The 144,179-nt window shown below is 44.4% G+C and overlaps 2 protein-coding genes across 3 annotated transcripts; one reads left to right on the top strand and one right to left on the bottom strand.

Annotated features, from left to right (window-relative positions):
* Positions 1–29,082: 29,082 nt before the first annotated feature.
* SNRPC (small nuclear ribonucleoprotein polypeptide C) lies at positions 29,083–50,736 on the bottom strand. Its single transcript, XM_082245342.1, has 6 exons — positions 50,628–50,736; positions 50,448–50,490; positions 46,527–46,635; positions 32,514–32,603; positions 32,307–32,411; positions 29,083–29,355 (listed from the first exon to the last, which is right to left on the bottom strand). Exons 1-6 carry the CDS (start codon positions 50,633–50,635, stop codon positions 29,231–29,233), a joined length of 480 nt encoding a protein of 159 aa, XP_082101468.1. The 5' UTR covers positions 50,636–50,736; the 3' UTR covers positions 29,083–29,230.
* A 198-nt stretch (positions 50,737–50,934) lies between these two features.
* ILRUN (inflammation and lipid regulator with UBA-like and NBR1-like domains) lies at positions 50,935–126,679 on the top strand. Of its 2 annotated transcripts, none has more exons than XM_082245340.1 (5): positions 50,935–51,496; positions 81,451–81,605; positions 91,477–91,674; positions 92,235–92,596; positions 125,931–126,679. In XM_082245340.1, exons 1-5 carry the CDS (start codon positions 51,339–51,341, stop codon positions 125,964–125,966), a joined length of 909 nt encoding a protein of 302 aa, XP_082101466.1. In that variant the 5' UTR covers positions 50,935–51,338; the 3' UTR covers positions 125,967–126,679. The 2 variants fall into 2 exon arrangements, with proteins under 2 accessions (XP_082101466.1, XP_082101467.1); XM_082245341.1 differs by having other exon boundaries at positions 50,939–51,496; positions 92,235–92,521; positions 125,931–126,678.
* The last annotated feature ends 17,500 nt before the right edge of the window (positions 126,680–144,179 follow it).

Below are 144,179 nucleotides of genomic sequence, written 5' to 3'. Positions count from 1 at the left end.
GACCTCCTGATCTTGATCCGGCTTGTTGTCTCTAACCTGTGCTTGTCTACTTCCTACCCTGACCCTGGCTTGTCTTCTGGATTTCGCTCCTGCCTGTTGATCCTGCATTGCTGCTCTCCTGGTACCGACCCGGCTTGTGACCCGATTACTCTGCTGCCTATCGTCTATGTCCTTGCTCATCCGGCCTGCTACAACTCCAGCCCAGCAAGCTCGCTCCCAGCAGTCTCATACCAGCCCGCTCACTGCGGCCACGCTACTACTGGACTGATTACAGGCAATCCTACGTCACTGTGCTCCTGTGGCCGCTGTCTCACTATCAGAGGCCCACGAGCCGGAGTTGTATGAGAGGCCCTCCTCTACACGTCAGGCTCTCCTACCAGGTACGTGACAGTACCAAACAGCCATGACTGAGCCTGCAAGAGGACCCTCTCCAATGGATGAAATCTGTCAGCACCTCGCTGCGCTTTCTCAAGCAGTTAAGACGCTACAGGAAGGATATGTTCATCTGGAGGAACGTGTTCTGTCTTGGACTACACCAACAACTATCCCTGCCTCAGTTCCCACCTCTGCCGCATCTGCTATTCAAGCTGGGACTGTAACCAATCCTATGGTAATGATGTTATCCCCTGAACCTCAAGTACCAACCCCTGAGAGGTTCTCCGGTGACCGGAGTAAGCTTAGAGCGTTCCGAAACGCATGTCAACTTTACTTTGCTCTGCATCCACTGACTTTTTTCTGGAATCCATTAAGGTAGGATTCATCATCTCTCTGCTTCAAGATGAACCACAGTCCTGGGCCCACCAGTTGTTAGAAGAGAATAACGCACAACTCAATACCATGCAATTATTCTTTGATGCCATGTCACGGCTATATGACTACCCACAGCGGACCGCCACCGCTGAGGCAGCTCTACATGCTCTCCAGCAAGGCAGCAGAGCAGTTGAAGACTACGTCACTGACTTTCGACGCTGGAGCGCAGATACCGCTTGGAACGATGCAGCCCTGCGTCACCAGTTTCGTGTGGGTCTCTCAGAAAGTCTTAAGGATGAGCTTGCCCGGGTTGGAGTGCCAAGTTCCCTGGAAGGGTTACTCACTCTTTCAATTCAGATTGATCGCCGCTTACGTGAACGCAGATCTGAAAGATCCACACAACAGTTCCGCCCGGAATAGATGTTTTCAGCAAACGGGGAGCAGATGCTCTTCCTCCACACAGACCCTATGATTGCCCCATCGAGCTGCTTCCTGGAGCCAAAATCCCTTTTGGACGCATCTTCCCCTTGTCCGAACGGGAACTAGGGGCCTTGAAGGACTACATCGATGAAGACTTGCAGAAGGGGTTTATCCGGCCTTCTACCTCACCGGCCGGTGCAGGTATATTCTTTGTAGAGAAAAAAGATCATTCCTTGAGACCATGTATAGATTACCGTGACTTAAACACGATTACAGTGAAAAATTGCTATCCTCTTCCCTTGTTTCCTGAACTGTTTCAAAGGCTAAAATCTGCCATGGTCTTTACAAAATTGGACTTGAGAGGGGCCTACAACTTGGTCGGTATCCGGAAAGGGGATGAATGGAAGACTGCATTCCGAACTCGATTCGGGCACTTTGAATACTTTAGTTATGCCCATCGGTTTATGCAACGCACCAGCTACTTTCCAGCACTTCATCAATGACATTTTTAGGAACTTCCTTGATATCTTTGTCGTTGTCTACCTGGATGACATCCTGATATTTTCTGTTTCCCTAGAGGTGCACTGTAGACATGTTCAAGATGTGCTATGTCGGCTGCGCCAGCATGGACTCTATGCCAAAGCCGAAAAATGCGACTTTGAGCAACGAAACATCCAGTTATTGGGCTTAATTCTTTCCACTAATGGAATCAAGATGGACCCACAGAAAGTTTCAGCGATCCTTGACTGGCCAGCTCCTGCGGACAAGAAAGGGATCCAACGATTTGTAGGATTTGCCAATTTCTACCGCAAATTCATCAGGAACTTTTCAGCCATCATCTCTCCTATCACATGTCTCACCAAGCAGGGTATTGGTTTTTGCTTGACTACTGAGGCACAGGCCGCCTTTGAGACATTAAAGAAACGTTTCACCACTGCTCCTGTCCTAAGTCATCCAGATTCATCCTTACCCTTTACCCATTATCGTGGAGGTGGATGCATCGGAAAGCGCAGTGGGAGCAGTTCTATCACAGCGTCAAGGCCTCAAGGATGTGGTCCATCCGGTTGCATTCTTTTCAAGGAAACTCACCCCAGCAGAAAGAAATTATGATGTGGGAGATCGAGAGCTCCTTGCGTTTTAAAGTCGCTTTGGAGGAATGGAGGTATTTGCTGGAAGGAGCCACCCACCCGATACTGATCTACACAGACCATAAGAACTTAAAGTATCTGCGATCAGCAAAACGCCTCAAGCCACGCCAAGCCCACTGGGCACTTTTTTTTTTCAAGATTTATATTCCACATCACTTACAGACCAGGGTCAAAGAACACCAAGCCCGACGCCATGTCCCGCATGTTTGAGGACCCTAGAGACTTATCAGTTCCAGACACTATTTTACCAGCCGGGAACTTTCTTTTGTTGCAATCTGACCTTTTGTCACAACTACAGTAGGCTTCTGCAGGAACACGTAGCTCTCCAGGGGTCATGTTACAGGCAAGGAATGGACTGTTATGGAAAGAGGAACAGATTTTTGTACCAGAAAGAATTTTGGTAGTTGTCCTAGGAATTTGTCATGATCATCCTTTGGCAGGCCATTTCGGGATTCACAAGACTTCTGAGTTGGTGCAACGCACATTCTGGTGGCCGGGATTAGAGCAAGATTGCAAGGCCTATGTAAATGCATGTACAACTTGGAGTAAGAGTACTCGTAATAAGACCTGGGGGTTACTCAGACCCTTGCCCGTACCTGACAGACCCTGGAAGATTTCCATGGATTTTATAGTCGAACTTCCACCGTCTGAAGGCTGTACCGCTATCTTTGTGGTAGTGGATCGCCTATCAAAGATGGCTCATTTCTTACCCCTGAAGAGTACTCCATCTGCTGCTGAGACTGCTCGGGTTTTTGTCAAAGAAATTGTCAGGCTCCATGCAGTCCCTGCAAACATTGTATCAGACCGGGGTGTCCAGTTTACATCCAGATTCTGGAAAGCTTTGTGCGGAACTTTAAATATTGAACTTTCCTTATCTTCAGCCTATCACCCACAGAGCAATGGACAAACAGCGGACTAACCAAACTCTGGAGCAGTACATCAGATGCTTTACCTCCTTTGTCCAAGACGTCTGGGTATCGCTGTTGCTGCTAGCAGAGTTTGCCTATAACAATGCCAGTCATTCCGCAACCAAGCAGTTCCCATTTTTCGCTAATTTTGGATTTCACCCTACCTTCTTATCTGATCTTGTTCCAGAATCCTCTGTTCCAGCCGTCCAGAGTACGCTGGATTTTTTCTCCCTTAATAACTTGTTACAGGAAACCATTGCAAAAGCACAAGAGGACAGCAAGAGGGTGTTTGATAAGAAAAGAAGGGGAGAGCTACTCCTACGGCCAGGAGACCAAGTATGGCTCGCTACAAAAAACCTGAAGTTGGCATGTCCCTCGAAGAAGCTGGCACCGAGGTTCATAGGACCATTTCCGGTAAGGAGAAAAATGAATGATGTTTTCTATGAGCTAACCTTACCAGAGTCCTTTAGAATACACCCAGTGTTCCATGTATCGTTGTTAAAACCTGCAGTGCCAGATCCTTTTCCTGATCGCAGATCAGGACCCCCTGCACCTGTAATTGTTAACGGGGATGAGGAATTTGAGATCGAGGCTATCCTAGACTGTAGCAAGAGAAGGGGTCAGACACAGTATCTGATCAAATGGAAGAGGTATGGTCCAGAGAAAAATTCCTGGGAACCCCCACATAATGTGCACGCCACAGACTTGATTCGTGCCTTCTTTCGCAGCCATCCCCAGAAGAAAAGCCAGTTGGGCACCCGGAGGTTGCCCATTGGGAGGGGGCAATGTCAGAGAAGTCTGGTCCATAAGGTAGTTAGAACTTCCAGCCATTAGATGGCACCAAGCTGGCTATTTAAACTGACTCTGCATGGATTAATTGCTGTTTGGTCTGCAGCTTCCTGTGTACTGTTCCTGACTCCGTGTGACCTCTGATCTTGATCCGGCTTGTTGTCTCTAACCTGTGCTTGACTACTTCCTACCCTGACCCTGGCTTGTCTTCTGGATTTCGCTCCTGCCTGTTGATCCTGCATTGCTGCTCTCCTGGTACCGACCCGGCTTGTGACCCGATTACTCTGCTGCCTATCGTATATGTCCTTCCTGCACCCTGCTCATCCGGCCTGCTACAACTCCAGCCCAGCAAGCTCGCTCCCAGCAGTCTTATACCAGCCTGCTCACTGCGGCCACGCTACTACTGGACTGATTACAGGCACTCCTACGTCACTGTGCTCCTGTGGCCGCTGTCTTACTATCAGAGGCCCACGAGCCAGAGTTGTACGAGAGGACCTCCTCTACACGTCAGGCTCACCTACCAGGTACATGACAGGAACTATTTCTTCCACTGACACCTATGATGGGGAACTATTTTTTCCACTAACTCCAATTATGGGGAACTATTCCTTCCATTGATGCCAATGATGGGGAACTATTCCTCCCTCTATAGCAAATGGTGAGGAACTATTCCGTCCACTGACGCCAATAATGAGGAACTATTCCTCCCACTGACACCAATGATGGTGAACTATTCCTCCCACTGACACCAATGATGGTGAACTATTCCTCCCACTGACACCAATGATGGTGAACTATTCCTCCCACTGACGCCAATGCTGGGTAACTATTCCTCTCACTGACGCCAATGCTGGGAAACTATTCCTCTCACTGACGCCAATGCTGGGAAACTATTCCTCTCACCGACGCCAATGATGGGGAACTATTCCTCTCACCGACGCCAATGATGGGGAACTATTCCTCCCACTGACGCCAATGATGGGGAACTATTCCTCCCACTGACGCCAATGATGGGGAACTATTCCTCCCACTGACGCCAATGCTGGGTAACTATTCCTCTCACTGACGCCAATGCTGGGAAACTATTCCTCTCACTGATGCCAATGCTTGGAAACTATTCCTCTCACCGACGCCAATGATGGGGAACTATTCCTCTCACCGACGCCAATGATGGGGAACTATTCCTCTCACTGACGCCAATGAGGGGGAACTATTCCTTTCACTGACGCCAATGATGGGACCATATTCTTCCCACTGACTCCAATAACTGGGAACTATTCCTCCCTATGATGCCAATGATGGGGAACTATTCTTTCCACTGACGCCAAGGGTGGGACACTATTCCTCCCACTAATGCTAATTATGGGGAAATATCCATTGATGCCAATGATGGGGGAACTATTCCTTCCACTGACGCCAATGATGAGGAACTATTCCTTCCACTGACGCCAATGATGAGGAACTAATCCTTCCACTGAAACCAGTGATAGGAAACTATTCCTTCCACTGACGCCATTGATGGGACACTATTTTTCCCACTGACTCCAATGATATGATACTAGATAGAAGGTGTGGGGTAGTGCTGCGCTACCTCTTGTGTAAAAGATGGTGTGGCAAATCAGAACGAACCACAAAACATATACCTATATAGGTCAGATATGCGAATTGTAGAAAAATCAAATGTAAACCATTTCATACAAGATATACAAAGTATATGGATATGTTAATTGATAAAAAACAAAATACATAAGCCAGTGCTATAGTAAAGTGCTTATAGCACTGGCTTATGTATTTTGTTTATCAATTAACATATCCATATACTTTGTATATCTTATATGAAATGGTTTACATTTGATTTGTCTACAATTCGCATATCTGACCTATATAGGTATATGTTTTGTGGTTCTTTCTAATTTGCCACACCATCTTTTACACAAGAGGTAGCGCAGCATTACCCCACACCTTCTATCTTCTTGTAGTTTAAGGATAAAACTATCGGTGCTAGCTGCAACCTCCCTCCTTTTATTTCTCCATCCTTAACAACCCTTCCCATATTAGCGCAAGAGTCCTCCTTATTTACAATGATGGGATACTATTCTTCCCACTGACTCCAATGATGGGGAACTATTCCTCCCTCTGATGCCAATGATGGGAAACTATCCATTCCACTGATGCCAAGGATGGGACTCTATTCCTCCCACTGACACCAATCATGAGACACTGTTCCTCCCATCAATGCCAATGACGAGGAACTATTCCTCCCACTGATGCCAATGATGGGGCACTATTCCTTCCACTGACCCCAGTGATGTATAACTATTCTTTCCACTGATGCCATTGATGGGACACTATTCCTCCCACTGACTATTCTTTCTACTGATGCCAATGGTGGGGAACTATTCTTTCCAATAATGCCAATGATGGGACACTATTCCTTCCACTGACACCGATGATAGGGAACTACTCTTTCCACTGACGCCATTGATGGGACACTATTCTTCCCACTAAATCCAATGATAGTATACTGTACTATTCTTCCCACTGACTCCAATGATGGGACACTATTCTTCCCACTGACTCCAATGATGGGGAACTATTCCTCTCTCTGTTGCCAATGATGGGAAACTATTCTTTCCACTGATGCCAAGGATCGGACTCTATTCTTTACACTGACACCAATAATGGGGAACTATTCCTTCCACTGACGCCAATGATGGGGAACTATTTTTTCCACTGACACCAATGATAGGGAACTATTCCTCCCACTGATGCCAATGATGGGAAACTATTCCTCCCACTGACGCCAATGATGGGCTGTTGTTACAGGTGCCAGGACATTTTCTACTCCCACGGGTCACTGTCTGGCCCCTCTAAAGTCTGAAGGATAGGTAACTGGCTCTTTGTTTATAAAGTTTGGAGACCCCTGTCCTAGAAAATCAATATAGCATGTATGAAGGCAGAGAGCAATGTAAAAGGGTAAGTAATGAAGTGATAAGGCTATATACACTGCTCAAAAAAAATTAAAGGAACACTTTTTAATCATAGCTTTAAGTCCATTAAACTCCTGGGCTATTGATCTGGTCCGTTAAGTAGCGGAGGGGGTTGTTAATCAGTTTCAGCTGCTTTGGTGTTAATAAAATTAACAGATGCACTAAATGGGCAATGAGAACCCCCAAAACAGGAATGGTTTTTACACTGAAATGTTTTTTCCCTACTCATTTATTCTGACATTTTTTCACTAATTTTGCATTTGGCTAGAATCCGTGTCACTACTGATAGCATGAGACAATACCTGGACCTTAAAGAGGTTGCACAGGCAGTCCAACTCCTCAATAGGTGCCATTGCCAGAAGGTTTGCTGTGTCTCCCAGCACAGTCTCAAGTGCATGGAGGAGATTCTAGGACTCTAGTTACTCTAGGAGAGCTGGACAGGGCCATGGAAGGTCCTTAACCCATCAGCTGGACTGGTATCTGTTCCTTTGTGCATGGAGGAACAGGATGAGCACACCAGCAGGCCACTGGTGTGAATGTCTCTGACCAAACAATCAGAAACAGACTTCATGAGGGTGGCCTGAGGGCCCAACGTTTTCTAGTGGGTCCTGTGCTCACAGCCTTGCACCATGGAGCTCGATTGGCTTTTGCCATTGAACACCAGAATTGGCAGGTCCGCCACTGGCGCCCTGTGCTTTTCACAGATGAGAGCAGGTTCACCCTGAGCACATGTGGCAGACGTGAAAGGAGAAGCCGTGCTGCAGGGCTAGACCCCACTCGCCGGGACTCATATCTCTCTTATATGCCTCTATTGTTTCTTGCAATACCCCCCCGTTCACTGCCTATCATTCCCACTGGGAACTGGAATTGGGGGGTGGGCTGGATAAGGAAGACTGGCAACACATGACAGCTGCTCTCTCAAAATGTTCTCGTCTTAATTCTGGAAAATGCATATAATGTGTTTTATAGATGGTATTATACCCCGGCTAGACTGGCCAAATTTATACCTGCATATTCTCCCCTGTGTTTTCGGGGTTGCACTCAGGAGGGGACTATGGCGCATATTTGGTGGACGTGCCCTAAGGCCCTGGTCCTCAACCCTGGTCCTCAGGGCCCACTAACAGGCCAGGTTTGCAAGATAACTGAAATGCATCCCAGGTGATATAATTTGCTGCTCAGTGATTGCAGTACTCTAGTCTGCATCTCCCCAAGGTAATACCTAAAATCTGGCCTGTTAGTGGGCCCTGAGGACCGGAGTTGAGGACCACTGCCCTAAGGTGTGCAGACTATGGATCAGGATCTACGCTTTGCTCTGTCACATTGAAAAGGGACCCGTATGAGGCACTTCTATGCAAACCTATACCCGACCTACCCGTAGGCAGCGCCAGTTGGCACAGCATTTGTTCACAGCTACGAAATTGACAATAGCTTGGTCCTGGAAGACCCCGTTGCTTAGCTTTGATGCAGTCAAAAATCGTATAAAAATGATATCCTGATCAATGAAAAACTGACAGCAATAGCCTCTGATTCTCATGACAAATTTTTAAGGTGTGGGATCCTTGGATTTCAAATGTTGCCCCTTCTAGATTTCAGGCCACTCTCCTCTCCATTTGAATGCCCCCCGAGTCCTCCCCCCGCAGGACCTTCCCTTCCTTCCCCACTCTCCTCTCTGCCTCCTTCTATCATCTTCTCCCTCTTTGTTTGTCTTCTTTTTTCTTTCTTTTCTCCTTTCTTTTCTCTTTGTCTACTCTGTATTGATCCTTCTTTTTGCTTGGTACTATATGACCATGCCTATTTCTGATTGATGGAACACTCTTGGAATGCTGCACCAGTTGTAGTCTGTACTATGTGTCACTGGGGGCCTTTTGGTCCCCGCTTTATTAATTTTTGCTTATGAATTCCATCTAGTTTACAGCATCCAATGTTGGCTCACACCCTATGTTTGTATTTTCTTTTTGACGCTACCTGTTTTATATGTTCCATTTTTTGCATTGTACTTACATGCCTCTGATGTATGTTTATGCCTTTCCTTTAATAAAAACTTTTGTATAAGAAAGGAGAAGCCATGGAGAACCTTATGCTGCAGGACCAGGTGGGTGGTGGGTCAGTGATGGTCTGGGGAGGCATATCCATGGAGGGATGCACAGACCTCTACAGGCTAGACAAAGGCACCCTAACTGCCATTAGGAATCAGGATGAAATCCTTGGACCCATTGTCAAACCCTACACTGGTGCAGTGGGTCCTGGGTTCCTCCTGGTGCACGACAATGTCCAGCCTTATGTGGCGAGAGTATCCAGCCAGTTCCTGGAGAACGAAGGCATTGATACCATTGAATGTCCCCCACGCTTGCCTGAGTAAATCCAATAGAACACCTCTGGGACATTATGTTTTCATCCATCTGACGCCGTCAGGTAGCACCTCAGTCTGTTTAGGAGTTCAGTGATGCCCTGGTCCAGATCTGGGAGGACATACCCCAGGACACCATCTGTCGTCTCATTAGGAGCAAGTCCCGACGTTGTCAAGCATGCATACAAGCACGTGGGGGCCATACAAACTACTGACTACATTTTGAGTTGCTGCAATGAAATTTCAGGAAAATGAACTAGCCTGCTGCATCATTTTTTTACTCTGATTTTTGGGGTGTCTGAGTTCAGCCCTCTGTAGGTTGATAATTTAATTTCCATCGAACAATGTGATATCCTTTCCTTCCTATCACATTACCAGTCCATAGTAATATAGATATGCAGCATGATATTTTTCTCCATTGAGATCTGATGTGTTTTCAAAGTGTTACTTTAATTTTTCTGAGCAGTGTATTTAAAGGTGATCTTTTACGTACAGTAAGCATGGCCTAGATAGAAGATTACCATGAACCCTATAGCATAGCCATAGGTAATGCTCAAGGTTTTAGTGACCAAGGGACATCAATATGTTGTCAGACACAGATCTGCTGAATCCTTCCCTCCAAATGCATTACGTGTAACACTGCCCACGTCTGCAGCAGACAAAACATTTTTATTGGCAGAGATACATACAAATATACTGAATAAAGATAAACTGAGGTTTTGCTGTCCGTAATTTATAGTGCTGGCACGTGCCCCAATACCACCAGTACCTGCAGGGATAAAGCACCTAAGCATACAGTGTTGCCCTCCATCCAATCATAGAAGCTACTAACAGCCCCAAATAACAGTGGATGCAGAACACAATGCAGCTATTATACTCAAATTCGGATCCAGCTTTCAGATTGCACCTTACGCCATGTATTTACAGTATTAAAGAAAACCTGTCATAAAAATATGGATGCTGCCATTGCTAGCCTAATTCAAGAAATGCTAGTTTCCTGGGTGTCAGGGAGAGCCTTAGGCTTTACTGCACCGTAGAGTGCATGCTTTCGATACAGGAGTTTAGCTACTCACTCCTTATGGTAGGTAAACTTTACAGATTTCATCTAGTTTGCATCACAACAGAGCCTTCTACTTGCAAAATATTGTACAGCACAGTCCCTTACATTGTGTTTTTCTGAGAAATTAATAGACTGATTAGTTCAATATTTGCATTAAAGTAGACTTTTCTTTCACTTAGTTTTGATTGAAAAGAGACAAGAAACAGGAATGGTACATTGAAAATATAACATGCCACACAATAACAAAATTAGCAATACATCCATTCCAAAAAATAATAAGGAAGGGTAAGTACTGAGGCATCTTGAAACTCTCTGGTCAATGTGCTATACTAAGTTCTTATTAGACAGACAACCCTAAGATAGTAATGACAAGACCTTAAAATACAACTTGCCACTATCTGTAGCGAAACAGTAAAATAAACATTTGAGGTGTATTACAAGCAGAGGTGGGGGACTTGAGTCACATGACTAGACTTAAGTCACCAGTTTTAGGACTTGAGACTTGCTTGAATAAAATTAATAAAAGACTAGACTTGATATTCACTTGGTATTCATGACTTGAGACATATGCCTCGAAATGACTTAATTTTTTTAAGTTATTAAATATTTGCATTTTCTCAAGATGTGCTGAAGCAAAATGAATGTGCCTGTTATGTTTCTGACACCACAGTCACTTTAAACACCTCAGTGTGTTCTGATTTTTAGGACATGTTTTTAGTGACTGTGGTGTTGAAACATGACCGGATGAAGGATTTTGAGCTGTTTGGGCAATCAAAGTGTTTCTTTAATATGCCAAGAAAAAAGCACTAAGCAGTTTTGTGAATGTTGAAAATAAAACAAAACCTTTCCTGACCACTGACTTTTAACTGATTTAAAGGTGAAAATTGGGGTAGATCAGTATTTTGACTTGATTTGCGACTTGACCAAAATAAATGACTTGACTTGCTTGACTTCTAGCAGGGACTCGACTTGACTTGCTTGCTCTTCGCCACAGTAACTTAGGACTTGCTTGAGACTTGAAGGTTAAGACTTGAGACTTGCTTGTGACTTGCACATGTGTGACTTACTCCCATGTCTGATTACAAGAAGCTCCTTCTGAAGACATTCACATGCAGACTTGATGGGTCAATTTTAGTTCCTGTTGCCTTGAGTGAGTTACTCCAGTGGGTGACCGCCCTGAGGAAGGTAATATCTTAGTTCTGTAGACCTTTCATGAGTGAGATACAGGGAATCATACTTGATCTTCTCTGAAAATTGGCGAAAGCAGTTCTTTTGGCTTACTCACATTGACCCAAAAACACCTATTCTGATAAGAAATTTCAGAACTCTGCATACACACGTTCTTGTATAATTATTCAAAGTACTTAGACATGAGGGTCAGCATATGTTTACTCCTCCTCACTGCCCCAAAGTGTGCCTTTCCCATCTCCCATCCAGCACCAGTACTGTCCCTTGTCATTTCACAGATCCTCAGCTCACTCTACTCTATCATCACTACGCAATGTGATTCTACAGACTCTCCCCTTTACCAACTTCCAACTGCTGTTCTTCTGCTCTTAATCTACTGCAAATTGGTCATGTACTGTCTATCACAAAGAGTTAATCTGTGTTGTGCTCTTGCATAAGCCTGTATTTCTGGTTTTGACTTTAGTTACAGCATTTTTGTTAAAAAGAGGTAACCACTTTTTCAAAATGAGTCTAATTCTGTCTAGCAAAAATTTTTCTGACAAACTTTTTTTTTTTTTTTTTAAAGTTGCTATATTGTCTTTTACCAGCTGTTATCTATACTATCTTGTTTACTGGTACTTTTTTCTTTCTCATTGTGCAAAATATATTACTCCAGCTGTTGATATGACTTTCCTTTGATAACTACACATCTAGGCTCCACTGCAAACTTAAATGGAAACGCTACACTCCAAAAATACTCTATAGTCATACTCCCCCCATGCTCATTTGGTGCAATGAGAGCTATCTCTATTTAAACCTAATCTGAGCTGATACAGACAAGCATGGGATAGGTAATGTCAAAAACACTGTAGTAGGTTACGCTAAGGCAGGGGTAGGGAACCTATGGGTCGCGAGCCAGACATGGCTGCATCTGGCTCGCAGACCAATCCTTAATAAAGGAGGGCATGTCCGGACGTGAGCCGCGCTGGATGTGTAGTCCCAGAGCTCCGCCGCGTCTACCACTCAATCCTGTGCCATCCGCGTAGCTGTGCCCGGTGCCAAAAAGATTTCTGCACCCATCGACGGTACACTTTGTGGGCTACCCACCACTACCCATTTCGTCTCTGGGTGATCGGATTGCCGCGCTACGGACCCCGCGGCCTACTCGCGGTAACGTCGCCGGCTTGTGTGCTGTGCATCTGAGGGCATTGGCAATCACCGCCCGGTAAAGAGACCTGCCATCCGCTCCCTGTGCCCCGACAGACACAATCTCCTTCACCTCTGACACCTGGGGACCCGCGAGAGCTGCCTCTCACATCCACTTCTGAGGCCTTCAGCGGCTGACCGCCATTTTCTCAGGGCCTATACTCTCCTCCATCACTCGCTGGCCTGCAGGCGCTTCACCACTCCGGCCTCATTGCATACCTGTAACAGACAAAAGTATAACTGCGCTCAAGTGAAAATTTAAAATAAATAGCTGCAGCTTCCAGTGTGACAGCACCAAAACATATAAACAAAAAACAAGCTGCGCTTAAGTGAAATAATCAAATATCAATTAATCATAAAGTGAATCAATATCAATTGAATGAGTGGAAAATCACCTGAAGCTCTATTGGCTATCATTCCCTGCTTATTTGTGATCAAGAAGATTCTTTGGCTGTCTCCCTGGTAGTCACCCTGGTTTCCATACTACAGGCTTGATTTACCATACTTCAGATTTTTCCACTCATTCAATTGATGTTGATTCACTTTATGATTAATTGATATTTGATTATTTCACTTAAGCGAAGCTTGTTTTTTGTTCATTGCATACCTGTCTGCTCTACTCTTTTCCCGACCGGACTCCAGGCACTTTCACATGCCTCCATCTACTCACTGTATAGCTGCGGCCCATGAATATGAATATTAAACAAAGGTTCCCGACCCCTGAAATATAGCGTATGGCTCTCACGGAATTACATTTAAAAATATGTGGTGTTCATGGCTCTCTCAACCAAAAAGGTTCCCGTGTCAGAACACAAAAAAAGAGCAGGGGAGATCCCTTTACTAATATCAGATTGTTAGTACAGTGGGTTCGACCTGAGCAGTCAGTTTTATTTCGTTCAGCCTGCTGGATAAATGAGAAAAAACTAGCAGTATGTACTAGGCTTTAGATTAGATTCACATCTGAGAGGGTGCCGGAAGGCATTTATTTACATGCTTTTCCACACATAAAACACGCTGCTTTTTAGCAGATATGTGGGGGTGAGATTAATCCTAATGGCACCCCCACGCACTGAAAACCGCAGCATCGTTTCCTATACTGGGAACCGCAAACACAACTATGCAATTTCCCCACGGTTGGGTTGTGGAAAAGGTGTAAAGGGCTCCCGTGTTCGCCCAAATGCATCCACCAGGAAACAGGCATTGTGTGATCCTAGAAAGGCTGAAAGGAGGGATGGCGCATAGCAGTGTGCTATGCGCTATCCCTCCTTTCAGCCTTTCTATGTTACACAAATCATCCTGTGTTAGGGATTTGGCAGCACTGTGTGTGACATTCACACAATTTCTCCCATCATCATACTGTTGTGGATATTGACTCCCAGAATCCTATAGGATGTTGTCCGGAGGACCAGCGCCAGGATTCTCTTTGGTTGTTCTCAATCGTGTGATCCTAGGCTTAGTTCAAACCTGAGCATTTTGAAGCACTTCAACAATCAACGTGACAATTGCAATTGTTACACCAAGCATGACACTAAGCATGAAAAATATTGTATTTTTGACTTACCGTAAAATCCATTTCTTAGATGCTCATTGGCGGACACAGCTCCTGATCTTCATAACTATTGGTTATACTGCCCCTACAGGAGTAGGACACTAGGAAGAGAAAATAATCTGACTACGCCTATGGACAGGCCTAGGGGGTATACTCCCTCTCTCTGCTATAGGTGCTCAGTTTAGTTTAGCAGTGTCAGAAGAATTAGCACCCACCCCTCTGTGGAGTTGTGTGTCCGTCAATAAACACCAGAGAAATGGATTTTAAGTAAAAAATCCCATTTTCTTTTTCGTTCATTGACGGATACCGCTCCTGATCTTCATAACCATTGGGACATCCCAAAGCAGTGTTAAACATGAGTGGTGGGAACAGCAAAAAAATTCCCAAGGCTAAACCGTAGCCAACCAGGCAACAGGAGCTCAACCAAAACAACTGGAGCCCACCTGAAAAAAACAAGACACCCTCAAAGAGGATCAGGTCCTCTAAACAGCAGCCTGCAAAACCTTGCGGCCAAAAGAAGCATCCGCAAATACCAACACATCCACTTTATAAAACTTTGTGAAAATGTGCACCGACAACCAGGTGGTCGCCTTGCAAACTTGCGTCACTGACGCCTGATGACGGAAGGCCCAGGAGGCACTAAGGGCCCCAGTAGATTGCGCCTTAACAGGGAAAGGAGGAACCTGACCCCTGATGGAATAAGCCTGAATAACCGTCTGTCTGATCCATCTGGAAACGGTCGCAGAGGAAGAGGACAACTCTTTCTGAGGCCCATCCGTGAGCACAAATAATGAGTCTGACATCCTAAAAGACTCTCTAGCTGCCAGGTACACCCTAATTTTCCAGACCACATCCAAGGCATGCAAGGCAATTTCCTTTGGATGTTTAGGCCTGGGACACAGGGAAGGCAACACAATGTCTTCATTCAAATGAAAATCAGAGACAACCTTTGGGAAGAATGACTGACAGGGGCGCAGAACCACCTTATCTCTGTGAATCACCAGGTAAGGTGAACGACAGGATAATGCCGCCAGTTCTGACGCCCTGCATGCAGAGGTAATAGCCACCAAGAAAGCCACCTTCTGAGACAGTGTAAGCAAGGGAATCTTCCGAAGATTCTCAAAGGGAGGCTTCTGGAGGACTGAAAGCACCAAATTGAGGTCCCAAGGTGGCAACGAAGACTGCACTGCAGGAACCAAATGCCGGACACTGATGAAAGGTATGCACCAGGGAGTGTGTGGCCAAGGGTCATTGGAATAAGACCGCCAAAGCCGACACCTGGCCCTTGATGGTACTGTTCAACCCCCCCTGGTGAAGGAAGGTCAAGATTGGAGCCACCTTCCTAGAAGTAGATTTCCTAGCTTTTAACAGCGTAGGATGCACCTGACATTCAACAGCCAAGCCTATAAAGCCAGTGACTGTAAAGCAGGATGGAGGATTGGTCCTTGGGACAGCAGATCCTCCCTGAGGCAAAGCTTCCAAGGATTGTTGGCGACCAGCCGCACCAGATCGGCGTACCAAGCCCGGCGAGGCTAGTTCTGAGCCACTAAGATGAACGGAATTCCTTCTGCCGCGATCCTGCATAGAAGTCTTGGCAGAAGCTTGAGAGGAGGGAAGGCGTACGTCAGACGATAATGACCCCATGGGGCCACCAGCGTGTCTGCCAGAGGATCCCATGACCGAGCCACAGACCTCTGCACATTTCTGTTGAGCCGAGACGCCAACAGATCCACCTGGGGGATGCCCCACCGGACACACAACTGATGAAACCGATGAAAGGAACACTCCCCTTGGTCCAACGCCTGCCGACTGAGGTAATCCACATGCCAATTTTCCACCCCGGGAATGTGTGCGGTGGAGAGGGCTGGAACGAACCGTTCTGCCCACCTTAGAATGCCGGCTACCTCCAGTTCCTGGGAACTGTAAACAGGTTTGGGTAAAAACCCTGAAAACGTTCCAAGTCGGAACCGGTACAATCACCCCTTGATGCAACAGGTCTTGTACTGCTCCAAAGAGACCCTGTAAACAGTCCTGGGAGAGGCACAAGTTGGAAGGAAAGAACCTTGCCAGGGGACAAGTGCGAAACTCAACCTTGTAGCCGGACCGAATGACTTTGTGGACCCACTTATCTTGTACCAGGGTCTAGAAACCAACGAAGACGTCCCCCACCCCCAATACGGGGGAGGGCGAGCCTTCATGCTAAAGGAGCCTTGTCCGCTGGTCTGGAGAAGCCCTCTCTTGGCTTGCCAAACCGGGTTAATTTGGATTCTTCAGAGAAGGTCCTGAAAGGCTTTGAGCCCTTGTCAGTCGACCCTAAGGGACGAAAAAACTTCTTATGAGCCGAGAAGGAGGGCCCACATCTACAACGAGGTTCCTGCGGAAGAAAAGTACTCTTTCCCCCGTGAGACCTTTAATGATGTCATCCAGGGTAGCCCCAAGCAGGGGATCTCCTTGAAAGGGAAGATCAGTCAAGGCCTTTTTAGAAGTCTGGTCCGCAGACCAGCATTTGTGCCAAAAGACACACAGAAGAACCACTGCCGAAATGGAGAGACGAGCCACTAGGGGAGCCGCATCCAAAGATGCATCACAGATAAACTGCAGCCCCTGGACCAGCTGGTCCGCAAGCTCAGCAAAGGCAGGGGGGAGCTTTTCTCCCTCCAGGTCATGGCGTAAAAGCTTAGCCCACTTGGTCAGAGTTTGCAACACCAGGGAAATGGTGAATACGGGCCTCAGTTCCGAACCAGCCAGAGTGTACATATTGAAGTCCACAGCCTCTGCCTTCTTGTCAGCCAGAGGCTGGGGACTCTTCAACCGGAATCATGGTTGCTTTGTTCAACCTGGAAACCGGAGGGTCCACCACCAGTGGAACAGTCCACTTCTTAATAAGGGGATCCCCTTAGGGGTAACGCCTTGAAAATTGCTTAGGGACCTCAAGGGGATGCTTTGGTCGCTCCACTCTTTAGCGACAATTCTGTCAAAATAGGCCTGGAAAGGAAACACCTTTGCCACTCTGGATGGGGTGTGAATGCCAAAGGGAACCTGCGCCTCCGTTGCAGCGGCAGCTGCGTCCTCCATCTTTAAGGTCTCATGCACAGATACAATCAGTGCTTCCACCAGCGCCTTTTCGTGTGCGGTTGCAGATGTAGAGGAATCATCCTTACTATCAGAGGATTCCGGGCGCATGGTTGTAGACCCAGCAAGGTGACCCACGTCTGCGGAGGCTGAATCAGATTCAGGATCTGATGAGACAGATGAGGCAGGGGAAGGTGGGGGTGCTTTTTGCTAGCCCATCGCCCGAAAGCCACCTCCCTCGGGACACAAAGGACTCCAAGAATGGCGTCAGTGCATCAATGAATGGTTGGGACCCAGAAGGCCCCACAGCCTCAGAGAGGTGATCAAGTGGGGAGATGTGCTCCAAAGACTACATGAGTCACCAGGGGGACTCTACAAAAAGTGTAAAACACTGCAAAGGGACAACCCCTACTGTGCTGGCAGCACCACCTGGCCGCCAGGCACAAAGCACCAGCGATCCTCAGCAGAGAGAACCCCACCAGGATAATCTGCACTCCACGTGCGGCGATCAGGAAGTGAAAAGATCCAGGAGTCAGCACCAGGGGATGAGGAGAAGCTCCCACTGGCAAAATCGCCACCCACAGGGCTCCACTGTCATGGCCGCCACTATTTTCAATGGCAAACCACTGCAAAATGGCCGCCAGACTACACAAAGAAGGCCACCGTGCATAAACACACAGGCTACAGCAAAATAGCTGCACCACAAGGCTTCAAGGGACCCAGGAGGGAACCCTACGCCTCATGGACAGGCCCAGGCAGGACAAGGTGGGGGGCCCTGGCAGGAGCCCCCATCAGGTACAATACAGCCGATCGTACGGGAGCTGTGTCCATCATTGAACGAAAGAGAAATTTGTTTTTTTACAGCAGCAGTCCCCAACATTTTTGGCACCAGGGACTGGCTTCATGGGAGCCAATTTTCCTAGGGACCAGAGGGGGGGGGGGTGTTTTTTTTTTGGTGGACGGGTTATGAGATGGGATATTCACGGAGTCTGTTTGCAGCCCCCCTTTACTGCACAGTCCCCCTTTAAATCAGTGTCTACTGCTCCCCCTTTAAAGCAGCCCCCCTTTACATCACAGTGCTCCTGTACATTAATGTACTGGGGCTGTGATGTGAAGGCGAATTGAGGACACCATGAGACTGTTGTATAGGGGGTTGCACTGTAAAGGGGGCTGTTAGGAAAAGCAACTGGTGTTCGCCCATGTGCGAACCGTTCCGTGGCTAATGGATGAATTGTCAATGCGCACGCGCGATGTGCGTGACCCCGCACACGTTTTGCGTGCGCTCATGCGCACGCACACGTTGACCTGCACGTTTTTGGCGCCAAGAAAGGCCTATTTAAAGGCGGCTGGTGCACTTGGACTTTGCTGTCTTGTCTACAGCTGCTCTGTGTTCCTGAACCTGCGACCTGTTGATTCCTGCTTGTCTCCTGGTGACCCCTGGCTTGTCCTCCACTTCGCTTGTTTGCTGCCCGTCCTGACCCCGGCGAAAACCGGTGAATACTTAGACTCCGCACCTCAGGATAGCCTGTGTCATTTACTTTGGGGATTCCCGTCCAAGCTGCGCACTCAGGTGGCGGCAGGCCTTCCTCTACACGTCAGGCTACCACCAGCTTCATAACAGTACAAGACAGCCATGTCGGAGCCTGCAAGAGGAGCCTCACCATTGGATGAGATCTGCCAGCACCTCGCAGCGCTGTCTCAAGCTTTAAAGATGCTCCAGGACGGTTATACACAGTTAGAGGAAAGGTTGCTTTCCGCGACTCTTGCAGGGAACCCTCCTGTGTCACCTGCTCCCTCATCTGCCACAGTGCCCGCAGGACCTACCTCTGGCCCCACAGTAGTAATGCTGCCACCGGAAACCTCGGGTCCCTACCCCTGAAAAATACTCTGAGGATTGGGGTAAATTCCGAGCGTTCCGCAACGCCTGTCAGTTGTATTTTTCTTTGCAATCCCGGACTTTTTCTCTAGAAGCCACCAAGGTGGGGTTCGTTATTTCTTTGCTCCTGGGTGAACCTTAGTCCTGGGCTCATCGGCTTCTCGAAGACGGCAGCCCCCATTTGGACTCTTTATCAGCATTTTTTGAGGCCATGGGCCAGCTCTATGATGACCCACAGCGGTCTTCCACCGCAGAAGCTGCTCTCCATGTTCTCTAGCAGGGTCGTAGGCCCGTAGAAGACTATGTCACAGACTTCCGTCGCTTGAGTTCTGACACTTCCTAGGATGAAGCAGCACTTCGGTATCAGTTCCGTCTTGGCCTGTCTGAGGGGCTGAAAGACGAACTGGCTCGAGTTGGTGTTCCTGAAGCTCTGGAGGATCTGATTACCCAGGCCATTCAGATTGACCGCCGACTCCGAGAACGCTGGGCAGAATGATCTCCGCAGCAGTTCCGGCCGGCCTGGAAGCTGCGACGGGTAGCACCTCCGGCACACTTTTCTTCCACTCAGTCAGTCCCTTCCAGTCCAGCGTCTGCCGGGGCCACCCCAGATGTGCCAGAACCTATGTAACTTGGGGTCATGCGGCCTGCCCTGTCTCCAGAAGAGAGGCATTGCCGGCAGCTGGGTAATCTGTGCTGGTACTGCGGTGAAGCCGGCCATTGCGTACGCTCCTGTCCTGCAAAGTTCAGTAAGTTCCTTCCTGTCTCCCCATCCAGTTGTGTGGCATCTGTTACCTCCCACTTAGCTTTCCCTGTGTCGTTACAGCTTCCGGAAGGTCCCGTCCCGGTTACAGCGATCGTTGACTCAGGAGCCTGCAGCTGTTTTATTGATTGCTCATTTGCAATTCAACAAAAATCCTAAATGGGATGCTTGTTGCTTACATCTGGTCCCATGATAGCCATACACTTATTTTCCCACAAGAGATATAGTAGTTTGCATTATTTGAAATAATCTGATTGTTTAGATGTTGAAAGTACTGTATCAAAGTAAAAGATTGGCATTTTAAGTTTGAGTGAAGCATTTATGCCTCAACTAGTGTGCCTCAACTAGTGTGAAATACCAGTACCAGGGACTTTTTCAAGGAGTCACTGTCTTGTCATCGGAAACTGTGGGGATTCCCATTAAAGGTTTCGAGCACTTTAAGCAAATTCCTATTTCTACGGTTTCTGCACAAATGTCAGTTGCAAAGGATACTTGTTTTTTCAATAATCAGGTGTTTCAGAAGTGTGTTTACATTCTATAAAGCGGATCTCCAGGTAATCGCTTTATTGCAGGGTTGAAGGAGAAAAATACAAACTCAAATATGTACATGTCCATGTGATCTCATTTTGTGTACTGAATTCCTTGTATTTGTTTCTAAAGAATACAAGGTATTCTTTGATTGGACAAGGTTGAGGAGTCAGGTGGTGATGTCACAATCCCCACTTTGTCCAATCTGTGAAAGGCAGCATTGCCGAGCAAGCAACCCCCTGTGGTCACAATGCAGAAGTAAAAGCCAAGCTGGATCCCTCGATGTTTTACAGCAAGTCAAAACAGAGGATGGTACTAATACTATGAAAATCCTCAAATGACAAAGGCTTTTTTTTTTTACTTGTTCATTGTTTCTAATCAAGCGCAGTCTTTCGTATCAGATTTTTCCATACGTAATAAAGGAAAATCTTTGTTTTGTTCACGTGCAAGTAAAATTGTGGAATTTGTCCCTTCTGATATTTTTGATTGGAAAGTCTGTTGTCGAAAATGGTGTACACAGAACTTGCAAAAAAAAAAAAAAAACCTAGGCTTCCGCTTTAAAGCACAACTCCACTTTTGTTGAGAAAAAAAAAAAATTCCCCTCTGGGTAATCTCTGTACATTGCAAGGATTATAACAAACTTTATTGTAGATTCCTACTTTGCAGGGGATACCTGAAATCTGACCTGTATTTTAGGCAGACTTCTGGGAAAATTGGTGAGTCAATTCACACAAGCAGAGATTTATGTTTCTGGGGGGTGGGGGTGTCCTGTACATATTCTGTGTACAGAACACCTCTTTTGCATTGCATTTTCAGAAAATTACAGCGGCAGCAGATGGAAAAGGAAAGGTAATTTTTAATTCAATCACAATATGAATTGTGTTGCAGTTGTATACGCTATATTATTTTTTCCCCAGGAAAGTGGAGTTACCCCTTAAAGCAGAATTTAACTCAGAGGTAGATAGATCAGACTTACTTGTAAAACTAAGTCCTCCAGCTGGTCCTTGGCACTACCATCTTCTCAAAGTCTTCCTTCCGGGTTCACTCTGTTCAGCTGCTTGAATAGCTGGGCTGAAATGTCACAGTACAGTGCTGTACATGTAACTCTGAGATGCATATATGGCTCAGTATTCATTACTCCGGACAGGCAAGGGGAAGCATATATGACAGAAGACAAGAGCCAACTAAGTAGCATTATATACATTTATTGGAGATAAAAGATAATCACTCACAAGGGAGGAGGAAATATAGGCATATAATGCTGTATAAGGAGTCCTAAGCAGCTCAGACCCCAGTTGATAGCAGCAAGGAAAATTAAGCTGGATGTCCTGGCTATCAGGGATGTCTGCACTTACGGATGAATCCATCACTAATGCCCCGTACACACGTGCAGATTATCTGAAGACTTTTGTCTGCAGACTTACCAAAACCATATAATGTGAGGTCAAACCTAAACACTTTCAATTTGTATGCAATCCGGCAGGCCCTTGCACTACATAGAAAAGTTAAATCTGAAGACAAAAGTCTTCAGATAATCTGCACGTGTGTACGGGGCATAAGGCTCTCCTGGTGGCTTCAAAACGCCTTTGCCAAAGGGAAACCTTTTGGATCTATACCTTGCTTTGAACTTTAATCACATTTACATACTTTGCCCCCACAGATTTTTTTTTTTTAATCTTGGAATCTTATTTTGTATTTTTTATTATGTCCATTTGATATGGATTTGTAACCATAATCAGTTACATGTTGTAATTACTGCTTTCATGTAGCTTCTAGTGAAGATAGGGACATACAGTATCTCACAAAAGTGAATACACCTCTCACATTTTTGTAAATATTTTATTATACCTTTTCATGTGACAACACTGAAGAAATGACATTTTGCTACAATGTAAAGTAGTGAGTGTACAGTTTGTATAACAGTGTAAATTTTCTGTCCCCTCAAAATAACTCAACACACAGCCAATAATGTCTAAACCGCTGGCAACAAAAATGAGTACACCCCTAAGTGCAAAAGTCCAAATTGGCCCAGTGTCAAAATTTTGTATGGTCACCATTATTTTCAAGCACTGCCTTAACCCTCTTGGGCATGGAGTTCACCAGAACTTCACAGGTTGCCACTGGAGTCCTCTTCCACTCCTTTATGATGACATCATGGAGCTGGTGGATGTTACAGACCTTGTGCTCCTCCACCTTCCATTTGAGGATACCCACAGATGCTCAATAGGGTTTAGGTCTAGAGGCATGCTTGGCCAGTCCATCACTTTTATCAGCTTCTTTAGCAAGGCAGTGGTCATCTTGGATGTGTGTTTTGGGGTCGTTAACATGTTGGAATTTTGCCCTGTGGCCCAGTCTCCGAAGGGAGGGGATCATGCTCTGCTTCAGTGTGTCACAGTGCATGTTGGCATTCATGGTTCCCTCAATGAACTGTAGATCCCCAGTGCTGGCAGCACTCATGCAGCCTCAGACCATGACACTCCCACCACAATGCTTGACTGTAGACAAGACACACTCGTCTTTGTACTCCTCACCTGGTTGCCCCCACACACGCTTGACACCATCTGAACCAAATACGTTTATCTTGGTCTCATTAGACCACAGGACATGGTTCCAGTAATCCATGTCCTTGGTCTGCTTGTCTTCAGCAAAATGTTTGTGGGTTTTGTGCATCATCTTTAAAAGAAGCTTCCTTCTGGGATGACAGCCATGCAGAGCAATTTGATGCAGTGTGTGGCTTATGGTCTGAACACTGACAGGCTGACCCCCTCCCCCTTCAACCTCTGCAGCAATGCTGGCAGCACTTATACGTTTTTCCCCAAAACAATCTCTCGATATGACGGGTGCACTCAACTTCTTTGGTCGACCATAGCAAGGCCTGTTGTGAGTGGAACCTGTCCTGTTAAACAGCTGTATGGTCTTGGCCACCAGGCTGCAGCTCAGTTTCAGGGTCTTAGCAATCCTCTTATAGCCTAGGTCATCTTTATGTAGGACAATCATTATTTTTTTCAGATCCTCAGAGAGTTCTTTGCCATGAGGTGCCATGTTAAAATTCCAGTGAGCAGTATGAGAGAGTGAGATCGATTACACCAAATTTAACACACCTGCTCCCCGTTCACACCCGAGACCTTGTAACACTAACGAGTCACATGACACCAGGGAGGGAAAAATCGCTAATTGGGCCCAATTTGGATATTTTCACTTTTGTTGCCAGCGGTTTAAACATTAATGGCTGTGTAGAGTTATTTTTAGGGGACAGCAAATTTACACTGTTATACAAGCTGTACACTCACTACTTTACATTATAGCAAAGTGTCATTTCTTCAGTGTTGTCACATGAAAAGATAAAATATTTAAAAATACGTGAGGGTTGTACTCACTTTTGTGAGATACTATACATAGTGATTTGTACCCATCCCATCCATATACGACTTTTTGTTTTCGTATAGCTATTTGGATCATAGTGAGCAATCATGCATGCGCGCGTGTGTGTGTGTATCAATCTTATTGCTGCTGTCTACTTTTCCACATGCAGACACAATTTTTGAATTTTTGTTATTTTAATAGATGTATGTAATAGTATGTTTGTTTTTAAGTTTGTTTTGGGCTGCTGGGTCCTGTAGTCCACTTCAGGCTTTGCCACCCGTACAAGCCCACTTCCAATATGGCAGCTGTATTGCCTGTATTCGCCACCTCCTACTCCTGATCAGGATCGGATGTCACATCTGCTGGGCTCTGTGTTCCGACCCAGGCCGACATCCACCTGCATCCCTGTTAGCCAGGACATCCAGAGGCAGCTGAAGAAAACAGTCGGATTCGCGGCTGGATCACCCTTACGGTGCGGCAGAAGAGGTACCCTGCCACTTCCCAGCTTACAGGACCCGCTGGTAGCGGGGGAAAACAATCTGGTCCTGGATCCTCAGAGACAGGAAGGCGAGTGAGGGCAAGATGACCCTCACTCGACTCTATGGTCTTGGAGGACCGGAGCGAAGTCAAACGTCATCGCCTAGCAAAGGGTTAAAAGGGCCAATTTTTTTTTTCTCTTTTTTAGTGTAGTTGTGAGGTCTGAGGCCTTTTTGATCCCTGATCTCACAATAAAGAGGTCTTGTCATGCCTATTTCTATTACGAGGGATGCTTACATTCTTTGTAATTAAAATAAAAAGATCAAATTTTTTTTTATTTTTATACTGTGTAAAATTAAAATAAGAAAAAAAATGAAAGCGCCCTGTCCCCGTTAGCTCACACGCCGAAGCGACCGCATACGCAAGTCCCGCCCACATATGTAAACGGTGTTCAAACCACACGTGAGGCATTGCCGTGATCGTTGGAGGGAGGGTAATAATTTGAGCCCTAGACCTTCCTCTGTAAGGCCCCTTTCACACATACGGTCCGTTTTTCATCCATCCGTTGACGGATGAAAAACAAACATCAATGCATCTCTATGTAATAACGGATGACAATAGATGATCATCTGTTTTCATCTGCTTCCATCAATGTCCGTTTTCTGGAACGAATGAATGCCCTATTTTTCATCCGTCAAAAAAAAAAAAAAAAAAACTGATTTGACAAAAGACGGATGTAAACGGACAAACATTCCGTTTTTTTCATTGGTAGTGGATGTAAAGACTAACATCAAGGTGGGAACATAGGGCTGGCACCTGAATCTGCAAAGTGTTATGGGAAATGCCCTTTCTGCTCCTTCCTGTAGAAAATTTAAGATTGCCGGAATAGTAGCGCATATGGATATGGCCCTACCCCTTTGACTTGCTGTCTTAATATTTTAAGGCTTCTGCCATTAGCTTTGAGAAGATCCTGGGTGCTGACAAGAAGCCAACCTGCAGAGCTGTGTATAGAAAACGTGGAGTGGTAGCCAGGCCCTGCACTGCAAATCTTAAGCATTTTTGATAGTTTTTTTTCTATCGGTAGATGTGTATCCTGCCGATCCACTGTGGCTGTAAAGACTCCCAGGTACTGGGGTTGGGGGCTAAAAGGAAAACACTATCAAGTAGCCTATTGCTGCCGTACCAAGAAAAAAAAAAAAAAGTTTTACATGATTTTCTTGCACTGGTGAGCGAAAACCACCCATCTGCCCAGGGACCGTCGTTCTTTGGAAAGGAAGGCCCTTGCCTTTTCTTGTTTTGTCCAGCGCTTTTTTGGTCCAGACTTATCAAAACTCCTGGAATGACGAAAGGGCGTTTTCCCCTAGCTCTTTTTGGTTTGCGAAAACCCCTTGTTTTTTGGCTGCAGTTCTGTCCAATACTGTTTCCCAGTCAGGTCCGAACAGTAAATCGCCTGTAAAGGGGATGCCCTATAATCTATTTTTAGATGTGATGTCCCCTCCCCATGACTTGAGCCACAGACCTCTCCTAGCTGAATTAGGCCAGTGGTCCTGGCCAATATCCTTACGGATCCTGCTGCTGCTATAGTTAGGAGTGGGTATGGTTTTTACAAGTTCTTCCTTTGTGGTATCGCCTTCTAGCAGCTCTTGCAACTGCATCAGCCAGACTAATAAGGTCCTGGCTGTGCAGGTGGAAGCTATGGCTGGATTTAGATTCACAGCTGTAGCTTCCCAAGCTCTTCTCAGAAGTGCTTCTATCTTTTATCCATGGGATCACAGAGTTCTGGAGTCGTCCAAAGCTAAATCAGCCTTGTTTGCGAATCTGACGAGGGAAGCATCTACCTTAGCGCATTTAGCCCAGGGTTGAGTATCCTCCTCTGTGAGCAGATATTTGCATTTAATCGCAGCTGGGGTAAAGAGCTTATTTTCCGGTTCTTCCCATTTTTTTTTTTTTAACCAAGTTTTTCCAGAGACTCAAGTACCGGAAATGTCCTAGGTTTTTTTGGTTATAAACCCTTATACATTTTATTGTGTAGTGAAAGCTCTGCGATACCCAGTGTATCGGTTATTAGCGCTCAGTAAATTATCCGTGTTATCCGAGGGGGGAAAGGGTGTACCCTCTGATGCTGGATCATCATCTGAGTCTGAATCCGAAGGTGGCTTATGTTCAGTCTTCTGCATCAAACCCCTGCTTCGCTTAGTGCATCTCATCCCCGCTGCATGAGGGAATGGGTGTCTTGCTGGTAGATGGAGTGCTGGCCTGGCTGGAGCTTTGTTTTCCTATAGCTGTATGAAGGGGACCAATCATGCTTTTCATTTCCTTTTTAAAAGAACAAAGCATATCCTTAAGGAACCCCTTTGACTCCTTGACCACCATTTTATTGATGCATTTCTGGCATTGGGGTGTTTTCCCCCCATTCAGGAGGAAACCTGTAACCGCAAGAGGAGCATGCCTTTGCTACTGGTCTTTGCCTTTTTCTCTTCTGGGGTCTTTGTCTGTAAATAAGCACAAAGGACCCAGTGAGGCAGGCAGTTGCCATACACAAGGAAAATAGTTTGTTGGTGAGGTAAAAGACAGAGGGAACTCCAGAGTGCTCTGGCTTACTTTGGAGCTGTCCTGACCAGCAGGATCTGCAGGGCAGGGAGGCATTAAACAAGGTCAGTCTCCAAAAAGGAACTGCAGCATAGGGACCTTTAACTGCTTTCTGCCCAGCTCCAGCCCCACCCCCAGCTGCCCCTATGCAGGTTGGTGGACATACCTGCATTGCAATCTCCTGATATCCTAGGGTCTGCTTCCTTGTAGAAATGAGGCATTTGTCTTCAGCTTGATTGTAGTTTAATGTGTTTTCTTTCAAAACTCACGCAGCCGCAAGTGACCTCAGCGGGTGTCCCCCACTCAGACTTCCGCCTTCCCCAAGATGGCTGTGGACCAGAAGCGTGTCACCGGAAGTAAAACAGCGTTCCGGGTCCTGGTGCCAACTTGCTCGCAGTTGGCCCAGACAGCCAAAGTGCAAGAGGACCAGGGGGTGCCGCAACGCAGAAAGCGCCATCCCCCAAACAGGCCTCGGCTAGAAGGGTAGTGGTAGCTAGCAGACTAGCCTAGAAAATCTGCTGACTTCAGGTACGGTCTGGGAGATTATACAATCGGCATCCTGACAGCTGGGGAGATGGTTGCAGCTTGCCCCAATGTGCCGGCCCTGGCCTGCACTGCCCAAGGCTCATAGAGCTGGATGGGAGGCTGGTCAGGGAGCCTCCTGCAGTTAGGACAGAGACTGAAAAAAATAACAGAGATGCAGCTCCTGTGGGTCTGAATGAAACAGAAAAAAAACTGAAGCAGAACGTATGACTGGCATTTTTATAATGGTGGACTAACGGGTTTTCTGTTTCAGGTGGGAGGAGCCTCTCTCTCAGATGCTGCCCTGGAAGATGATTAGAGAAAAATGGACTCCTTTATCCCCATAGTGTCTGTTAATACCCCTTAGGTCCCATTAGTGGTGGCTGAGGAAAGCTGCAGCAGAGTAACGTAAACACGGCTTGATGTGTCTGAAGCTCTGCGACAGTAGCCCTTGCTACTTGTAATGCACTTTACCTAGAAAATCACGTGCATTTATTTTTTTTCATAAGGAACTTATGCTTTAGGCTAGGCATGCACTGCTGTGATACGATTTAGACTAGGCTTTTAGTGCAATTATGTAGCGCTACTCGCATGCAACTTTGATAAGGTTTGTGTATTCTATGGAGCCAAAAGCACACTGGAATCACACCAAAGTACTACAGGAACCCTTTTCCAAAATCATTCTGTGCTGAGTCGCATCAATGTGAACAGATACCATTAAAAGGAATGTGATTTTCCTTGTCATGCAATTCTGTGCAACTCAAGTCACATCTTGAAATTGCACTAGTGTGAACCAGGCCTTAAACCTAATAAAGGACTACATTTTGGCAATATACTATGTTTAACCTATTTAGCATTTATTTTTCCAGTTTATCAATATAGACAATTTGAACAAGTAAAAAGATAATGCAACAGGTCGAACACAATCTTTTAATTTAAAAAAAGCAGTTCTTACGAAACAGTTGCTTTCTAGGAAAGAATACAAAAACGTACATAAAACAAGAGTTTGTTTAAACACAAAGTCCAACTGTCTTGTGTGGAAAGCTCAGCAACTTCCATCCAGATTTATTTTGGAAAAGAACTTCATACTACTGGGATTCATCGAAATAGGGAAATAAGTCAAATGCCTTAAATAAGGAAATAAAACCTGTAAAACTATAGAATATAAAAAAAAAGTCAACATTTGCAGCCAACATGCATGCTGGCAGTGCTGTTCTGTAAAGGGTCAGTCCACCAACGAAAAATTACATTTCTAGTAGATTCTGGAAAGAGGATGGTAAAATCTCAGCAAAGGAGTTCCTGGAGCTACATGTCTGCCATGAAAGCAGCAGGTCCCAATCTTGAATTTTTAATTTGAAACTAAACAAAAACAGGAGAAAAAAGGGAACACCCCCCCCTGCTACAGGAGAAGGAATGGGACTCCAAGGTAAAAATGAACAGAATCAAACCATGGAAGGGGAATTCTGGTTTCGTAGTTCCCTAAGGGATACTTACCAAATTTCACTAATCCCTAAAATATCACTTTTGGATGGTGTGACCCTTAACAGTCCAGTTTCAGAAAAACGTTCCACAATATTCTTTACTATGTTTTAAAATTTTGAGGACAGTTACAAAGTAAAAATAGCATCTGGTAAGTATTTTGGCCAATAGGCTCAGTGACCCCATTTTAACATTCGCCATTTGAATAGCATTTACAGGAATGTAAAGATCTATCGGTCAGGGCGTGCCATGCCTGGACGAGCTTGAAGCATCATGGGACGGGATGGTGGGCGCATCATTGGTGGACCTGGCATCATTGGCATGTGAGCTCCCATTGGTGGTCTCATACCAGGACCTAAATGAGACAAAGAATGACCTAAATGAGACAAAGAATGAGTCACGCATAAGGAAAGAATGAGTCACGCATAAGGATTTAAATACTTCATCATCACACATCATCCCATTTATAAATAAACTGCTAGCATGTATTGTTTTTGAGAAATTAACCATTTGGCAGTATCACACAGGTTTCAGCTGGAAATAAGCAATGAACATTTAGCGGTAAAGCATATTCCCTGGAATTCATAGAGTGTGCTGTCTAAACTCTTTATAAGTCGGTCATGCAGAAGTGTGACAAATGGTCACACTTAAAAGTTTTATACTTTTTTTTTTAACATGTATTTGAATCAGCTGCAACTCTAACAGAACTGTCCAAAGCATTTCTCCTGTGATGTGGCAAAATGGAAATGTATCAAATAGTTCCACAGGAACCTAGACAAATGACTCGATTACTTGAAGTCGCATGTCAGTGCGACTTGAAGACATCTGCACGACTTCATGCACATATGTCTATGCAAGTCGCACCTGAACTTGCAAAAAGTAGTGCAGGAATTTTAAAAAATCAGTCCGATTCTGATGGAGTCGGACCGATCTGACCGCTTCTGTTGCAGACAATATCGTGCTACTTGTCATGCGATTCAAACTAACAAATTGCATGGACAAGTCACACCAGTGTGACCAGGGACTAAGTGTCCTAAATAAGAACTACTTTTCAGTTTTCGTACCGATGTGTGCCAAAAATTAAACATCTGACGTTTTATAATTTTCAGAAAGGCTTCCAAGTACTTTTTACACTGCCAAAAACATGTAGCAATCACCCCATTGTGTTTAAAGGTCTGAAAAGGATTTATGTGTCCCCTTATAGCCATTGGTTACATAGTAGTTGAGGCTGAATAAAGACAATAGCCTATCCAGTTCAACTTGTGTAGGTGTGAATCATTTCTCATACCCCTGAAAGTTTTGATTCTTGAGATGCACGTCCAAGAGTCTTTTAAACGTAGCCATAACCCCCACAGTTACCACCATTTGTGGCAAAGAATTCCACAGTCTTGTAGCCCTTACTGTAAAGAACACTCTGTAGCCTGAGGTTAAATCGCTTCTCCTCTAAACGCATTGTATGGCCTTGTGTCCTCATGCATTCCTTGCGACTGAATAGTTTTTTTTCTATGCTCAAATCACCGTTGAGGTATTTGTAAATTGCCATCATGTCCTCTCAGATGTTTCCTCTCCAGGGAGAATAAATCAAGCACATCTTAAACGCTCTTCGTAATTAAGGTCCTCTAATCCCCTAATAAGTTTAGTTGCCCTTCTCTGTACTCTCTCCAGCTCCAACACATCCCTTCTGAGGACTGGCGACCAGAACTGGACAGAATACTCCAGATGTGTCCAGACCAGTGTTTTATAAAGTGGCAGGATTATAGTTTTATCTCTGGAATGCCTTATGAATGCTAATCTGCCTGCTTTGGCAGCTGCAGCTTGAGATTCCATGCTATTGCCAAGTCTATCTTCTAAGACTCCCAGATCTTTCTCCATTTTTGATACCCCCAGAGGTTCCCCCCCCAGCGTGTATTTTGCTTTTATGTTATTAGTCCCAAGTGCAATACCTTACACTTCCCCCACATTAAACCTCATTTGCCATGTAGTTACCCACTCTTATTTTGTTCAGGTCCTTCTGTAAGATTTCTGCCTCACGATGTGGTGAAGTTATTGCCCTGCTCAATTTTGTGTCATCTGCAAAAACCGAGAGCGAGCCAACGACTCCATCCTCAATGCTATTTATGACTAAATTGAACAAAATTGGTCCCAGAACTGAGCCTTGGGGAACCCCACTTACCATCCCAGACCAGTCTGAGTATGCATTTATTACCACCCTTTGGACACGCCACTTTTGATCATTAGTAATTTTCTGCAGAGCAAACCACACCAAAATTCTTGAATTTCAGATAGTAGTCATTGCGTAAAAAAGGGGAGGCTGGTACACCCCTTTAAACTTAAGAATGTTTGCTTTAGGCCCCTTTCACACTTGTGCGACTTGTCATTGCAAAAATCGAATGACAAGTCGTTCATTATTTCCAATAAGCCCCATTCATATCTGTGCGACTTGAAGTCACACCGACTTCAAAGTAGTCCCTGCACTACTTTTGGCATGATTTTGATGCTTTGAGGAAAAGACATAAGCCCAGTCAAACTCGCATCAAAATCGCAGCAACAAAGTCACGTCAAAATCGCGCGATAAGAATGCATGTGTGGTATTTCCCAGGGTTGATTAGATATATTCTATATAAAACACACTGCAGCAATACCTGCATTACATACATCTCACGCTGTAGGACACTTGTTATGGCACTATGGGAGCTAGTGGTCCGAAGTAGATACCTGTCAGTACAGAGAGACCCCCCCCCATGTTTAGTTGAAAGACCATTTTCGTTATCTACTGCAAAAGTGCTGGCTTAATTTTTCATAGGGACAGGCTTCCTTACACCTCACCAGCTTTGCTCCAGTGTACATCGATATAAAAACTTACAGGGGTAGAGCCACCAAAACCGGCTACCATGCAGAGCTGCGCCAGATTTTGCACTCTCCAATCAGCTTCTAACCTCCGCTTGTTCAATTATGCTTTGACAAAAAACCTGGAAGCCGATTGGTTTCTATGCACAGCTGCACCAGTACTGAGCCGAGTTGTGTGTGTCTGTGTCTATGGACACACACAACTTGACTTGAGAGAAAACTTGCATGTCTGCTCCCATAGCAAGCAGCTTGCTATGGGGCAGACACAAGACACACGTACAGTGCCAGCAAGAGACCCCAGAAGAGGTTCAGGGCTGTACTGTGCAAAACCATTGCACAGAGCGGTATGTATACCATGTTTATTATTTTAATTAAAAAAAAAAACACTTTTACAACTGCTTTAAAAGCCAATAATCCTATTTTCAAGTACTGAGGATAATTAAAACAAGAGTAGCTTACCATGGCCTACTGGCATCATCCCCGGTGGAGGAGGTCCCATCATTGGCATCATTGGAGGCCCAGCCATTGGTGGTGCAGGCATCATACCAGGGCGTGGGGGTCCACCTAATAAGGATGAAACAGGGGTATAGACAATATTAAATGGGGAAGGTAGAATAGGAAAATTAAAAAGTGTTTAAAAGCCAAATTTAATAAAAACACACTTACCTAGACTAGGTGGAGGTGGAATCATGGCACTTCCAGCTGGTGGTGCAGCAAAAGGTGTGGGTGGTATCTTTCCTTGCTGAAATGCAGCAGCTAAAAGAAAGAAGAAGAAAAGTTTGACAAATTACATAGGTGTTTAAAAGAAAACTGGAACATACTGTGCGATAAGAGGCACCATAGGGAGCTAGCCAAGTATGACACTGCAATGTACCATTATATCCTAAGATCACATGATAGAATGCGTGCTTGTTTTTGTAAACGAGGATAGACAGACAAGATAGATAAGATAGATTAGATAGAAAAACACAAATTTCTCTAGATGACCTTAAACAAATGCATAGAAAGACACTGCATGAACAACTTCCACAATTTAAAAATTGCTGTGTACCCATTGAAAAGAATACAAGACGTTTTCTAAATAGGATGCCGAGTGAGCGACTCCCTATCATCACTGTAAGATGCAGACGTCGCAGCAACAGCACCACCCAGAAGGTTCAAAGTTTACACTGTATCTGGCAAGAAATGCAAGTTTTAGCATATTCAGCTTGAGAACATTTTTTTTGAATATAGGAGCCAGCTAAATAAAGTTAGGTGCAAGTTTTTTTTTTTTTAAACACTTGCCTACCAGGCACTTTAACCCTCTTCCTGCCTGGGCCAATTTTCAGCGCCGTCACACTTTGAATGACATTTGCAGGTTTTTTTTTTTTGTTTTTTTTTAAACAAATAGAGCCTTCTTTTGGTGGTATTTGCCACTGGGTTTTTTATTTTTGTTAAACAAAAAAAGTCAAAGGGAAAAAAAAAAAAACCCACCACCCACACTTTTCTTCATTTTGGTTATAAAATTTAGCAAATAAGTCATTTTTCTTCACTGATGTGCATGCGGTGAAGAGGCGGCACCGATATTCTTCACTTATGAGGCTGGATGACCGCACTGTAGCAGTCTTTCAGCTACAGCAGAGGTAGCAAGTGGGAGGCGGATGCGGCCAGCTGACAAAAGCCCAGGCACCAGGATGCAATTTATAGTCGCCATGGCGACCTAGGATTGTCAAGTTCTGCCCATCCTTGTAACCAAGCTGGTCAAGTCCTCTTCAGCGGTTGATGGTACTGATGTTATCCAAGTACAATGCAGTACCAATAGCCCTGCATTGTACAAGATGACAAGAGCACCCACAGACAAGAATGTAAGATTTGAGTACCACCTCGAGAGTAAAAATGCATTTCCCTGCTTCCCTGGACATAAAGCATTTAGCCCGTGAAGTACTGGGTTTGCTCCACTGCACGTGGAGAATTGGTTTTCCCCAGAGACAGGCTTTAAGAATTAACACGTCAAGGGAGGACAAAGGAAAGTAAAATTTTACCAGATAAAAGTTCAGCTTCAATGAGCCACTGATTTGAAACAAATACTGTATATGCATATAAAAACTGTCTTAAAGTGGATGTAAACCCTCACATATACCTAGTGCATTGAACAGCCTCAGAGGATACACGGATAAAACCAATCTCCCTACATAAGGTTTTTATGTATTTATCTGCTGTCTTCGGCTTTCTACACTGATCACGTTAGAATTGTCTTTCTGTTCCAGCACTGGGTGTGGAGTCTAGGCATACGCTGTGACAGCTGACTGGAGGAAAGGCACACACCCCCCCTCCACATAGGCAGAGGAAGGAAGAAACATGCAGAGATGTGCTATGAACAGACCCAGCTCTCTGCTAATCTATCTCTATGCACCCACCTTGACACAAATGTCCAGCTGCTTTTATCTCCTGCTTCAAAAAGCCTGTCAGAAGTTATCACGCTGATAACAGAAATGGAGCAGCAGAAAGACATGGGATTTAAGACTTTGGGGAGAGAAGTAAACACCTCTCTAAAGGAAAATTACTTTGTCCTGCACCAGCAGCATGCCCAGATTCAACACTGAGCTGTAAATGTGCAGCAAGGGGAAAAAACAACCCTATACGATAGCCATTTTTCTACAAAAGCCTTTAGTTCCCTTTTAAGGACCATATTCTGTCATCTGCTGTCGTCCTGATTGAGATTGACATGCTTTTTCCGCAGAGGTTTACTTTCTGAAGAGTTGCATAGTTGCTTCCTGCATCACCAAAATTACAGGCAACCCTCAGACAGGTTTGAAATTTTGTGGCGGAAGGAAACCTGCAGCATCACCAGAAAATGCATTCCAGGATCAACAAATTAAAGTTTAAAAGGAATGGGGTACCCAGCCAGGTAAAGAACAGTAGCAGACAAAAAAAAAAAAAAAAACTTTTCAGATAGACTATGCTCTTGCTATGCATCACAGGGGGTTTCATTTTAATATTTTGACTGCAATGTCTAGATAAAGGGCATACAAGGACATAAGACTGTATACGACCCGCTTTCACTGCAAGAAAAAGATAATCAAATGGGCTACCTGCTCAAATGTAACAATTTAAACAAATACTCTGCAATACCATTGCTTATTGTGGTAGAGTTTCATTCAGCAGTACAGATGAACAAGGCATATTTTTAGATGAAATGTGATAGCAGGGAAACTGGTCTATTTTTAGGTGGACACAGTATAGGTTAGTGCTTTTGGAACTGGATGCCTCCTCTTACTTTAGATCAGGGATCAAACTACGGCCCTCCAGCTGTTGCGGAACTACACATCCCATGAGGCATTGTAAAACTCTTGACATTCACAGATATGACTAGGCATGATGGGAATTGTAGTTCCTGAACAACTGGAGGGCCATAGTTTGAAGACCCCTGCTTTAGATGGTCAGAAGGCCAAGTGCATTTTCTAGATAACAAGCATTTAGACATAACCCTTCAGATATTTAGTTAGGAAAGTTGGAAAATGTGTGAGGTCTAAATGTTTACTAGATTTTGGATGTCATTTTTATGGTGCCAGCGCTGATTTGATAGGCTATTCAGAACATGACATGGGCATTGCATATAACAACCAGATGCTTTAGGATATGATTACACTATTGCATTTCAGTAACCAGTATGGTACCACAAAGCATGATACCACACTAAGCCCGTGTTAGTGCTATTCATTTTTTTGGTTATTTTAACGGGCTCCTTTTGATCAGTCTTCCTTAATACAATGAACTTTAACACGCATTAAGACTTTGGCAAAGGTGTGAACCAGACCTTAATATGGAACTCCAAGGCAGATCATGGACGGTGCAAATTTCTCTCCAGCAACCACAGGCTGCAGGAAAGAAATTTGCATATTTCCCCATCAACAGTGTTGACAAGGTAATCCCTCCAGCCTAGACATCGTAAGGGGAAGGGGGTGGTAGACAAGTATTTCTAGCAGCTACTAGCCATTATTGCAAGAAAAATACAGCAGGCTGGTTGTACTAACGTTGATCAATCGCTCAACTTGGTACATTCAGACTGCCCATGCACAGTTTGAATTTCGACTGGTTCCTGTTGAACTGGCCAAGATTCAAAACAGTCTATGGCTAGCCTAAGTTATGCCCAAAAAAGCAGGCAGAGTTCAAAGTTACAATTGCCTGAGGTCTCCATGCAGATATCAATGCCATATGTTAACTGTCCCTTTTACTACACCATTTCTCAGGGTGGAGGTGGCCACCGTGAGGCAGCAAAACCCTGCCTCTACCATGTCAGTCTCCAGCAAGGAGCACAGTAGTGACATCAATTCTCATTCCGTTAGCGGCAGCACTGCCATAGATTTTACTCATACAGCTTTGAGGCTGTAGGCACAGGAATACTTGAGACACTCGCATATCAGGAAAAAAAAAAAAAAAAAAAAAAAAAAAAAAAAAAAAAAAAAAATCACTGCAATTTTAAAAAGGTGGAACTCGGGATATAAATATTTTCCGCATACTGCTTAGGCAAAGCATTTCTTAAATCAGTTCTCTGGCCCCTTTTTTTAAAATGAAATAAGGTAGCAGCTACAAACACTGTAGCTGCTGACTTTTTTAATGAGACACTTAGCTGTCCAGGGATCCAGCGCTGTCCTCACCTAGGCCGGTTCTACACTGGTCTTTGGGTCCCTGGTGCCAGCTTACGCGAGTCATGCTGCACTGTCTGAATGATCCCAAACATGTCCCAGAAGGTTGCGGCAGGAAGAGAGGGGGTGAACTGACAAAAATTGACCAACTGTCAAAACTTAGTAGCTGCACCTCCCACATGTATTTCCAACTGTACACAGTGGCAGTGGCGGCCGGCCGATAGGGGGCGCGCCCCTTCTCAAAAAAAAAAAAAAAAAAAAAGTCAATTTTTGCACACTAGGGGCGCCGGACCTAGTGCTGGGTATGGGGGGGGGGGGGGGGGGGTTTTGACCCCACCTTTGGCTGGCAGAGGCGCCGATTGGCGCTCTTCTGGGGGTCATCAGGGCGCAGAGCAATGCGCCCCGACACTCCCCACTTTACTGATGTCCGGTCTGTGATTGGTCCAGACTCCAGCCTGGACCAATCACAGGAGGACATGGACCTGCTGACGTGACGCGTGGGGGCAGTGCACCGCCCCCATCACCTTCCGTTCCCGCCCGGCACAGAAAGGGGACACAGGACAGGAGAGCCGCCGCGTGACACTTGAGTCGGATGGATCGGAACTTGCTGACCTACCCAATGCTATTGGCTGGGGGGGGGCGGGCGGCCTCACGTTGTGAATGATTGGTTGGCTTGATCGGATCGTGCAGAGATAATCTGCGATCAGACTCAGATCTGAGGCCACCCGCCCGCTGCAGCTGCTGGCACAGAATAACTGGAAGTCTGCGCTCTGCAGGAGGATCACATCCTGTCACTACTTCACCTCCAGTGATCGGCAAAAGAGGAGCTTCCCACAGTGCCCGGAGAAGTCGGGGTGTCCAGTGTCAGCGTGTCGCCCCCTCATGGCCTGAACCTGCAGGGGGAACACCATGTGGGGGAGCCTTCACTCCGGACCCAGGAGCGACGTGTCTCCCGTCTTCAGCAGCCCACAGCACAGCAGTCGGTCCGGTCGAGTGAGCCAGCCCAAGAGCAGGTAAGTGACATGACCTGTGACATGACCTGTACCGTGCCTGTACCATCTGTGTCATGCCTGTACCATGACCTCAAAGCCACGCAATTTTTTACCGCAAAGCAATACCCATTACATTTTTCTTTTTGCGCCCCCCCCCCCCCCCCAAAAAAAAATTTTGAGCACCAGCCGCCACTGCACAGCGGTGTGCCTGGAGTTTTAGGTTCAATAAAACCAATGAGAAAATGCATTTAAGCTATCCACATGGTAAAAGCTCATTGTACAATCTACTTTAAAAATTTGTAGTGGAGCGGTCTAAATAACTAGATATACAGTGCTTTGCAAAAGTATTCGGCCCTCTTGAACTTTGCGACCTTTTGCCACATTTCAGGCTTCAAAACAAAGCTATAAAACTAATTTTTTGTGAAGAATCAACAAGTGGTACACAATCATGAAGTGGAACGAAATTGATTGGATATTTTACTTTAACAAATAAAAAATTGAAAAATTGGGCGTGCAAAATTATTCAGTCCCCCATAAGTTAATACTTTGTAGCGCCACCTTTTGCTGCGATTACAGCTGTAAGTCGCTTGGGGTATGTCTATCAGTTTTGCACATCGAGAGACAAATTTTTGCCCATTCCTCCTTGCAAAACAGCTCGAGCTCAGTGAGGTTGGATGGAGAGCGTTTGTGAACAGCAGTTTTCAGTTCTTTCCACAGATTCGATTCAGGTCTGGACTTTGACTTGGCCATTCTAACACCTGGATATGTTTATTTGTGAACCATTCCATTGTAGATTTTGCTTCATGTTTTGGATCATTGTCTTGTTGGAAGACAAATCTCAGTCTCAGCTCTTTTGCAGACTCCCACCAGGTTTTCTTCCAGATAGGGATGCACCGAAATGAAATTCTTGGCCGAAGCCGAATAATAATAAAATGTTTGGCCGAAGGCCGAATACCAAACGCGGTGTTTCACATTTTTTCCATTTATTTTGCCAATTTTTTGTCCTCTCATGTCTCTCTCTCTCCCTAAATGTTACTGTAGGGAATGGGATTCAGTGCACACTGCAGCCTTGTACCATAGGGTTAATGTTAGTGACACTGTAGGGATTGGGAAGGATGCTGGGAATGGAAATCAGGAAGCATGCAGGCAGCCTTGTAAATTTTAATTGCAGATACAGGGCACTGGGCAGGTCAGGGTTAATGTGGTAACATCAATTACTCAGTGACAGTCAGTCAGTGTGGACTCGATCAGATTATACAGTCTCTCATAGTGGTGGTAGTAGGAGGCTGGAGGTGGACTAGTAGTAGCCTGGAAAGGAGCACAGCCGCATACATACATTACTCACTCGTGCACTGCAGCCCGCCCCACACATTCAGTGAGTCTTACTCTCCTCCCTAGTTTTTTCAATGGCACATTCAGGAAGCCAATCACGCCGTGAGTAGCGGCACAGCGGAACCAATCAGGTGTGCAGGCACGCGTGATTGGTTCGCTGTGCAGCTAATCACGGCGTGATTGGCTTCCTGAATGTGCCATTGAAAAAACTAGGGAGGAGAGTAAGACTCACTGAATGTGTGGGGCGGGCTGCAGTGCACGAGTGAGTAATGTAATGTATGCTCACCGCTGAAGTGTCCCGGCTTCACGGAAGTCTGCGAGTCCTCCTGTCCTCCTCAGAGTCCCTTCCCCCTGTAAATATCGTGACCTCGGCGATATGAATATCGCCTACGGCCACAGAACGATAGTCGATATCATATCGACTATCGTTCAGCCCTATTATTCGGCACAAAATTATTCGGCCTTTTGACTTATTTGGCCGAACACCGAAAGTGCTATTTTTTCTATTTTCGGCCGAATAATGTTCGGCTGCCGAACATTCGGTGCATCCCTACTTCCAGAATGGTCCCTGTATTTTGCTCCATCCATCTTCCCATCAATTTTAACCATCTTCCCTGTCCCTGCTGAAGAAAAGCAGGCCCAAACCATGATGCTGCCACCACCATGTTTGACAGTGGGCATGGTGTGTTAAGGGTGAGGAGCTGTGTTGCTTTTACACCAAACATAACGTTTTGCATTGTTGCCAAAAAGTTCGATTTTGGTTTCATCTGACCAGAGCACCTTCTTCCACGTGTCTCCCAGGTGGCTTGTGGCAAACTTTAAACTACACTTTTTATGGATATCTTTAAGAAATGGCTTTCTTCTTGCCACTCTTCCATTAAGGCCAGATTTGTGCAGTATACGACTGATTGTCCTATGGACAGAGTCTCCCACCTCAGCTGTAGATCTCTGCAGTTCATCCAGAGTGATCATGGGCCTCTTGGCTGCATCTCTGATCAGTCTTCTCCTTGTACGAGCTGAAAGTTTAGAGGGACGGCCAGGTCTTCGTAGATTTGCAGTGGTCCGATACTCCTTCCATTTCAATATTATCGCTTGCACAGTGCTCCTTGGGATGTTTAAAGCTTGGGAAATCTTTTTGTATCCAAATCCGGCTTTAAACTTCTCCACAACAGTATCTCGGACCTGCCTGGTGTGTTCCTTGTTCTTAATGATGCTCTCTGCGCTTTAAATGGACCTCAGACTATTACAGTGCAGGTGCATTTATACGGAGACTTGATTACACACAAGTGGATTCTATTTATCACCATTAGTCATTTAGGTCAACATTGGATCATTCAGAGATCCCCACTGAACTTCTATAGAGAGAGTTTGCTGCACTGAAAGTAAAGGGGCTGAATAATTTTGCACGCCCAATTTTTCAGTCTTTGTTAAAGTTTGAAATATCCAATAAATTTCGTTCCACTTCATGATTGTGTCCCACTTGTTGATTCTTCACAAAAAATTACAGGTTTTATATCTTTAGGTTTGAAGCCTGAAATGTGGCAAAAGGTCGCAAAGTTCAAGGGGGCCGAATACTTCCCAAAGCACTGTATCTGCAAGTGTAAAAGGGAATCAACATTGCTGTGTTAAGGCATCTCTATTAAATGTTGTCCCTAGCTCCAAACTGAGTTTCCCAACTAAAAGGAACAAAGCATTGCACATTAAATTATCGCATAGGGCTATGTTTACATGATTTACGCCTCCTGTTACGTTGTTTCCTTGATGTTCGGCTGTATTTCAATTCACTGCCTTTGTCGATTTGTATGCCTTTCTCTCCTCAATAAACATTGAGATATATATATATATATATATATATATATATATATATATATATATATATATATATATATATATATAAAAAACACCCCACACAACAGGGGTTGTAATACTTCCCCACACTATCCTAGCTTGAAGGGTTACTGAACCAACAATAAAATCAGTCTGTAAATGCAGTAAAGCATGCTTGTTATACTCACTGTGGAATCTAAGGGGTTAATCCTCTGCATTGTGTAAAAAGGCTGTTTGATCCTCCCCTTCTTCCCTTGGGGGGGCAAGCTGCACATGCTCAGTTTGGTGTTTATTGCTAGAGTTTTTTTTTTTTTTTTTTAAGAGTGCATGTGATCAGCACAGGGCCAATCAACACTGTCCAGACAGAGGGTCAGGGGTCCTGCAGCCTCATAAGACAATCAGGGGAGAATGAAAACTCCTCCTACAAGCTTTAATCAGACACTTACAGACGTTAAAAAAAAAAAAAAACAGTTCTAACTGCCGATGAGAAAAGGTATTTTAAGTTAATATTTAATAAAATTGCATTTCGTGTGTACTGTGGGAGACCAGATATAGGGAATGCAAGGTCCTAGGTTGACAATTTTTCACTGGCCCCATGAACGACAGGACAATGTCACCAGTGCCGACACCCTGCGTGCAAAGTGACAGCAACAAAGAAGGCCACCTTCTGTAATAAAGGTAGGCAGAGGATACCCTCGATACTTGCAAAAGGAGGGTCTGGAAGAACCGACTGCACCAAACTAAGGTCCCTAGTTGGCGACGGAGGAGGCACCAGAAGAACCAAGTGTCGCACCCCCTGGAAGAAGTTACGCACCAGGGAACGAGTGGCCAGCGGCCTGTGGAAGAAAAAATTACCAAAGCCAAAACCTGACCCTTCACAGTACTCAAGGCCATCTTTTGATCAACTCCCCCATTGAAGGAAGCCAAGATCCGGCCACTAAGAGCGAGGGGGAGCCCAAGAAAACTCACGACGCAATACGTGACTTTCTCATATGATGTAAAAAAAAAAAAAAAAAAAAAAATCCTCCTAGAAGACGCTTCCCACGCTTTACGCAGGGTGGGAATCAATGAAGCAGACAATCCTCCGTCCCTCGATACCTTGCTTACAGTCAAGCCGGCAAGTCAGCAACCGTAAAGCCAGATGGGAGACCGGCCCCAGAGATAAGAAACCCTCCAAGGAGTGTCAGCGGCAAGCCTGACCAGGTCAGCATACCAAGCTCGGCGAGGCCAGTCCGGAGCAACGAGAATGACCGAAATCCCTTCCACCTTGATCCTGCGAAGGATCCTTGGCAGCAACTGGAGAGGAGGAAAGGCAGACAGAAGCCGATACTGACCTTAGCCCATCGGTGAGCACTCTTGCACAACCATTCCGGCGCCAGCCTTGCGCAGGCGACCATGCCAAACTTCTCAGCATCGTTCATGTTGAACCTACCGAATGTTCTTGCCTATGACAGAACCCATGGTGCCAGCATTGCACCCGCCAGAGGGTCCTGGGAGCGAGTCACGATCTCTGCACTATCCTGTAGATGTGATGCCAACAGGACCATGTCCGGAGTGCCTCCAAACGAAGGCACAACTGCTGGAACGACTCTGGATGAAGGGACCATTGCCCTGCATCTAGGGCCTGTCGACTGAGGCAATCCGCCAGCTAATTTTTTTTTTCCCCCCGGAAAGGAAACCGCAGATAGAGCTGGAACAAGGCGCTCTGCCCAAAAAAGAATCACCACTTCCAAGGCCGCAAGGACACCCTTGGTGCCTCCTTGGTGAATGACAAGCCGGATCGCTCTCAGCTCCAGGACAATAAGCTAGGTAACCTGGATCCTCCAGGGACCATACTCCCGAAGCAGAGAACCTGCCGAGGACTCCTCCCCACCTGAACAGGCTCATAACCGCAGTGACAATCGTCCAGTAGAAGGGGAGGAAGGATTCCAGAGCAAGACTCCCTGGGCACCCGGCTCAGCAAGTCCAGAGAGTTTAGATTCCAGTCACCTTCAAGAAGGATTGCCTCCTGGGGGATCCCCAAGAGGGATTGAGCGAAAGGGACCGTCTTGAAAAACAACACCATCAGTCCCAGAACTCGCATGCAGGTCCGAAGGGAAGACCATGTGCGGGACAGCAACAGTCAACCGCAGTCTAAAGTCCCAAGAGTTTTTACCCCGGAGGGAGAAACACCCTGAGGAAGAGTCCAAAGTCAGGCTCAGAAAGTTTAGTTTCATGAAAGCGACCAGGGATGATTTCTGAAGGTTCAGAACCCACCTGAACTCCTCCAGAGTTCTCACGGTGACAGCATAGTTCGTTGTCAGCACCGTAGGGGACTCCAAACGGAGAAGCAGAGCGGCCAGGAAACCAGGTCCCATACGCCCAGCTGCCACAACAGTGCCAGGAGCTGAGCCAACACCTTTGTGAAGACCCTGGCAGCATAAGAGAGACCAAAGGGTAACGCCACAAACCGAGAGAGATCCTTGCCCACAGCAAAAAAAAATGGAAAACATGTAGGTGTCCCGAACATAACGGGATGTGAAGGTAGGCAGCTTGATGTCTATGGAGGCCAGGAATCCCCCCTGATGTAGAGAAGCCACCACCGTGTGCACCGATAGCAGCTTGAATTTTTGATCTGCACGGAACCATCAAAGGATAAGTAGGTCCAGCTTGATGAATCTGAGCCTGAACTGCCCCAGAGCACCTGTAAACGATCCAGGGACAGCCGTTAATTGGAAGGGAAAAAAACCTTACCGGAAATAAACGGATTGAAACTCGATTTTGCAACTGGACCGCATGACCTCCTGAACCCAGTCAGCTGGTAACCGGGCCAGCCGCAAGTCCTCGACTGGTCAGGACCTCCCCCACCCCCTAGATGGGCAAGGAAGCACCTTCAGGCTGAGTATGCCTTGTCCGCATGTCTGGAAAAAAAAAAATCTCATGTTTTCCAGACCAGGGTCATTTGGAAACACGCGGAAGTCTGGAAGGACTTCGCCACATCGACTGTCCGAGGGACGAAGAAACTGTTTGTGAGCCAAAAGGTAGGAACCCCGACTGTGACAAAGGCCCTTACCCTTGTTAGCCTGTGGAAGAAAACTCTTCCCTCTGTGAGACCCTTATATAATGTCATCCAGGGCAGCAACAATCAGGAGATCCCCCTGAAAAGGGAGATCCATTGAGACCTTCTTTGAAGTTTGATCCCCAGATCAACACTCCGGTCAAGTAGACGCCGGACAACCACCGCCGAAAAAGACAAGGTGACGTATACAACAAGGGAGCCTCGACCTGCACGGCATCGCAAACAAAATGCAGCGCCTGCGCCAGCTGGTCTAACAGCTCCTCCAGGGCAAGAGGGACATGCCCCACACCAAGTCACCGCGGTGGAACTCCGACCATCAGGGCAAAAACTCTTCCCAGTGCAGACTAATCCAGGGAGTACAGTTCGCATCGCAGGCCACGGTCCGCGCCATCCTATTACCCAAGTCCTTAAAGAACGGGGATTCCTTCATCGGAACAAACGGTAGTCCCATTCAGCTAGAGACTGTACGTCCACGAAATGCGGAACAGTCCTCTGTACCAGAGACTCCCCAAAAGGGCAACGTTTAACAGCCGTATAGACACCCCAGGGGGAACATCTCAGTCCCCTCCAAAATGAGCAGCCAGCAAAATGAGCCGCTCCGGGTGGCATGTGCGTGCCAGATGCCATCTGTGCCCTAGGCACAGCCACCTCTGTGAGCCCCAAATTGTAGGGTGTCACGCACCGTAAACAGCCAGTGCATCCACAGCGCCTGTTGCGGCAGGGGAAGTAGAAATGTCATCATCCGAGGAGACATGGCGTGAGGTAACAGACCCGGCAGGGATGCCCACGTCTGCGGCAGCTGAGCCAGACTCGACTCGAGACATCAGATGAGGCAGGGGTAGGTGTAGAAACGTTTTAAAGCGCACCTACCACCTCCACCTGGGCCCAAATGCTTCTCGAACTGCATAAAAGGCAGCAGCGGACAGTGGAGATTCGGAAGGCCCTGCGGCCTCCGTGAGGGGGGTCAGGTGGGAACAAATGGCCTGCAAGATCCATACTGAACCTGAGGAACCCGCCAGTAAAATTTTAAAAAAGCAGCCCCACAGCACCCCCCTGGAGGTCAGGCACACGCTAATGGACCCCCACATAGAGGGGGAGAGAGCACCCTCATGACTCACTGTCCTCCAGGCACTCCCACCAGCCTTCACAGCAAAAAATTTACCGCAGAATGGCCGAAAACTGGTGTACCAAGATGGCCGCCGTCATAGAAGCAAACAGAGGCTACAACAAGATGGCGGCCCCGGACGTGAATCAGGACCCACAGGGGGACCCCCCAAACGACCATCCACACCAGAAAATCCCCCAAAAAGGCACCCCCCATGCACGATCAGTAGAGCGCTGCGGTCGGCGCACTCCCCCGGTCCCCCGTGCGGCCTGCACACTATGCCCCAGCCTCAGGTAGGCCCAAACAGTCCCCGATGTGGGAGGGAGGTGGGGAGGTAGGGTCACAACAGGACAGAGGGAAACCCAGGAGTGTGAGGGTCCGACCAACCCAGGGAGAGGGCCCTCGTCCACCCCAAAATCCGACAGGGAAGAGGGTTGGAAACGTTTACTCACCATACCGGGAACACAGGTGGGCGCCATCTCTTGACAGGACCCCACGCCACTGAAGTGGGGGGCTGTCGGCCAAATAGGAACGCTCCGACATAAGCCTAGACCCTGTCGTGTGCGTCCTGGCGAGACGTTTAACTCGCGGGGCCAGTGCCTGTCCAGTGGGTCTATGTCGCCGCCAACGCAGCTAAAGTCTGCACGTGCTTGCTGGCCAGACTGGGGTGACTACTGGATATAGGGATCCAGCCCAGCATAATTGCTTGAAGATCTCACAGGGAAAAAGGTTCCGGAAAAAAAAAAAAAAAAAAAATCTACATAAAATACTTTATATGCTAGGACCAAAGATCCCAGCAAGAAACTAAGTCCTTACTCCTGACTAGGCAGATTAAAAAACGGACCCTCCGGGACTGCCCATAGGTGTAGCCAGAACTTTTTTCTGCCTAGTGTCCTCCTCCTGTAGGGGGCAGTATTACCCTACTGATATGAATCAGAACTGCGTCCCCTTCAATGAACAAAAGAAAAAAAATGTTTCACCACTTGTCATGTCTATGGACACACAACCTGCCATGTGAGCATACATAGAAAAGGAGGAGCGGAGAGCGGCAGCAGGGGATTCCAGAAGAGTTGGTTAGGGACCAATATTTATTATTTTAAATAATAAATGTATTAACCGCTTCAAAAAAGGTGAAAAAAAAAAGTCTGAACTTATGTGTTTTTGCCTGGACATTGTACAAACATACAAAAGAGGGCACAAACGCCTATAGCATTACCACCAAAACCATTAAAAACACACAACAGTGTTATACTCACAAAATTGGAATAAAACTTAGTTTACTTCTCAAGTAAACGACCGCAGGTGAGACGGGTAGCTCATCTGATGCCATACGGTGGAAAAAGCTTACGCGTTTCAGTGGACAGACCCTCTTCCTCAGAGCTCTGAGATACCAGTCTCAACTGCTGGAGCTGTTAACTTAATAAGCTTGATTTTTTTCCAATTTGAGTATAAACAGTTGTGTGTGTTTAATAAATGGTTTTAGTGGCAATGCAATAGGTGTTTGTGCCCTCTTGTGTATGTTTTTACAGTATTTGGAAGACTGCCCAGTCTGAGAGGGGCTGCATCGTTGAAACCACTGCCCACTACAGTCTGAAAATTCCACTGGATTAAGAGCAGGATGGTTTTCTATTTGAATTCCTGAACGTGCCTACATGGATACTTCTCTATGCAGATAATTCACACCAAGTTCCTAGGTCAGTACAAAAGTTAAAGAACCCCCCCCCCCCCCCCCCAACTTACTGGTTTTATCAATAAGACTCTGCGCCTGCTCCTCCATCCATTTCTGATAGTAATCCTTTACATTTTCCTTGTGTTTTCTTCCACTGCAATGTGTCTTCCGAACTGAAGGCTAGAAAATAAAACACAAATTAACCTGTTGACCAGCAGCACCACTGCTGTGTCTGGATTCTAGAGATAGAAATGTTTAGGAAATAATGGTGTAGCAAAGACTGGCAGGAGAGGACTTAACATCTGAATAGCCAAGCTCTACCCTCCATTCAAATATATGAATGGTTCTTAGACACTCTACTAAGCATATTCAACACCCAAGGAGTCACAAGAGTCTTGTGCAAATTGCAATACAAATACTACAAAACGAGTGCCTTTCCTGGTATGGAACATTGCTGAAATTATACCTTTGCCAGCAAATATATAAACACGCGTTACAATTTGACCCAAGAATTACCCTTCGCTCTATGAAAATTACGTAAAACACCAACCCCCCTAAACTATCCAATCAATTTGTATCCAATCAGGCAGGGCTTTTGCACAAATTGTTGGTAGATCCAAGGCCCCCTTCACACTTATGAGACCTAAAAGTTGCGCAATTTTACTGCCATTTTGACTGGACTTGAAGCAATCCCTATAGACCTCAAAACGCATTAAAAATCTGCCCAAAGTAGTGCATGGACTACTTTGAAGTCATTGCGACTTGAATTCGTACAGATATGAATGGTACTCATTGGCAATAACGGAGTACAACTTGTCATGCGACTTTGCAGTCCCAAATCGCAGGACAAGCCACACAAGTGTGAAAGGGGCCTTAGGCCTCCTTCACATGGGGTGTATGAATCTGTACTCCAAGTGAGGATCATGTTTACATGCACAGGTGTTACTTATATCCCCATGCAGACAAATCCCAGGGTGCGTTTTGCACCTGCATGGATGTCTTATTGGGAGCAGTGGCTGTAACATCTATGCATCCCTTTGGGGGTAAACATGGCCCTTACATGGGGTATGGGATTTATACGCCCCATGTGAACAATTCATCCTAAGCCTAGGTTTAAACACTATTTCAGTTATCGCACCTGCTCTCGCATCCACAACCAAAACACGCTGCTCTTTAAAGAGGCGCAGGGCTGCAGTTCTTAATGGCACCCCCATGCATCTAAAAATACAGCACGTATAAGGGTGCAAGAAATTCTGGGAAATCACAAAGTCCAAAAGCTCCATGAGATTTCCTTGTTGCTGCATTTTAAAAAAATGGTGCAGGAACCTTTTTCCTGTATGAAATGCAGGTGCAGCAGCCTTTTCAAATGAATGGGCTGCCATGTCCACACAAACGTGGCTCAAAGAGCTGAAATAGTGTGAACCAGGCCTAAAAGGAAATTGAATGATCAGATTGTAAATGTTTTTTGTGAGCCCAAAGCAGAACTTAACCCATTATAACTTACGTTCCTCCAATCTCTGCCCCCCCCCCTTACAAAGTTGAGAAAAAGTCATCTTTTTGTGCATGGTAAAATTACCCTTTTTTGTGCTACAAGACAGCATTACCTTCTTTCCAGGCTAGACCAAAACTACGTAGGCCCCTCAATGTCATGTCACACCTCCCAGGACATGTGCGCAGACAAAACACAGGTTTAAACTGTCTTTCCCCTAATGACGTCATTTGTGACTAAACATGTAGGAAGGAGCCGAAACATTCGCCCATCATGCATGCCTGGCTTGCTGCAACCAGCTTGGATTCTAGTACCCAGTTTCTGGATTTATATAGAAACGCTGGATTGTCAATTACAAATTCAAGTGTATATATTGAACACTTATTTTCCAACTGAACTTCTGTATGAATTGTTCTTTTTCCCCAAGCGGTTGATACACTGGGTATTGCCTACTTCTGTGAGTGGCGTTTACTGCAGGAGTGATGACCTCATGAAACAATATTGTGGATACCTGCATACCGGGTTACTGCTGTGGTTTTTTGACAGACCTATGTACATTACATCAAACGCTTTTTAACCACTCTTTATTGGGGGTCATTGTATTCTGATAAGCCCCCTCCTGCTGAACGCTGGTGGGGTGATATGCTGACTTGCTGGGACTGGAGGGCTTTCTGGGATCCACGTCTGCTGCTGCCATCTGTTTTTACCATTTTCTTTTTCTGGTCCTCCATCATCGGTCTTTAGATCACCATTTATGTGACTTTTCACTTTTTCTTCATTCATCAATCTTACTGCACATATTTTGTGGAGTTATGTATATGATTCTTAATGTGACACTAAATATAGTGATCACTGTTTGAACTTCTAAAATTGTGCATGGATTCATTTTAGGTTTTTACTTTTATGCCCAATTTTCATGGTTAATGCATAATAGTAAGAGTTTTTAACTCTGTTGTACTCTGTATCTGGGTATAGCGTCAGCTGCTTTAAGTTGTTTTGCAATCAGACCAAATTTCTTTTTGTGTCCGATTCTAAAACATGGGTGAAGTCTGCGCATGGATGCCTAGGATCTCTAAAATGCCCGTCCTCACAAAATGACCAAATCCTCAGACAGGCTTCTGCCAGGTCCCAGGTATCAGGTTTACAGCTGATAGGGCAGGGCAGGAGAGATATAAAGGGGAGCGGAGTGATGCCATGGTGGTGTGGGAGGGAAGTCAGGATTAGCCATCCTAAAGCTAACCGTACACTTCACCCAGCCTTTTTCAACCAGGGTGGATGCCTTGGCAAAATGCCTAAAAAATTGCCCAAAATGTGTATACAAGCCAGCATGTGGATGAAGGCTGCCTTTAATTACACAAAGGCCACAGGTTTTCATTGTGCACCATTACAGCCTTCTAGCATCCTAATGACCAATGGCATCATCAGTTGATAAGTCACCTGCATGGCATCCTATGTTTTACCCTCCCCTGCCCCTCTCCATCAGCATTGGGGTCATATTAGCTGAGTGACGGAGAAAAACTGAGGGTGAAGAGAAACATTGGAAAACTAGTCAGAATAATTGTCTTTGCTTTGGAAGAATAAATCACCTATAACATTCGGTGTCCTAATTGGGGCATGTGGACTGGATGCTGCTGCATTATGTAAAACTATTAGAATAGCAAGCCTCAAGATTGTCCATATTTTAAAAGGGTGCCTTTGTGGCAGTGTTTCTCAAACTTTTTTTTCAATCTGACTATAAACACTGCTTTAGATCAGCTTTGTGTGACGGTTCACATTTGTGCGATCATAGATAGCATGTAATTCGGAGCACACTCCTCCTAAAATTACATGCGATCTCTGTGCAGTGCAAATTCCACCATACAGTTTGTATGGCTGAATTCGCACCGCAATCGCACCTAACTCGCACAGGACCCTTTTTTGGTCCACAGCAGAATTGGATTGCATTGTGGTTCACACTAGTCCGATCCAATTCCATACGAACTTTCAGATCGCACTGCGATATACGATCTGATGGTGTCATTAACTTTTAATTGACACCCGCAGCGTATCGCATATGGTAGTGTGAACTGCCAGGTGTGCAGATGAGATGCAGGAACACGCTGTATATTCGCAGCATTCCTGCATCGCACAAATGTGAACCGGCACTGTAGCAGAAGAGCATTGCTTGATAAAAAAAAAAAAAAAAATGCACTGTTTAGGTTAGTCCTTTTACACCATTTTGGAAAATTCAAAAGAGAATTGTACCATCGGATAGCATAGTGTATGACCAGCTAATCATCAGTGTTCAGTAAGTGGACTCCTCCAAACACATGCACATCGGTTTCCAGATTTACCACCTAGATAGGGGTAAACAGGTTGGGCTACTTATACAAGTTCCCATACATTTCAGCAGCTATGATCAGCACTCATTTAGAAAATACACACTAAAAGCAATGTGCAAGAGACTAACTATTTAAGTAAATGAATGGAGAAAGTCTACTATAGTCAAGTACAATCAACTTACCGAGTCATGGGTGAGGTAGGTATCACAGTAGTCGCAATAAAACCTGCAAATAAAGCATTGTAAGCGTTAACCTTGTCACGTGGAAACTCTACAGCATCTATATAGCATACACAAAGCCCATTCGGCCGAATATGTACAACAAGCCGTCTACAATCACAGATTCCCGGCTAATTCACTTACTTAGGCATGGTTCCGACCACCAACTCGCCACCTTTGTCTCCACCGGAAGCAATGCGCCAAACAGCCCGCCGGTGTTAAAGTTGACAGGAAATTACGTAGGGCGGCGCACTTTAACTGCGACGCCATCCTGCCTAAGGGCAAATTAGTGCCATTGCTACCAGACCACAAATAAAGTCACGCAGCCCTAAATAAATGTTTATACCACAACTGTGACTTTCACAACCCTTTCTGTTCATTTTTGATAAAGCTACGCCGCTCTTTTAGGTGTTTAATCTGACAGGGGCGGCGTCAGCCGAAATGCGTCTGAACCGTCTCTGCCGTGACGTCATGACGTGTCTAGCGCTCAGGAAGCGGGGAGGCCCCGAGTGGCCTGCTGCGGAACCGGAGACCGGGGCCCTTGAGTAAAGGTCCCGGGTACGGTGACGGTGGCACGTGCGGAGCGTGCAGTCCGAGTCCGTCGGCCTCGGGTCAAAGGTCACCGGCTCGGAGGTCAAAGGTCACCGCCGGTGTTACCGAAGGAACCTCAGCCTCCCGGGGGTCAGCTGAGGCAGCCCGGGAGAGGTCTGAGAGGAGCAGAGAGGGAGCGGCGGAGTCCGCCTTGGCGGCGGTGGTGGATGTCAGTGGTACCTGAGGGCCAGAACGTGGGCTGGATACAGGACACCTAGACGTGTTTAGGCGCTGTGAGGAGACTCCCTGCTCCGGCCTGGTGTCATGGAGGGCATGGACGTGGACCTAGATCAGGAACTCATGCAGAAGTTCAGCTGTCTGGGAACCACCGATAAAGATGTGCTCATCTCTGAATTCCAGAGGCTACTGGGCTTTCAGCTAAATCCTGCGGGCTGTGCGTTCTTCCTGGACATGACCAACTGGTAAGTCGGGGGGCTAGACTTCTACATGTGTCCAGGATTGTTTATTATTGCTTTCCACTTCTCTGATGCCTCTTACAGTGGAATTCTAGGCTACTACTAACTAATCCTAACCCCTATTTTCACTACCCTGTAGGAGGAAGATGCTTATATTTATTCTCATGACACTCCAGTCTGGTCATGTAATCCCCCCCCCCCCCCCCCCAGCAATGGCTGCAGGTGAGAGAAGAGGGCACTGCCAACGGCTGGAGTGGCTCGGCAGTGATTTCCCCCATAAGCCTACTGTCCCTTCTCTCACCTGACGCCACTGTTGGGAGCCAATCATGTAAACAAAGCAGCGTGCTCTCAGAATAGGTAAGTATATGCCAGATCCATACTATCCGCTTTTTTTTTTTTCAACTCCTGCGGGTTGGATAAAAAACAAACTCTGCATCCGTTTGGAGCTTCTGTACTAACCATGTGAGGTTAGTTCAGCAAACTCCCCCCCTGCTTAGCTGTTGTATTCTGACGGTGGGCGGCTTCCCGCTAGAACACTCTGATCAGCGCTCTCTGCCACTGGCTGAGAGCTGATCGGGAGTTGGTCGGATGCTGATTTTCCAGCATGCACGTTCGACAGAAGCTGGCCGAATGGCTGGCTTCTGTCTGACAGACTGACATACACAGAGGCTGAATAGTCAATAATTTTTTGCGCTCACCGTTTTCTCTCCCCACATTCGACCTGTGTGTACCCGGCTTAAAGCGGTTATAAACCCAAAGTTCAAAAAAAAAAAACCTGCAAGACAAAGGCATAATGAGCTAGTATGCATCGCATACTAGCTCATTATGTATTACTTACCTTAGAACGAAGCCCCGACACGGTCCCCCGGACATCGCTGCGGGCGCTGCCATGATCCCTCGCCGTCTCTTCCGGGTTCGGCGGCTCTGGCGCGGTGATTGGCTGGAAGAGACGGCTCCAGCGCGATGATTGGCCGGAGCCGCGATGACGTCACTCCCGCGCATGCGCGCGGGAGTGATTTTCCGGCAAGCTCCCGGCAAATAGATTGAAGGTCCCTCCGGACCTTCAGAGCGCATGCGCCGCTCGCGCTTCAAATATCTCCTAAACCATGCCGGTTTAGGAGATATTATTTGTACCTACAGGTAAGCCTTATTATAGGCTTACCTGTAGGTAAAAGAGTAAAAAAGCGGGATACTACCGCTTTAAAGCAGAGTTCTGTCTCCCCCTCTAAAAATTAAGTCAGCTGCTACACATACTGTAGCTGCTGACTCTTAATATTAGTACACTTTACCTGTCCTAGAGTCCAGCAATGTCGGCACCGCAGCCAATGTTTTCATCAGCTGTTGGGTGCTGCCGCTGCCATTGCTGGTCAAGGAACCCGGCAGTGAACCGGCGGGTCCCTACTGCGCATGCGCGAAGTGCGCTGCGCATTCCTATTGGCTCGGAGGAGGAAGGAGGGGGCCGAACATCCGAGGGATGGCGCCCCGCTGCACCGTATCCCGGAAGTGGGGAAGGGTACCTGTCAAAAACAGGTACCCGTCCCCCCCTCCCCCTCTGAAAGGTCCCAAATGTGGCACTGGAGCCGGGGAGGAAACAAAAGAGCGGAAGTTCCACTTTTGGGTGAAACTCCGCTTTAAGTATCTTCCTTCTACAGGGTAGTTACAATATTTTTAGTATAGGGGATTTATATAGCACAGCGGGCTACAACGTGGGGGCACAGACGGTACCTTTACAATGCAATTCAATACAGGAGAAATCAGAGGGCCCTGTTCCATAGAGCTTACAATCTAGGAAAGGAGCCAGAAGCTTGGTGCAAGCAGTTTTAGGCTCCTTTCACACAGGGCGGACTCTGTTTTGATCAGCAGGGAATTTGTTCACTGATTGGAACTGGCGGATAACAGGTTTGTGTCCTCTCTGCAGCTCAGTTTACATGCCAGGGAACGCTGATAGCAGGCAGGTAGGTGCATCTTATTGCAGAAAAGATATTGTGCGTCTCTTCTATTAAAAAAAAAAAAAAACAAAAAAAAAAGCCTGCCTGCTCACAGTGAATAACAACAAAAGTTTTAGTTCCACTTCCAAGTATTTACTTTTTCGGGGAAAAAAAGGTGAAGTAACCCTGTATACTCCCAATCCCCATCTCTGCTGTCTTAAGCCCCGTACACACGTACCGATGGTCGGCTTACAAATGTTCCTCTTTTCTCCCCGGGATGTCGGTGTCTGCTGAAAAGTGCAAAGACAGCACAAGGACAGCACAAGAATTTTGTCCGCTGACTGCAGAAGTGATGTCATGTAATGGTTAACTTTCCCTGTGTTTTCTATTTTCTGAGCATGCCCAGTCTTGCAAATCTGCGGTCTGTCGGCCGAATTGTGTACTGACAGGCGAACAATCGTCCGTTCTGGTGTCGGCATACAAATATTTTCATGTTTGCACGAAAGACTTTTGTCCGCGGATTGTGCGCAGACATCTGTCGGAGGCACCATACTAACACGCGTACAATCGGCAGATCCTTCGTCCACCGACGTTTGTATGCCGACGATCGGTACGTGTGTACGGGCCTTTACCTCTAAGGTTGTGGAGCTGTCAGTGACCACGCTTCCAGTCCAGCAGTCTGGGGATTCAAAATCCCCGCTCTTCTCTCTGCAGGGCTTCTGGGGTGGAGCAGAGTGATTCACTGTGCAGGCGTTGACCAATTGTAATAGCTTTGGTCTGTCTCAGAAGTACTGCACAGAGAAGAGGGAGCAAGGATTTTAAATCCCTGGCCCGCTAGGCACTGACAACTCCGCATCCCTGGAGGTAAGTACAGCCGGGACTGGGGAGGATGTATGGTGTTTACCTTTTCGTTTTTTCAAACGAATGCGTTAGTGTTTTACTAAACTCTGCATTCACTATATCTGGTCTCCCACAGTACACAGAACATGGAAATGCAATAATTTTAGTAAATAATAAATTGCTAAATAACTTTCCCCCTTCATCTTCCAGGACAGCTACTTGAGAGATGATTGGCTCCGCCCTCTACAGGACACATAAATCAGACATAATTTAAAAGGCCCTCCCCTTTCCTCTGACCCTCAGTTTGTTTTGTGTTTCCCGACCCTCCAGGAGTACACACCATAATGTTTTTTTTTCTTTTGGTCTGGTAACTGTGGTTGGCAGACCCCCCTTTTTTGACATATAGTCAGACTAAGCTGTGGCTAGCTCTGCTATAAACTTTTTTTTTTTTTTTTTTTTTGTGCCTGCAAAGGGTTCCCCCCTTTCTTTTTTCCTTTTGTGGGTTACTTACCTTACCTGTTGTAAGGTAACTTCCAATCCCAGCGTCCCTGGTCCGGAGTGTGTCTGTCCAGATAGGCCTGGTGGTGAGCTGAGGCAGGAGAACTTTAATGGGTGTCCTCTCCACTTCAGGTGTACTAAGATGGTGTCGGATCACGCACTTCCGGTGGCGCTATAAGATGGAACCGGAAGTAACAGGACGCACTCTGGATGCCGTTTTTGGCTGGGACTGAGAGGCTGCTGCTTAATTTTGGGCTGGAGAAGACGGGTTTCGGGGAGAAGCAATCTGCCTGAAGACGGGGAGAATTATTCTCTTGGCCTAACCAGTGATGTTGGTTCTTATTGAGAGTTCCTCACCACTCTATTGGGAGTCTGCCCAGATGAACGCTGAGGACATCCCCATTGATGGAGCACCCGTTCAGATTGCTCCAGCGGCTGCTTCCAGTTGTAATGCTGCCCTCAAGGCTGATAAACCTCTTAAGAAAAAATGTGGGAACTGTAGGTCTAGGTTGTCAGATAGCTGTAAGAAGTTATGTGAGAATTGTATCTCCTCAGTGGCAGGTTCTGAATCTGCAGCCTCTTTGAAGGAATTGATGGCATCTATGAAGGAGATGGTTTCCTCCTTTCAGTCCTTTAGGGGCAAATTTGCAGGTCTAGGGCCTTCCACTTCATAGTTGCATAGTAGTTGAGGTTGAATAAAGACAACAGTCCATCCAGTTCAACCTGTGTAGGTGTGTGTGGACGTATTCACTTCCCATACCCCTGAATGTTTTGATCTTGGAGATGTATGTCCAAGAGTCTTTTAAACGTAGCCATACTCCCCACAGCTACCACAGTTTGTGGAAGAGAGTTCCACAATCATATTGACCTTGCTGTAAAAAAAACCCTTGCGTAGCCTGAGGTTAAATCGCTTCTCCTCTAGATGCATTGTATGGCCTTGTGTCCTCTTACATTCCTTATGACTGAATAGTTTTTTTTTTTTTTTTTCTATGCTGAGATCACCATTGAGGTATTTGTAAATTGCTGTTATGTCCCCTCTCAGGCGTCTCTTCTCTAGGGAGAATAAATCAAGTGCTTGTAAACGCTCCTCATAATTTAGGTCCTCCAATCCCCTAACTAGCTTAGTTGCCCATCTTTGGACTCTTTCCAGTTCCAGCACATCCTTTCTGAGGATCAGTGACCAGAACTGGACAGAGTACTCCAGATGTGGCCGGACCAGAGGTTTATAAAGTGGTAGGATTATAGTTTTATCTCTGGGATATATCCCCTTCCTTATGCATGCTAATATTCTGCCAGCTTTGGCAGCTGCAGTTTGACATTGAATGCTATTGTTTAGTCTATCTTCTACGAAGATCTTTCTCCATTCTTGATTCCCCCAGAGGTTCCCCCCAACGTGTATTTTGCGTTTGTTTTTAGTCTCCAAGTGCAATACCTTACACTTCTCCACATTAAACCTCATTTGCCACGTAGTTGCCTACTCTGTTATTTTGTTCAGGTCATTCTGTATTTTCTTTTTGCTATTGATATATTTAAAGAATTTTCTTAGGGTTCCTTTTACTTTCCTCTGCTATAGGTCTCTCGAAGTCAATTTTAGCCTTGATTTCGTATTTACATTTCTTATTCGATTCCTTGTATTGGTGGAAAGCTGATAAAGTCCCCTCCGATTTATATCTTTTAAAGGCCTTTTTTCCTAATACGTTTTTTTTACATTACGGTTTAGCCACCCTGGTTTGGCCTTGGCTCTTCTAAATTTTTTTTCCCATAGGAATGCACTGTGAGATGCTTTTGTCTAATATGTTCCTAAAACATTCCCATTTTTCCTCGTGGTCAGTGTTCCTATGGTTTGGTCCCAGTTTTTCCTCTTATTGAGCACAGTTTAGGGTTCTTATGTTTCCCTCTTGTCTTGCTATTTTGTTATTTACGATAAATGTGATCATCCTGTGATCCCAGCTTTGCCACGTTACCCAACAGTGATAAATTTCCAGCTCTGCCTCCTCCCTTTGGTTGGGTGGCCTATAACACACCCCCACTATTACTTTCCCCTTCTCTATGGAGTTCTACCCACACGGATTCTACCTCCGTACTCATCCCTTCCATAATGTAACTCCTCTCTACCACCTTTACATTATTTTTGACATCGACACATCAAAATCTGTCACTGTGATTCAGGAGCCTTCAGTCCCTGCTAGGTCTCTTCTTCCATTAGAACTAGAGACCATTAGTTCACGGGCTGTTTCTGATCTGGAGGAAGGGGAGAAATCAGTTCTACATCTGACAGGGATTCTGCTTCAGAGGTTGAGGAAACTGTTAGCTCTACAAGATATCTTTTTCCAGTTGAAGAAATTGATGAACTATTGAAAGTAGTCTATACCTCTGAACAGATTGAGGTTCCACAGCAGACTCAATCTGTTCAGGATAGGATGTACAGAGAACTACAGGAACGTAAGCCTAGGACCTTTCCTGTCCACCATTCTCCTAAAGACATGATCCTTTCCGAGTGGAAAGAGCCTGAAAAAAGGTTTTCTGTCCAGCGGACACCAGAGGCGGTTCCTTTTTTCAAATGTCCTAGATTAGATGCCCCTATGTCTCAGGTATCTAAAAGATCTGATCTATCATTTGAGGATTCTGGTGTACTGAAAGATCAAAAGGATAGGAGGGCCGATGCTCTGCTTTGTAAGGCCTGGGGTGCCTCTACCTTTTCTCTGGGTTCAGCCCTGGCTTCTGCGCGTGTCGCTAGGAATCTGGATGTTTGGGTCCAGAGACTAGATGGTTTAATTTCCTCTGATACTCCTGTGAAGGAGATCAGGGAATCTCTCCCCCTGGTCACCAAGTCTGTAGCATTTTTAGCCGATGGTGCAGCAGAGACAGTTAAGTCTGTGGCCAGAACATCAGCTCTTATCAATTGCTCTAGACAAGCAATCTGGTTAAAATCTTCGGAGGGACCTTATCTCAAAGAATAGATTATGTGGTATTCCCTTTGAGGGCTATCCAACAGACCAAGAAGAAATGGTCTTTCAATAAAGATAAAGCAAAGTGGGGGGGCACTCTTTGCTCCTTCAGTGACACCAAATTGGGGGTGGGAGGAAGGTTGACCCAGTTTGCCAAACAGTGGGCAGAGGTCACTGAGAATTCTTTTGCCCTAAGAATTATAAGAGAGGGTTACAGGTTAGAATTCAGACTGCCCCCCTGCCCAGGGATCTGGAAAGAAAACAGGCCATGTTAGATCTGATCTCCCTCTGGGAGTTGGAGCAAATGTTCTGTTCCAGAGAATCAAAAATTTCAGGGATTCTACTCCCACATTTTTCTTGCAAGGAAGCCATCTGGGAAATTTTGGATGATCATAAACTTAAGTGTCCTAAACAAGTTTTTTTTGGTTTACAGACTATTCCGGATGGAAAACATTTATTCAGTCAGGAATCTGTTGCTTCCAGAGGTTTTTATGGTGACTCTGGATCTTCATGTGCCAATTTGCCAGGATCATCAAAAATTCATGAGATTTGCAGTCCTCACGAAAAACGGTCTACGCCATTTGGCAGTTCAGAGCTCTTCCTTTTTAGCCTCTCGGCTGCCCCGAGAGTTTTCTCAAAAATAATGGCCGAGGTCATGGCCAATTCTCGAATGCAAAAGATCTCAATCTTCCCCTATCTGGATGATTTCTTGATCTTTGCTCAGCAGAAGGAGGACCTCCTTAAAACTCTAGAGTTGGTTTTGCAGACCTTGCAAACATTGGGCTTGAAGGTAAATCAAGAAAAATCTTGTCTGGTTCCTTTCCAGTCTCTTCCTTTTTTAGGTTACCTGATAGATACAGTAGACCAAAAGATCTTTCTTCCAGTAGAGAAGGTCTCAAAGCTTATTCTCTCTGTGCAGAATTTCAGGTTGCTCCCATATGCCTCCCTCTGCCAAATAATGCAGTTTTTAGGCTTAATTACTGCAGCAATGCTGGGAGTGCCATGGGCCCAGTTACATTCCAGAGCCCTTCAGTTTTTTTCTTCTCTCTTATTGGGATCGCATTGAGTTCTTTAGATCAACTCGTTCTTCTTCCAGGTGGAGATTCTCTCGGTCTATCATGGTGGGAGCAGCGTTTACATCTGCACAGAGTGAAGCCGTGGGCACAGAATTTCCCAGTAAAGGTAACCACCGACAGCAGCAGGTGGGGTTGGGGTGCTTACTCAGAGAGCTGGCAGGCTCAGGCTTGGCTTCTGGAAGAGGCAGCCCAGTCTTCCAATTTTAGGGAGCTTCTTGCGGTAGGAAGAGCCTTAGTTGCACTGGACTCAAGGATCCAGGCAAGGGAGCTGTTGGTCATTTCTGACAATGCCATGGCCGTGGCTTACCTCAACAAGCAGGGAGGTACCCGCTCGCACAGTTTTCTATCCCTAAGTCAGCCGATTCTGAGCTGGGCAGAGAACCATCCTTCAGGGCAGTTCACATCCGTGGCACAGCAAATACTCTAGCGGACTATTTAAGCTGAGTATCACTGCGGCAACTGGGAGCTGAACTAAGAGATCTTTCAAGAAATGGGGTCTTCCTGCAGTGGATCTTTTTGTAGCCAGTCTGAACAGGCAGCTTCTGACCCTCTCACTGGAGAGGGAGACGGAAGCGCTAGGGACGGATGCTCTGACTTGCCCGTGGAGGGTTCAGTCTAGGTTATGCCTTCCCTCCTTTCCCTCTGTTACCTCTGGTAGTCTGGAAGATTGTCCAGGATCCAGCGGAGGTAATCCTAATTGCTCCTTGGCGGCCCAAGAGAAGTTGGTTTTCCGCTCTCTTGAGACTTTCAACAGCTCCCCCCGGCCCCTGCCGGATTGAAAGGACCTTCTCCAGCAGGGGCTAGTATATCATCCAAACCCTCGGATTCACCATTTGACGGCCTGGAGGCTGAGCGGTGCCTTTTACAGATAAAGGGGTGTTCAGAAATTGTCTTTGGTTTTGACTGCTCTTACTAGAGCTCCCTTTGAACCTTTGGATGAGGCTTCCTTAAGTTTGGTTCCCTTTTTAGCCATCACTTCAGGGAGAAGAATTTCGGATTTGGAATCCTTCTCTTGTAAAGACCCCTTCTTAAGAGTTTTAGAAGATAGGGTAGTGATTGAACTCTAGAGGCTCAATTTCCAAATGGATCAGGGAAGCTATTTTCGCAGCTTACAAGTTGTCAGGTCAGGCCCCCCCCCCCCCCCCCCTACTAGGGTTTGGGCTTATTCTACAAGATCTTTGGCCACATCATGGGCAGAAAAAGGCTGCTGTCTGGTCCTCTTCTCTCTCGTGCATTTATGAAGCATTACTGAGTCCAGATGCTCTCCAGCCGGGACCTCTCTTTTGGAAGGAAGGTTTCAGGCTGTCGTCCCTCCCTAAGGTATAGAATCTTGCTTATCCTCTCAAGTAGCTGTCTTGGAAGATGAAGGGGGAAAACACCTGTTAGACTTACCGGTAATGGAATTTCCATGAATCTTCCAGGACAGCGTCTAGATTCCCACCCTATTCCTTTTTTACACTGGTCTCCTTATTTACCTTGGTTGTGGTGATTTGAGAGTGGTTCTATTATTCCTCTGCCTGGTACACATTGGTGGAGGTTTTCTTGATCTTTAGAACAACTGTCGGTCAGAGGAAAGGGGAGGGCCTTTTAAATTATGTCTGATTTATGTTTCCCGGAGAAGGCAGAGCCAATCATCTCTCAAGTAGCTGTCCTGCAAGATTCATGGAAATACCGTTACTGGTAAGTCTAATGGGGGGATTTCTCCTCAGCAGTATATAGCAGTCTTGTGGCTTCTATCAGTTCCTGGTAAAGCTTGTAGGAGGAGTTTTCATACTGCATGGGCTGTCCTTTCAGGCTGCAGGACCCCTGACCCTCTGTCTGGAGAGAGCTGATTGGCCCTGTGGAGGATACACAAGCACCGTATTAAGTGCAGCATATGTAGGGTTTTATTTGAATCACAAGAATGTTCATCATGTTCAAACATCAGAAGCCTGTAGTAAGCACTGCAATTCATCCCTGTCAGTGGATTGATAGGTCAGGATGGCCTGTTATGGCTGTGACTTGGGGGGGGGGGGGGGGGGATACTGCCGGTGGATGCCAGCACTTCCTGGAGCAGTGGAACGCACGGTCAGCTTGTCCTGACATCCCTTCCCGGATGTGATGAAATGTCTGGGCACACCAGTACTGCCAGCCTTGTGCCAATATCCATGTTTATTACTGATTGGCCCTGTGCTGATCACATGCACTTTCCCAAGATGTTTACATAATGCAGGGGATTAACCCCTTAGGTTCCACAGTGAGTATAACCAGCATGTTTTACTGCATATACAGACTGATTTTACTGTTGTGGGTTTAGTAACACTTTAACCACTTGCCGACCGCCGCACGACTATCTACGTCGGCGGTCAGCCCCTCACAGGCAAACTAACGTAGGGCTACGTTGCTTGCTTGTGAGTGTCTAGGGAGCGAGCGCGCGCCCCCGGAGGCGCGCTCCCGCGTGGTCACGGACCCCCCCCGCGCGTGTGACCAGCGGACCCGATGTCCGCCGGCCACTCTGCGATCGGCGGGGGAGAGGGAGAAAGTCAGGCGGCTTGTGTAAACAAGCTGCCTGTCATTCTCCTCGCTGCAAAGACACTGATCACATGGATCTACTATGTAGATCCGTTGATCAGTGTCCTTACAGCTGAAGCCACAGCCAATCACAGTAGAAAGCACGCCCCTAGGGACACACACAGCCCCTCCCTCCCAAATAAAGTTAACCCCTTCACTACCAGTGTATTTTTACAGTAACAGTGCATATATATAGCACTGATTACTGTAGAAATGTCACTGGTAACCCCAAAAGTGTCAAAAATGTCAGTCAAGGGTCCGATCTGTCCGCCGCAATGTCGCAGTACCGCAAAAAAAATCGCAGATCGCCGCCATTACGCGTTAAAAAAAAAACAACAAAAATGACAAAAATCTTTCCCTTTGTTGGTAAACGCGATAACTTTTGCGCAAACCAATCAAAATACGCTTTTTGCGATTTTTTTTTTTTTTTTTTTTTTTTTTTTTTTTTTTTTTTTTTTTTTTTTTTTTACCAAACATAGGTAGCATAAAACAAATTGGCCGAAAATGTTAAAAAATTTTGATTTTTACATTTTTTTTGGGGGAATTTCATATAAAAAAATGTGAAAAATATTGTTATTTTTGCAAAATTGACGCTCTTTTTTTGTTTATAGCGCGTGATCAAAAAATCGCACAGGTGATCAAATACCACCAAAAGAAAGCTCTGTTTGTGGGAAAAAAAGGACGCCAAATTCGTTTAGGTACAGCGTCGCACGACTGCGCAATTGTCCGTTAAAGTCACGCAGTGCCGAATCGCAAAATACCCCCTGGTCGGAATGGGGGTAAAATCTTCCGGGGCTTAAGTGGTTAAGCACTGTTCATTGCTATTGGACTGAAACATCGGGCAGATTTAAAATCTCAAATTGCGGCAAGAACACACTACATGCTTTTCTGCAGCTTGTCAATTAAAGTCTATTGAACAAAAAAGCAGCATTTTGCATTTAAAAAAAGTCCTTGACCATTTCCAAAAATGCAGAGGCACAAAACTGCATCGATGTGAACATGTTCCATAGGAACCCATGTTAAAATAAATAAATATGGCCTGTGTTTCTACAAAAAGCATGACAAAAACACATTGGCGTGAATGGAGCCTAAACGCTTGCCTGCAGCACAGGTATACCCAAATCAGCCTATTAAAATGTTAGACTATAAAACTGAGACTGCTCTGTTTTTAGTATAGAAATTCCTTAAAAATGTTTTTTTTTATTTACCCTGAAGTCTCTGAAAGTGTTTTGTTTATTGATGACTAATTTTGAAGGAAGAAAATTGGAAAACCTATTAGAGCCCATTCAGACTAGCGCGACACGACTTGTGACATGTGAAGTCGCGTGCACCGTGACTTCGGCGCGACTTGCAGAGACTTCACATAGTGGAAGTCTATGCAAGTCGCTCCAAGGTCGCCCCCAAAGTAGTACAGGACCCCTTTTCTAAAAGTCGGAGCAACTTGTGTCGCTCCTATTAGAACGGGTCCTGTGCTAATCAATGGACCGCGACTTGTCAGGCTGACAAGTCGCGCTAATGTGAATGGACTCTTACTTTCAAGAGGTTTAGGGCTTTTTCACACCACAAACCACACCATGTTGTGTTCACATTAGAGCTGCACGATTCTGGCCAAAATGAGAATCGCGATTTTTTTGCTTGGAATAAAGATCACGATTCTCTCACCATTCTCTGTGTAACATCTTTTACATAATAAAAAAAATTGGGATTACTTTAGGTTTTGTTTTATTTTTATTTTTTTATTCATTAAAGTGTATTAATTTCGTTTAAAAGACTGCTGCGCTAATACAGTGTGACATAAAAATTTACAACAATCACCATTTTATTCTGCAGGGTCTCTGCTAAAAAAAATATATATATATATAAATGTTTGGGGGTTCTAACTACTTTTCTAGGAAAAATAAACTGGTTTAACTTGCAAGCAGCAAGTGTAGGAAAAAGGTTTAGTCTTTAAGAAGTTAAACTTCCTTCCTCCGGCAAAGGGAAAGAAAAGATACAATGTAATAATTTTGTGTTTACAGTTCAGTGGGAGACTAATGCTGATAGGCTTTTGCGGGAGGCTTTTTTTTTTTTTTTGACAGCTGCTCCCTCACAGCTATGTAAAGAATCGAGCAAGTGTCATGTTAAGATCGTCAGGGGGGTGAATCGCGATCTCAATTCTGTTACGATTAATCGTGCAGCTCTAGTTCACATGAATGCGTGCTGTGACCACATAGTGCCCTGTGCTTTTTTTTTTTTTTTAACTTTGAATAATTCAGTACAATTTTAACACATGGCACTAAAGTGCGAAAATGCAACGTCCTTTTTTGCAGCCATGGTATGAATTGAAGCTATGGGTTATAAAGCAAATTGCATTGGGACTGCGTAGGGCATGCAGCCAAATGTTGATAGTGTGAACAAGCCTTTAACCACTTAAGCCCCGGAAGATTTTACCCCCATTCCGACCAGGGGGTATTTTGCGATTCGGCACTGCGTGACTTTAACGGACAATTATGCGGTCGTGCGACGCTGTACCTAAACAAATTTGGCGTCCTTTTCTTCCCACAAACAGAGCTTTCTTTTGGTGGTATTTGATCACCTGTGCGATTTTTTTTTTTTTTTTTTTTTTTTTTTTTTTTTTTTTTTTTTTTTGATCACGCGCTATAAACAAAAGAAGAGCGTCAATTTTGCAAAAATAGCAATATTTTTCACATTTTTTTTTATATTAAATTCCCCCCCCAAAAAAATGTAAAAATCAAAATTTTTTTAACATTTTCGGCCAATTTGTTTTATGATACCTATGTTTGGTAAAAAAAATCGCAAAAAGCGTATTTTGATTGGTTTGCGCAAAAGTTATCGCGTTTACTAACAAAGGGAAAGATTTTTGTCATTTTTGTTGTTTTTTTTAACGCGTAATGGCGGCGATCTACGATTTTTTTTTTTTTTTTTTTTTTTTTTTTTTTGCGGTACTGCGACATTGCGGCAGACAGATCGGACCCTTGACTGACATTTTTGACACTTTTGGGGTTACCAGTGACATTTCTACAGTAATCAGTGCTATACATATGCACTGTTACTGTAAAAATACACTGGTAGTGAAGGGGTTAACTTTATTTGGGAGGGAGGGGCTGTGTGTGTCCCTAAGGGCGTGCTTTCTACTGTGATTGGCTTTGGCTTGAGCTGTAAGGCCACTGATCAACGGTCCTACATAGTAGATCCGTGTGATCAGTGTTTTTACACCGAGGAGAATGACAGGTGGCTTGTTTACACACAAAACCGTGACCACGCGGGAACGCACCTCCGGGGGTGCACGCTCGCTCCCTAGACCCTCACAAGCTAGTGACTTAGCCCTACGTCACTTTGCCTGTGAGGGGCTGTCTGCCGACGTAGATCGGTGTTAGGCAGTCGGCAAGTGGTTAATGTCGTTTAGAAGGACACAGTGAATGCCCCGATTTAATGTTATTGCAGGAAACCACAAAACTTGTATCCTTTCACTTTTAAACGCATTCATTATGATAGGAATATGTGGGCTGCCATTGCTAAGTTACGAGCATTGTATTATGTTTTCTTGTTGAATTTTTTAGAATACTATTACACAAAATTTGATAGATGCATATACTTCTACCAATAATAATATTTTCCTCCAAATTTACATGAAGTAATGCTTATAACGGTGATCTTTTAGGCTCTGTTCACACCTGCGTGTTTAGTTGCAGTGAGTTAAAAAGAAATCCTGCTTATGACATTTTTTTTATGCGCTCTTGTGAAAACGCATGTTATTTAGGTTTCAATAGTATCACAACTAAAAATGTATCACTTAGATGTGAACCTGCCCTTATTTACACAGTTTAAAAAAAAAACACTTTTATAAAGGTAGAGTGCTATGCTTTACAAATGTGCATTGTGTGCCGCTGGCTTCAGATGAGATTTTAGGGGCCCCAAAGGGAGTCTTCCTGCCAATGTACAGGGTTAACAAGGCTGCAACTTAAACTTCTGCTCAGGACAAGATCCAGTCTATCTTTTTTTGCAGTAAGTCTTCTGGTTCCTTCCTGATGAAATGCGCCATTGCTGTGGTGTTGCTTTACTGAATCCGAATCAGATGACCTGAAGGAGCCTGCACCGATTTGTTCTCTCAACAGACAGTCATTCAAGGATCCCACAATGGGTATGCCATGAAAAAGCAGCAGGACTAGTACCTAAGATGCAGGTGGTGGGCTGAATGGCAGGAGTACAAACTGGTAGTGCAGGGATTCTATTTGGAAAAGATGGGTGCATGTAACTAAATGTCTTTGTCCATAGATGCCCTAAAGTCCTCTTGGTGAAGGTTTGGGTAGGTTCCATGTGGAATTTATGGACTCCAAATTGGAGCTTTGAAATCCAGAATGGGGCTAATGTCCTCTTTGGGCTTAAACTGTGAAGAGGTTGGAATAAAGTGCCTGGAACCAGTCTGCCACAGGAACACTGGGGCAATGATACCTTGATCTCAAAGAATAGGGAGGGCTTGATTGAGATCTGCTAAACTGTCCAATGACGCAGGAAGCTTTAAAGCATATTATTAAAAAAAATTATAAATTTACATATTTTTGCAGGTAAAAAAAATGTGCAGATTTTGGATGCAATCTCAGGCTCCTGCATACTGTCAGTGTAGTTGTCTGCTCGTACAGGCAGGAAGTTACTGATCGTCAAGAAGGGTCAATTAACTATGTAGAGCAGTGGTCCTCAACCCTGGTCTACAGGGCCCACTAACAGGCCAGGTTTGCAAGATAACTGAAATACATCCCAGGTGATATCATTTGCTGCTCAGTGATTGCAGTACTCTGGTCTTCATCTCCCCAAGGTAATACTTAAAATCTGGCCTGTTAGTGGGCCCTGAAGACCGGAGGTGAGGACCACTGCTCTAGAGGACTCCTTAGCGCCTCGGTAGTTCATTTAGAACTACAAGCCGTCAGCCTCAATGGCTGGCAGTAGTTGTTGTCCTCCCATTCACTGAACTCTGGGAATGAATTAAGTGGCCGGTTGGGCGTAGCAGATCCCTGGCCCGCGGCCACAACTTAGGAAATGGAGGTTGCAGGGGCTGCTCAGTAACATTTTATACCCTAAATATGAGTGTAACATGTTACTAAAGGTGAACTTCTACTTTAAGATGCGAAAACGAGGAGGGGCAGGGATTAAAACCCCAGTTGTAGGGGGGATACCGTCTCCTGCATTTAAAGTGGTTCTAAAGACAGAAGGTTTTTTTCATCTTCATGCATTCTATGCATTAGGATAAAAAAAAACCTGTGTGCAGCAGCCCCCCTTAATACTTACCTGAGCCCCATCTCAAACCAGCAATGTTGCACGAGAGACTCAGGTCTCTGGGACTCCCTCTCCTGATTGGGTGAAACAACAGGCGCTATTGGCTCCCGCAGCTTTCAATCAAAGCCAGTGAGCCACTGAGGAGAGAAAGGGGGCGAGGCCAAAGCGCAGCTCTGTGTCTGAATGGACACACACAGCAGCGGCTCGGCTCAGGTGCTCCCATAGCAAGCTGCTTGCTGTTGGGGGCAACTCAGCAGGAGGGAGGGACCAGAAGCACTGGTGAGGGACCCGATTTAAGAGAAGGATCTGGCTTGCTGTGTGCAAAACTGCACAGAGAAGGTAAGTAAAACATGTTTGTTATTTTTAACCACTTGCCTACCCGCTGCCACACATATACTGTGGCAGGCGGACTCTCTTGCATAAAATGGCGTACCTATACGTCATCCAATGCAATAGCAAGTGAGGGGCGTGTGCACTGATTGGCCAGAGAGGAAGCCAATCAGCGGGTCTGGGTGGTGTGATGTCCGCCGACCACCTGTGATCGCTCCCCACAGAGACAGAACGGCGGTCTGCCTAGGTAAACAAGGCAGACCGCTGTTCTGTCACAGATGAACACAGGGATCCTGTATTCCTGCTATTCAGGAACACAGATTTTTTTTTTTTTTGTTCATCTAGAGTCCATCCCTAACACAGTTAGAAAGCACCCCCTAGGGGCACACTTAACCCTTTAATCGCCCCTGGTGTTAACCCCTTCCCTGCCAGTGTCATTATTACAGTAACAGTGCATATTTTTAGCACTGATGACTGTAGTAATGTTACTGGTCCCCTTAAAAGTGTCAGGTGTCCGATCTGTCTGCCGCAATGTTGCAGTCCTGCTAAATCCTAGTCATTACAATTAAAAATAAATAAAAAAACATAAATCTTTCCCCAAGTTTGTAGATGCGATAACTTGCGCAAACCAATCAATATACAGTTATTGGGATTTTTTTTTACCTAATATATGGAAATACATATTGCCCTAAAATGACGAACAAAATTTTTATTGGCTGTTTTATAGCAGAAAGTAAAAATGTATTTTTTTTTTATTTTTTTCAGAATGTTCGCTTTTTTTTTTTTGTTTATAGCGCAAAAAAATAAAAACGGCAGAGGTGATCAAATACCACCAAAAGAAAGTTCTATTATTTGTAGGAAAAAAAGGACATCAATTTTATTTGGTGTTTGTTAGTTAAAAAAACGCAGTGCTGTATTGCAAAAAATGGCCTGGTCATTAAAGCAGCCAAAAGTGGAACTTCCGCTTTAATTGCTCGTGACCCCCTGACATGCCACATTTGGCATGTCATTTTTTTTGGGGGGGGGGGGGGAGCAGGTACCTAGATTGGACAGGTTCCCACTCCCACTCTCGCTCGGGCCACCTAGGCTGCTCAAGCGGACATTCTCCTCTCCCCCTCCCTCCTACAATCTTCTGGGACACGTCACATGTCCCCGAATATTGCCCGTCCACTCAGGACTTGCAGCGCGACTCGCGCATGAGCAGTGCGCACCCAGCTGTTAAGTTGTAAGCTGTCACAGCCGGGTGCCCACACTAGAGATGCCGGCACCAAGGGAAGGAGGAGAGAGCCAAGGCTCTTGCTGGCTGGGCAGGTCAGTGTGTTTATTAAGTCAGCAGCTACACTTTTTGTAGCTGCTGAATTTTAATAAACACCAAAATGGGTGGAACTCTGCTTTAGGGGGGTAAAACTTTCCAGTCCAGAAGTGGTTAAAAGAAAGGAAAAAAAGACTTTTCACTATCTCACTTTAGGCATCTGAGATGCACACTGTACAAATGTCCATGTAGGTTAAACATCCACCCACTAGGAAGTGGGGTTACACCTTCATGTAGAGGAAGACTTTTTTTTGAGGATTTGGCAGACTTTAATTGCCAGACCATATTATTGGACCAGGAGCCAAGCTATGGACACAAACAGCCTGGCTCTAGAACGGGCCCGCATGTCTGCCCCCATAGCAAAGGGCTTGCTATGAGGGCAGACACTGAACAGGAGAAGCAAAAGTGGCCCAGAAGAGGAGGGTTGGAGCCGCTCTGTGCAATACCAGTGCATAGAGCAGGTAAGTATACATTTTTTTATTTTAGGTTAAAAAAAGGAGGCTTTAGAAACACTTTAACCGTCTAAGTTGCATCAGGCTACTTTTGCGTCCCACATCAATTTGTATGGAGAGAAAAGCACTGAAGCAATAAAAGCCTGTGTGCACAGTCCTTTGTTTTATGTGCTAGCTCATCCTAAAGCTTTCCTAACGGTGGCATTCTTCCTTCATTTACTGATTGCGTTGATGATTAGCTAAATAATATTTGCATGGCTGGCCTGTTTTTCTAGTCTGTTACCTTGACCCTGTGAATCATTGCACTTTGAATCAAACATATTGGTGTACATGCCAAGTTAGTTTTTCAGTTTCGTTTAATACGCCAGTAAGAGTTTTAGGGCTCAGTTCACTATACTGCATGATTTTTTGACATTAAAATCATTAATACTGTATTTATATGAAAAGTAGTCCATTCACTAAAAAGCAGTCATTTAACAAATGCATGAAATATGTATTTCTTGAATCGTTTTTCACATTTCACAGGCTAAAGGTCACTGCTGTGCTGCAGTGAAAGAAAGTGTAACTGCAGTTTTTGTGTAGATTACCTGCTCTTTCCCACAGACTGTTATTTGTTTGGGCGTTTTTAGTGCGTTTTCTGAAAGCGTACCAAAGATGCAGCATATAGGACTTGGTGTGCTTTCAGAAAATGCACCAAAAAACGTCTGATGTAATAGAATTTTATAGGAAAGTGCATGTAACCTGAACAAAAACCGCATAGACACTGGGCTGCACCCATGCACATTGTGAAAGCACCTTAACACTGTTCTAGAGTATAGTTATGTAAATTATTGCTCACGGCAGTATTGTTTAGCTATGAAAACATTATAGTGTGCCTTAGACCCCGTTCAGACAGGGGCGACACGACTTGATGGGGCGACCTGTGAAGTGCACCGCGACCTCGGCGCGACATGCACGGCCTTCATATAATTGAAGTCAATGCAAGTCGCCTCCAGGTCGTCCCAAAGTAGTTCAGGACCCTTTTTCTAAGTCGGAGCGACTTGTGTCGCTCCTATTAGAACGGGTCCTGTGCTAATCAATGGCGAGCGACCCACCGCGACTTGTCAGGCGTTTCTATTCGTTTTTTCTTGTTTTAATTGGTTTTATTTATATTTGGACCCTGTAATGGCTTATCTGGATATTGTGCAATAAACATATTTGTTGAAAAACGGTACTGCACTATCTGGACCTTCCCTTTCTTTCATACATCCCTGACTGGAGGTTGATGATAGGAGGAGCGTTGCTGTAGGAGAAGGTGCCTATCTGGAGGGAACGTACCTCGGTCCTGGGGGGGTCACAAAAGCTCGAGTGGTCTTAGTGCCGTAAGGCACATAGGACCCATATGATCCGGTGAGTGTGAATTTCTTCTATCTTGTCACGGTGGAGCATAAGGAGTGACACCAGGGATAAAGTGGAAAACCTATTACAGCAGCACCAAGCACTGTGCACTTTACTTTTGAACTTTCATCACTAAGAAGACACATTATTAATAATTCTATACACCTGAACTTTCTGCACATGAACTTTTTGCACATGATTTTTATGAGTAATTATATGCCTCATGCACTATATATGAACTTGTAAAAGTCTATTCCATTTTATTTTTATTAATTTATTTCAATTTTTCATATTTATATGTGAAGTGTACCAATTTAATATACCACTTGCAATATATCACAGGGTTTTATATGCACTTTAAGAAGTTTGAACTTTAAAGCGGAGTTCCGGGCACAGAAACATTTTTTTCAATGAACATACCCCCGGGACAGTCAGGGCTAGTACATTCCACAATGGCTAGCCTCTGATCTGTCCCGGTTCGCACTTACCTGCAAGAAGAAATACTCACTCATAAAATTTCTTCCACAGCGTTGCCATCTCTGTTGTGGGCAGCTGAAGCCGGCGCGGTCCTCTTCGGCGTCTTCTTCCGCGTCTTCTTCTCCCAGAATGCGCCTTCACCGCCCCCTCTCGTCACTTCCGGTGCGGCGTCGCACCGGAAGTGACGAGAGGGGCCGGTGCCGTCGCATTGATTCCTGGGAGCGATGACGTTTAGCTCCCAGGAATCATTGCAAACCGGAAGTGCCACGGCCACAGAGGGAGGAAGTGAAAAAAGGTGAGTATTTCTTTCTACAATTACGAGGTAAGTATAAAAAAAAAAAAAAATAATAATCCTAACTATCCAATTCCTTTTTCAGGTGAAGCAAAGCAAGCCAAGCGGATGGGCACAAAATCGATTAGGTCGATTTTGTGCCCGGAACTCCACTTTAACAGTGGTAGGACTGTGTTATTTATATGCTTATGTTATTATATATGCTTATTTATTTAACCACTTTACCACCGGAGGATTTTGCTGTCTTCCGTCCAGGCCACTTTTTGCGATTCGGCGCTGTGCGACTTCGACTGACAATTGCGCGGTCGTGCGACGCCGTACCCAAACGAAATTTACGTCCTTTTTTTCCCACAAGCAGAGCTTTCTTTTGGTGGTATTTGATCACCTGTGCGATTTTTACTTTTTGCGCTATAAACAAAAAAAGAGCGTTTATTTTGAAAAAATAACAATATTTTTAACATTTTTTTATATGAAATTCCCCCCCAAAAAGATGTAAAAACCAATTTTTTAAAAAATTTTTGACCAATTTGTTTTCTGCTACCTATGTTTGGTAAAAAAAATCGCAATAAGCGTATTTTGATTGGTTTGCGCAAAAGTTATTGCGTTTACTAACAAAGGAAAAGATTTCTGTCATTTTTGGTGTTTTTTTTTTAACGCGTAATGGCGGCGATCTGCGATTTTTTTTTTTTTTTTTGCGGGACTGCGACATTGCGGCGGACAGATCGGACCCTTGACTGACATTTTTGACACTTTTGGGGGTACCAGTGACATTACTGCAGTAATCAGTGCTATATATATGCACTGTTACTGTAAAAATGACACTGGCAGGGAAGGGGTTAATTTTATTGGAGAGGGAGGGGTTAATGTATGCCTGGTGCTTACTGACGTGTAGGGGGGGAGGTGACTGAGTTATGGACAGATCGGATGTCCAGCTATGCTGAACAGTCCGATCTGTCACTCCCTGTCACTATGGAGATCCGCCCGCTGTGTTTACACACAGCGGGCGGATCTCCAGACTCGATCCCCGACGATTGGGTAAGAGCAGCGGCAATCGCCGCTGCTCCTCCCCTGGCCCGACTCCCGCTGTGAATGAAAACAGCGCGCCGCCCAGAAGGGGGAGTGTCTGACGACGTAGTACTACGTCGTCAGACGATAACGAGCCACTCTGCCGCAGTAATATTACTGTGAGCAGAGGTAAAGTGGTTAAGCAAGCGCTATAGGTAATCCTATATAAACAGATTACTTCACATTTGAGCACTCGCACTTTCACTATAGCAGCTGCAAACCACACTTTATTTATTTATAAACTATAGGTTTCTCCATTTGGCGCGGGAATATGGCCTAAAATGATAAAACATTTTGATTTTTACATTTTTTTTTTTTTTTTTTTTAAATGTGAAAAAAACATTATTTTTTTTCAAAATTGTCGCTCTTTTTTTTTGTTTATAGCGCAAAAAATAAAAATCGCACAGGGGATCAAATACCACCAAAAGAAAGCTCTGTTTGTGGGGAAAAAGGGACGTCAATTTAGTTTGGGTACAGCGTCGCATGACCGCGCAATTGTCTGTTAAAATCACGCAGTGCCGAATCTCAAAATAGGGCCTGGTCATTGAGCAAACATATCCTCCGGTCTGAAAGTGGTTAAGGGCTGGTTTACACCACAATTTCTGCATGCATGTATTTTGAAGCATTCCAGTGCATCTTATTTGCTCTTTGCTCTCATGTGCATTCATGATGCATTTTGTCTCGTTCCAGATGCATTCAATACAGAAAAAATGCAACATGTTCTACCTTTGTTGACTGCACTGGAACACACTGCTCTGGTGTGAACCAGAGCCATTGGAATCTATATTAAAAACTGTCCATGTGTTTTTGATGTAGAATAAAAACATACTGGACTGCATCTGGTATGTTCCAGCCCTTACGGGCCATACACACTATAAGATTTTCTGAAGACTTTTTCCTTTAGACTTACCAAAACCATATAATATGAGGTCAAACCTAAACACTTTCAATTGGTATGCAATCTGGCAGACCCTTGCACTACATAGAAAAGGTAAATCTGAAGGAAATCTAACCACAAAAGTTGGATAGTGTGTATCCAGCTAGCCCTTAGGCTTTATTCACACAGATGTTTATAGATGATGGCAACTAAGTGCCAGTAATCTGCACTTGAAAAAGTAAAATATTTCCTGCAGATAGTTGTAAATGAGATTAGGTGTGTTTAATTGCATCAGCATTTTCAGGCTTTTTTTTTTCTCAATACCCCATTTTTGAGTGTATGTAATACCGAGGCACCTCCTCTTCCACTTTGTTGATAGTTTTATGAGCAAGCAAATAGAGCTGTGTAATTGGAATAAAGTGCAGAGCCAAGCTGGTGCTTACCATTGTGTGCTTGCTTGAGAGGAGGAGATTGAGAGCCAGTTCACGTGCACGACATTTCTTCTAAAAATGCACCATGGTGTATGAAATTTGGTGCCGTCAAATGCACTGCGTTGGATCTGTGTTTAGGGTGCTGTTAAACAAATTGGTACCTGCATGCATATTGCAAGGACAGCGCAGGAAACTCACGTGGAACGCACCTTTCCCACACCCTGTTCCGGTGTGAGGCAGAGAGGCAAATGAAGCAAAGATAGGTAGGTCCTCTAACATCCCAGCATCTAACTAGGGGATCGATGTATGAGGAAACCAGATCAAAAACAAACCAAAATTCCCAGCTCACTCCATTACCAGCTAGCCTGCAACAAAACCAAATGGACCCTAGCAGTTCATGTTAAAAACAACTGTTGTGATCTGCATTGCATTACATTCAGTGAAGCACAGGGGAGTCGTGCAGGGTCTTTTCGACCCTGGATGTCTCATTAAAGAGAATCTGTCACCAAACAATCATCAAATTTTGTCTCAATGTAATGAGAGGCAAAAAAAAAAAGTTAAAGAAAAAAAGAAAATGTTTTTTAAATGGTGAGAACTTGGTTATACCCGAGCAATGAAATCCTGCCGAGGTACTTGTTCACATCGCTGGATCTAGATGGGGTTAAGGTAAGTATTAGGAAGGCTGGGGGGTGCTGCTGCACAGGGAAGGATTTTTTTTTTTTTTTGAATCTTCATGCATAGATTACATGAAGGTAAAATAAATACATTGAGCTGTTAGAATCTCTTCAGGCTGCCCATACATTAGTCAGTTTTTTTTTTTTTTTTTGTTCAGCCGACGGGTTGAAGAGAAAAATTGATCTGATTTCCTCAATCCACACATTCAGGCTGGGTTTACACTGCTGCGCTGCGATATAGTGCAAATTTGATGCAGGTTTTTGTCCAAGGTGAGGTGCGAATTTACATTGCGATTTGCGGTGTAGAGGTGCAAACAAATTTGCACAGGAGTCTCTTCTTCTTTTTTTTTTTCTCCACCTCAAATTCGCAATGCTAGCATTTGAACCAAACACATAGAAATCCATTCTATTCCATTGACAAGTGAATCTTGGTCTCCCTGACCGCTCAAGATTCTCAGCAGTGTGAACTCAGGCTCAAGAGGATCAGAATACACTGATCAGTGCTGCAGTCTATAGCCTGCGGCTCTGATTAGGTGGGTAAAATCCAACAGGCTGGATGTTTGGAAGTTGATTGATAGATCAACTTTTCTGTTCAACCACAGTGCCCATACATGGATAGAAATTTGGCAGGTCCCTGCTGGGAAAACTTTTTTTTTTTTTTTTCTAGTTTTAGAGTGGGTTACAATCCCTTTTAGATTTATGCTGCTGTCCTGGTCTCCATTGAGGAAAGTTTCCCCTCATTTCCTGTCCTGCTGAAACCATTTTACCAGACAGGAAGTGAGGGGCACACTCTAACTCAGGGATCCTCAAACTACAGCCCTCCAGCTGTTGTGGAACTACACATCCCATGAGGCATTGTAAAACTCTGACATTTCACAGACATGACTAGGCATGATGGGAACTGTAGTTCCTGAACAACTGGAGGGCCATAGTTTGAAGACCCTTACTCTAACTGCAACACAGACAGAAAAAAAATCTTTTCTTTACTACAGTAGGGGAAGCTCTGCGAGATTATTTCTATCTTTTGCAGAAAGGTTTTGGCTTTACATAATGTACATCTTTATTTTTGAGCTCAGGTCCTCTTTAAAAGTGATTTTAAAGGTTTGTTTTTTTAATTTTTTTGTGGAAACTAATAAACTTGTTCTACTTACCTGCTCCTTGCAAGGGATTTGCACACAGCAGCCCTGATCCTCTTCTTCTGGGGTGCTGGGCATTGTTTTTTGCTCCTCTTCATCGTGTGCCCCCATGAAGACCTGCTTTCCATGGGATCACCCGTGCGGGTGCGCTCACGAGTCCCACTGTTGCATCCAATGACACAGACAGCAGGACTTGGCTCCGCCCTCGGCTTCCGTGTCACTGGATTTGAATGACCGCAGCTAATGCTCCTGCTGCTATCAATCTATCCAATGAGGACCTGAGACAGGGGCTAGAGACACTAGGCTCTTGCTTGTTGCTGGAACAATCAGGTTCAGGTAAGAATAAGGGGGAAGGGGGATCTGGGGGGCAGCTGCAGCACCAAAGGTTTTTCACCTTGAAGCATAGAATGCATTTAGGTGAAAAACCCTGAGACTTTACAACTCCTTTAAGGATTTGGTTGCCAGAAAGGCCTGTTGCCTGCAGACGTCCACCTGCCACATTCCACCGAAACTACGCTCCTAAAACTTACTATAGCTGCTAGAAAACAATGGGCAATACTCACTCAATGTTTATACTCTATTCTTTCTGCTGCCTTTGATATAGTTGACAACCCACTCCTCCTCCTTTTTTTTTTCTTTTTCCTGTCCTTTTTCCTTTCTTTCCCAAGGAAATTATATCATACTTGTCCATAGTTCCATTCTTAGTCCATAGGGTTCAAAATTGAGTTGGCCCACCCTTTGCAGCTATAACCACTTCAACTCTTCTGGGAAGGCTGTCCTCAAGGTTTAGGAGTGTGTTTATGGGAACCATTCTTTCAGAAGCGCATTTGTGAGGTCAGGCACTGATGTTGGACGAGAAGGCCTGGCACGCAGTCTCTGCTCGAATTCATCCCAAAAGTGTTCTATCTAGGTTTTGTTTTTCTGCCTAGTTTGGAGTAAGGACCAAGTTCCTTGCTGGGATCTCTGGTCCTGGCGATTTTTATTTTGTTCCTGTGAGAATCTACTATCAACTGCCTGACTGGATAATCTAGACCCAGAGGGTCCCCCCCAGTCTGGCCAGTGAGCGCGCGCAGACCTCAGCTCCTCACTAGGTCGGCCTCGACATGGTTCCACTGGACGGGGGCTAGCCTGCGAGTTGAATGTCTCACGAGGGCGCATACGACCTGGCCTCGGCTTGAATCACAGCGTTCCTCCTAGCCGACAGCCACCCACATTCTGATGGAGCAGTGGTCTGTCAGGAGCAATGCCCACCCTGTTCCTGGTATAGTAAGTAGGTGTCCCCCCCCCTCTACCCCTGGAGGTTTTTGGGGTGGACGTGGGCCCCTCCCTGGGACGGGGATGGTGGGACCCTGACTAGGCCAATGCGACCAGCTTGGCACCAACCTTGGAAGGTGTGGCGCTGTGGTGGCAGTTTAATTTTTGATTACAACCATGCCACCATTATTGTGGAGGGCACCTACCCCTTTTAGAGCTGCAGGACCATCAGGATACCCTGCCTGCGCGTCGTCGGCCCCCTTTTGGGGGGCTATTTCCTATTGTGCGGGCCTCTATGGAGGTGATTGGAGGGTGACCCCTTGTTTTTTCCAGGGTCCAGTAGGTGGTTTATTCGTAGGCCCTGGGTCGGCGCCCCCGAAAAAAAAAAAAAAAAAATATATATATATATATATATATATATATATATATATATATATATATATATATATATATATATATATATATATATATATATATATATATATATAGGTGTTCGAAGTAATTTTCTAGCAAAAAATACTGATTTTAATTTGGAAACAAGTGTCAGAAATAGGCCTGGTTCTTAACCACTTCAGCTCCGGAAGGTGATCAGTGATTTTTAGTGGTACATGCGACATTGCGGCAAACAAATCTGACACCAAATGACACTTTTTGGGAACCATTGACAACAATACAGTAATCAGTGCTAAAAAAAAAATGCACGATCACTGTATAAATTACACTGGCTAGGAAGGGGTTAACACGGGGGGGGGGATCAAGGGGTTAAGTGTGCCTCTAGGGAGTTCTTTCTCACTGTGGGGGAGGGGGGGGGGGAAAGAGTGGTTGCAGTGAACCAAAAGAGAGATCTGTGCTGAAGCCCAAGATCTCTTTTAATCTCTGACAGAAAAGCGGTCTGCCTTGTTTAGATAGGCAGACCGCGGTTCTGCCTTTCCTCTGAATGATCGATGGGTCCCGGCAGCCATTATGGCCACCAGAGCCGCTGATTGGCTCCCACTGTGTCCAATCACAGCTGGAGTGGCACATGCGCAAGTCCCAGATCGCGTGCACAAAATCACATGCATGTACCTGACTTCGTGCAGCCGGGCCGCCCTGCCGCAGTAGATTCAGTAACTTCAGGTATGATTTTTTTAATTTCAGCTGCATCCTTTTTTCATAATAACCACAGGGAGTTTCTAATGCATCACTTCTGCCGTGTTTTTAAATGGATAAAGGGTGTTCTGTGATTATCAAGAACTGGTTCTCTTAAGGTGACCACCCACCTCCCTTCCTCCTCTTAATTGAAGAATGCCTTGTATTCATTAAAAAAAATTAAGACGTTCTGTAAATGTGAGTGTCGAGATTACTGCTATCATAGTAGTAGTCACAGCAATTGCATGCAAAATATGGGATTGATCCGCAGCATCACAGCAGAGACCTCCATCCCTGAAGCTATTTGCAAGAAAAAGGGGGAAGGTTATGGGACTTTGCATGAGGTCAATGCTGTTTGAAAAAATCCAACCAAAAGCCAGATGATACAAAGAATATATTTATTGCTACATGATGAGATGCAAATATGCAGCATATGTCACAAAAATGAGACCAAGTAATCAACAATAAAAAAGGATGACCAATAAGGACACGAGCATGAATCAACAAATAAAAAATACATATATCAAAACATGCATACATCTAAATCATACTTAAATAATTATATATAGGCAGATAAAAACTATATCATACTAAGGCACATATATATATATATCAGTTTAAAGATGCATGGTTAAAATACAAGTCAAAAAAACCATATGAGAGTGTACAGGTTCTGTGTAACCAATAGATCATCCTTATTCCCATACATATTCCATGGTTCGTGTCCTGATCAGTATAAACAGTACATAGCTCTACGCGTTTCATGGAAATCGCATCCACTCTTCAGGAGCTTTTTAGAGATAATCTATGAATAAAAACTGATTAGTTGACTGAGCATATATCTAATCTGTTTGTGAAAAAATACACCGATGAGTTTGAAAATTAAATCAAAAAGTCTAGAGGTCTAGTACTTACATATGGATAGGTAGAAAATTATTTTCCTTACAAGATTGGCAAGCAACAACCAGGTCTTTACTCAAAAGAGTCTGGGATTTGATAATATAGCTTGAGTGGTAATCCATTACTAGGATGCACGGTGTGGGTGTATGCCTGATCCGGGGCTGAGGCGGGTAAACGCCCAGACGGTCCAACAGGAGATAACAAGGAAGGGGTAAGCAATCCCAAAGGAGACGATGAATATTTGGTCAAAAGTATCAGCAAAATATATGACCATATGTGCTGTGCAAGAAAAAATATTATATATATAAACCATATATCTAAATATATTGAACGTATATTAGATGTGTATAATCTTGAAACGACTAGATCAAAAATATTGAAGATACATGAAAAAGACCAGTGGGGGGGGGGGGGGGGGGGGGAGTTGTAAAAAACCCCCAGGGCCACATGTGAACCGAATCTGGTGATAGGATGCAAGATAGAGGAGCCAACAAAAGAAAAGAAAAACGAACAACCGTGAAAATATTGAATGAAATGTGAGGATACCAAAGGTAGGGGGGGTAACCAACGACCAAAAGAGAGGAGAGATCTGCTGCTCAACCCCCTGCTTCACTTGCATGGGCAAGGGGGTGGGGCTTGTCACGTTTAGCATCGGCGTCATACCATTCCACCCAATCCATGGTCCGTCTATATGGATCATTGGATGTGTTGGTGTTTTTTCCATCTGAGCCGTTGGGGGGAGTCTCTGGAGTGAACGGTTTCTGGCAAATACCGGATACCAGGTTCACTCTGTTCCACCTCTTCCTTCGGCGTCTGTATGGCGCTGGCGGTGATCCGCCCCGGTCCTCCAGGATATAAATTGATTCACACCCTCACTCTATCCTCGTTATGTCTTTTCCTCACCTGACATGCTTTGTGGTTAGCACTTCCTGTGCCTGGTTTTTTTTTCTTTTCACAACACAATCGGTAAGATTCTCTTTACATGCACCATATGTTTGTACTCTCTAATGGCTGCACGTTTGGTTTAAGACGTGTGTCTCTCCTCTCTTTTGGTCGTTGGTTACCCCCCCTACCTTTGGTATCCTCACATTTCATTCAATATTTTCACGGTTGTTCGTTTTTCTTTTCTTTTGTTGGCTCCTCTATCTTGCATCCTATCACCAGATTCGGTTCACATGTGGCCCTGGGGGTTTTTTACAACTCCCCCCCCCCCCCCCCCCCCACTGGTCTTTTTCATGTATCTTCAATATTTTTGATCTAGTCGTTTCAAGATTATACACATCTAATATACGTTCAATATATTTAGATATATGGTTTATATATATAATATTTTTTCTTGCACAGCACATATGGTCATATATTTTGCTGATACTTTTGACCAAATATTCATCGTCTCCTTTGGGATTGCTTACCCCTTCCTTGTTATCTCCTGTTGGACCGTCTGGGCGTTTACCCGCCTCAGCCCCGGATCAGGCATACACCCACACCGTGCATCCTAGTAATGGATTACCACTCAAGCTATATTATCAAATCCCAGACTCTTTTGAGTAAAGACCTGGTTGTTGCTTGCCAATCTTGTAAGGAAAATAATTTTCTACCTATCCATATGTAAGTACTAGACCTCTAGACTTTTTGATTTAATTTTCAAACTCATCGGTGTATTTTTTCACAAACAGATTAGATATATGCTCAGTCAACTAATCAGTTTTTATTCATAGATTATCTCTAAAAAGCTCCTGAAGAGTGGATGCGATTTCCATGAAACGCGTAGAGCTATGTACTGTTTATACTGATCAGGACACGAACCATGGAATATGTATGGGAATAAGGATGATCTATTGGTTACACAGAACCTGTACACTCTCATATGGTTTTTTTGACTTGTATTTTAACCATGCATCTTTAAACTGATATATATATATGTGCCTTAGTATGATATAGTTTTTATCTGCCTATATATAATTAAGTATGATTTAGATGTATGCATGTTTTGATATATGTATTTTTTATTTCTTGATTCATGCTCGTGTCCTTATTGGTCATCCTTTTTTATTGTTGATTACTTGGTCTCATTTTTGTGACATATGCTGCATATTTGCATCTCATCATGTAGCAATAAATATATTCTTTGTATCATCTGGCTTTTGGTTGGATTTTTTCAAACAGCATTGACCTCATGCAAAGTCCCATAACCTTCCCCCTTTCGCTCACAGCAATTGCCTACTTATGTTGGACTGATGTATCTATCGAATAAGAATCATACCTGGGGCTCAGCTTTTAATGGTTCTAGATGAACTAAAAGACAGTTAGAAAAATATAAGGAAAGAAAAGGGGAGAGATGGAAATGTTCGATTTTTTTTTTTTTTTTCACACCTCCAAGCTTTTTCCTTTTATAATCAAAATAAGAAGTCTTGAGCCCATCCTAATGACATAAACTCGTCCAGCTTACGTTTTATTTAAGAATAGTCTATAAAGTGGGTCAAGCAGCAGACTTTGTGTTTTTTCACTGTGCACTTTATTCACCATGATTTGTAGGGTGTCGGTCATCGGGCCTTCCTGAAACTCTTGGTAGGGGCTGGACATGGCCTTCTGGCTTGGTTTCCCTTAGGGGGAGCCCCTCCTAGTACTTGGTTGGTCTGTTTCGGCAGACCTTCCAGAGAGCAGGGTCCACCTGGTTTTGGCTAGGTGGGCCAGTGAGTGCCTCAGTCCCTGTCAGGAGCCTTGTGTTCCCGGGGGATCAGGGTAAGGATCCTTCCTCTTTGGAGGAGGTCCAGGTTTATATCCTGTGCACTTTTTTTTTTTTTTTTTTTTTTTTTTTTTATGTTACTGACTTTTTGTGTGTGCACTTATTTTGCATCAGTTTCATACACCACAGGCTTTAAAAAAAAAAGCAGACCTGGTGTGAAAATCTGATGAAAGCAAACTATTTGGTTTTCTCTGCTACATTGAAAAACTGACACTCATTTTTAACCCAATCATCTTTGGGGAGAATTTTGTGTAGTATAAAATGAATGAGGCCATAAACTACCATTTTGGGCCAATGTCTACTGAGTTTGTAGTGTATATGTTCACTTTCTTTTACATAATTGTTACATGGTTTATTAATTGCATTTTTTTTAATATGTACTTTTTTGTATCTTTCAGGAACCTACAGGCAGCAATTGGAGCATATTATGACTTTGAGAGTCCAAATGTCAACATCCCTTGCATGTCTTTTGTAGAAGATGTAACTATTGGTGAAGGCGAGTCTGTTCCCCCGGACACCCAGTTTACTAAAACTTGGAGGGTTCAAAACACAGGTTAGCTTATGATTATTTGCCAAAAGTCCTGTGAATTTTTACAGGTGCAGGTGCTAGGGCATTTATTAAAGTCATACTAATTGTGGATTTTTTAAAAAATAACAAACATGTTATACTTTCCAGCTCTGTGCAAAGCCACGAGGCCCTGATCCTCTTCTTGGTGCTCCTGGTTCCTCACCCCTGCTGAGTGCCCCCCATAGCAAGCTGCTTGCAATGGAGGTCTGTGTGCTTGCTCCACTATGTGTGCGCCCTTAAGACACAGAATGCGGCTAATTGCTCCTGCTGCTGTGTCTGAGCTAATGGACTCTGCTCTCATGCACATCTCTGGATCAAGATCGGTCTCAGATGAGTATAAGGAGGAGCCGGGGGGAGGGCGGATACACTGATACTGAGTATTATCACAAGTACTTGTGAAAATGCTCCCATTACTGAAATCGATACTTTGCAGTGCAATTTGTGTCCATACAAAATTAATGTGTGCAAATTGCACTGCAAAGAATCGCATGCGATTTGAAAAGGATTGCAGTGAAATTCCTGTCCAAGTCACATTCCATTTCCCCCACTGCTCCTGTGTCTGTGAACCCAGTAAATTAAAATGTTCTAGCAACTCACAAAGTAAATATCATCTAGTCAAATCCATATCTTCAGTGTCCCTGTCCCGCCGATGATGGCAAACCAGGGTCGCTGGAGGAGATGTCCAGCGGTCCACCCCCAAGCTGACATCACTTCCGCCTTATACCCACAGGAGTCCTGGAACTTCTGCTCCAGCCCTGTGAGCACCTCCTGCAGCCTTGGTTTGCTTGTTTGCTTTCATCGGTGGGACACTGAAGATATGGATCTGACTAAATGTTTACTTTGTGAGTTGTTATAACATTTTAATAAATTGCCTATTGCTGCACTACATGTTGTTTTGCTTTTACTGGACACACACACACACACACAGAAAATCACATGCAATTTGGACACAAATCGCACTGCAATCCTGTTCAAATGGCATGCGATTGTTTGCAGTGCAATTTGAGCCCATTAATTTTGTGTGGACGCAGATCGCACTTCAAAGTATCAATACTCTGTACTCGCTGATAAAAATCCAGTATCTGTGCATCACTACTTACCAGTCCTTAGATGTTTTGCCTGCATTTGTTTTCTTGATGCTTTTTCCCCTCCTTTATTTATTTGTTGATCCTCCTACTAATATATATATAGATAGATAGATTACTCTGCTCAAAAAAATTTAAGGAACACTTTTTAATCAGAGTATAGAATCAAGTTAACTAAACTCCTGGGATATTGATCTGGTCAGTTAGATAGCAGAGGGGGTTGTTAGTCCGTTCAGCTGCTTTTGGTGTTAATGAAATTAACAGGTTCACTAGATGAGCAACAATGAGACGACCTCCAAAACAGGAATGGTTTTACAGGTGATGGCCTCCTGACATTTTTTTCCCTACTCCTCTTTTCTGACTGTTTTTCATTCGTTTTTTTTTTTGGCTAGGGTCAGTGTCACTACTGGTAGTATGAGGCGATACCTGGACCCTATTGAGGTTAAACAGGCAGTCCAACTCCTCCAGGATGGCACATCAATATGTGCCATTGTCAGGAGGTTTGCTGTGTCTCCCAGTACAGCCTCAAAAGCATGGATTTTCCAGAAGACAGGCCGTTACACTAGGATAGCTGGACAGGGCCATAAAAGGTCCTTGACCCATCAGCAGGACCGGTATCTGCTCCTTTGTGCAAGGATGATCACTGCCAGAGCCCTACAAACTGACCTCCAGCAGGCCACTGGTATGAGTGTATCTGATCAAACAATCAGAAATAGACTGCATGAGGATTGCCTGAGGGCCCAACGTCCTCTAGTGGGCCCTGTGCTCACAGCCCAGCACTGTCGAGCTTAATTGGTATTTGCCATTGAACATCAGAATTGACAGGTCCGCTACTGATGCCCTGTGCCTTTCACAGATGAGAGCAGGTTCACCTTTAGCACGTGACAGACATGAAAGGGTCTAGAGAAGCCGTGGAGAATGTTCTGCTGCCTGTAACATCATTCAGCATGACCAGTTTGGTGGGTTCAGTGATGGTCTGGGGAGGCATATCCATTGAGTGACACACAGACCTCTACAGGCTAGACAATGGCACCCTGACTGCCATTCGGTATCGGGATGAAATCCTTGAAACCATTGTCAGTCCCCCTATGCTGGTGCAGTGGGTCCTGGCTCATGTGGCGGGAGTATGCAGCCAGTTCCTGGAGGATGAAGGAATTGATACCATTGACTGACCCCCATGCTCGCCTGACCTATATGCAGTAGAACACCTCTGTTTAATACAAACCATGGTCAGGTAGACCAACTATAGTTTCAGCCACAACTTCAAAGAAAATTGTTCGGGATGCAAAGAAAAACCCACAAATAACTTCAGGTGAAATTACAGGACTCTCTGAAAACATGTGGTGGTGTGGCTGTTTCAAGATGCACAATAAGGAGGCACTTGAAGAAAGATGGGCTGCATGGTCGAGCCACTCTGGGGAGATCTCAAACGTGCAGTTCATGCAAGACAGCCCAAGATTTTACAGGAACTGGAGGCTTTTTTTTGCCAGGAAGAATGGGCAGCTTTACCATCTGAGAAGATAAAGAGCCTCATTCACAAATACCACCAAAGACTTAAAGCTGTCATTAATGTTAAAGGGGGCAATACACAGTATTAAGAACTGGGGTTTGTAAACTTTTGATCAGGGTCATTTGGGTAGTTTCTGTTTTCATTATGAGTTAAAAAAAGTAAACTCTGTTGATTTGATAATAAAATGGCTTCAGCCAAACACTAACCATGAGTGAAAAAAGTTTGTGTCATTCATATTCTCTGAAAAATGGTCAAGAAATCATAAATTCTGCCAGGGTATGTAAACTTATGAGCACAACTGTATATAGGTGTGTGTATTATATATAATATAATATACACACACACACGTGTTGATATCTGTACGCTCAGACCGTTCCTTCATAGCATACACATACAGTATATTAAGGCTTTTTTTAAATTGAATTGAGGTTGTGTAAGGTACGTATATTGTTTAACTGTATATACCCACGCAAGTAGATTTTCACTAACCGCATTCAATTGTCATACACGAACATGATGTGTCTTAATGGATTTCGTCATTCGAACACGACAGTTATTTACAGCGTGTAAAATATGGAGATAACTACAGTAATAAAACAAAAACAATGTAGCGCCAAAAATAAATCCATCAATTCACAGTATTCAATACAATACTTAAACATCAAGTCCATACATTGAATGTGCCAAGTAACACATTCCTTCTGTGAAGTTCCACTGTGCAGTGCAAATGAAGAAATATAAGGTGCTTGTGCAGAAACTCTATATAAAAAGGGCTCGTGCTCGCTTTCACCTGTACACACAGGCTGCTCACCTTATGTTCTGACCTCTGTGTTACCAATGAGTTAAATAGAGCTGCTTCCTCCTCTAGGGGCAGATAATAGTCAGGATGCCGCTCACTCCTCCCCTCCTTACTCTCCCTCCAGACAGCTCCACAGAGCTCCAATAAAGTTCCACGATATATATATATATATATATATATATATATATATATATATATATATATATATATGGAAACACAAATAACACACCCTCTAGTGCTCTCTGTATATCTGGTTTATTCAGCAATAAGATCTAAAATTACAGACTTACAAACAAGGCACTTAGTGGAGTTCCACCCATTTTTAATAACTTGGATTACATAGATGTATGTAATCCCCTTTAAAACTACTTTTACCAATGGAAACTCAGTGAGCGAGGACTGAAAGCATTATATCCTCACTGAGCTCACTGAGAGGAGCCGAGGCGGGGCAGAGCACGGCCTCAATCCAATACATACAGTACAGCTCAGGACACCTGTGTAATAATGCGAGATTTCATTCCATGAGATACATCTCAGCAACCCTTGCGAATCGCCGAATGACGTGATCGGCGGTCGGACCCGGAAGTGAGGAGAGGATGAATAAAGAAGAAAATAAGGTATTTCCTAGCAAAAAAAAAAAAGTTTCCATTGGTAAAAGTAGTTTTAAAGGGGATTACATACATCTAAAGTTACTAAAATGGGTGGAACTCCACTTTAAGCAACATGGGCTGATCGGGCTTGACAGTAAAATGACCACCTGGATGGCAACAATGTGACGTCCATGTGCGGGCTCTGCCCCCATACGCGTTATGTCTGAGAGTAGACTTTGTCAGTAGGGGTGGAGCCAACACATCGTTCCGTCTAATTTATATGCTCAGCCTATTCACCAGCGCCCACCCTTATGTGTGTACACAATCCTTCCTCAATACAGCGTCCCTCCATTTGCCATACCCAGAAGACATCACAAATAGAAAGGGATCACTCAACCTTAAAGGCACTGAGGACACTGCTCCCATAATTATCTCACAGGTTAAAATGGATGGTGGGACCACTTATAAAATTACAGAGCCTGCCCACTTAGGCCACTCTCCTGGCCATCTTTACATAAACCCATTCAATTAGACATACCTAATTACATTATCAGCATATCACATATAAAATCAATAGAGCAATGATATATATCCAAAATTTGCGTGGTACACAATGCTAAAGTTATAAAATACATGATACAACACAAAAAAAGTGTATATAAAACCTAGAAATAAAATATTCCTAAAATCAAAATAAAATACCCCTCCACATATACATCTCTCATTTATCACTAAAAAAAAAAAAAATTAAGGTCAAATTCAACATTTAGACCTCTAGGCGAAAGGAACTTGGCCTCAAAAATCCAATTGGATTCTCTCCTACTTCGTTACCTAATATCATTTCCTCCTCTCCAGTGTCTCTCTACTTTTTCTATTTCCCAGAACTTGAGGTAGCTGGGATTTTTATCATGGGCTTCTTTAAAGTGCCTAGTGACATTGTGCGTAACCACCCCCTTCCTAATATTTTTCATGTGTTCTCCAACCCTAATACTCAAACATCTAGATGTGCGTCCTATATATTGGATCCCACATTCACGCTCAAACATTTAGATAATGCCTGTATCGGTACAAGTGATCAGGTTTTTAATTTTGTATTTCTTACCAGTACTCCTAGATACAAATGATTTTTTCTTTTTAATATTCCCAATGGCATGACAACACGCTGGACCTCTACCACAGGCATGAAAGCCTGTAATAAAGTGGACTCTTCGTCACTATAGGGGGGTCAGTGACTCTTGGAGCTCCCATATCCTTCAGAGTAGGGGCTTTCTTATACAGTACATACATTTCAGTTTCATAGGTAAAACTGGTCCCAATATTCTATCCTTTTTAAAAATCTTCCAATGTCATTTCACAATGTTTTTAGCTTGTCTAAACTGGACATTAAAGTTTATTATGAACTTGAACTCAAAATCTTTTACCTCTAGCAATAACAGAGGTCCGCTATCCATTTCTAATACCTTCCTTTCCCTTTAACATACCCTTTTTCCAGAAATCTGTTCCCCCAGAGTCTCAGACTGATGAATATAGCCTAACTCCTTGGAACAATTTCTACGTATCCAAATAAACTGGCCTTTAGGGATATTACAAAGCCATGTTTTGTGGTGGCAGCTATCCAAAAGTAGATACAAATTCATATCGGTGGGTTTAAAGTGATTCCTAGTCATGAACTTTTTGTTCCTTAAAATTTTCTAGATACAAAAACCCAACCTATTCGTCACTGACTGTTCAATTATTTAATTTTGTCCCTTAATCTATTAAAGGTCCCGAAGTCTTTCTTCCACACTATTACTAGATCTTCAATGAACTTTTTGTAACACAAAGTTCCACTGGTCATTCTCCCAATACCTCTTTGTTTTCCCAACAGGCCATAAAGAGGTTCACTACACTTGGGGCAAACCTGGCACCCATAGCTAAGCCTCATACCTGTAAATAACATTGATCTTTATACCAACAATAGTTGTAGTTGAGACAAAATTCCAAATATTTTAACAAACTTTTTATCCTACCCTTTAAATTGGAGTTGTGCAAGGCCCACTTTAACCGATTTTAGGGCTTCTTCATGTCTGATTATAGTATACAGTGAGCCCACATAAGCAGTGGCCAATATGAAGGTCTCAGTTCCCTCTAGTGATTCAAGACATTTAAATGATGTGTTTGGTATCCTTGGTCTATGCTTCTGTCTGGGTCACTAGAGGTTGCAGAAAGCAATCCAATGTATTGTCCCAGTCTTGAGCAGACTGATTCAATACCACCGATAATGGGTCTGCCCGGAGGTCTATCTGCATCCTTGTGGATCTTGGGTAGAAAAAAAAATGATCAGAGTCCTACATGTTACTGGATTGATATATTGTGGCTCTTTTTTATTTAATATATCACTCTTTACCCCTTTTTCTACTAATTTCTCCAATTTCAACAACTGATAGGTCCCATCATCTGTCAATTGTCTCTCCATCTCTTCCCTATAGTATTCCTTACTCATCACTAGTCCGTCCCCCTTATCAGCTGGACCTATAACTACATCCTTCTCTTGTTCTAGATCTGCTATACCCCTTTTTAATCCAATGAGGATAGGGGATCTTACAGACCTTTTACATTTTCCAAGTCGTCAGATACCATATTATGGAAAACCTCCAATAAATTTATTATCGGTATTCTGAGGATTGAACACGGATTTATTTTTAAGGGTAGAGTGTTGACCTGTCTCTACCACAGAGGGTCTATTGTCTGGTTTAGATAAATACTTTTTCTGATTTAAGTGTACGTACAAATTTTTTGATGTAAAGAAATGTTTTAAAATTATTCACATTTTTGTGGGAGCATATTTAAGACCTTGATCTGAAACCCTAATCTCATAACCATTAAGCTCTTTTTCGCTAATATTAAAAATTCCAGTTCCTATTGGTATTTTCTTTTTTTGGACCGTTTGCCCTGCTCAGTTTCCTCTTCTTCTTCTTTTTTTTTTTTTTTTTTTTCCTCTGTTTTTTGCCCACTGGAGTGTTTCCAGCTTGCCATTGGTGGTCCCATGATTACACCCCCCCCCCCCCGGTTTCCCTGAGGAAAAAAAGCAAAAAACAAACAAAAAAGAAAAAATTTGAGGGTTAGTCCATAGAGCGGTCATAAAGTGGGGTAAATCTATTCTCTGTTATTACATTGTATAGGTCAGTGGTCCTCAACCCTGGTCCTCAGGGCCCACCAACAGGCCAGGTTTACAAGATAACTGAAATTCATCCCAGGTGATAGAATTTGCTGCTCAGTGATTGCAGCATTCTAGTCTGCATCTCCCCAAGGTAATACTTAAAATCTGGCCTGTTAGTGGGCCCTGAGGACCGGAGTTGAGGACCACTGGTATAGGTTATATGCCTGAGAATCTTGAGGGTCCCTATAAGGTTGATACTCCCGTGATATTGGCCCCTTTGTTCAGGGCCTCTCCTATTCCATTGCTGATTACCCATTCAGTGGGTCTCTTGCCAATAATTAGGTTGACTCCCACCACTTCTACTTTGCGGGCCCCCTCTATAGGGTTTCCTACCTTTCCAGTTCCCCCATCTCTTATTATTTCAGCAAATGTTGCCACTTAAACACACCTTTATTTTTAAGTGTCCATTCACACTACCGAGACTTGTCAGGCGACTTGTCAGCCTGACAAGTCGCGGTCCATGCAGTGCTACAGGACCCGTTCTAATAGGAGTTACACAAGTCGCTCCGACTTAGGAAAAGGTTCCTGTACTACTTCAGGGCGACCTCGGAGAGACTTGCATAGACATTCATTATATGAAGTCCGTGCAAGTCGCGCCGAAGTCGCGGTACACGGGACTTCACAGGTCGCCCCTGAAGTCGGAGCAACCTAGTGTGAACCGGCACCAAATCTCCTGTATCTCTTAGGAACTTCTTTCTTCTTTTTTTTTTTTTTCCTTCTTGTTTCCCTGTCTAATTTTTCTAACCTTTTCTTTAAATTCCCTGATAATTAAATGACTTCCTCTGTGTCCTTGAGCGGTTCTATTTTTTGTTTTTTAATTTCTTTAAAATGCTGTTCAAGCAATAGCGATTTATTTTGTTTCCGAGATAATAGAAACTCAATCAACTCTTCCCTTTGCTATTGAAAAACAAAGACTCATTTTAAAGGCTTCCTCGTCTTCCAGCCCATAATTTGCGGGGACATCCCACCTTAAACGTCTAGGTACTATATCATGGGCCATGTACTGTTCAAAGGACACCACATCCCACCAAGCCCTGATTTTCTTATCCATAAGATTTCCTAATTTGCTAGGAGTGTGCAAGATCTTTACTCCTCCCTTTATTCCTATCCCCAGAGAAGACCTCCTCCAGTTTGACCTCTCCGGTTTCTAAATAATTAAAAACATCCATAACTGTCGCCAATTTATAAACGTGAAATAATGTTATAATTAAGTGATAAATCAGTGCAAACAAATATATATATAATATATATATTCTCCCAAATAAAATCACCCACTGGCTGCTTACACTGATATGTCTTTCACTACACACGTAAACAGAGAATAATCAAAACAAAAAATGTCGCACCAAAAATAAATAAATCCATTCACAATATTCAATACACTACTTAAACATCAAGACCATACATTATATGTGCCAAGTGACACATTCCATCAGTGAAGTTCCACCGTGCAGTGCAAATGAAGCAATATAAGGTGCTGGTGTAGAAACTCTATATAAAAAAAAAAAAAAACCTGTGAGGGAATTTTGGGAGCAGTGTCCCCAGTGCTTTTAAGGTCGAGTGACCCCCCTTCCTGTTTGTGATGTCTTCCGGGTTTGGCGAATGGAGGAATGCTGTATCGAGTAAGGAGTATGTACACATAAAGAGGGTGAGAGGGGGTGACTAGGCTGAGCATATAAATTAGACGGAACGACGCGTTGGCTCCACCCCTACTGCCGAAGTCTACGCTCAGATGTAATGCGTATGGGGGCAGAGCCTGCACACAGATGTCACATTGTGGTTATCCAGGTGAAGGAATTTTACTGTGAAGCCCCATCAGCCTGTACTGATTAAGTGCCTTGTTTGTAAGTCTGTAATTGTAGATTTTATTATAAATTGGGTATACAGAGAGCACTAGAGGGTGTCTTGTATGTGTTTCCATATATATTGTGGAGCGATATTGGAGCTATATATAAACAATTATATATAATTGTTTGCACTTTGTGCTGATTTATCACTTATTTAAATAACTACAGTAATGACTGGATTAGTCGTTTCTGTTCATTTCTACTTGAATGAACATGTTTTCAGTCATATCAAGCTGATAGGATAGTGCAGTTGTCCTTTAACGCAAGGACTTCATAAATGGGATGAGCCTCGGTGTGCTAAACTATCTCACACTTCTATATTAATTTCCTATTTTTTTTTTTAAGTACTTAAAAGCTTTTTAGTATTATCTAGTTCAAGCTTGTTTTCTTGTTGGGCACAGTTTGAAACCTGGTGAGGGAGTTTTTTGTTGACTTGCATACATATTTTAAAATCGAACTCTAGCCAATAATATACAAATGAATAGTCCTTCAAAAATAAAACCAGCTTTTGCTACACTATTCACCTTGATTTCCAATCAGAGCCTGGGTCATTCTGGACCCACCCATACTGTGAAAGGAGAAGCAGCACAGTGAGGATCTCCTCTCTCTCCTTCTATCAACCTGCTTCTTGTCAGCACATAAATGGAATGTTCCTCTGTATGGAGCCTGTAAGTGTCTGATATCTGGTCAAATTCAGGTACTTGCGCTGCTTTTGTTTAAAAAGTACATTTAATGATGTATTCATGATTAATTTGATATCTGCCTAGAGTTTAGCTTTAAGTTTTTTTTTTTTTTTTTTTTTCCTCTCACTTTTTTCTTCTTCTAGGATCCGAAGCATGGCCTCCAGGTGTATGTCTGCGGTATGTGGGAGGTGATCAGTTTGGCCATGTGAATATGGTATTGGTGCGTTCTTTAGACACACAGGAAATGACCGATGTCAGTGTGCCAATGTGCAGCCCTAATCAGCCTGGCATGTACCAGGGCCAGTGGAGAATGTGTACTGCTACCGGCTTGTATTTCGGAGGTGAGAAATGTAATTTTTCTTCAGGTCTTCTTCATCTTATTCTAACACACCTCAAAGCAAAATGCTTCCCCCACTCTAAAAATGTAGTTTTAGGTAATTGTTATTTAAAAAAAGACCTGGACTTTAAAAGAGAAGTATGGGGGGGGGGTCATTTAAGTTATTTACCTAGGTAGATGCAGCATCAGATCGTTGTCCCCCAGTGTCTCTAACACTGAGAACTCCGTTCTCAGCAGCTCTCTGCCCCCTCCCCCCCCCCCCCCCCCCCAGAATGAACTGTACTCCTGTGATCCACAGGAGAAATACAGCCAAACAAGCTTTGGCTGTACTTTAAATGATGGTTACCTTGGAGCGCCACTGTGAAGACCAGTAACTATGAAGTTCCTCTTGCAGTTTCTCATTTTTGCTACTCGTGCCGCATTCTGTCAGTCCTGCTTGACCCCTCTGATATAAAACTAGGAGTTTCCTAAAATTTATTATGAAGACTGCCACGTTTGTTTCACAACTAGCTTATACATGATTTTGGACTTCCTTAGCGTTTCCCATCTTTATATTTCTTTTAGATGTCATCTGGGTTATTCTGAGCGTGGAAGCTGGTGGCCTCCTGGGTGTTACCCAGCAGCTCTCTTCCTTCGACACGGAGTTCAACACTCAGCCTCATCGCAATGTAAGTGGTGACTACAACCCCTTTGCATCACCGCAGAAGAATCGTTCCCCAGAAGGGGAAAACATGGGCACCTGGCCTGAAACAGAGACTCCTGAAAAAGAACAGAATGGACTATCTCAGACCTCTGTAAATATATGTGCAACGGATCGTCCAGCAAGCCATTCTGTAGCAACGTATAGAGAGGTGAGGTGCTGTAGTGGGCCACTGGAAAAAAGAGCATTTAAAGGATCTAAGGATTTCCTGTATGAAAGTGAAAAGGTATATGGTATAGAGGGTGACAATATATTAAACTGGCATCGACCGTATGATTGGCAAAATTTCACTGTAGGCAAATTTACGGTGTTAAAGTACATTTTCACATTTGCAGTCACATTTGAGGCTGATTTGAAACATGATTGTGTTTCGGTCCTGAAAATTTCATAATTGAGATTGTTATCCTCAAAAATTTGCATACCCTTGGAAAAGATATACAGTATGTACAATTTTTAAAGAGTATGACATTCATTGACAGACACAGCTCCTGATGCTTCTTAACCATTGGATTATACTGCCCCCTACAGGAGTAAGACACTAGACAGGAAAAAGCTTGACTATGCCGATGGGCAATCCCCGGGGGGTATACATCCACTCTATAGGCGCTTCGTTTTTTTTCCTGCCTTGTCAGGAGTACGGACCTAGTACATTGCTGGAATTTCTGGTCCTGGCAATTTTTTCATTTGAAATGGAATTTCATTCCTCTTTTCATATTTTTTTCCTGTGAGAACGACAATCAAGTGCCGGACTGGGCGACGAACTGGATAATATAGATCCTTAGGGTCACCCCAGTCCAGCCAGCGAGCACATGCAGACCGCAGCTCCGTGCTAGGTCGGCTGCGACATAGCCCCACTGGACGGGGGCTGGCCTGCGAGTTAAACGTCTTGCGAGGATGCATACGAACTGGCTTTGGTCTGAATCGCAGTGTTTCCTTCTGGCCGACAGCACCCACATTACGATGGAGCAGTGTCCTGTCCGGAGCTGTGCCCACCCTGTTCCTGGTGTGGTAAGTAGCTGCCCCCCCCTACCCCTGCAGGGTTTTGGGGTAGACTTGGTCCCCTCCCTGGGATAGTCGGAGCCCTGGGTTCCCCTCCCTTCCCCCCCAGCCCCTCTAAAATTTTTGGTCACTGTGGGGTTTTTGGGGTGAGCTCAGTATATAGCGACACTACTGGGTCTGCGTCCACGCGCCCGGAGTGCTCAGATAGTGAGGATGATTCATCTAGCTGCGCTTAAATAGGCGCAGGTGGATGCACTGTTTGTGTCAGTGCGTGAAACTTTAAAAATGGAGGTTGCTGCTGATGCTGTGTCAGAGTCTCCGGTTCCTTTTGGCACCAACAGGCCCTCCAAAGCGGCGAGGGTGTTCCTCTTTCCGCTTACCTTGACAACATTGTCACAAACAGTGGGGTTGTCCAAAATTCAGTGGTTGGCATTTTTGGTTGCGTTATCCTCATGGGGATTTACTGCGTAAAAGTTGGACGGTCTCACCTGTAGGTTTCCAGGTCAAATTGAGTTACCTTTACCCCGGTTGAGGAGTACCCGACCCTTACAGGTCCAGGTAATATTAGGGTGGATGCTCTGGCCCACCATATGTTCGCTGTGGCTGGTTCGGCAGTTAGGCCGATAATTTCTATTGCCCTGGTGTCGCGAACTCTTACCGAGTGGGCTAAGCTTTTACGCCGGGACCTGGAGGGAGAATAGTTTCCCCCTGTCTTTGCGGAGCTGGCGGACCAGTTGGTCCAAAGGCTACAGTTTGTCTGTGATGCCTCTTTGGATGCTGCTCCTTTTGATTCTAGGCTGTCTGTATCAGCAGTGGTCCTTCGACGTATTGTCTGGCTGAAATGCTGGTCTGCGGACTAGACTTCTATGAAGGCTTTATCTGATCTCTTCTTTGTAGGGAGTCGCCTGTTTAGAGCTTCCTTGGGGGGGGGGGGGGGTGAAGAGTACTCTTCTTCCGCAGGGTACCAAGGGCAAGGAGCCCTGTTGTAGACGTGGGCCATTTTCCCTGGCTCTTAAGCGGCCTCTTCGTCTCTCTGGATCTCAAGATTAGGGATCAAAAGTCAGGGCCTCCACCAGAGGTTCCAAGAGGACCTGGTCTGGCAAGCCACGAGCGGGCTCTTCCAGACCTGTGGACAAGGCTGCCTTTGCATGAAGGGGTGCCCTCTCCTGTATCTGGGGTGTGGGGACATCTTCACTGGTTTCTGGATCCATGGACCTCCCTGGTACAGGACAAGTGGGTCCACAAAGTTATTCGGTCAGGCTATATAAGATCAAGTCTTCCGTAAATCTTTTTTCCCTTACAACCTGCACTTGTCCCCAGATTATTTTCAGAGTCTCTTTGGGGCAATGCAAGACTTGTTATTTGAAGGGGTGATTGTTCCCGTTCCGAATTCAGAACATTTTCAAGGTTTTTTATTTACTCCAACCTCTTTACAGTCCCCAGGAAGGAGGGCAAGGTACGTCCAATTCTGGACCTTAAGGCGCTAAGCTGCTTTGTGCGAGGTACAGAAGTTCCACATGGAATTCACATGGTAGTGGCGTCCCTACATCAGGGGGATATTTCTTGCTTCTTTCAACATCAAGGACGCCTACCTTCACATTCTAATATGTGCTGGTCGACTGTCAGCAAGCTGCTTGCTGTGGGGGCACTCAACAGGAGGGAGGGGCCAGTAGCTCCAGGCAGGGACCTGAGAAGAGGAGGATCCAAGCTGCCCTGTGCATAGCCACTGCACAGAGCAGGGAAGTACAACATGTTTGTTATTTTTTTATAGGAAAAAAAAAGACTTTACAATCCTTTTAAAGCCAACATTTCAGGATTTCTGCCAGGGTATACAAACTTTTGAGCACTTTTGGGTATATATGTGCATGTGTGTGTAAATTAAAATAAATATATATTACACACGTGTCCATATATGTATATGTATCTTGTGGCTTTTTTTTTTTTCCTCTGACCTTGAGGATGCATTTTATTTTGCCTGTCCAAAGGTGCCCTCTGTGTTCCTAATCCTGAGTGGGGCACTCTAACACAGGAGGTGAGGAGGTGTGTTACTGGCCAGATCACCAGGTGAAAAAAAAACCTAATAAAGAGAGAAGTAATGCAGCCCCCACATCTAATGATATTTGTAAGCTGCAATATATTATATATATATTTTTTTTTTCTGTTTCTCATGTTCTTTCTGCAAAACTACAGCTCTTGGCTTGGCCCTACAGTGCAAATGCAATGGAGAATGAGATTTGTAAAATCTCCAGAATGTTCTTTCTTTCTGTGTATATGCACAGACCTTTATGGCTACAGGTCCTTGGTTGGGAAGGGTGCCTTTTGCACATGCCCTTTTCAAGGTCAGCTCCACTTTGGAAAGGCCCTTGAGGACTATTTTAGATTGGTTACAGAGAGAAGAGGGTTCCTTCCCCCCCTACTATCCACAATCGCACTTCCTTATGGACTTGTCCTACTCTACCTTTTTTATGTGTACCATCTGTTTTCCCCCTCCAAGTTTTAAGTACTGCAGGTCCATCGTGGCAGACTCTTCACCTTTAGGCCTACCGGACCTGCCCAGAAGCTGCCTTCACAAAAAAGCTTCCCCCCATTACTGGGGGGAAACTGCCATTTTGCTCTAGTTTAGAGTAGACCTGTCCATTCTGTCTTGAGAGGTACACACAGTCTCTCTGTTCTGTTGTTTTTTTTTTACTATCCGTTCCTTTTAGCTAGTTTACAAAAACTAAACTGATTTTCTGGTCATTTCCTTCATGCTTAGGGAGAATTCCTCAAACAGCAACTTATTCTGTTTGGATTTTCCAAACACCTAGACCTTGGTACTCTGCAGGTATTGGCCTTATGTCATCTTCCTTGCATCTTGGCTCTCGCATTCTCTGTGCACTTTTTTGAAAGAAGTTGCTCTTCTTTGTTACCTACTGTGTGTCAAGGTTCTTGGGCTTTCAGCATCAAGCATTTTTTTTTGCAGATTGCAAGGCCACAACCTAATTCTCTATTGACGCTTTCATAACCATTTTTTGCCAGGTGGCTTCTTGGGCCTCTGAAGATGCATGCTTTGGCCGCAAGATTCTCCTGCTGTTAACTATTTGGACCTTTTGTCCCTTCTTATGTTTTCTGTGGGCCTGTTGCTGCTGTTGTGGCTATTTTGTTGCCCGCCCTTGACTTATTGCTTGGGGATGTCCCATGGTCTAAGACTCTTTATCTTGGAGTACAGTATAGAACACTGGTCCCTTCCCTCTTTCCTATGTGATCCTTTTACTGCTTGCTGACAAACTGGAGCTTCACTGAGTGGGCAGGGTTATTTTGATAAACTGCAGGGCAGTCCCAGCAAAGCTGTTGCTAGTTTCCAATCACCTGAAGGTAGCAGCACAATCAATTCCCATATCTTATACTGTTTTCTAGGATATGGAATTACTGGTACAGTTAGATTCATATATATTTGGCACAGGCACAATTTTCATACTTCTGGCTCTGTATGCCACCAGAATAAAATTAAAACAAAACAATCCAAATGAATTTGAAATGCAGACTTTCAGCTTTAATTCAAGGGGTTAAACATAAATATCAAGTACAAATGTTAGGAACTGCAACCATTTTTATACACAGTCCCCCCCCCCCCCCCCCCATTTTCAGGGGCTCAAATGTAATTGGACAAATGAATATAATCCTAAATACAATTTTCATTTTTAAAATTTTGTTGAGAATCCTTAACTGGCAATGACTGCCTGAAGTCTGTAACCCATGGACATTACCAAAGACTGTTTCCTCCTTTCTGATGCTTTGCCAGGCTCTAACTGCAGCTGTCTTAAGTTGTTCTTTCTGTGGGTCTTTCTGCCTTAGTTTTGTCTTCCAAGTGAAATGCATGCTCAATTGGGTTGAGCTCAAGTGATTGACTCGGCCATTGCAGAATATTCCTCTTTTCCTTTTAAAAGCTCCTGGGTTGCTTTTGCAGTGTGTTTTTAGATCATTGTCTGTCTATACTGTGAAGTGCCATCCAACCAACTTTGCTGCGTTTGGCTGAATCAGGGCTGACAGTATATCTCTAGACACTGCAGAATTCATCCGGCTGCTTCTGTCTTCTGTCACATAATAAACACCAATGACCCAGTGCCACTGGAAGCCATCACACTGTCTCCACCATGCTTTACAGATGACGTTGTGTGCTTTGGATCATGAGCTGTTCCAAGCTAATTTTTTGGTGTGCTCTGGCTTTTTTAGCTGTTTTTTTTGGCAAAGCCTAATCTAGCTTTTCTAGTCTTCAGGCTTATGAATGGTTTGCACCTTGTGGTGAACCCTCTGTAATTTGTTCTCATGAAGTCTTCTCTTGATTGTAGACTTTGACAATAAAACGCCCACCTCCTGTAGAGTGTACTTCACTTGTCTGGATGTTGTGAATGTCTTTTCTTTTACCATAGAGAGGATCCTGCGATCATCCACCACAGGTTGTCTTCCGTGGACGTCCAGGCCTTTTAATGTTGCTGAGCTCACCAGTGTGTTCTTATTTCCTTTAGAATGTACCAAACTGTTGATTTGGCAACTCCTAATGTTGCTGTCTCTCTGATGGATTGGTTTTATTGTTGAAGCCATACAGTGGCCTGTTTCACTTGCATGGACAACCCCTTTGAACGCATGATGTAAGTTCACAGCATTGGTTTCCAAATGCAAATATGACACTTAGAATCAACTCCAGACCTTTTAACTGCTTAATCGATAAAGTAGCGCACACCTGGCTATAAAACTGCTTTTGATTCAATTGTCCAATTTTTACTTTTGCAAAAGTCCCTTGAAAAAGGGGGGTGGCTATTCTTAAGAGCTGTAATTTCTAAACCCCTCCGATTTGGATGTACATACCCTCAAATTAAACCAGTCCATATCCATTATATAACTGTAGCTTGAATAGGTTTTTTGGTAAATAACTGAAAAAAAACCTGGTTTCGACTGAGCCTTTTCACATGCGGACAGGTTGTGGGCCGGTGACAGATCTTGCCGATTCGCGTCCCCGCGATTGGTGCTTCCTGACATGACATCCAGTCAGGATGGAAAAGCCACCGCCTGGCCGTCGATTGACTATAGGCAGTGTGGGAAGTGGTTAAAACAAGTAAATATACCTCCTAAGTTATTTACTAATTCTAGCAGCATAAGGCTCCGTTCACATCTAGGCGTTTTGGGGCATTTTTGGGGAGTTTTTCTGCTCTAGGATCAGCTCTCAAAACGCCCAACAAGACAAATCCTATTCATTTCAATGGCCCCTGTTCACATCTGAGCGTTTTGACGCTGTAAGCAAAACGCCCAACGCTCAAAAAAGTACATGAGCTTCTTTTTGGTCAGATTACAGGCGTTTTCCATTGGTATCTATTCATTAAAAAAACGCCTGCACAAAAAACGCCTGTAAATCGCGGTAAAATTGCGGTAAAAAAAACGCGCGAAAACGCTACGCTCAGGTGTGAATGTAGCCTTAGGATTAAAAATAGTTGATGTTGATTGAGAGGGTTTAGTTGTCCAATCCTCCTGCAGGTGGCAGTATAATCCACAGTTTATGAACCTAAAATACTTGTGTCCATCAATGCACTCCAAGTAAGGGATTTTAAAAGTACAGAAATGCTAATTTTTTTAATTTTTTTTTTTTTTTTAAATAAAATTTAAATTCAGAAAAACCAGCAGGAACAAAACTGCAACATAATGCAGAAAAAGGATGCAAAGGAAAGAAAATGTAATTCTAACATTTGAAACCTGTGCCTTATGGTAATTTCCTTTCTACTTTCATTTTCATATATTTAAATTTTGTTGATTGAATTTAGCTTTATTTTGAGTCAAACACTGATGGTCAAAAGCATCAACGACCTTAAAGCAATAATAAAATCAAAAATTAAATATGTTGCAGCTCATCAATCGGTAAATGTGGTGGGTGTATTGGTTTTCTCTTTTTTTGGCTTTTTTTTTTCTCTTCCCACCTGGTGATCTGGCCAGTAACACATCTTCTGTATTAGAGTTCCCCCACTCTGAATGAAGAATTAACAGCGACCCCTGAGAGGAGTGTTTAAAAGAGTGAGTCAAACTCCAGCTAAGACTTTATAAGCAGTTACAGCAATAGTTATTTTCCTTTTGGGGAAAATGTTTTGCATAAAAAACTTAAAGCTGGCCATTGTAAGCACCCCTGTCAGTGATAAACTGGAACTGAAGTATGAGCAGGAAGGACATTCAATGTCTCTTCTGCAATAAAATCCACTTAGCTTGCTCTTGGCATTCTCTGGCATGTAATCTGAGCTGTGACTGGCTCCTGCGCTTATGCAGGATTGACATAATCCCGAACCGAGCAAATGAAGATAACCGAAGACCAGCACACAGAAGAAGATAATGGTGAGGGACAGGGACCATTATAGCAGAGCTTGCCAAATTTGCTTGGGATCTAGGAGCCAGGTAAAGTTAGGAGCCAGCTTTTTTTTTTTTTTTTTTTTTTTTTTTTTTTTACAGCAAAGCTTTATTTTCAATGACAAAAATTACAGATCCTAAATTTACACATAAAGACGACTAGAACCAAACATCATAGGCATTTACCTTGTGTAGATAATGAATATATTCTGATGTGACACACCAGGTGTTTAATGCAATATCATTTTTTTTTCACTTGGCTTTTTTTGGCCATGAATATACCTAGTACTTTTGCGTGTGATGGGCAGCGGCTCACTAGGGAAGGACAGTGCAGCAAGGTGGGGGTGATAGGAGATTAAATGACGAAGAGTAACATATGCCAACGTAGACCCCTTTAACACAGGCACCTCAGCAGATCTCTCTGCTGACTCCTGCTGAGCAGGCGGATCCTGTCCACTCTATGCAGACACAGCCCATTCTCCTCTATGGGTCAATCGGATGGAAACTGACCGTCTGACCGTTTCCATCCGATGCCATCAAATCCGATTCACCGGACGGATGGAAAATAAAACCACCATCTGTCTGTTTTTAGTGAACAGGATTGGATGGTGGCGGGTTGCCACTCCATAGAGGAGACTGAACGGTCTGATCAGGTCCGCCTGAAAAACTGACAGGCGGACCTGCTCAGACAGCCTGTGTGAAAGGGACCTTCTGCTGTGTGACTGTGGCAGTAAATTTTTTTTTAGAAATAATGAAAAAAAAAAAAAAACACACTCCCTTTCCACTTGCCTTTTAAGCAAAGGGCGCCAGATGAAGCCTGCATAAACTTCCGTCTCGTCTCCTCTTGGAAAGGAGATGGGCGGGCATTGAGAACAGGCAGGGGAAACAGTCTTGTTAGTGACTGCTTGTCATACTTCCGGCCACCACAAGAGGGCACCAGTTCCCTATTGGAAGCGTCTCACTCAAGAAGGCCAAAAAGCTGCGGCCTCAATTATTAGATGGTGCGGTAGTCCGCGCACTCGCGGGGGGGGCGCAAAGGGACAGAACGCCTCCTGCACTGCACCCCAGGCACCAGGTCGCGAATTCTAGTCGCCAATGCGACCTGGCGCCCGGGATTTGTTGAGCCCTGCATTATTGGGAAAGTAAGTAAAGCTCCCTTTATTTCTGCTTTAAGCTGTTTGGTCTCAGCCATCTAACTGCTACATTTGCAAGACAGTGTGTTCTGTTGAAAAACAGCAGACTTACTAGCAGGATCACCAGGTGCAAATAAGTGCCTAAAAAAAAAAAGCTAATGCACCCAGCACATCTAAGTACTGGAAAGCTGCAATTTAATGGGTTTGCTTTTGGGTTTAATACCTCTTTACATTGACCCCTTTCCTCCCAGCTTTAGTACTGCTTAAATAGGGTCTGTGTTCCCAGGGGCGGGAAAGATCAGCTGATCATGTGACTACTGTGATTACCTGTCATAGTGGTCACATAATTAGTAGCCGGTCCCACCAACTCCTGACCATTAGTATGGACCGAGAGCTGTTTTTGACAGCTCGGTAACTGTGCTGGGGACGTGCAGCAAACACACTCTCAGTATAGAAAGGTCCATCGCCCATGAACACATTTGTGCGACCTGGTTGCTCACCCTCTTTGCCATTGCATATATGTGTTATGTGGACGAAAAGAGGTTGACAAGAAATCAAAAATAAAATGCAGTGTCAAAAACCGTTATTGATTGATGTGAATGGGTGAATTTTTTAGGGAAAATAAGACAAGGAAAATAAATCTTTGGGAGGAATATGAAGCATGCTGTTGCTGAACTATCCTAAGAATGAATGCCACCTGGCGGTCATAATATTCCAGTGAATTCATACCTTCACTTAAGAGAGAACTCTAAAATGTTAACTTTTATCCTCAACACCCCCAACTTTTTTTTTTCTCCTGTTGCATTCCGTTGTTTTTCGCTCAGGTCACTAATATAGCTGCTAGCAATAATCACTGTGTTCTCCCAGCGGAAGGGATTCCCCTATCAACACTGACTGTGTTGATGGTGTAATCAAGCAATTTTGGTTGCAGGAATCCAAATCGCTCAGTCTATGGCCAGCCTAAAGCTTTGCGTTTTTGGCCTAATCTCTCTCTCTAAACCAGGAAGTCTATGCTTACTTGAGACAATTTTTTACATGGGAACAGAGTGAGATATTTGTTCTTTTTAATGTCACTGGTCTAAATGGGAGACTTTATTCTCTTGACCTTAAATTAGGAGATTTTACAAGAAATAGATTAAAATGGAGTACAAGTTCACTTTTACAGAACATTACTGTTGCATCCCTTACAGACATTACTTGCTTAAAATGGTTGTAAAGTCAAAATATTAAAAACCACTGACAGGCAGGGTTTTTATAACAGAAGAGTCCCTAAATGTCCCCCCGCCTGTCAACGGTAAGTGTGTTCTGAGCGGTGCATGTGCAGCTCAGACCACATTTATGGTCCGCTTTGTGTGCCGTGGTGGTGTGATTACTGCGCTCATACATGGGAACATAGTCATCGCAGCCCAGCTATTCAAGCGGCTGAAGATACAGAAACCGGAAGGAAGACTGGTTGGAGATGGAAGTGCCAGGGACCAGGGGGAGCTTTGACATCACAGCACTGTAGGGCTTTATTTGCAGGCAAGTCTGTCATAATGTGCTAGTATGCTGCACATACTGGTACAATATGATTTAAACCCTGAGACTTGCTACCTCTTTAAGGGTCGGTTCACACCACAATTAATGCGATTTGGATGCGTTTCTGCATGTGTGTTTTTGATGCACTTTGGTGTGTGTGTGTTCCCCTCCTTTTTTTTTTTCTTCATCTAAATTGAGGACATGTGCGTATCAGTGTGTATTTGACGCATTTTGCCTTGTTCCAGATGCATTCCATACAGAAAAAATGCAGCAGGTTCTATTTTTGTTGACTCTACTGGAACTCACTGCACTGGTGTGAACTAGGCCTAAATCCCAATGCAGTGAAATATTAAAACTGTCTACAAAATTTTGAGGCCACTATTTTTTGGTTGTCATCATGTTTTTTTGCAAACTCAATACATGGAGAGCATGTACTAATTATTATATGTAATTTCAAATTTGTAATGCAGCCAAGTAAAATAGTACATGTTAAATGCAACCTCTACAGTAGGGTAGGTATATACGGTATGTAAATTGCAGATAGATGTAATACAACTTTAAGAATCATGCTGCCCATTGAAGGGCCAGTTCTTTGTAGGGAAAACATTTTATATTTCTAGTCCGATAATTGCTTAGGTATAGGGGAAGAACTGCTCACCCAAACCCGAGTCATTTGTTGTTGGTTATTAAAAAAAACTACGAAAATGAAGGAAAGCTATAATCGATTAAAAGCTATAAAATAAAAAAATAAGAGTATAGAAAAAGAAAATCAAGGCCACAAAAATTCGGAATAAACAGGTTGTGAAAGATAGTGGGGCACACCACCAAAAGTTCTTCAAATATATTAGTTGAAAAAATACAGGTCTGAGCATGTAAGACCTTTACTAGATAATTTAACCAATTCCACACTGGGCACTTTTACATCCTTCCTACCCAGGCCAATTTTCAGGTTTCAGCGCTGTTGCACTTTGACAATTGCGCAGTCATGCAACATTGTACCCAAACTGAATTTTTATCATTTTGTTCTCACAACTGGAGCTTTATTTTGGTGGTATTTAATCACCACTGGGTTATTTATGTTTTGCTAATAAAGACAAACTTTGGTTATAAAATTTTGCAAATAATCTTTCTTCATGAATTTAGGTCAGATGTATTCTGCTACATCTCTTTGGTGTAAATAACCCAAATCAGTGTAAATTATTTAGTCTGTAGAAAATCCTACAAACTATGGCATATTTCCCAAAAATTTATCAATTCTGATGTACTGACTGCCTATCTCAATTCTTGAGGCCCAAAAATGTCAGGGCAGTACAAATATCCCCCAAATTACAGTAGACAGTCTAAGGTATTTAGTAAGAGGCATTAAGAGTTTTTTGATGTTGTTTTTTTTTTTTTTTTTTTGTGCTAATGTTTTGGAAAATGAAATTTTAAAAAAAATGTTCACTTTTAAACACTGTGACCAGAGCTGATTTATTCCGTTTGTTTAGCTGTGATTGGCCAGAACTAATCACATGGTACAGATGGGCTGTAATCTGCCCTATCTGTACCATGTGATCACATTGACCGATCACAGCTAGCAACACAATGGATGGCATGAAAGGAAGCCATCCATTGTTTATAACTGTCACGTGATTGGACACATGACAGATTGTGCCACTGCGTACTACCTTCTGAGAGATTGTCCTATGACAGGAGGAAAGTCCCACCCTAGCCATCAATCTGCTATAGGCAGGTCGGGAAGGTGTTGGTCACTGTGGATAAATGCCGCCTTCAGCTATGTGTATACATAAGAAAATGGGGGTGCTAAACTCCGTAATGAGGATAGTATTGATAAAGCCCCGAAAGCACCTTTTTAATGGCTCGAAATTTATATAGTCCAGAAACCTTTTGACCAGGGGTGCCCAACCTTTTGACCTTCCTGGGCCACATTGTAGGAGGAATTTTTGTGGACCACACATAAAATACATGTACAATAGTGATAGCTGATGAGAAGAAAAAGTTGGGTAGATCACACGTTAATGATTACTGAAAGAGATAATGTACCTATCTAAAGTAGTATAAAAAAACTTAATTTAATATTTATTATAAAGGTAAAAGAGGCCAGCATAAAACTAGTGTGATATTTGGCACTGCTCTTGATAAACGAACACATCAGTATCTGATTCGATGTATATAGTAGCAATTCTCAAGGTGCTCATCAGATATTTTGGTTTGTAATTTTGCCCTTTGTGTGCTTCACCCTTGAAAATAGTTGCTCACAAATATTGGTGCTGCTGAAAACCGATGACATGAATAAGGTGTAATTGTGAAGAGTGCAATGTTTTTCTTTGGGAAGAGAAGTCCAGTAAAGTGACACTATCAAATCTTTCTTCAGTAGCATGAGGTGCACCGAATGGAAATTTTGGTGCCGAAATCGAAAATACAGGTTGCACTTGGCCAAAAACAGAAAATTAGTGTTTTTTTTTTTTTTCTTAAACTATTTTTTATATAGTTTGTATTATATTCGACTTTTAATTAATTGTATGAATTTAAATTAATATAAATTTATTTTCGGCCATTATTGGCACCTTTTAGCGCAAGAAAAGCTCAAGAAAAATGCATCCTTTTAAATTCTATGTATGTCTTCCCTGCACCAAAAACGCACCTTCCTGTTGAAATGCATTGAAAATACAGCAAGAACACATCAATAATGCACCGGTGTTGCGTTTTTTTTTATGTTTTTTGAGTCACATGACCTATGAACAACATACCATAAGCACAGTGAAATTGTAGCAAAATCTTGTGCATTTTTGTCATTATCGGCACCTTTTTCTTTATCAGGAAAATGCTGAAAACACCATTTCTCTTTCGTTTGACGGACACAGCTCTTTATCTTCTTGACCATTGGGTTATACTGCCCCCTACAGGAGTAGGACACTAGACAGGAAAAAACTTTTACTATGCCTATGGGGCAGTCCCAGGGGGTATACTCCCACTCTCAGCTATAGGCACTCCGTTTTCTGCCGAGTAAGGACTTAGTTCCTTGCTGGGATCTCTGGTCCTGGGAATTTTTTTCTTTTTAGATACATTTTTTTTTTTTTTTTTTTCCTTTCTGGTTTTTTTTCTTGTGAGATCTACAATCATCTGCCAGCGAGCGTGCGCAGGCCTCAGCTCCGTGCTAGGTCAGCCGTGACATAGCCCCACTGGACGGGGGTTGGCCTGCGAGTTAAACGTCTTGTGAGGTTGCATACGGCCTGAGTTGCAGCGTTCCTGGCTTACTGCTCCCCCCCCCCATTTCGATGGAGCGGTGGTCTGTCTGGAGCGGTGCCCATCCTGTTCCTGGTATGGTAAGTGGCTGTCCCCCCCCCCCCTCAACCTTGGAGGGTTTTGGGGTGGACATGGGCCCCTCCCTGGGATGCTCAGACCATGGGGTTCCCCTCCTTCCCATGCAGCACCCCACTCCGTTCTCGGGGGTCCTCTGCGGACTGTTCCCCTTCCATCTGCCCACACCTCCCCATACCTTTTAGGTCAGTCTGGGGTGTTGAGCTGGTGGGGAGCACACGACCAGACAATCGACCTTTGGGAGGGGGCTGTACCTCTGTACCTGGTGGGGGCTCCTGCCAGGGCCCCCCTTCTGCTGGGATCGTGGTCGGAGAGGGGTGTGCAGTTAGCCTGGTGCTGTAAGTGCGTGATCGGTGGTGGTGAGTCCTTTTTGTGGGGTTCTCTCTACCTCTCCCTGCTATAGCAGCGGTAGTGATCTGTGTAGGACCTTGTGGTAACGCCAGTGCGGTGGGGGTGTCCCTAGCAGTGTTACACACTTTTTTTTTTTTTGGTGTGTGTGGGTCCCCCTTTTCACTACTGGGAGTCCCTGGAGCACATTTCCTTACCTGATCCTCTCTGAGGTTGCCGGGCCCTCCGGTCCTAAAAATCCTGACTGCACTGACGGCGATCCTGGAGTCCTTGGTGTCCAAGGTGGATTTGGTCCCTGGAAAACAGGCAAGCAAAAAGCATCCCCCGCCTTCACCTGCTTCATCTGTCTTATCTGAATCTGATTCGGCAGATGCGAGTCATCCTACTGGATCTGCGTCCACGCACCCTGCATGCTCAGATAGTAAGGATGATTCCTCTGCTCCTCTAGCCACTCATGAAGAGGCACTGGTGGATGCACTGATAGTGTCAGTGGGTGAAACTTTAAAGATGGAGGATGCGGCTGATGCTGCATCGGAGGCGCCGGTCCCTTTTGGCACTCGCAATCAGTCCAAGACTCAAGGGTGTTCCCCTTTCCTGCTTACTTTGATAATATTGCAAAAAACAGTGGGGTTGTCCAAAACACACTTTTGTGATCCCCTAAGCCTTTTGTGCTGCGGTATCCTTATGAGTATTCCCTGCTTAAAAAGTGGACGGTCTCACCTGTAGTGGACTTTGCCAGTTTCCAGGTTAAATAAAGCTACCTTAATTCCGGTTGAGGAGTTCCCAGTCTTTAAGGATCAGACTGATAGGAGGTCTGAGGCTCTGGCCCGCCATATGTTTGTTGTGGCTGGTTCAGCTTTTAGGCCAATATTTACTATTGCCCTGGTGTTGCAAACTCTGACCGAGTGGGCTAAACTTTTATGCCCGGACCTGGAGTGGGAACAGCTTCCCCCTGCCTTTGCAGAGCTGGCCCGGTCAGTTGGTCCAGGGGCTACAGTATGTCTGTGATGCCTCTTTGGGTGCGGCTCCTTTTTGATTTCTTGACTGTCTCTCAGCAGTGGTCCTTCGACATCTTATCTGATTGTAATTCTGGTCTGTGGACCAGACTTCTAAGAAGGCCTTATCTGATCTCCCATATGTGGGAGATCGCCTGTTTGGGGCTTCCTTGGATGACACCATTAAGGGCCTCACAGGTGGGAAGAGTACTCTTCTTCTGCAGGCTTCCAAGGGCAAGAAGCCTTTCTTCTCGGCTAATAAGAGGCTTTTTCGTCCCTCAGGGTTTCAAGACAAGGGATCTAACCACTTTAGGGCATCCACTGGAGGTTCCAAGCTGACCTGGTCTGGCAAGCCATGAGGGGGCTCTTCCAGAATTGCGGATAAGCCTTCCTCTGCACGAAGGGGCACCCTCACCTGCATCTGGGGTGGGAGGATGTCTTCGCTGGTTTCTGGATCCGTGGACCCCCTGGTACAGGACAAGTGGGTCCACAAAGTCATTTGGTCTGGTTACAAGATCAAGTTTCGGTCTTATCCTCCGGAAAGGTTCCTCCCTTCCAACCTGTGCTTGTCTCCAGATTGCTTATGGGGTCTCTGTGGCAGTGCAAGACTTGTTCAAGGGGTGATCGTCCTGATTCCGGCTTCGAAACATTTTTAGGGGTTTTACTCAAACATGGTATCCGTTCCTAGGAAGGAAGGCAAGGTACGTCCAATTCTGGACCTCAAAGTGCTAAACTGTTTTGTACGGGTGTAGAAGTTCCAAATGGAGTCCATTCGTACGGTAGTGGCGTCCCTCCATCAGGGGGATTTTCTCGCTTCTGTTATCATTATTATTGTTATTAATAAGGGTTTTTATAGCGCCAGCAGTTTACACAGCGCTTTACAATATTAGAGGGAGATAGTACATATGCAATACAATAAAATACAAGAGGATTAAGAGGGCCCTGCTCAGAAGAGCTTACAATCTAATGGGGTGGGGCAGCTGTTGACATCAAGGACGCCTACCTTCATATTCCAATATGTGCCAGTCCTCAGCGCTTCCTCTGCTTTGCTGTTGGCGAGGAGCATTATCAGTTTTCGGCATTACCTTTTGGTCTCGGCTCCGCTCCTTGGGTCTTCACGAAAGTGTTGACCTCGGTACATGCATTGTTGCGTCTGTGGGGGATCGCAGTGCTGGGGTACTTGGATGATCTTCTGCGAGCGAAGTCTCGGACTACTCTGATGAACAACTTGGAGATTACTCTTCAAACTCTGAGGGAGTTTGGTTGGATTCTGAACCTGCAGAAGTCTGCTCTGGTTCCATCCACAAGACTGGTCTGACTCTGGACTCGGCTTCAGACAGAGTGTTTCTTCCTCTGGGAAAAACTCCACAAATTGCAGGAGGCAATCCAGCTTCTGCTGTCCAGCAGACGGTCATTCCTCTGGGCTTGCATGCGGGTGGTGGGCCTGATGGTGTCTACCTTTTTGAGGCGGTTCTGTTTGCACAGTTCCACATGTAATCTCTGCAAAAAGAGATCCTGGTGAAATTGGACAAGAATCCTCAGTCTCTAAACAATCTGATCCTGTTGAGCCGGGGTACGAGAGGGTCCCCGATATATAGGGGCTTTGTTTTCTGGCACTTCGACGGGGAAGATCCTTTCTCCCCCTGTACTGGACGGTTGTTCCCACGGATGCCAATCTGTCTGGGTGAGGAGGTTTCCTCGGCACAGATTGTGCTCAGGGGGTCTGCACTCTGGAAGAGACTCCTGATTTAATGTACTGGAACTCCGAGCGATCAGTCTTTGTCTGGATCATTATGCAATTTGTTTTCAGGGGTGTCCGGTACGCATTCAATTGGACAATGCCATGGCCTATGTCAATCACCAAGTGCCCTGGCGGCTCGGGAAGTAGCCGGTATTCTAAAGTTGACAGAATGATTTGTTCCAGCCCTCTCTGCTGTACACATTCCAGGGGTGGAAAATTGGCAAGCGGATTACCTCAGTCGACAGGCATTGGACCAGGGGGAATGGTCGCTTCATCCGGAGGTGTTGCATGTTATGTCTCCAGTGGGGTACTCCCGAGATGGACTTGTTGGCCTCTCGTGTCAACGGGAAGGTAAAGTGGTTTGTGGCACGGTCTCGGGATCCTCTAGCAAACGCTTTAGTGGCTCCTTGGAGTCAGTATAGTCTGATTTACGCCTTTCCCCCCTCTCAAACTCCTGCCAAGACTCCTGTGCAGGATCGAGGCAGAAGGGATTCCAGTCATTCTCGTGGCTCCAGACTGGCCCTGCCAGTCTTGGTACGCCAATGCTCCTTGGAGATTTCCTCCTCAGGGAAGATCTGCTGTCCCTAGAGCCAATCTTCCATCCTACTTTACAGTTGCTAGCTTTAATGACTTGCCTTTAGAAAGCCAGGTGCAGAAGTATAGTGGTTTGTCTGAATCTGTTATTCCTACGCTGTTAAAGGCTAGAAAATCTACCTCCCTTGGAAGATCTACCATTGTACTATGTAACTATGTACTTGGAAGACGTACATTGCATGGTGTGAGTCTCTTGGGGTTCAACCTCGCGCTCTTTCTTGTGCTGGATATTGACTTTGCTCCAACAGGGGTTTGAGCAGCCATCAAGGGCCAGGTCTCGGCCTTAGCAGTTTTCTTTCAATGCCCTTTGGCCACACATTCCTTGGTGCGTACCTTTTTTTTTTTTTTTTTTATATATACAGGGAATTCGACGCTTGGCTCCTCCAGTGCGGTCTCCATTGCCGCCGTGGGACCTCAATTTGTTGCTGTCTTCAGAAGCCTCATTTCAAAAGTTTTTTCGGGAGGTTCCCCTGCTTACTGTAACGCTCCTGCGTTTTACGTATGATGTGGATTTTCAGCTGCAGAAATATTCCACTTCAGTAGTCATGTAGAGAAACGCTGAGACACCAATCCCAACTCCCAATGACTCATCATGTGTGGATGATCTCAATTCAGCAAGTAAATACACACACTCAATAAGATGTTTCCTAGAGTGACTTATGTATATAGTAACACAGTGATGATAGGCTGAAGAGACAGGTTGGGTAGAGATGGTAGATGACAGACACTTGAAAGGAAATGTTCTTGAAAGTAAGATAGTAGCAGATGGGATGCAGATAGGTTTAGCAATCATGTATGGTAGCAGATGACAGAGTAGCAGGTGGACATACAAGAGAGATCAACCCAGTGCAAGAACAGGTGGTAGTAGGCTCAAGAGCTAGCAATCTTAGATAATGCAGATGTAGTAATAGTCCTTAGTATGCAGAGCTAGATAGTGTAAGCTTTAGTATAAAGGTTATAGAGGTTTCCCCTGTGGGGTACTTATCACTAATAGCAATGTAGCAGAGGAGAGGTTCGGCAAGAGCGGATGATCCGGTAGTGGTATACAGGGATCAGCGCAGCATGGTTCTGACAGCGAGGTATGCTTGCAAGCATGAGAGCTTCAAGACAGGTTAGCATCAAGGCACAAAGCAGTTTGAACGAACACATGTGAGTGAGAGCCGGCGATCTAAATAGCCATCCAGTCCGGCGCTCAGTGATGACAGCATCAGTCTTAAAGGTGTATGCGCACCTTACCAAAAGAGAATGGTGGGGCGCATACACTTATGAAAGAGTAATTGGGGTACCCAAAGGTACCAGAACATTACACTTACATTGTCCCAGAAGGTGGCCTTTTTGGTGACTATTACTTCTACGCGCAGGGTGTAGGGGCTGGCAGCATTGTCTTGTCGTTCACCTTACCTGGTGGTTCACAGAGATAAGGTGGTTCACAGAGATAAGGTGGTTCTTTGCCCCTGTCCGTCGTTCCTTCTGAAGGTCCTCTCTGATTTCCATTTGAATGAAGACCTTGTGTTGCCTTCCCTATGACAGACACTTGCATTCTAAGGAGATTAATAATAAGACTCTACCAGATAGAATCTAAGCAGAGAACAGCTCTTGCTCATGTGTACAATACAAAGTAAAATAAACTAAAAAATATCTTGTGCAACATACATTCAGTTGTATTCAAAATTATTCAACCCCCCAATTCTGTAAAGGGTTTTAGGGAATTTAGTGTACATTTGTAATTTTATTCAGAATGAAATCCTACAAGGACTTCTTTAAAATGACATCAATTGGTTTTGTAATACAGTAGTAAATGTTTATTTTGTGAATTCTTCATTGACACAATTATTCAACCCCTTAACCACTTTACTACCAGTCACGTAACCTCTACGTGATCAGACTTTGCGGGGTTATACCGGGATGATGCCTCTAGCTAGAGGCATCATCCCGGTACCGTTGTTTGAAGCCGACGGTCGGCTTTCCGTCGGTAACGATCGATGCGGCTCGGGAGCCGCTCGATCGTTACCCGGGGGGGCGGGAGGGGACGTCCCCCCCCTCCCGCCGCCTTCCGCGGCTTTGCTCGGGGCTACCGTCCCACCGGGAGCCCCGAGCACCCAGCCGGCACGTCCGCCGGCTGGATGGAGTCCCGATGAATGCCGGAAACGGCATCGATCGGGTCTCCGATGACGTAACCCGGAGGCGGCGTCCATGACGTCACGTCCGGGTTACTGTGCTGCAAAAGGCGGCAGATTTGAAAAACGGCTGTATGCAAAAATGCCGTTTTCGGCGTTTTGCATACAGGGAAGTGTAGTGGAGGGGTCTAGGGTCTTTTAGACCCTCGATCCCTCCATAAAGAGTACCTGTCACGACATATTGCTGTCACCAGGGATGTTTACATTGCTTGTGACAGCAATAAAAGTGATCAGATTTTTTTTTTTTTAAAAACCTGTAATAAAGTTTAAAAAAAAAGAAAAAATAAATAGGAAAAAAAAAAAAAAAAAAATTTAGCCGTCCCCGTCACCGTTAGCTCGCGCACAAAAAAAAACGTATACGCAAGTCGAGCCGCAAATGAAATCGCTGTTCAAACCACACATGTGAGGTATCGCCGCGATCGCCAGAGCGTGGGCAATAATTAAAAAAAAAGAGCTACACTCTAACTCTAAACTGGTAACCGTTAAATAAATTTAAAGCGTCGCAGATTGAGATCTCTATTGACCGTAGTTTGTCGCCATCCCACGGGGGGGCGCAATTTTAAACCGTAACATGTTTGGTATCTATTTACTCGGCGTGACATCATCTTTCACAATATACAAAAAAAATGGGCTAACTTTACTGTTTAGTATTTTTTAAATGCAGTGAAATGTGATTTTTCAAATTTTTTCCAAAAAAATGGCGTTTTAAAGACCGCTGCGCAAATACCGCGTGCCAAAAAATTTTGCAATGACCGACATTTTATTCTCCAGAGTCTTTGCTAAAAAAATATATATATAATGTTTGGGGGTTCTAAGTAGTTTTCTAGGAAAAAATACTGGTTTTAACTTGTGAACAAAAAGTGTCCGAAATAGGGCTGGGGCTAAAGTGGTTAAAGACTACCACTCTGAAGAACAGAGGTTCATTGAAGTGTTTTCAATCAGGTACTGAAAACACCTGTGGATGTCAGGGAGCAGCAATAAAGCCTAATAAGCACCAATTAGGCAGCTTTAAAATGACTGTGATACTCAGCTCCTTCTAGACATTTACTGGTGTGGTTACAAACATGGTGAAGTCAAGAGAATGGTCCAGGAAGACAAGAGAAGAGGTGATTACTCTTCACAGGAAGGGCAATGGCTATAAGAAGATTGCATAGATGTTCAACATACCAAGAGACACCATAGGAAGCATCATTCGGAAATTCAAGGCAAAGGGCACTGTTGAAACGCTACCTGGTCGTGGCAGAAAGAAGATGCTGACTTCGACTGCTGTGCGCTACCTGAAGCGTAGAGAGGAGAAAAGTCCCTGTGTGACTGCTGAGGAACTGAGAAAAGATTTGTCAGATGTGGGCACTGAAGTTTCTGCTCAGACAATACGGCGCACACTGCGTAATGAAGGCCTCCATGCCAGAACTTCCAGGCGCACCCCCTTGCTGTCTCCAAAGAATAAGAAGAGTCGACTGCAGTATGCCAAAAGTCATGTGGACAAACCACAGAAGTTTTGGGATAGTGTTCTGTGGACTGATGAAACAAAATTAGAACTGTTTGGGCCCATGGATCAGCGCTGTTTGGAGGAGGAAGAACAAGGCCTATGAAGAAAAGAACACCTTGCCTACTGTGAAGCATGGCAGGGGGTCAATCATGCTTTGGGGCTGTTTTGCTTCTGCAGGTACAGGGAAGCTTCAGCGTGTGCAAGGTACCATGAATTCTCTTCAGTACCAGGAGATATTGGATGACAATGTGATGCAGTCCATCACAAACCTGAGGCTTGGGAGACGTTGGACCTTTCAACAGGACAATGATCCCAAGCATACCTCCAAGTCCACTAGAGCATGGTTGCAGATTAAAGGCTGGAACATTTTGGAGTGGCCATCACCGTCACCAGACTTAAATCCGATTGAGAACCTCTGGTGGGACTTAAAGAAAGCAGTTGCAGTGCACAAGCCTAAGAATGTGACTGAACTGGAGGCTTTTGCCCATGACAAATGGGCGAAGATACCGTAGATTGCTGCAAAACACTTGTGTCAAGCTATGCTTCACGTTTAAAAGCTGTTATAACTGTAAAAGGATGTTGTACTAAGTACTAAGATTGAATGTCACTTGGGGGTTGAATAAAACTGATAATGATGTGAGCACAGAAAAGACATTTGTGGTTATTTCATTATAAATGTTATGTTATATTTGTCTGACCTACACGTGCCTCTTTGATCTAATTGTAAGCAGGATGACCGAATGATCAAAATCAATGTCAAACTGGCCAAAACAATCAATTTCAGTGGGGGTTGAATAATTTTGAATAGAACTGTATGATCTGTGCAACACCATATAATTCTATAATGCAAAACCATTATTGAAAAAAAGTCCAGGTAAATCACAGTGAAGGTAGGAACCCTCAATAGAAAAAAGAAATCCACTAGTGTCCTTATAAATGGTGCACTCTTCCTGTCGTGATGAATCAAAATGTTCCAACCATAGATGGATGGATGCAGGGAGCCAGGTGTCACCCAGTGCAAACAGGGAGTGTAGAAAATTCCCACTCACCAGATGATGTGGATCCTCCTTACCCTACGGTAATGGGATCAAACGGGCTGGTCTGGTCTCTTAGGCCCAAAAATGGCATAAAAGGATTCTTCCTCCCTTGCCTCTGCAATGACCCAAGCTCCAGGAGTAATATGCCGGAAAAAATAAAAAGAGCAACCTCCTCCTCGTGTAGTATCATAGCTAATTTATTTGTTTAAAAGATCCCATCCGGACCATGAAGAGAAAGAAAAAAACTCACTCTTAGGGGTACCGCACTGAGCGCGAGCTGGACCCTCCAGAGGCCGGCGTGCGTTCCACCTACGACTTGATTCAGCGTGGCGTGCATGTCAGCCTCAAGCTGACAGCCACGCAATTTTGCGGACAGGCAATTTTCTTCAACTCTTCTCATCAGAAGATGCTCCTATTGAGGTCTTCTTCCGGGGACAGCCTGGACGTCTCAGCAAAATGGTTGCAGTTCCGAAATCTTTGTTAAATTTTTTTTATCACTTTTGCTACAGTATTTTTGATTGATAAATAAAGCTTTGCTGATCTTCTTGTAGCCTTCACCTTTCTTGTGTAAAGAAATGTATTTTCTTTCTCCTGCCTTGTGACATTTCTCTACCATGTGGTGCATTGCTGATAGCAAGTAATTGGAAGGGGTTTTCTTTAACCACTTAAGCCAGGCCTATTTCTGACACTTGTAGTTTACAAGTTAAAATCAGTATTTTTTGCTAGAACATTACTTAGAACCCCCAAACATTATAATAGAATAAAATGGAGATTGTAACGCTGGTCCTCAGAACACGCAGGCCGTGGGTTCTTCTTGCAGCTTAAAAACGCCTATGTCACTTACAGCTCAAAAACGTCGGTGTGTGCATGAGGCCATAGAATAACATGGAGGGGCGTTTTTAAGCTGCAAAAAAAAAAAAAAAAATCGCCTGACGCTACTAACAGCAGCTGTAAAAACGTCCTGTGTGCATGAGACCTAAGTTGTGCACTCAAACCAAAAATGCTCTATTTTTGTTTTACTGCTCTCTACTATCATATTTACTTTACTTTTGCATTGGATCAGTTGCTTCCTCGTTGGTCACCTATGCCAAAAGAATGTCGTACATCCCAGGAGTCTTCTTGGGAAATTTTGTTTAAATCTGGAGTCGCTTTCTCAGCTAAGCACATCCTCCTGCCTGCATGCCTGAGCTAAGGGCAGATGGAACTAAATGCCACATGAATTATTTAGTAAAATGCCCTTACTCAAGATGGCCACAGCTAGAAATGATGGGTGGGGGGGGGGGGGGTTTAGGTGATCGCTCAAAAAAATAAAGCAAAGACATGGGTGGTTAAGTTTGCTTTGAATATTAAAATGAATTTGTGGTGCTCACACAGTTTAGTTCCTTTTCAAAAACAAAATGTGTGAGAATTGATGATATTGAAACCAAATAATGGCTCCACACCTACTGGTGTTTATTACCAATGCCAAAGATCATAGCATTCCCCCTGCCCTTGCATCATTCACATCAGGAGGACCATTTGTGGTCACCAATGTAACTATTATAGGGGAGGCAGAATCTGCATGTTTACATTTTTACTTCCGACTGCTGACTTTCTAGAAGAAATTATTTTTGGTGGATGGAATACCGCTAGCTGGTAACCTCTGTCTCCCTGTCACTATACTATTACATAGGGGGGCTTGTAAAAAAAAATGTAAAATATAAAAGTTTAATCCCCAAAACCTCGTGACACATGTACATATGATTGCAAATGCATGTGTTGGGTATTGCCACGCACTCCAGAGTAAGAGCACTAACTCTAAGACCACCCTTCACTGTTGACACTAAACTGTTTAGTAAAGCTTTTTTGAAAGCCAAGCCTGCGGACCGTTTTTAGGTACCATATTTTTTTGCTATTTTGAGGGCCCACAGAACTGTGAGGGTTGAGATTTGTGTGACACTTTTACCTAACATTGGGGATAATATTGTGTTTGTGTGCACTAAAATGTATATGATTGTATTTGTACTAAGAGCCAGATTTGACAAACCGGAGCAGTTGGCAACTACCACAATTTTATTCTCCAGGGTGTCTGCTTTTGCAAAATATGTTGTTTCTCTATCGTTCCATCGACAGACGCAGCTCCTTATCTTCATGACTTATAGGGTTATGCTCCTCCTTCCAGGAATAGGCACTAGGCAGGAAAAAAATGTAACCACGCCTATGGGGGCCTTCCCTGCAGGCATACCCCCTCCAGACTCTATCATCAAACAGTTTGTTCTGCCTAGTGTTAGGAATAGGACCTAGCTCCCTGCTGGGACTTCAGTCTTAGCTGTAACAGAGAAAGTTAGATTTTTTTTTTTTAACTAGTTCCAAGATCCAAAGGAACTACAAGCAACAGCCGGCTGCGGTTTTGCACTGGATAATCTAGATCAGGGATTCCCAAACTATGGCCCTGCAGTAATTCAGGAACTACAATTCCCAACATTCCTAGTCAAGTATGTGAGAGTTTTACCCTTCCTAATGGGATGTGTAGTTCTACAACAGCTGCAGGGCCGTAGTTTGGGAATCCCGGTTCTAGATCCTTAAGGTCTCCCAGCCTGGCCAGCGAACGTGAGCAGGTTATAGTCCAAAACTGGGCCTCGCCACGACAGTGCTCCCATGGATGCGGTCGAGCCTGCGAGTAGACAGTCTCACTGGGATGCATTGACCTGGAACGCTCTAAGTCGCAGCTTCCCCTTGGCTGGCAGCACCCCCATCCCGGGTGTTTTCGGATTGGCGCCCACCTAGTACCGTGGTATGGTGAGTAAAATTGTCCCCCCAAACTCCCTTGGCGGTCGTGGAGTGGGCGTGGGCCCCTCCCTGGGATGGTCGAACCTTAGGGGTTCCCTGGCAACCTGGAGGATTAATCTGGTGTACCCCTTGGCATTCCCCTACCCCTAGCAGGTTTTACCTTGGGGGGGCGGTAATAATGCAGCCGTTATGGCACTTATTTGAGGGGTTTGGATTGTCCTCCGTGGGTCCCTGGCTAAGGACCTTTTTAGATGCCTATTGTTCTGGTACCCCTTTTGGGGGGTCCTGGAGACCGCATGGCGTGCCATGGGGGCTGCTATTTTGCTGTGATTCATGATCTCTGTGTTCCCATTAGTCTGCATGGGCAGCCATTTTCTTTACTTCCCTATTGAGAATTTATGAACGGACATTTTCTTGAGGTACGTGGGATCGACAGGCATGCGGCATGAATTGTAATGATAGAGGAAGAGCTTCTTCCTCTTCCTGTGCAAGACCGTGTTAGTTTTGTTTTTACACTGATCAGGCTGGATGCTTCTCTGTGGTCTGTTAACGTTCCTGAGTTTCCCTGTGGGTTTTTTTCCCCCCCCTCTTCTGCTCTACTATTGCATAATAATCAGGGATTGTGAATCCGCAGTAATAGCGGTGGGACCGCCTTTTTTGTGGTCTTAAAGGGACATTACACAAAAAAATTTTTATTTAAGCAATGGAGTCACAGGATAAAAATTCTACTGCAGACCCCTGGAAGCGACTGCTGCAGTTTTTTTTTGCAAGCCTGATGTCAAAAGTGGATTTTGTAATTTCTGGTACTGCCAGCTGCAAACACCCTCCGCCCTCACCTCCATCTGCAGGGTCTTAGGATTCTGAGACAGATATGGTCGCCGCGGACGCAGACCATCTTGAGGGGACGGTGTCTTCCCATTCCGACGGTGAAGAGGACCTGTCGTCATCAACCGCTGCACGGGAATGCGCATTGGTGGAAGCCCTGAAAGTTTGTGCGGGAAACCTTAAAATTGGCTGATGAACCTACAGCGTCCGATACGCAGGTGACTTTTGGCTCCCGCAAATCTCGTAAATCGGGCAAGGTGTTCTCTTGTCCAGAATTGTTTCATACTATTGTGGATGAACAATGGCGACGCTTTAAGCAGATGTTGGTGGTGCCTAAGTGTTTTGCATGCCGTTATCCTTTTGCGGAGGCGGTGTCCAATAGGTGGACTGTACCACTGAAAGTGGATTCTCTGGTGGCCAGGTTGAATCAAGCGACTCTGGTACCGGTGGAAGAGTCTCCAACCTTTCCGGATCCCATGGATAGATGGGTGGAATCCTTGTCCCACCATTTACATGTGGTAGCAGGTCACATGTTAAAGACTACCTTTGTGAATGTTTTAGTAGCGCAGACTGCTACTGAATAGGTGAAGTTACTAAAAAGTAATTTGGAAACGGCTCGGCTTCCCCCTGCGGTACTGGAACTAATAGACCAGTTGACCCAAACCCTGGTGTTCAGGTGTGATACGTCCCTGGACTCAGCTTTGTTGGTGGCCAGGACATCAGCAGTGGGGATTGCTATTAGGCTCATGGTATGGCTAAAATGCTGGTCAAGTTCTCGGCTGCATGAAGGGGCACCCTCTCCCGAGTCTGGGGTGGGGGGGGGCGTTATCTTCTATTCTTTCAGGAACCCTGGACCTCCTTGATTCAGGACAAATGTGTTTACAAACTGATTCTGATTAGGATACAAGATCGAATTCGGGTCTTGTCCGACGGACAGGTTCTTCCTGTCCAATCTTTAATTAACCCCTGTCCAGATAAGGGACTTGCGAGGGACAGTACACGACTTGCTGTTGCACGGAGTGATTGTGCCGGTTCCCGCTCAGGAAAGTTTTCGTGGGTTTTATTCAAACCTATTCACCGTGCCCAGAAAAGAAGGCAAGGTGCATCCCATCCTTGAGCTCAAGGCCCTGAACCGCTTTGTGCAGGTACAGAGGTTTCAGATGGAGTCCATCCGCACGGTAGTAGCGAGTCTGCATCAGGGAGATTTCTTAGCCTCCATAATATATCAAGAACGCATATCTACACATCCCTATCTACGCTGGACACCAGCGGTTTCTTCGCTTTGCGATAGCAGAGGAGAATTATCAATTTGTGACGTTAACCTTTGTTCTCGCCTCTTCTACCAGAGTGTTTACCAAGGTAATAGCACTGCTGCCCTGGCGGGGGATTGCGGTACTGGGGTACCTGGACGATCTCCTGTTGAGAGCGGACTCTCATTCAGCTTTGTTGGGGGATCTGACGATCACAGTCAGAACTCTGCAGGAGTTTGGAACATCAATTTCAAGAAATCCACGCTGTCTCCGATTCTGAGACTGGATTATCTGCGCTTGACACTGGATTCAGCCTTGGCGAGGGTTTTTCTTCCTCCCGGACAAGCTGCAAAAGTTGCAGGGGGCGATTCAGTTGTTGGACAACAATCTGTTCTCTACGAGTTTGCATGCGAGCCTTGGGTCTGATGGTATCCGTTCCATACAAGGCCTTTGCAAAGGGAGATTCTTGTAAAATGGAACAAGGATCCAGAGTCCTTGGATTCTTTGATTTGGTTGAGCCACAACACAAAATCTGCTCTGTTGTGGTGGATTAAGTCTCCAGCATTGTGCCAGGGCAAGTCCTTCCTTTCATTGTTTTGGACGGTGGTAACCACTGACGTCAGCCTGTCGGGCTGGGGCAGGGTGCTGGGGAAGCTCTGTGCCCAGGGTACCTGGACGATGGGAGGAGTCAAAACTTCCGATAAATGTTTTGGAGCTCAGAGCGATTTAAGCTTTGAGTCATTGGATGACTCGTCTGCATGGGTTGTCCGGTTTGGATTCAATCAGACAACACCACGGCTGTTGCTTACATCAATCACCAGGGGGGCACCAAGAGTGTCTTAGCAGCCAAGGAGGTGGCCGAGATTCTGGTCTGGGCGGAAAGCCTTGTTCCAGCCCCCACAGCCGTGGAAAACTGGCAGGTGGAGTACCTGAGTCGTCAGTTGTTGGATCAAGGGGAGTAGTCCCTCCCTACACCCAGAGGTGTTCCGCCTCCTGTGTGTGTTTTGGTGGCCGACGCCACAAATGCACTGGTGGCTCCTTGGGGTCGGTATCGGCTGATTTATGCATTTCCCCAATTGAAACTCCTGCCGAGGCTTCTGCACAGGATAGAGGTGGAAAATATTCCGGTCATTCTGGTGGCTCCAGACTGGCCTCGCCGGTCTTGGTACGCAGACCTGATCAGGCTGGTCGCTGATGCCCCTTGGAGACTTCCTCAGGGAAGATCTGCTGTCTCAAGGTCCGATCTTCCATCCTGCTTTAGTCGCTGGCTTTAACGGCATGGCTGTTAAATGTCAGGTGTTGAGAGATAGGGTCTTTCTGACTGATTCCTATACTCTTGAAGGCTGGGAAGTCCACTTCCAGGAAGATCTACCATCGTACGTGGAAATCATACATTTCATGGTGTGAATCGCTAAAGGTGCACCCTCGCTTGTTTTAGATCCGTAGGGTTTTGGTCTTTTTACAGAAAGGGGTCGAACAGCAGTTGACTTTGGGTATTATCAAAGGCCAATTTTCCGCTATGGCTATATATTTTCAATGCCCGTTAGCTACGCATGTCCTAATCCGGACTTTTATCCAGGATATGTCTCCTCCGAGGCAATCCCCGTTACCTCTGTGGGATCTAAATCTGGTGTTCTGTTCTTCAAAAGCCTCCCTTTGACAAAATTCGGGAGATTTTGCTGCTTTCTCCGCTCCGAAGGTTGCCTTCTTGGTGGCGATCACTTCTGCCCGCAGGGTATCTGAATTGGCGGCGTTGTCTTGCCGCTCCCCTTATCTGGTGGTACACAGTGATAAGGTGGTACTTCAACCTAATCAGTCGTTCCTTCCTAAGGTGGTTTCTGAATAAAGACATTGTGTTGCCTTCACTGTGCCCTAAACCTCAGCATCCTAAGGAGTATGCCTTGCATTCTTTGGTATGTGGTTCGGGCGATCAGGGTTTTAGAGACCACTGAGTCCTTTAGAAAATAAGACGCTCTTTTTTGTCCTTACTGGTGGACCTTGTAAGGGATTGGCTGTGTCTGCTGCGACCATTTACAGATGGATTAGGCAGACGGTGGTACAGTCCTAAACACAGGTGCAGTGCAATCATGATAAAATGCATACACAGCAAAAAATTCACGTGATGGACTGTAAATAAATATAGCAGAGCAACAATAATAAATATTTATATATAATATATACACACACAGTACAGACCAAAAGTTTGGACACACCTTCTCATTCAAAGAGTTTTCTTTATTTTCGTGACTATGAAAATTGTAGAGTCACACTTCAAGAGGTAGTTACCTGAATTCACTTCACAGGTGTGCCCTGTCAGGTTTAAGAAGTGTGATTTCTTGCTTTATAAATGGGGTTGGGACCATCACTTTTGTTGTGCAGAAGTCAGGTGGATACACAGCTGATAGTCCTACTGAATAGACTGTTAGAATTTGTATTATGGCAAGAAAAAAGCAGCTAAGTACAGGAAAATGAGTGGCCATCATTACTTTAAGAAATGAAGGTCAGTCAGTCCGAAAAATTAGGAAAACTTTGAAAGTGTCCCCAAGTGCAGTCACAAAAACCATCAAGTGCTACAAAGAAACTGGCTCACATGCGGACCACCGCAGGAAAGGAAGACCAAGAGTCTCCTCTGCTGCGGAGGATAAGTTCATCTGAGTCACCAGCCTCAGAAATCGCAGGTTAAAAGCAGCTCAGATTAGAGACTAGGTCAATGGCACACGGAGTTCTAGCAGCAGACACATCTCTAGAACAACTGTTAAGAGGAGACTGTGTGAATCAGGCCTTCATGGTAGAATATCTGCTAGGAAACCACTACTAAAGAAAGGCAACAAGCAGAAGAGACTTGTTTGTGCTAAAGAACACAAGGAATGGACATTAGACCAGTGGAAATCTGTGCTTTGGTCTGATGAGTCCAAATTTGAGATCTTTGGTTCCAACCACCATGTCTTTGTGCGACGCAGAAAAGGTGAACGGATGGACTCTACATGCCTGGTTCCCACCGTGAAGCATGGAGGAGGAGGTGTGGGGGTGCTTTGCTGGTGACACTGTTGGGGATTTATTCAAAATTGAAGGCATACTGAACCAGCATAGCTACCACAGCATCTTGCAGCGGCATGCTATTCCATCCGGTTTGCGTTTTAGTTGGACCATCATTTATTTTTGTACAGGACAATGACCCCAAACAGACCTCCAGGCTGTGTAAGGGCTATTTGACAAAGGAGAGTGATGGGGTGCTGCGCCAGATGACCTGGCCTCCACAGTCACCGGACCTGAACCCAATCGAGATGGTTTGGGGTGAGCTGGACCACAGAGTGAAGGCAAAAGGGCCAACAACTGCTAAGCATCTCTGGGAACTCCTTCAAGACTGTTGGAAGACCATTTCAGGTGACTACCTCTTGAAGTGTGAAGGTGTCCAAACTTTTGATCTGTACTATATTTATATAGTACATGTGTGTACATTTATGTGTGTGTGTGCGTGTGTGTGTGTGTGTGTGTGTGCAGTCAGGTCCATAAATTTTGGGACATCGACAAAATTCTAATCTTTTTGGCACTATACACCACCACAATGGATTTGAAATGAAACGCACAAGATGTGCTTTAACTGCATCAGCTTTAATTTGAGGGTATTTGCATCCAAATTGGGTGAAAAGTGTAGGAATTACAACAGTTTGTATATGTGCCTCCCACTTTTTAAGGGACCAAAAGTAATGGGACAATTGGCTGCTCAGCTGTTCCATGGCCAGGTGTGTGTTATTTCCTCATTAGCCCATTTACAAGGAGCAGATAAAAGGTCCAGAGTTCATGTCAAGTGTGCTATTTGCATTTGGAATCTGTTGCTATCAACTCTAAATATGAGATCCAAAGAGCTCTCACTATCAGTGAAGCAAGCCATCATTAGGCTGAAAAAACAAAACAAACCCATCAGAGAGATAGAAAAAACATTAGGTGTGGCCAAATCAACTGTTTGGAACATCCTTAAAAAGAGAGAACGCACTGGTGAGCTCAGCAACACCAAAAGACCCGGAAGACCACGGAAAACAACTGTGGTGGATGACCGTAGAATTCTTTCCCTGGTGAAGAAAACACACTTCACAACAGTTGGCCAGATCAAGAACACTCTCCAGGAGGTAGGTGTATGTGTGTCAAAGTCAACAATCAAGAGAAGACTTCACCAGAGTGAATACAGAGAGTTAACCACAAGATGTAAACCATTGGTGAGCCTCAAAAACAGGAAGGCCAGATTAGAGTTTGCCAACCAACATCTAAAAAAGCCTTCACAGTTCTGGAACAACATCCAATGGACAGATGAGACCAAGATCAACTTGTACCAGAGTGATGGGAAGAGAAGAGTATGGAGAAGGAAAGGAACTGCTCATGATCCAAAGCATACCACCTCATCAGCGAAGCATGGTGGTGGTAGTGTCATAGTGTGGGCATGTATGGCTGCCAATGGAACTGGTTCTCTTGTATTTAGTGATGTGACAGCTGACAAAAGCAGCAGGATGAATTCTGACGTTTTTCGGGCAATATCTGCTCATATTCAGCCAAATGCTTCAGAACTCATTGGACGGCGCTTCACAGTGCAGATGGACAACAACCTGAAGCATACTGCGAAAGCAACCAAAGAGTTTAAGGGAAAGAAGTGGAATGTTATGCATTGGCCAAGTCAATCACCTGACCTGAATCCAATTGAGCATGCATTTCACTTGCTGAAGACAAAACTGAAGGGGAAATGCCCCAAGAACAAGCAGGAACTGAAGACAGTTCCAGTAGAGGCCTGGCACCAGGGATGAAACCCAGCGTCTGGTGATGTCTATGCGTTCCAGACTTAAGGCTGTAATTGACTGCAAAGGATTTGTAAGGCTGTAATTGACTGCAAAGGATTTGTAACCAAGTATTAAAAAGGGAAAGTTTGATATATGATTGTTAATCTGTCCCATTACTTTTGGTCCCTTAAAAAGTGGGAGGCACATATACAAACTGTTGTAATTCCTACACTGTTCACCTGATTTGGATGTAAATAGAGTGTTCTTGATCTGGCCAACTGTTGTGAAGGGTGTTTTCTTCACCAGGGAAAGAATTCTTCGGTCATCCACCACAGTGGTTTTCCGTGGTCTTCCAGGTCTTTTGGTGTTGCTGGGCTCACCGGTGCATTCTTTCTTTTTAAGGATTTTCCAAACAGTTGATTTGGCCACACCTAATGTTTTTTCTATCTCTCTGATGGGTTTGTTTTGTTTTTTTCAACCTAATGACGGCTTGCTTCACTGATAGTGACAGCTCTTTGGGTCTCATATTTAGAGTTGATAGCAACAGATTCCAAATGCAAAAAGCACACTTGAAATGAACTCTGGACCTTTTATCTGCTCCTTGTAAATGGGATAATGAGGGAATAACACACACCTGGCCATGGAACAGCTGAGCAGTCAATTGTCCCATTACTTTTGGTCCCTTAAAAAGTGGGAGGTACATATACAAGCTGTTGTAATTCCTACACCTTTCACCTGATTTGGATGTAAATACCCTCAAATTAAAGCTGAAAGTCTGCAGTTAAAGCACATCTTGTTTGTTTCATTTCAAATCCATTGTGGTGGTGTATAGAGCCAAAAAGATTAGAATTGTGTCGATGTCCCAATATTTATGGACCTTACTGTATATATCAGCAAGTCCACTAGTAAATGAGCTGAAACTGAAAATAAAAAAGAGCTCCAGCCTGTAGAAACCAAAGGCATCGATGTGTAGAGGATTCCTCAGTGAATGAATAGATCAAAGATCAGAGTGCTGGTAATACATGTGATGACTCTTTAGTGCTCCTATAATCCCATCACCAAGGCTTTATCTGCCTGTCACCTCCAGACCCAGACCCTGTAGGGTCAAACAGCATACGGTAAATTAATCAGATAGCTGGTACAGGCCTATTCACTGAGGGGTCAGGGTCCTCCTTTCCCAGTGAAGGCTAATTCTACGAGAGTGCGGAGTGCCTCCTGGGCTTTTCGCATTCAGGCGTCGGTGCTACAATTTTGAAAGGTGGCAACATGGTCGTCTATGCATACGTTCACAAAGTTCTACAAGTTAGATGTGTTGGCATCCGCGTATGCTTCTCTTGGCCGCAAAGTTTTGCAGGCTGCAGTTTAAAAGAGAACTCAGTTTAGTTTTCTCTTTTGAGGGTTCAATTGATTACCTGGTTGGCTAAGTTTAACCATTGGGGACTTACATTTTTTTTTCTGCCTTTCCCACCCCTCATGATTCTACTGCTTTGGGACAGCCCTATGGGTCATGAAGATAAGGAGCCACGTCTCTCGATGAACGACAGAGAAAACTGGATTTTTGTAAGAACTTACCGTAAAATCCTTTTCTCTGAAGTTCGACAGACGCAGCACCTGCCCCTCTACTTCTGAGGTATGGGATTTTTGTCTTCTAAACACTGCATTTAAACTGTTTGTTGATAGCAGTGTCTGCAGGGTTATGCCTGCAGGGTCAGCCCCCATAGGCGTGGTTACATTTTTTTTCCTGCCTAGTGCCTATTCCTGGAAGGAGGAACATAACCCTATGAGTCATGAAGATAAGGAGCGGCGTCTGTCGAACTTCAGAGAAAATAATTTTGCGGTAAGTTCTTACAAAAATCCGGTTTTGTTTTTTTATTTTTTTTAAGTGCATTTTCATATAAAGAAAAAAAAAATCAGTTTTGATATGTGTGCGCAAAACACCCCTGGTCAGCACAGTTAAGTCATCTCAATCTAGGCAAATCACTTGTGTGAAACTTAGACTGTGTTCACACCTAAGCAGAGCAATTTTCTGGCGTTTTTGTTTGAGAGTTTTTAGAAGTGTAATACAAGCTTTTTACAGTTCAGGTGTTTTTGCATAGCCAATAGAAAGCACTAGGGTGAGGAGAGTTGGAGGTTAGGGGTGGAAAGAAAAATGTATTTATGCAGACTTTCATAGTTATTGTAAAGTCCTCTTAATGTATGTTCTTATAAATGTTTTTTTTTTTTTTCTCCTTCCAGAGTATGCATGGGCCTTATCCCTTTGGAGAATCCTAAAAGCAGCTTTATTCTTGTCCCATGCCTTGTGTCCTTTTCCCACTCCATGAAATAGGACATCTTCTGCAAGTTACCTACTGAAGATCACTTGGGGAATAATGGTGTTGGTGACCCTGATAATTATACTCCGGGTGCTGCCTTTCTTGCTCCTTTTTAAGAGATTTCCCCCCCCCTTTTTATTTTATTTTTTTCACAACCTTTGCACGCCAGCTAAGAATAGAACGCAGGAACATGGATACAAATGTTAATATGTAGAATTTGTGTTTTTTTCACTTAAAAGCCATGATTTCCAATTTGATATCAAGCTGCTAATAGTTTCATGTTTAAAAACCTAAATCCCAATCTTGTGTGGTTTTTCAAATGCAGCCTAAAAAACAAAGTTAAGATAAAAAGTTGCTAAAATGTTGTTTCTCTTTAACTGCTGAAGTGCTTGGTTTCGTTTCTGATTACTCTTTAAATCACTGGCAGCAGTTTTGCAGAAGTAATTGTTATCAGAGATTTTTCCTTTTTGTAGGGGGAGGTTGCAAAGATGTATTCTGCTTATGCATTGTTAAAATAAACAAAAATACCCAGTGTAGTAGATTTCCAGCTTACAAATAGTTATCCATGATACTAAAGTTAAGGTTCTGGCCCAAGCTTTTTGTTTTCTGGAGGAGTTGCCTGTGAAAAATAGTTAGGCGTCTGTGTTCAATCAAGCCAAGGCATATCTTCTAACCTGCTAAATTAGGCTATACCATTTTAGGGAGAGTGTTTTTCTTGTCTTAATATTCAAAGCAACTAGAATAGGAATTATCGTTCTAAAGCATTTGAGTTTTCTGAAAGAAAATGGTAAAAGGCAACAGTACAAGATAAAGAATCCCGGTATAAATGGCTGCATGTGCCTAAATACAGATAATAAACTTATACTGCTGAAAGTATATATGCTCTAGTTTATTAGAAAATATTTAAAAACTGCTTAATAATTGGTAATTAGGAATTAAAAAAAAACACATTGAATTCATTCCTACTTTTTTCTGTGTACAGTGTAATTGTTCTATGTCATAGCTAATGGAAAAGGGGGGGGGGGAGGGGGGGGTGGGCACAGTAAAACTCTAGGAATATGGCAGAGCCATGGATAATTTGGCCGCTGATTTGGAATTGATGTTTTTAAATGCTTATAATTATGGATTCTTGGAAGGAGGCTGAATAAGTTAACTCTCCCTATTAAGTTTGTATACTTTCTGCTGCATGCGTTTATTATATTTAACTATGTATACAGAGGTTTCTTTTCTGTTGCCTGATGGTGACAGCTGCCTTTGACTATTAAGTGTAGAAAATTGGAAAGCCCCCTTCTCCTGCACTTTCTTCATCTTCTTGGGGCACAGGAAGAGCAGTGACCGATTTTAACAGGTAAAAATCAGACAGTTAGGGGTGCCATTGCAGCTAGTGGTTGCTCCTGCTTTTTGAAGAGGCTATGGGATAGACAACTCCTTCATTTAGTTAGTGTACGTAAACCATACCAATGAATATCTTATTTACTCCCTTGTCTAAATATTCCATTAAAAGTGTTTGTTATAGCAGTTCGATAAGTGTAAAAAAATACCTGTTAATTTTGCCAATAATCTTCAGAGCTGATCTCTTCCTGTGCTCTCTGCCTGCTCATATGGAGGGGTTATGGAGATGAAGAGGGGGGGAAGATGACAAGTCTGTGTTCTTTGTTAATCCATCAGAAATTAAGTAATCAAGGCTGACACCACGTGTAAAAGAATTTAGAGCTGTGTTGTCATGTAAAGAGGAAGGAAGGAGCACACTATTTCTGACACCAACAGTTATTCTTCTATACTTAAAGCCTCACTAAAGGAATAAAACATGGCGGAATGTTTATGTATTCCTGAGATGCACTAAATGTGTTTTTTATTTGCCTTGACATTGGCTTTCACACAGAAGGATCAGAAGCTGGTGGGCAGTCCTAAAGTTGGTCTTGTTTAATGTATCTTCAAGTTCTACACATCCTAGATTATGAATGATGACTCTGTAATTAAAGTGACATTTTAATTCAAGTGCGATAAATCCTAAAATATTACACTACGTATTTGTAGGTTGTGTAGGTTCGGGCTGTCAGTTGTTCTTTGCTCACTAGGAGCAGTTTTATAAAAGTTGGAGGAACGTGTTTTCAGTATTGATCTTAGCAGCCAGCCAGATATCTGTTTGATTTTATTTGCTGCAGAATGACAGTAGCAATCTGTCGTTTAACTTTCTTCCAGTTTTTATAGATCTGTGGCAGATTTGTTTTTTTGTGTCAACACACACTTTTTATGGTTTAAGCTATTTATTACACAATCCACAAATTTATCCAAAGTTTTCGACCTCTACTTAGTCAGATTTCTATGTTTCCATGATTAGAAACACTTGGCACGTTGCCATTTATGTATGCCTCTAAAATGCCATTTGTTTCTGGTAATGCGGGCACATTTCTGTAGCTGCTGTTAAAACCAAGACTGGGTTTTCTAAAACTAGTTCAAAATTCCCCACTGCATGTTTGTGTCTTTTCTTGTAAACAAGTAGGCTAGTTCTCAATGTATGGATAAAGAACACATGCTTTTTGTACTGTTGAGGAGCTTGGCAACCAACATTTTGGTAATCATACTGAAGGTATTATTGTAGAAACATGCTTTCCAGCCCTGCCTCCTAAAAGGAAAATATATAAATATATATAAAAATAGATATAATTTTGGGATAAAAAGCTCCTTGTTTCATGTATTTTTTTATGGTGTGAGCGTTCAGTAGGTAGGGTGTGTGCTCAGGGTCAGACATGCATGAGATGAGTGTGCAGAGTGTTTGGGTTTTTTTTTGGTCGGGTGGGGGGGTTGGAAGGGACTGGGATGATGTGCTTGGAAAAATGAAAAACATGATAAAATGTTAAAAATGAGGATTTTTTTCCTTATTGTTTAAAAAATATTTCTATCAATAAATTAACATGGAATAAAGTTGTCTCATGTCTTGTATTTCAACATTGCAGAAATACACATACTGTGTAAATGTTTCTACTTGGGTAAACCATATTTGCATTCATTATACATGCTGAGCTGTTTAAAAAGGAATTTCTCACCTCACCTTCCAGGACGGCCAATGCATGAGAGATGATAGGCTCCTCCCTAACATGAAACTCAATCCATTTACAATTTGTTAAAAGGCCCCACCCTTCCCTTGTCCCTCAGTTTAGATTGTGTTTCTTCCTACAGCGAAACGTTTGTTATTTTCACTGACCTGAAGACATGGAAGTCTGACGGTCCCCCTGTGAGCCAGGTTCAGGAATGCCGGTGAGAGCTGCACACTACCTGCCACCTCCTTAGGCTTCTCACAGGTCGCCTCCATTTTTGCACAAGCCGTCGGTTACCAGGGTGCCCCTCTAGGCTTGTCTCCGGCTCCAGCAGGTCTCCTCCATGGCTAAGATTTAGAAAAAGCCCGCCGGACGGGCGTCTCAAGCCTCGCTCTGGAACCGAAACTTCCAGCGCAACGTCAGGGCGGAGCATGCGCAGCGCCACCCCGGAAGAGAAGAGGCAATGTGGAGGAGACGCCGGACCCGCTTGCTAGTGGGAAAGCAGACTCCCAGGCCCCAGGAGCCCAGACAGCTGCAGGGGAAATGAAGCCCACGACAACCCACCTCACGGAGAAGGAGGAGGGAAGGCCGGTCCAGGTGACTGCAGCCAAACCCAGGTCGCAACTGGGTAAGTGCTGACTGTCCTATTGATTTTTTAATGGCTGGTGTTAACAAGAACCTGGAAAGCTTTTCCCCGGACCCTAGTCAGACCCATATCTGTCCTTTCTATGGTCCATTGTTTGTTATGGAAGAGGGATACCCTGTCTTTGTATCTTATCTTCCAGAGTCCAAGAGCAGTTCACAAGAAACCTCTACTACTGTACCCCCCTTATCAACAGGCACTGGTACCTCAAAGAAGTGTGGTAATTGCGGGGATAGGTTACCCAGCTCCCACTCTAAGCCTTTCGGTTATAAATGCATTTATAAATTAGCTGGTAAAGAAGCCTCTGGATTAATGAAAGATTTTTTAAGATCTGTCCAGGAAGAAATGCTGACTACAATTTAGTCCATTCCTCAATAGTTCCACCCCAAATAAGAGTCCAGTGAGCCTTCCCTTTTATAGAAGGTGTTTCCTCCCAAGAAAGCTCAGCTTTCAGGGCATCGACCTTCAGGGTGCTTCCCATTATCACAAAGCCTCCCCTCAGCACAGCCCAGGGAGGAAGAAAGACTGACAATTGAGGTAAACTGCTCAGACTCCCAAACCAGTTCAGAAGGTAAGGGAGAAGCCGAAGACTTAGGATCAAATAGGAATTTATTTGGGTTGGAAAATAGGCAGGGACTCCTTCAGGCTATTTATGCCTCAGAAGAGATACCTGAACCCCCCAAAGGAAACTTCGGCACAGGACAGAATGTATAAGGATCTAGGAAATAGCCCCTCTAGAGTTGTACCTGTGCATCAGTCCCTGAAAGGACTAGTCCTTCAGCATTGGTAGTTTCCAGAAAGTAGGCTGGTCAAACCAAAGTCTTGGAAAAGGTTTCTAAAAAGCCCCAAGCTAGGTGCCCCACTATCACAAGTAACAAAAAGGTCTGACCTCTCCTTTGTGGATACAGGCAATATAAAAGATGCCATGAACTGCAAGGCAGAGTCCTTACTGAAAAAGGCCTGGGATGCCAACGCCTCAGCAATGGCCCCAGCCCTAGCTGCTTCTTGTATAGCAAGAAACACCTTCTGTTGGGTGGATAGACTGAACAAACACTTGCCTCAGGGTAAAACTCAAGACCTACAGGATTCCCTGTCAGTAAAGGGTAAGGTGGTGGCCTATCTGGCTGACACTGGTGGAATACTGTAATAGCCTCAGCAAAAGCAGGTGCTCTTCTGAATTCTGCCAGAAGGGCCATATGGCTTAAGGAATGGGAAGGCGACTTCACTTCTAAGACCAAACTCTGTGGTTTAACCTTTGAGGGGTCACTGCTCTTCGGGTTAGGCTTGGATTATGTTCTAACCAGATCCTCAGAAAAAGGGAAAAAGTTTCCTGCCAAATCCAGAAAGGATGGAGGCAGGACATTTTTTCGTGGCCCCCCCAGGACAAAGGCAGCAGAGAACCAGAAAAGACCCTTCTAAAAAATGGGGGTTGGAAAAGGGAGGCAAAGAAACAGTTTGCTTTTTCCCTCTTCTGGCTCAAGAGAAAAGTGACGCCAGAATCAAAGTGGGGGAAAGATTAAGCCAATTTCTGTCCCAGCGGGAAGGAATTGCAGTAACCCCTTATATCCACTCCCTCCTAAAAGAGGGTCATCGCCTACAATTTACAGCGATACACCCTGTAACAATACCCCTTACCCATATCCCCATGGAAATTCAAAAAAGGGAAGCCCTGTTACAAGGGATCCAAAAACTGGTAGAGCAGTCTGTGATAGTCCCTATACCGGAAGACCAGCTCTTCCAAGGCTTTTATTCCCATGTGTTTGTGGTCCCCAAACCCTCAGGAAAGCATCGCCTCATAATAAACTTAAAAAGCTTGAACAAGTTTTTACTATACAAAAAATTTTCAATGGAAACCATCTATTCACTTTGAAAAAACCTATTGAAAGATGTGTTCATGACTGACTACCCTGGATCTCAGAAATGCTTACCTGCATGTTCCTATTCATCAGGAACACCAGCCCTTTCTGAGATTTGCGGTAGTGACCAAAGAGGGAACGACACACTGGCAGTTCAGGGCACTTCCCTTTGGGTTGGCAGCCAGCCCAAGAATTTTCACAAAAACTCTGGCAGATGCGGTAGCCCATCTCCACCTCCAAGGGATAGCCTTATGCCCCATACACACGTGCAGATTATCTGAAGACTTTTGTCTTCAGATTTACCTTTTCTATGTAGTGCAAGGGCCTGCCGAATTGCATACAAATTGAAAGTGTTTAGGTTTGACCTCCATCTTATATGGTTTTGGTAAGTTTACAGACAAAAGTCTTCAGATAATCTGCACGTGTGTACGGGGCATAAATCCTCTATCTGGACGACCTGCTGATTTTTGGCAAGTCAGCAGCACAGGCGAACATAGACACCCGGCAGGTGATAAGATTCCTACAAAAGCTAGGCTGGCTAATCAGCCTAGAGAAATCTTCCCTGGAACCAACCCAGATACAAACCTATCTGGGGTACCTTGTAGACTCAAGGGTATAGAGATTTTCTTCCGGTGGAAAAAGTGGAAAAAATAGTCTCATCAGTAGGAGCTCTCAAGGACGCACCCTCTTGTTCCAGGAGAAAAGTCCTAGGACTCATGTCTGCCAGCATCCCAGCGGTTGTTTGGGCTCAACTCCACGCAAGAGACCTGCAATTCTTCCACCTGTCCTCCTGGGACAGGAAGATAGTCACTAGACGAGACCGTCAAACTCACTCCTCAAGTCCAGGTATCACTGGGAGTGGTGGTATGACCCGAACAATCTGGAAAAAGGCAGGCCCTGGGGTCATTTGAACCCTGTAAAGATCACCACAGACGCCAGCACGTGGGGATGGGGGGCTCACCTAGAGGGGGCCCAAGCTCAGGGGATCTGGGACAAATAGCCCAGGCCTCATCCAACTTCAGGGAGTTGAAAGCGGTGGGAAGCTCTGAAAGCATTCGAAAGCTCCATCTTAGGCAAGGAGGTTCAGATCCTGTCCGACAATACCACAACTGTCGTCTACCTAAATCGCCAAGGGGGTACCAGGTCAAATTCTCTTAGCACTGACCAAGAAAATTCTTGGTTGGGCCGAAGGGAAGATAATCTCCCTGATGGCCATTCACATAAGGGGGAAGAGAAACTGGCAAGCAGACTTCCTCAGTCGTCACCCCATAAGAGGAGGAGAGTGGGAACTAAATCCCAAAATTTTCCAGTTACTAGTACAAAGGTTCGGGTACCCGGAGATAGATCTATTTGCCACCCTGCAAAACAGGAAAGTAAAAAGATTCTTTTCCCTTACACGGGAGAAAGGTATGTTGGGGTTGGACGCTCTAGCTCGGGGGTCCTCAAACTTTTTTTAAACAGGGGGCCAGTTCACGGTCTATAGTTTGAAAAAAAAATATGAACCAATTCCAATGCGCATATTTTATTTGTAGTGCACAAAAAACAGGAAAAACAATACAATATTTATTGTTTTATATATATATATATAACCACAGCGTGCCCCCTTTCAATGCCAGAGTGACCACAGCGTGCCCCCTTTCAATGCCAGAGTGACCACAGCGTGCCCCCTCTCATTGCCAGAGTGACCACAGCTATACCCTGTCAGAATGCTATACCCTTGTCACTTCCGGTGGCGGTACATCATGAAACAGCTGTGAGACTCGCCAGTGCACATGCGCAGACAGGACAGATTGCCGCTGTTAGTCATTGACTCTGACAAGGTATAGCAGTCCATACAGGGGGCGGGACGGGGAGGAACATTTTGCAGGAGGGTCTACCCTCACCCATCATTACAGTGGGGGGGGGACATCTTTCCTGCTTTCCGGCCCCGTAGACTTTTTTGGTTAACGTCAAGGAGATCTGCAAAATGTTTATTTTGGGGTACCCAGAAAGGGGGACAAAGCTTGTCCTTTTCGGTTTTTTAGGTCCTGAGTCTCCTTGTGCGGATTTAATTCTTGAAAAGGTTCAGGTGATGTCTGAACTACCTAAGGTCCCCCCTATCCTTGTCAAAGGAATTGATTTACTTAGGTCTGATTCTATTTCCAAACAGGGTGGTCCTTCCTCTGCACAAACATCAGGGACCACAGGCCGTCATTTATCGGCTGCTGTCACACAGATAGTTCTCTCTCCCATTTTGCATACAGGTTCTCAGGCTGGTGGTATCCACCTTCAAGACAGTTCTGTTTGCACAGTCTTACATGCATCTCCTTTAGCAGGTTCAGCTCCACAGAAGGATATCGAAGTTTGTGACAAAGTCACGGGGTCCTCTGATAGACGCCGCAGGTGTCCAAGGGCCCCATTAAGGCCAGTTTAATCCTTGGCTAAGGCTTCTTCCACAGTTCCTGTGAGCAATCAAGAGCGAGGATCTTCCAATCATCCTGGTGGCTGTAAACGTCCCTTGGGGGCTTCTTCTCAGAGAAGACCAGTTGTCCCAAGGGCTGATCTACCATCCTGCTTTACAGTCGCTGGTTTTAATGGCTTGGCTATTGAAAGCCAGGCACTAAGGGATAGAGGTCTGTCTGAATCAGTGATCCCTATTTTGGTGAAGGTGAGGAAGTCATCTTCCAGCAAGATATACCATTGTATGTGGAAAACATACATTTCTTGGTGTGAGTCGTTTGACGCTCATCCTCCATCCTTTTCTGTGGCTCGGATCTTAACCTTTCTTCAATAGGCTGCTGATCAGAAGTTGGCCTTGAGTACCATCAAGGGCCAGGTGTCTGCCTTGGCAATCTTCTTTCAGCGACCTCTAGCTACGCACTCTTTAGCTCGTACCTTCATTCAGGGGGTTCTACATGTGGCCCCACCTGTACGGTCTCTTTTGCCGGTGTGGGATTTAAATGTATTGCTTTCGGTTCTCCAGAAACCTCCTTTTGAGAATATTTGGGAGTTTCCCTTGCCTATGTTATCCCAGGAGGTAAGATTCTTGGTGGCTATTACCTCGGCCCGCAGGGTATCGGAATTGGCGGCATTATCCTGTCGCAGTCCCGATTTAGGGGTCCATAAGGATAAAGTGGTTCTTCGTCCCTCTCCATCATTCCTGCCCAAAGTTGTCTCTGACTTCGATTTGAATGAGGACATTGTTTTGCCTTCCTTGTGTCCCAAGCTGGCTCATCCCAAGGAATTTGCTTTGTATACATATACCTTGGATATGGTTTGTGCGATTCGGGTGTATCTGGCAGCTACTGAGTTTTTTCGGAGGTCAGACTCGCTTTTTGTGGTTACGGACGGACCAAGAAAAGGGCTGGCTGCTTTTTCGGCTACCATCTCCAGATGGATCAGACAGTGACTCTACTCGGGTGCTGAGTGCTTCTTGGGCCTTCGGTCATCAGGCTTCAATATCGCAAGTTTGCAAGGCGGCCACTTGGTTGTCCGTGCATACCTTTACAAAATTCTATAAGGTAGATACATCTGCGGATGCTTCTTTTGGCCACAAATTTTGCAGGCTGCTGTTTAAGAGGGGCTGTTCCCCCCTTGAGAGGTGTTTTTCTTTAAACCTTTATTTTTCAGACGGGGCTCCTGTGACCCGGTTAAGTCTCCTTTGTCCTGGTTAAGGTTCTTATGTTTAGCCTTGGGTTATTTTCCCCACCCCTCATTTTCCTTTTGGCACTGCTTTTGGACGTCCCAGTAGTTATGATTTATGGAGCGCTGTGTCCGTCAATGAACGAATGAGAAAAACGGAATTTTTGTAAAATCTTACCTGTAAAATTCCTTTCTCTGAGTCCTCCGACAGTCGCCGCCTCTTCATATTCGTCACATATGGGGTATTAGACTTTTCTCCGAAGGAGTAGCTAGGCAACAGAATATGTTAATAAAGCTTTTAACATATCCAACATATCCCACCCTCAAGGGGTGGTCCCCTCAGTCAATACCCTCCTACTTCCTGCAACCATATCTCAGTTTTAGTGGAATAGCAGTAGAGTATACAACCAAACCCCAAAAGAGGGGCGGGGGCGGCGACTGTCGGAGGACTCAGAGAAAGGAATTTTACAGGTAAGATTTTACAAAAATTCCGTTTTCTCTTACGTCCTCCGACAGTCGCCGCCTCTTCATATTCGTCACATATGGGGACGTCCCAAAGCAGTGCAAACATGAGGGGTGGGAAACACATCCGCGCCGAAAGGCAACGCAGTTTCCACATCAAGAAAGGAACCTTACCAAAGGAAGGAAACCAGCTGGGCAACAGCAAAAAAACAAGTGCTCAACAGGAGCAACAACCCAGGAAAAGGCAAAAACCAGGGGATACAAAACTTATCCCAACAGCCAGGAGTCCCCAACAAGGGACCCTAGGGAACAGCCGCACTAAGAACCTTGCGGCCAAAGGAAGCATCCGCCGATGCCCGAACATCTCTAGACATTAAAACTGAGATATGGTTGCAGGAAGTAGGAGGGTATTGACTGAGGGGACCACCCCTTGAGGGTGGGATATGTTGGATATGTTAAAAGCTTTATTAACATATTCTGTTGCCTAGCTACTCCTTCGGAGCAAAGTCTAATACCCCATATGTGACGAATATGAAGAGGCGGCGACTGTCGGAGGACGTAAGAGAAATAAGATTTTTGTACTGTAAAATCCATTTCTCTGCGTTCGGACACAGCACCCACCCCTCCCTGATACTTCTAATACTGCTTGATAGAAACCTAATATTGCAGTGCTGCTCTCAGTAAACTAATATCTCTGTGCAATCTAGTGCATGTATTGTGCAAAATACGCCAAAGTTGTGCAAATAAATGTGCAAATATTGCAATATAAACCTATACCTCTGTGCAACCTCATGCATCGATAGTGCAAAATAAGGTAAAATTTGTGCAAATAAGATTATTAAATAATGCAATATAAAACAGTGTGTTCAGTCCATTCATGGATTATAACTATTAGTCCATATAATAGTGTCAGGTGCAGAAAAAGTGCTTCACTAATATCCACGAATTGGGGTGCTCCCCCTGTGGTTATCTACTTACCACAACTCGTTGGTATATATGCTTTCAATAGAAATCCTGTGTTGTAATCACCGCCTTTTTCTCTAGGCCTGGAATCCACAATTATATGGGAGAGATCCTGTATGTTGCTCCTTCTTCAATTCCGAGTCACCTCATAGGAATAAAAAGGCCATCCATAGTGAAGTACGTTCTTAAAAAACTTTTATTCACCAAAGAAACCTACTTACAATTGTAGCTAATGTTATAGCCAATAGACCATGGCACGGTGGTTCGCTGCTCCCGCAGCGTGCGCTTCACCGGCCGGAAATGACGTCAGGGTACGCTCAGCCAATCGCTAGACGCGGTTCGCCATCCAATCGCGGCATCTTCCGTAGCTCTATGGTACGTCTACGGTAGCTCTATGTAGCACTACGGAAGACGCCGTGATTGGATGGCGAAACGCGTCTAGCGATTGGCTGAGCGTACCCTGACGTCATTTCCGGCCGGTGAAGCGCATGCTGCGGGAGCAGCAAACCGCCGTGGTCTATTGGCTTTAACATTCGCTACAATTGTAAGTAGGTTTCTTTGGTGAATAAAAGTTTTTTAAGAATGTACTTCACTATGGATGGCCTTTTAATTCCTATGAGGTGATTCGGAATTGAAGAAGGAGCAACATACAGGATCTCTCCCATATAATTGTGTATTCCAGGCCTAGAGAAAAAGGCGTTGATTACAACACAGGATTTCTATTGAAAGCATATATACCAACGAGTTGTGGTAAGTAGATAACCACAGGGGGAGCACCCCAATTCGTGGATATTAGTGAAGCACAGAAGAACTTTTTCTGCACCTGATGGACACTATTATATGGACTAATAGTTATAATTCATGAATGCACTGAACACACTGTTTTATATTGCATTATTTAATAATCTTATTTGCACTAATTTTACCTTATTTTGCACTATCGATGCATGAATTGCTCTAGAATTTCCTGGAAGAGGGCTGCGCTGGCTTTGGCCTTGATAACACAGTGAACTAACACTAGCAGATTACATGGCTCCCCAAATCATCACGGACTGTGGGAACTTCACACTGTACCTCATGCAACTTGGATTCTGTGCCTCTCCACTCTTCCTCCAGACTCTGAAAAGAGGACTTTGGACCACTGAGCAACAGTCCAGTCCTTTTTCTCCTTAGCCCAGGTAACATGCTTCTGACGTTGTCTCTGGTTCAGGAGTGGCTTGACACAAGGAATGCAACAGTAGGAGCCCATGTTTTGGATATGCCTGTGTGTGGTGGCTCTTGAAGCACTGACACCAGCCGTAGTCCACTCCTTGTGAATCTCCCCCAAATTTCTTGAATGGACTTTGCTTCACAATCCATCCTCAAGGCTGTGGTTATCCCTGCTGCTTGTGCACCCTTTCTACCACACTTTTTCCTTGCACTCAACTCTCCATTAATATGCTTGGATGCAGAAATCTGTGAACAGCCAGCTTCTTTAGCAATGACCTTTTTTGGCTTACCCTTCTTGTGGAGGGTATCAATGACTGTCTTCTTGACAACTGTCAAGTCAGCAGCTTTCTCCATGACTGTGTAAACTACTGAACCAGTCTGAGAGACCATTTAGAGCAGGGGTCTTCAAACTGTGGCCTTCCAGTTGTTCAGGAACTACAAATTCCATCATGCCTAGTCATGTCTGTGAATGTCAGAGTTTTACAATGCCTCATGGGGTGTGTAGTTCCACAACAGCTGGAGGGCCATAGTTTGAGGATCCCTGATTTAGAGGCTCAGGAAACTTTTGCAGGTGTTTTGAGCTAATTAGCTGATTAGAGTGTGACACCATGGGTCTACAATATTTAACTTTTTTACAATATTCAAATTTTTTGAGATACTAAAGTTTGGGTTTTCACTAGCTGTAAGCCAGAATCATCAAAATTAAAAGAAAAATGCTTGAAATATACAGTGCATCCGGAAAGTATTTAAGTATTTACAGCGCTTCGCTTTTTCCCATTTTATGTTACAGCCTTATTCCAAACTAGATTAAAATCATTAAAATTCTACAAACAATACCCTATAATAACAAAGTGAAAGAAGTTTGTTTGCAATCTATGCAAATTTATTCAAAATAAAAAATGAAAAAAATCACATGTACATACAGTACATAAGTATTGACCGCCTTTGCTCAATACTTTGTTGAAGCACTTTTGGCACCAACTACAGCCTCAAGTCTTTTTGAGTATAATGCTGCAAGCTTGGCACACCTATTTTTGGGCAGTTTTTCCCATACTTTTTTGCAGGACCTCTTAAACTCCATCAGGTTGGATGGGGAGCATCGGTGCACAGGCATGTTCTGATCTCTGCAGAGATGTTCGATTGGGTTCAAGTCTGGGCTCTGGCTGGACCACTCAAGGACATTCACAGAGTTGTCCCATAGCCACTCCTTTGTTATCTTGGCTATGTGCTCATGGTTGTTATCTTGTTGCAAGATGAACCTTTGCCCCAGTCTGAGGTCCAGAGCGCTCTGGGGCAGGTTTTCATTAAGAATTTCTCTGTACATTGCTGCATTCATCTTTCCCTCAATCCTGACTAGTCTCCCAGTTCCTGCCTCTGAAAAACATCCCCACGGCATGATGTTGCCACCACCATGTTTCACTATAGGGATGGTATTGGTCAGATGATAAGCAGTGCCTGGTTTCCTCCAGACATGATGCTTCCCATTCAGGCCAAAGAGTGCAATCTTAGTTTCATCAGACCAGAGGATTTTGTTTCTCATGGTCTGAGAGTCCTTCAGGCGCCTTTTGGCAAACTCCAGCTGGGCTGTCATGTGCTTTTTACTGAGGAGTGGATTCTTCTGGCCATTCTACCATACAGGCCTGATTGGTGGAGTGCTGCAGAGATTGTTCTTTTGGAAGGTTCTCCTCTCTCCACAGAGAGACGCTGGAGCTCTTTCAGTGACTGTCAGGTTCTTGGCCACCTCCCTGACTAAGGCCCTTCTACCCTGATTGCTCAGTTTGGCTGTGCAGCCCACTCTAGAAAGAGTCCTGGTGGTTCCAAACTTCTTTCATTTACAGATAGTGGAGGTCACTGTGCTCATTAGGACCTTCAATGCTGCAGAAGTTCTGTACACTTCCCCAGATCTGTGCCTTGATATAATCCTGTCTCAGGAGGTCTACAGACAGTTCATGGCTTGGTTTGTGCTTAGCCATGCACTGTTAACAGTGGGACCGCTAATATATCAGTGTGTGCCTTTTCAAATTATGACCAATCAACTGAATTTACCACAAGTGGACTCCAATCAAGTTGTAGCAACATCTCAAGGATGATCAGTGGAAACAGGATGCACCTGAGCTCAACTTACAAGGAGTTTAACAGAACATGTAAAAGAAAATCAAGGCTGCAATAATTCAAAATGAACGACAGATTGCAAAATATAGTAGGACAAACCCTCCATAAAATCTTCAGATATATTAATAGCAAAAAGGTCAGGTCTGAGCATGTAGGCCCTTTACAAAATAATTTAGAGTGGGTGACTGGGGACAAAGAGAAGGCAAATGTATTAAATACCTTCTTCATCTCTGTGTATACAAATGAGCATGGGGAAGCTCATGTCTCTAATGGGGATGGTACACAGCCCTAAATGCCTTAAAATTAAATAAAAGTACCCAGACCAGATGGCATACCCCCACGGAGCCTAAAAGAACAGACCACTGGATTGGCATAAGGCCAATGTGGTGCCTATATTTAAAAAGGGGTCACAGCCTTTACCAAGTCTCTATGGACTTCTTAGTTTAAAGCCCCGTACACACACGCAGATCGTCGTCATACAAATGTTCGTCTTTTCTCCCCGGGATGTCGGTGTCTGTTGAAAAGTGCAAAGACAGCACAAGGACAGCACAAGAATTTTGTCTGCAGACTTCAGCTGACTGCAGAAGTGATGTCATGTAATGGTTAACTTTCCCTGTGTTTTTTATTTTCTGAGCATGCCCAGTCTTGCAAATCTGCGGTCTGTCGGCCGAATTCTGTACTGACAGGCGAACAATCGTCCGTTCTGGTGTCCGCAGACAAAAATTTTCATGTTTGCAAGAAAGACTTTTGTCCGCGGATTGTGCGCAGACAGCTGTCGGAGGCACCATACTAACACGCGTACAATCGGCAGATCTTTCGTCCGCCGACGTTTGTATGACGACGATCGGTACGTGTGTACGGGCCTTAACTTCTACACTTGTGTTCAAAATTATTCAACCCCCACTGAAATTGATTGTTTTGGCCAGTTTGACATTGATTTTGATCATTCAGTCATCCTGCTTACAATTAAATCAAAGAGGCACGTGTAGGTCAGACAAATATAACATAACATTTATAATGAAATAACCACAAATGTCTTTTCTGTGCTCACATCATTATCAGTTTTATTCAACCCCCAAGTGACATTCAATCTTAGTACTTAGTACAACATCCTTTTACCGTTATAACAGCTTTTAAACATGAAGCATTGCTTGACACAAGTGTCTTGCAGCGATCTACGGGTATCTTCGCCCATTCGTAATGGGCAAAAGCCTCCAGTTCAGTCACATTCTTAGGCTTGTGCACTGCAACTGCTTTCTTTAAGTCCCACCAGAGGTTCTCAATCGGATTTAAGTCTGGTGACTGTGATGGCCACTCCAAAATGTTCCAGCCTTTAATCTGCAACCATGCTCTAGTGGACTTGGAGGTATGCTTGGGATCATTGTCCTGTTGAAAGGTCCAACTTCTCCCAAGCCTCAGGTTTGTGACGGGCTGCATCACATTGTCATCCAATATCTCCTGGTACTGAAGAGAATTAATGGTACCTTGCACACGCTGAAGCTTCCCTGTACCTGCAGAAGCAAAACAGCCCCAAAGCATGATTGACCCCCCGCCATGCTTCACAGTAGGCAAGGTGTTCTTTTCTTCATAGGCCTCCTCCAAACATAGCGTTGATCCATGGGCCCAAACAGTTCTAATTTTGCTTCATCAGTCCACAGAACACTATCCCAAAACTTCTGTGGTTTGTCCACATGACTTCTGGCATACTGCAGTCGAGACAGCAAGGGGTGTGCGCCTGGGAGTTCTGGCATGGAGGCCTTCATTACGCAGTGTGCCCCGTATTGTCTGAGCAGAAACTTCAGTACCCACATCTGACAAATCTTTTCTCAGTTCCTCAGCAGTCACACGGGGACTTTTCTCCACTCTACGCTTCAGGTAGCGCACAGCAGTCGAAGTCAGCATCTTCTTTCTGCCACGACCAGGTAGCGTTTCAACAGTGCCCTTTGCCTTGAATTTGCGAATGATGCTTCCTATGGTGTCTCTTGGTATGTTGAACATCTATGCAATCTTCTTATAGCCATTGCCCTTCCTGTGAAGAGTAATCACCTCTTCTCTTGTCTTCCTGGACCATTCTCTTGACTTCACCATGTTTGTAACCACACCAGTAAATGTCTAGAAGGAGCTGAGTATCACAGTCATTTTAAAGCTGCCTAATTGGTGCTTATTAGGCTTTATTGCTGCTCCCTGACATCCACAGGTGTTTTCAATACCTGATTGAAAACACTTCAATGAACCTCTGTTCTTCAGAGTGGTAGTCTTTAAGGGGTTGAATAATTACGTCAATGAAGAATTCACAAAATAAACATTTACTACTGTATTACAAAACCAATTGATGTCATTTTAGTTGCATATGGTTCTTTAAGAAGTCCTTTTAGGATTTCATTCTGAATACAATTACAAATGTACACTAAATTCCCTAAATCCCTTTACAGCATTGGGGGGTTGAATAATTTTGAACACAACTGTATATACTGGAGAGTTTAATAAACCACACAGATTCGTTTTTGCTGGAAAAAACATATTTTAAGCAATATCCAGCATGGATTCGTGAAAGACAGAAGTTGTCAAACACATCTGATTTCTTTTTATGAGGAGGTAAGAAAAACCTTAGACAAAGGAGTGGCTGTGGACATAGTATACTTGGATTTTGCAAAAGCGTTTGATAGTTTCTCGCACGTGGCTAATTTGTAAATAAGTCTATGCGCTTAGAAAATTCAGTTTGTAAATGTATAGAAAACTGGCTAAAAGACTGTATTCAGAGAGTAGTGGGTGTTAATTTATACTCTGAATGGTGTAGGGTTGTTCGTGGTGTACCCCAAGGTTCAGTGTTGGGACCCTTCATTTTTATTATCTTTATAAATTATATAGGGTCTAGGATTAAAAGTACCACTTCAGTCTTTGCAGATGACACCAAGCTATGCAGTGGAATAACTTCCTTACAGGATGTCTCTAACTTACAAGCCAACCTCAATGCACTGTTTAGGTGGGCAACTATTTGGTGGGTGAGGTTTAATGTTGATGTAAAATTATGCACTTGGGGGCTATGAATATGCATGCATCATACATACTGGGGGAATCAAAGGTGGAGAAGGATTTCGGTGTTCTGGTAGATCATAAGCTTAATAATGGCATGCAATGCCAAGCTGTGGTTTCCAAATCAAGCAAAATCCTTTCTTTTATTAAAAGGTATAGACTTCAGAGAGAGCTATAATTTTGCCCTTGTACAAATCATTAGTAAGACCTCTTTTGGAATACACTTCAGTTTTGGGTACCAGTTAACAAAAAGGATATTGGGGAAGTAGAGAGAGTGCAGAGAAAGTGCACTTGGGGAACTGGAGAGAGTGCAGAGAAGGGCAACCAAACTGATAAGAGGCGTGGCGGAGCTCCGCTATGGGAGAAGATTAGCTGAACTGAATTTATTCTCTCTTGAGAAGAGGGGATATGATCAACATGTATAAATACATAAGTGTTCCATATAGTGAACTTGGTGTAGAGTTATTCGTGTTAAGGTCATCACAGAGGACAAGGGGGCACTCTACTTACGTCTGGAGGAAAAGAGATTTAAAGCGGAGTTCCACCCTAAAAAAAATTTTTAACAAAAAATACCCCTAGGACAGTCAGGGCTAGTGCATTTAAGCAACGATAGCTTCTGACCTGTCCCCTGTTTAGCTTACCTGTAAGAAGAAAAACTTACCTTGAAAATGTCTTGTCCAGCGCTGCCATCTCAGGTGTGGGCACCTGAGGAGTCCCAGAATGCCCTGCTCGTCACTTCCGGTGCAGGCGCGTCATCCCGCAGCGGGTACTGCGCGTGCCCAGAAGCTGTTCTAATCCATCAGAGAATGTGCGCCTGCACCAGAAGTGACGAGGGACACCGGTGCAGGCGCATTGACTCCTGGGATTGATGATGCTCATCTCCCAGGAGTCAATGCAAAGAAGGAAGTGACGTCGGGGGCCATGCTCGCAGAGGGAGGAAGTGGAAGGAAGGTAAGTTAATTATCAGAAAAAATCAGGTAAGTAAAACAAAAAAAAAATAACTATCCAATTCTTTTTCAGGATATTTTCATCTAATGGAAACTGCAAAGTTTAAAAATAGGGTGGAACTCCAATTTAATCTCCAAATACAGACATATATATCATAACTGTAGTCCATATGCAAGTCCCAATACTCTATAGTGATCAAAAACGTGTCTTAAAGTGTATCAACCACTCTGTTGAAATCAATGGAAGAGTAAAGTATGATATCCTAACTGTAACATGGGCCAGGTGCG

The sequence above is a fragment of the Pelophylax lessonae genome, assembly GCF_965119305.1.
Source record: "Pelophylax lessonae genome assembly, chromosome: 2".
Taxonomy (NCBI): Eukaryota; Metazoa; Chordata; class Amphibia; order Anura; family Ranidae; genus Pelophylax; species Pelophylax lessonae.
This window is presented reverse-complemented; position numbering and strand designations above follow the sequence as displayed.

Coding starts and splice junctions, on each gene's coding strand:
- SNRPC (XM_082245342.1), bottom strand. Junction 46,636..50,447: donor CCTACCTCACCCATGACTCG/GTAAGTTGATTG, acceptor TTTATTTTCTAG/CCTTCAGTTCGGAAGACACA. Junction 32,412..32,513: donor TCCACCTCCACCTAGTCTAG/GTAAGTGTGTTT, acceptor CATCCTTATTAG/GTGGACCCCCACGCCCTGGT.
- ILRUN (XM_082245340.1), top strand. CDS start 51,339: ATGGAGGGCATGGACGTGGACCTAGATCAGGAACTCATGCAGAAGTTC. Junction 81,606..91,476: donor TTGGAGGGTTCAAAACACAG/GTTAGCTTATGA, acceptor TTCTTCTTCTAG/GATCCGAAGCATGGCCTCCA. Junction 92,597..125,930: donor TCCTGTATGAAAGTGAAAAG/GTATATGGTATA, acceptor TTCTCCTTCCAG/AGTATGCATGGGCCTTATCC.